Here is a 129,500-nt window from a genome sequence, read left to right as displayed (position 1 = left end):
GTCAATCCCATGGGAAAGCAATCAAACTCTGCACTTTTTATGGGAATGTTAAGTACTCCTTGAGGGTATCAAACAGGATATAAATATCCATCCTGCACATGTCCAGTTTATGATTAAGGTGAGCAACCACTGGAGCTCTGTCTAACCTTTCAGAGCCTACTCTTCCCATTTTGCCCTCGGACACTGTCTGACCCACACTCCACCTTCCATGGATCCCTTTACAGGACTTGTAAATATCACCCTCTCTACAATCCTAAGCCTCCACTACCCTATTTCTATATCTCCATTTTGGTTAGCTTTTTATGGTGCTTCAGATTGAATTGGTACTGTATATTTGGTTGAACTCTTGCATATTTCTAAATAAAACCTTTATTCCACAGTTAGTACTGGTATGCACATGTGAAATGATCCCTGAGGTTATCCATCCTCTTTCAGACTTCCTTTGAGCTAAGCAATTCCCTCAACATTTAAGGGGACAATAACACAGTTGGTGGGGAGCCAAATTTCCCCACCTTTTTAGGTAACCTGTTTAAGATTAACAAACCTTTGAAAAGGAAACTTGTGTTAATCTGTTTCAGAAAACAAAGATCAGTTGTTCTGTTCTGCCTTAAAGACTTAGAATCATCTACATCGAGGGTGGGAATCATGCAGTTCTCCAGTCATTGATGGATTGCAATTCTCATCAGCCCTAATCAGCATTGCCAATGGTGAGGGAAGTTTGTGGTTTCATGCAACAATTATTAGGCCACACATTTCCCACCTCTGCTCTATACATTTATTCAGAATTAAATTCCACTGAATCTTTAGGCAAGTGGGCTGCAATCATAAACATATCTACTAAAGACCTACTGAACATATAGGGACACATTTCTGACTGAAAAGAGAACCAGAGCTGACCCAAAAAAGTTGGTGGGTGAGTGAAGAACAAGATGGTGTCACTTCCTACTCCATCTCTATACATTGACAGGACTGACATATTTTTTTCTTCAACACCACTGATGAGATAGCATCCTCCATCCCACCTGTAGTCAGCAGGCTAATTTAGGGAGCATGGACTAGGTTTAAAGTAGGGAGCATGGACTAGGTTTATTATAAGGGCTGCTCCTTATTTGAGGGCCAGAAAGCTTGTTCCTTATGTAGACTGAATGGGGTGCAAAAAATCCCATATCTTGGGTCATAGGCCCTGTGCAGACCGGCCATTAAGGCCAGCCTGGGGCAGAGTTGGGGTGTTGTGTCCACAGGATGAAAGCCCCAACTCCACCCCCAGGGCGCCATGATGCTGCGTGCCTCTCCACACAGTGCATGGCATCCCAGCGCTCCTCTGGTGCTGCGTCCACACGATGCAGCGCCAAAAGAGCACGTTCAAGGGTCCCAAGGACTCCCCAAGGATAGCCACCATGGCTATTGCACCCTTTCCAGGGAGTAAAAAGGAGCCGATTGGGGTCACCGCATATGGTTGCCACAGCCCTGATCGGCACACCTGAAGGTGGTTCCAGAGCCCCATAGTTCCTTTAAGAAAATATAAGACTGAACTGCAAGAGAAAGCAAGTATGTCTAAAATCATCAGAGCTCCCATCCCTCTCTCCTCTGCTTGAAGGCTGCAATTGGTTAATGGCGACCACATGGGTTTTCTGATAATGCTGTTATTAGAACCTGATAGTGTTGTTCTGTAAATCTGCGGAATCCTAGAACTGTTGAATTGGAAGGAACCCAAGTGTCATCTAATCCAATAATCTGTCAGTGCAGAAATACAGTAATGATATGACTCATTTTGTCTTCCATTTTGTCACTGCCATTCAGACAAGGTATCATAGAGTGAGGATAGTTGCAGGAAAGGTAAAGAAAGAAGCCGCCTTGAGTCCCTATATTGGGGAAAAAGCAAGATATAAGAAAATAATAATAATAATTTAGACAATGTGTCCACTTGCAGAGAAATGCATAGTTAACTGAAATCATGATTTTATCTGGTATTTAGGCTGAGCTTAACCTTTTTGATAGTCATGTCCTGCTTTCCCACCCCATGTTTCGTGAATTTCAACTGTCCCTTGCTATTTTGAAACTTGGCAAACCTTAGCTAGGCTGCCTAGCCTACATCTCTCTTCCAAAACCTCACTGCCTCCTAGCATCCATTCCTTCAACCAGTTGCCTTCCTTTGGCTAACGCTATGACCAACCCAGTGCAGAAATATGCACCATAATACATTTATTATGATATCTCTTTTAACCCCTGGGCCATGGAAGTGCATTCTCTAATTAAATGTTTTATCCTGGGACTAAACATACTAGCTATTCTTTGTCTGGAAACTGATTGTGGATGCATCAGGAGGGGAATGTCAATCAGTATTTGCAGAAAGGAAGACCCAATTCAGATTTTCTTTAAAGATTTCTGCACAAGAGGGTCATAACTATTTATTTAAACACATCGCAAGGAAAATGAATGGAGCTTTTGCAATACTCTCTGCGAAAAAGCAAAGCTGAGCCTTCCCCCAAATCCCTTACTAGCTTTCTCTTGGCGATGGCGGAAACCCAGTTTGCAACTGTGCACACTTTCACATACCGCCTTATAGCTTGATCCACTCAGAAATCCCATTAAGTTAGATTTGATTTGTGCCTACTAGGAGTGTGAGCTTAAAGCTGGCTGGCTGCCGTCGCCTGCTCTGTCTTCCTAGCCTGATAGTAAAGCTGTAGTAAGGAGCAAGGTTTAAAAATAGAAAGGAGCCCTGTGGGAGGACATCCCACTCCAGCTCAGGCTGCCTGCAAACAGAACTCCTTTCCTCCTATTGTCAGGCAAGCAAAATGATTATTATTTCCCTCTAGCAACAGAAGCAGCAACTCCCTCCCTCTTTCCCAACCATCAGGGGAATGCCTCTGCTTGAGCCCCCTTTTCTCCAGCCTGCAGCCCCCTGGTTTCCTCCCCTTGGCTGACCTCTGCAACCAAGCTGTCAGATGCACACTCTCCTGGCTGCCTGCAAGGCACTCATTCAAGGGGAAAACCTGCTGCCCCACATCAAAGCACAGCCAGCCCATGACGTCACCCCAGGGCCCTAATTGCCATATATGGCTCTCGGGATGGGCGGGGTTTCCCCTCTCACGGCTGCTCCAGCGCTCGGCGGCTGCTGCTGCTGCTGGGGCGCATGCGCTTTGCAGCCTCTGCGGCGAGGAGTTCAGTCTCCTCTCAGCGAGGAGGAGGAACAGTGGCTGGTGGCCATTTTCTCGCTGAGGGAAAGGCTGCCTGTGTTTGGTGTCCTTTCCTTGGGGCTCTTTGAGGGCTTTGGTTTCCTCTCAAATGGCAGAACAAGAACTGGGAAGGAACTTTGCCCAAAGATTTTTAGCTTCCTTTAATAGTAGTTTTAATTATCTCTATTTAATAATAATAATAATAATAATAAATTTATAACAATGACAATAATTTATTATAATAATAATTTATAATAATTTATAATACGGATTGAGGTGGGTTACAGAAATACAATTAATACAATAAAATGCATAGTAAAAGCAAATCTACTACTACTACTAATAATTATTATTATTATCTCCCCATCCCTCCCACCAAAGGAAAAATAAATTTAAAATTATATTTTAATTTATAACTGTTTTAATTCCTTTAAATGGTTTAATTGTTTTTTTAAAATTTTATATTTATGCTTTATAATATTTTGTATTGGTTTTTTTAAAAATTGTATTGTTTTAGATTTGTTTGCCACCTTGAGTCCCTATTTATGAGGAGAAAGGTGGGATATAAAAAAATAAAATAGTAATATTTTTCCCCATCACAAGTGTGACTAGAAAAGCAAGCTTTGGCTGCATCCTCCTCGCTGGAGAAATAATCTGGTTTGGCACCACTTTAACTGCACAGTTCCATTCCCAGAATTCCACAGCATGGAGCTGTGGCAGTTAAAGCAGTGTCAAACAGGATTGTTTCTGCATTGAGGATGCAGCCTTAAAGTACAGCTCAGGTCTAAGGGCCTTATCACACTAGAGGAATCCCACTAAGAAACGGGATTTAAAGTAGCTTTAAAGTGGAAAAAACCCATGTAAATGCAGGAGGTTTTTACACAATGTTTCTGCAAACGTGAAATCATGCAAAAGTAAACAACACCTTTTTTTTTTTACTTTCGGGAAGTTCAGGTTTTTCGACTTTAAATCTACTTTAATTCCCGTTTCTGAGCTAGTGTGATAAGGTCCTAAGACGCATTGCTATTATTATTATTAAGCTTTAGTTATAAACTGCTGTAAATTTACACAGCGCTGTACATACAGCCAATTAAAATAGATAAAATAAACCTGCCTATGGTGTATATTCTATGAAAATAATTAAACATAATACATATTAATACATATTAACATTCAAACAGTAAACTATAGCAGACAACAAATTAAAATACCATTGGATAACACACTGCAGAAATAATTCACTTTGACACCGCTTTAGCTGCCCTGGGGAGTCGGGGGAATTGTAGTTTTATGGTGATGCCAGAGCTCTCTGACTGAGGATAAATTTCTCACAAAACTACAGTTCCCAGAATTCCCGAGTTCTTAGCCAAGGCAGTTAAAACAGTCTCAAACTGGATTATTTCTGCAGTGTGTTTTGGACCTCAGTGACACATTGGTTAAAATACGCATCGGTTTAAAAAGACAAACAAGATGTGCACATATTAAAACAATCCACCTTTAAAATTCATCATTTAAAATTTGCAATTTAAATACCGGCCTGCCGGAAGAGATTGGTATAATAATAATAATAATTGGAAGGAGCCTGTTTTCTATAGTGTGGAGTTGTAGCAGTTAGAGGGGTATCAAACCGGATTATTTCTGCAGTGAGGATGCAGCCTTAAAGTACAACTCGGTGGAAGTGAAAGGTCATCTTTTTCTAGAGAACAGATTTTGCCCAAATTCACCATATCCTTGGGGTGAAGATTCTTTCTTCCACAGCAGGGAAGCTGCCTTTCTTCCCTTTGAGTTCTTAAATTACTGAGAAAAAGAGGTTTCCATTTCTGCCCTGGCCTCCCGAAGCCAGATATCTATCTAAGCCACAAGCTGTTACTTCTGGCATCTGGACTAAGGACAGCTGCCAGTTCCAGATGTGCTGGGCTGATTGCAAGATAACATTTAAAGGGATGGAGGGAAATGAATGTATTTGATAATTGAAGAGCAATGTAGTGTCTGATACAAAATATTGACAAAGGAGTTGTTGTTGTTGTTGTTATTATTATTATTAAGCAATATTGTCTGTGCAGTTTGTCTTATGAATATTTGGTCCAGTTTTCTTCCAGGTAAGTAGGCAATCATGGTGTACCTGTTTGAGCATTGGGTTATGACTCTGAAGACCAAGGTTTGATTCCCTCCTCTACCATGGAAAGTGACCTTGGATGAGTTACACTCTCTCAGCCCCAGAAAACCCTGTGATAGGGTCACCGTAAGTCAGAAGCAAGTTGAAAGCATACAACAACAAGAAGTATGGAGAGGACTACAGCCTAACAGCCTGATCCTGTGCAGTTGGTGTTTGCTTATTATATATATATATCTTCAGTCTGACTGACTTATGGGCACCTTATCAGGCAGTGGTCCCCAAACCTTATCACACTGTCGCCCCCTTTCCTCCTCAGCAACAACCCTAGCACCCCTCCACATCTATTTCTTGATATTAAGTCTACTGTTCTAATTATTCAAAACAACTACTTTAGCACTATAAACAAGTGTATATATTTCATGGGAGTCAGCATGGTGTGGTTTGAGTGTTGGACTATGATTCTGGAGACCAGGGTTCGAATCTCTGCTCTGCCATGAAAAACTCACAGGGTGGCTTTAGGCAAATCACACTCTCTCAGCCTCAAGGGACAGCAATGGCAACCCCCCTCTGAAGAAACTTGCCAAGAAAACCCTGTGAGGGTCACTATAAGTCGGAACCGACTTAAAGGCAAATAGCACACATATTTCACAAGTAAAACAACTTTGTAAAACGTAATATTTTTATCAATTTGAAAAAGTATATTTGTGAAATATCCAGGTGTTCACATTAAGCAATGTTAGCCCTAGATGTCTGATATGCACCTAGAATCATAGAGCTGGAAGAGACCACAAGGGCCATCCAGTCCAATCCCCTGCCATGCAGGAATACACAATCAAAACACTCCCAATGAATCCAGCTTCTGTTTAAAAATCTCCAAACCACACTGAGGTAGCGTATTCCACTGTCAAACAGCTCTTACAGTCAGGACGTTCTTCCTATTGTTGAGGTGGAAATTTCTTTTCCTGTAGTTTGCATCCATTGCTCCATGACATAGTTTCTGGAGCAGCAGAAAACAAGCTTGCTCCATCCTCAATATGACATCCCTTCAAATATTTAAACTTGGCTATCATGTCATCTCTTAACCTTCTCTTCTTCAGGCTAAACACACAGCTCCCCAAGCCAAGCCACCCCTCATAGGCCATGGTTTTCATACCTTTAACCATTTTGATTGTCCTCCTCTGGACACATTCCAGCTTGTCAGTAGCCTTGAATTGTGGTGCCCAGAATCTTTTTCTTCCATTCAAAGAGACTTGGAAACTTGAACAATTCCAGTTCATTTCTGCAGCCTTTTCTGCAGGATTTAAAGATAACCCTTTGTGTACATATATGTATTTGCCTTCACGTTGCTTGCCAACTTATGGCAACCCCATGAATTTCATAGGATTTTCTTAGGCAAGGAATCTCAGACATGATTTTGACAATTCCCTCCTCAGAAATAAAGGCTACAGCACTTAGAATTAATTGGTAGTGTCCTATCTAAGTATAACCAGGGTCAACACTGCTTAGCTTCTAAGATAGACATGAGTGAGTATTTTTTATGGTATTACCTGATACAGTATTAGTGATACTGATACAGCAATGGTGGAGAAACAGAAAGCAAAAGATAGATTATTTTTAAAGCTCCATGGCCTTTTGAGCAAATGTGTTCTAGATCATACAAGGCTATGAATAATCACAAAGACTGAATTTCTAACCCTGACTAATGTCATTGAGATATTAAAGCAAAAAGTTTCTGCTCCTAACTTCTTCAAAAACAGTTGAAGTTAGAGGCTGAAACGGGTCCCTTGAAGACTTTATAACATTTCTGATATTAGTCACCCTGGCAAATAAGTACAGAGTACCATATATCTATCCCCCACCCCCCCAATCTATGAGGCTTAGCAGTAAGGTGAGCAACCACTATCAGCAACTACTCAAAGCAGCAGCAAAAGTATCAGTTCCTCATTTCCTGAGGGGCAGCCAACCCCACAGAAATTTCTGTAGAAGACTATGCTGCCACTTCCAGCAATGGTGGAAAGCCATCATAACAAGCAAGAGAAGTGCAGGTGCAGACAAGTTGTGGCCAAGCGCCATGGAGAGCTGCCCTCTCCCACCCCAATTTAGCCTCCCTTGCTTGCTCACTATTTCCTCCCTCCGTCAACCAGCATCCCCACTCCAGCCAAGTGTCTCCTGACACTGAGGGGAAACAGGAGGTGAGAGAATGGAGGAGACAGGGTGCCCACAGGTCATAACCATAAAGGAGGACAAGGCACTGTAAAATGTAGGCCATTCAAGAAACATTTAGGACATTACATATTTACCAATATCAAGATTTTATATATATTTTATATGCTTTTTTCGTGTGTGTGTGTGTGTATGTATAGAGAGGAGGGTGTTGTTTTTATGTTCCCTCAAGTAATCTGATGTACGGTGACATGTACGGTGACCCTAAAGCAACATATCATTGGTTTTCTTAGCAAGATTTCTCCAGAGGAGGTTTGCTATTGCTTAGAGCTTGATATTTCACTTATATCTTTATTAGTTCAATATATATCCCACCTTTCCTTCAGTGAGGTGAAAGCAGTCTATATGGCTTTCCTTTCCCCCACTTTAACACCCCTGTGAGGTAGGTCAGGTTGAGAGACCAGGATTGACCCAAGATGATTCACTGAATTTTCATCTCATCAGGACTTGAACTTGGGTCTCCCTAATCTGAGTCCAACACTTCAGCTGCTACATCATCATATTCCACATCATTTACTATCCCTATTGTGGCTAGGATGGATAGGGCTACTCTCTAAGGAGAGCAACATGTTCCCCACCCTTGGCTTTCTGATTCTGGAAGAGAATCAGGTTGCAATTCTATCCTCCTGTATACAGCAGTCCTATGCATTTTTACTGAGATGCATCATGACATTCAGTAGGTTTTCCTCCTAGATCACTGGGCAAACAGTTGCAACCTCAACCTATGAAACACACCCTTCCTCACAGCTTAAAATGTTATGGAAGGACTTGGTCAGTGAGCATCTGGTACCCTAATGCCAGGCATAGCTTGCCTCTCCCCTGCACAAAAATGCAATTCGTTTCATGATTTATGTATGTACAGTATCTGTAAGGTGCTACATACTTCATCTATCATATTGTTTCACAGACTGCTTTTGATTCCTGAGCTGCATGATGTCCACACATGACATAATGAAGCATGTCTAGAACTGCAGATGGAAACCTGTTTTTGCTCCCTCCTCAACTGGTGTTTATGTGTGAGCAAAACTAGAGATATATAGCCCGTGAATCTGAGAAGTTTCACACCCCTACCTCACATGTTCCCCCACCAGGTTGAGCAGAAGGTGGGGTCCAAGATCCAACCATCAGTTGCAAGAACACTCCTGTAATTGTAGGGCAATTTAAGTTTCCTACGACTTTAGCCTTTGTTAAGGAAACAAAAAATATTGAAATATCAAAAATGTCAAAACCAAGCCTGTTAGGGTCTAGTTTTAAATTAGCAGAGTAGCAGAAATGTGTCCTTGTCTAACTACCGGTATGCTTCCCTAAGAACTGAGACTGACCTAAAAACATCACAAGTAGCTTGCAGTTCAAAGAAAGTTTACTAATGGCTATAATCTATATATACATAGAAGCTATATATTAATCTAGCTAGTGAATAGTTCAGGCAAAGAAGAAATCTTTATCTCACCATCTTTCCAAAAAAAACTGAAGGAGAAGAAAGATGGAGGACACAATAGGGCAGGAGAAAATCTTTGAAAGCATGTCCCAAAATGGGGAGTTACCTAAGTCACATAGTTAATTTGAATGACAGGAAAGAGAGAGAGGGTATACATGCAGGACATCCCCATCTAAAGGAGGGGAAAAGAGAATGCAAAAAATCTGGCAATCCAATCCCCTTCTCATTCTCTTGGACCGATGGCAAGAATCTTCATCCCATCGCATAGTCTCTGGAAACGATCTCTTGGTAGAAGCTTGGTAAGTATATCTGCAATCATCACTTCAGTGTTGCAGTATTTTTAGTGCATTTTGACACATCTCCTGTACCTTGTGAAAGGCAATGTCAATATTCTTCTTGAGTGGCTTTTCATTTTCAGAAATCTTGATGCAGCTTTGATGATCTTGCATCAATATTGTTGGTTTGGGCTCTGTTATCCCAAAGTCCAGAAGTAAGTTGTGCAACCATTTGGTTTCATCACATGCTGCCTTTGCTGAAACACACTCAGCACCAGTGCAAGAATTTGCAATTGTGGATTGCTTTTTAATTGTCCAGTTTACAGCTCCCCCACCACAGAAGATCAGGTTTCTGCGGGTTGATGTTCTGTCTGCCAGGTCTGCAGCCTAGCCTGCATCCATGCAGACGATCAGTTGTGGTTGGTCACAGGCTGGCAGCATCAGTTTGTGATTTGCAGTTCCTTTTAGGTATCTGGCAACTTTTTTCACTGCAGTGAAATCTCAGTAGGTGAGTTAACCATTCTGCATAAGATTCCAACAATTGCAGTATCAGGTCTGGGGAAGTTTGCTACGTATAGGAATTTTCCAACTATGGTCCTATACTTGTCTCCATTTCTCAAAGGTTCAGATTCCTTAGTGTCCTTTAAGAATCCTGCTTCCATTGGAGTTGGCATAGCATTTGCATCTTTTAGGCCAAGACAGTCCAGAAAATCCAGATCTGGCAGACAGAAAAAAGATAGAGCACTCCATGCTCTGGCAGCCTGTTCCAAACCATAAATGCTCTTTTGCAGTTTGCATACAAGATGTTCTTTTCCAGGAACTCAGACAGATGTTCATAAAGAAAAGCTGTGTGGACATCCAGATGTTGAACATTCATTTTCTTGTAGTCTGCAACAGCTAGGAGAGTTCTGATGGTTGTGTGTGTGACTACTTCAGCCAAGGTCTCATTGTAGTCATCACCATATTGCTGATTGTATCCTTTAGCCACAAGTCTTGCTTTGTATCTCAGAATCTCCCCTTCTGCATCTTGTTTTGTGGTAAAAAACCATCTACAGCCAATTGCCCTTTTCCTTCTGGTAATTCTAACAAAGTCCATGTCTTTGCATCTCCTCACTAGCAGCTTGCACCCACTTCTCAGAATCTGTCTTTGGCAGTCCTTTGATCTTTTTCCAATCAGAAGGTTTTGGAATCCCTTTCCCTGTGGCTTGATAAGAGAAGCTGTCCAGTGGCATATCATTATTGGAGTGTTCTGATCTTCTCACCTGAACAGATACCTGGCTCCGCTTCTTGCATACCGTTTGGTTCCTCATCGTTTGGCTGGTCCAAGGGGTGTAGCCCCTTCTGGATGTAAGATCTCTGGAGGATGAAAGAACTCTGCTTGCTCTGGTTGCTGGTGGGAATTTTCTTTCACTGCAAATAAATTGGATAGACATCTTGGTTTGAATTAGATTTGGGCTGTGGTCTTTCATCGACATAAACAGCACTTGTTAATTTTATTGTATTTCCATCTGGATTTAGAATTCTGTAAGCATTTCTAGCATAACCAACAAAAATTCCCTCTTCTCTTCTGCAATCAAGTTTGTCTTTTTTCTATCAGGGAATGTAGGAAAATACTTTGCTTCCAAAAACCTTCTGACAGTTCAGTGTAGGCTTAATTCTATGTCATAATTAAAATGGGTTTACATCTTTGAATTTAGTTGATAGTTGGTTACACAGTGACTTCAGACCAGTAGTGTTTAGGCACAATAGCCTCCAAAAGCATGGTGAGTGCCATCTTCTTGAGAGTTCTTTTCATTCTCTCTGCTACACCATTCTGTTGTTGAGTATAAGGCTGTGTGGTCTAATCCTCGATGCCATGTTCTTTTTAAAATTCATCAAATTCAGCGTTGACAAATTTGTTGCCATTGTCAGTGCACAGGCTCTTGGGTTTATAGCGAAATTTATTAGAGACCTGATTAAAGTACACTTTGAATTTTTGAAAAGCTGGACTCTTCTCTCTGAGAAGGGAAGTGTAAGTATACTTGCTGACGTGATCATTCCTTTCTAAGTATTTACAGACTGCCTATTTAATGGTCTGCTATAGAATCTTTCATTTTTGAAGATGGGGACAACATTTGTCCTCCTACAGCCTACTAGGACCTCCTCTGTTCTCCAGGAATTCTCAAATGTTATTTCCAGTGGTTCTGAGATTAGTTCTGTCAGTTCTTTTAATACCCTTGGATGTAGTTCATCTGGCCCTGGAGACTTGAATTTGTTTAAATAGCCAAGAATTCTTACTACCTCTTTACCTACAGCATCATCTACTTCATTTCCCCCAAGATTAGCACTGTTCTCCTTTTCAAAGAAGACTGAGGCAAAGAAGGTGGTGAGGAGTAGTTTTGCTATTTCTTTGTCCCCTTTTAGCATTTCATCATCTTCTCCACACAGCGGCCCTACCATTTGCTTTTTCTTCCTTTTTTGAACATAACAAAAAAGTCCTTTTTATTATTTTTAACCTCTCTAGCAAGCCTCTGGAATTCTAGGCTGCATCAATAGGAGTCCCATGTCTAGATCGAAGTAATAGTACCACTCTGTTCTGATTTGGTCAGACCTCACTTGGAATATTGTGTCCAGTTCTGGGCATCACAGTTCAATAAGGCTGTTGACAAGCTGGAGTCTGGAAACCATGCCCTATGAGCAGCAGCTTAGAGAACGGTGTATATATATATTTGAAGGGGTATCATATTGAGGATGGAGCAAGCTTGATCTCTGATGCTTCAGAGACTAGGATACGGAACAATGGATTCAAGCTACAGGAAAAGAGATTCCACCTAAACTTTAGGAAGAACTACCTGACAGAGCTATTCGACAATGGAACACACTGAGGTGAAGCAGTTGGGGCAGAAGGAGTGGCCAGAGGCTGCTCCGGTGCTGATTGCTCTGGGACCACGGTGATCAGATGCCATGGTCTGTAAGCCAGCCACTGCTGCAGTCCCAAAAGGGCCACTGGCAAAGTGGCTTTTTGCCACTTCTTTTTGGCTGGCTTTAGGCCACCTTAGGCGGCCTTGGAGCAACTTCCAGGTGGTTTAAGGGTGTGCATCGTTTGAACACCACACCCCCAAAGTGCCTGGAAGGTGCTTTATTTGGCCCATCTACTTCGGGCCACTGCCTCAGAGTGGTGAACTCTCCTTCTCTGGAGGTTTTGAAACAGAGGCTAGGTGGCTATCTATTGGTAGTGCTTTGATTGTGTATTCCTGTATCACAGGATGTGGGACTGGGTGGCCCTTGTGGTCTCTTCCAGCTCTTTGATTCTAAGGTAGAAGGCATTAGGAAAAGAGGAAGACCACTTTTCAGATGGATAGATTCAATCAAGTAAGCTATGACCTTTTGTCTGGAAGACCTGAGCAGGGGTGCTGGTGATAGGGTGACTTGAAGGACTCATTCTGCCACAGAAAACATTTTTAACTGTTGGTAATGAAAAATTATGGCAGAAGGCATCTCAAAGAAGATGCCTTTTAAATTTACTAAAACACCAGCAACCCATTGTAAGAAATGGACATCTTCTGGTAGAAACTGTCATAACAAAAGGTGTGTACAGCTGTGCATAATTTCAGCTGTGAACCTGCTGTAAAAATGCACTCACCAGATTTGAGGCAATAATACAATCATCTCCATATCAGGCTTAGGGGAAACCTGTTCTTCCGGTTTTCAGATGAAAGGACTTTGAACAGCACTGATTGGCTGGCCTTTGTATCAATCATAAAGCCACACTGGTGCGCATATATGATGTTTCATGATGTGGTCAAACTACAACAGTCTTAGTTTCATCATCTTGGCTTCCAGGGACAGTTCAGACTTGATCTGTTCTAGGGAGTTTATCACACTGGGGCTGATTTTGGCATTAAAGAGAGATTAAAGCTCATTTAAATGGTGAGCAAGGCCCTGTGCAGTGCAGACCAGCCATTAAGGCTGGCCTGGGAGTGGAGTCGGGGTGTTGCGTCCAGATGACGCATGCCTGAACTCCGCCCCCAGGGTGCTATGATTCCATGTGCCACTCCACACTGTGGCACCGCAGCTATCAGGCCCTTTCCAGGACGCTAATATTGTCAAGCTGCTTTTTGCAGTTCCTTTTTGCATCCTGGAAAGGCCAGATCAGGGTCGCGGCGTGCGGTTGCCACAGCCCCGATCCAGTACACTTGAAGGTGGCTACAAGTCACCTGCGCAAATGATTATCATGTGCAGTTGTGCAGATAAAGCGAAATTGGAAATGCATCGTCGCTGAAATTCTGAAAGTAAAAAGATGCATGTCAATGCTTCTTTGTGACTGCTTTAATGGTGGATTTTGTGTGACGTGTGAAACTGCTACATGTATTTATACAATTTTTCCAGGACATTCATGAGATAAACCTTCAATCTCCTTCACAGACCCATTTTTGGTTTGTATCCTCAGCGCACTCTTCTCCAGCTTGGTAGGATAACCAAAATTTCAGCACAGGTTCATGCGTAATGAGTGAGTCAACATCTTCAGCCAGATTGTTTTGAAGGTTGGCTTTCGACTGCAAGGGTGAGGTGTTCGGCCACACCTTGGCATGTGTAAGCCTTCATTATGGAGGGCTGTGTGGGGTTGTTATTTCACATCCCCACATCCTCCTCCACATGCTGCTCTTTCAACCTGGTGCCAACTGTTCTGTGTGGTGCCAGAATGTGTGTGTGTATCTGTGATTTTGCTGGCACATGTAAGGGCAGCTGCATCCACACTGGAGAAATAACCCGGTTTGGCACCGCTTTAACTCTTTGTCTGGCCCTTTGCTATGGAATTCTGGGAGTTGGAGTTTGTTGTGGGGTCCAGAGCGGAGCTCCGCTCCGCTCTGGACCCACAACAAACTCCAACTCCCAGAATTCCATAGCCCTGAGTCAGAAGTTAAAGCGGTGCCAAACCGGGTTGTTTCTCCAGTGTGGATGCAGCTGGCGGCTGCCCTTGCTGTTGCTGTTGTGACACACACAGAACGAACTTCGTTTTATATCTGCCACAGTCAAGAAAAGAGGCTCAGCTCGCCTCCCCTCCCTGTCACCCGGAGGCTCTCATGGCTGCCAAGCTGCTGGCGTTTGTTGTGAGGGAAAAAAAACATGGCGGTTGCGAAGAAGAAGCGTGTGGGCGAAGAAGAGCGGGGTTTACGAGGGGAAAAAGAAGGCGCTTCTGCGTGTTGACAAACAGAGCAACCCGCTTCATTTTTCCACGCCTGAGGGGCATAAAGGGGAGGGCCGAGTTACAAGTATGTTGTGAGGGAGGATGTTACATTTCCCTCTCAGGCGAGAAAGAGGCGCCGTTCTCTTTTTAACTGTACGCGGGGGGGGGCTTTTCCCTCCTTCCCCCTCTTTCTTCTCTTCATGAGGGGAAAGGCAAAGAAAATGTCCGCCCGATATAGAACAGCGGAAGCTTCGAGGGTTGTCTGTGTGTGTGTTTTTGTGTGACGCTGCCAACAGGAAAGGAGGGAGGGAGGCAGGCGGATCATACTCTCTCGCCCAAAAGGGGCAGGGAGTTGGGGAACAGCCGCCATGAATCTGCGCGGTTATAAACGCCGCACGCACAAATTCATAGCACTCTCCTTATTCCCCTTAGCCTGACTTCACCCTTTTTATCGGCCTCCTCCAGACCGCTCCAACGGTCACTTCCTCGGCGCGCATGCGTACTCCCTCCCTCCCAGTCCCGCGCGCGCTCTCTCCTGTCACGTGACCCGAGAGAGGTTACGCGAGCCGAGGCAATTCTCCTGACAACGGAATTTCGAACGCCTACTTCCGCGTCTTGCGTCACTGCCCCGCGTGACCTAGATACCGGAAGTCGAGGCTGAGAGGAAGAGGCTGAAAATGGCGGCGCTCGTCAGGGATCCGTTGGACTCCGCGCTGCGACGGGTGACGTTGCCGACGGGAGAGCGGTCGGTCGGGGCTCTGCTCCGGGCTCGTTGTCAGGCGCAGGTAAAGGGGCTGGTGTACGAGAGAAGTAGAGAGTCTAGCAATGGTTCTCAACCTTTGGCCCTTTGTGAGACTTCAACTCCCAGAATTCCTGGACAGTGAGCATAGCTGACTGGGACTTCTGGGAATTGGAGTCCAAAACACCTGGAGTCCCAGAGGCTGAGAAGCACTGCTCTAGGGAATCGTTGAGGAATACTTGCCCATAGGGGTACTTCTATAAGCAGGTTGTGTAAAAGGCGTGGGCATGGCAAGGAGGCGGCAGGCTCAGCGTGACCCTTGGTCAATAGGGGCGAGGCAGGAGGAGAACACCAAGAAAAGCCCGCGATAGGGTCGCCTTAAGGTTGCCATAAATATAGGAAAAGGCATGAAGGCACACAGAAATGTCGCCTTTTAATTATTATTTTTTATATTTTTAATGTCTGGTTAATAATGATAATAATAAATTTTAACTTTCCCCGCCTCTCCCTTAAAATCGAGGTGGCTAACAACGTTAAAACATTAAAATACATTATCCCAGAAACCCACCCACCCCCCATAACCTATAAACCGTAATTATCAGCAATAACAATAAAACAGTACCGTTAAAATTGTATTCCCAGTTGCCATGTATGGATGTGAGAGCTGGGCAGTGAAGGAAGCAGACAGAAAGAAAACCAACTCATTTGGAATGTGGTGCTGGAGAAGAGTACTAAGGATACCATGGACAGCCAGGAAGACCAGCAAGTGGGTTCTTGAAGAGATCAGACCAGGGCTTTCCTTGGAAGCAAAGATGATCAAGTTTAGCCTATGGTACTCTGGCCGCATAATGAGAAGGCAGAATCCCAGACTAGTGGCCAACATGGCTGAGGCTTCTCGCAGCTGAAGTCCACAATGTCTTAAATGGCATAGTTTGGGGACCACTGTCTAGTCACTCTAGTGGAAAACATCACAGAACCAGAAAAAATTACTGTATTAAGAAAAAAGAAGAAAGTGCATTGGCACTGATCGACATAAAGAAAGCAAAAATAATTATCACAGGTGACCTATTTAAATCCAACCTAGAGAATGAGGAAATCGAAATCAGTTAAAGAGTGCCCATACCTTGTATCAAACATTGTTCAGAATGGAGAGAGCAGTCAGGAAATCGGACAAAGACTAGGAATTGGAAGGGCATCTATGAAGGAACTAGACAAGATTCTAAAGAGTAAAGACATAATGCTGTGCACTAAAGTGAGGATTGTCCAAGCCGGTGTATTCCCCATCACCATGTATGGATGTGAAAGCTGGACAGTAAAGAAAGCAGAGAAAAAGAAAATCAACTTATTTGAGACGTGGTGCAGGAGAAGAGTGCTGAGGATACTGTGGAGAGCCAAGAAGGCAAACAAATGAGTCTTTGAACGTATCAAACCAGAAATCCCCCTGAAACCCAAGGTGATGAAACTGAGGCTGTCATACCTTGGCCACACCATGAGAAGGCATGACTCACTAGAAAAAACAATAATGCTAGGAAAGGAAGTGGGTAGCAAAAAGAGAGGAAGACCCCACACCAGATGGATAGACGCAATCAGGAAAATTATGGGCCTGAATTTATAGGACCTAAGCAGATCAGTGGAGGACAGATGATCTTGGAGATACCTCATCCACAGGGTCACCAAGAGTCAGGGTTCACTCAAGGGTAAACAACAACAACAAGAATTGAGAAATGTTGTTTTCAGTCATTCGAGATTAGAAGACATTGAAGATCTATTGGATTATAGAATTTAATATAGAGTAACCAAATTCCCATTCTCTGAATAAGTCAACTCTAGTTGGAACAAACAATTGGATAAAGTAAAATCTCATACTAAAAGTCTTCAAAATGTTTGGTTTCATTTACCTTTCCAGAACTGCATGAATAATATCTGGTACAAAGGCTGCTGCCATGGACAATTATATAGTTAGTATTTGTTTTCTTAGACGTATTTCCATTCACCCCTCCCCCATTATCTGTATTCAGTTATACAAGAAAATCTTCTAATCCTAAACATTAAGGGTCACATCACAGAACTGTACAGAATTTCCTGTGCTCTGTGCTGCATCAATCTGCATACACTAGGAAATGTGCTGTGTCCTACAAGGGAGGAAAGACTCAGACACTTGACCCATGTTTCTTATATGATAAAGAGCTTCCTATATGTTGTTCTGAACAATTTATTTAATTGTTGTAGACTAAAATATCAAAGCACTTAAAGGTGTAGAAATTATGTCTGTGTTTAACTGTGTGTATTTCCCTGTTTCTAGGGTCTTCCGGAAGATCACTTCTATATAAAGTACAATGGTCGCCGTGTTAATTCAGAAGATGAATTACAAGATGGTGGTGTTTACAGCCTGGAACCAAGACTGTGTGGCGGAAAGGGAGGTGGGTATATTGCTGCTTCTTTGTCTTAAATGTCAACTTACAGTAAGATCTTTGCATGATGTAAAAGCTAGTAAAGCTTCAAAAGCATGCATGATGTATTTTGTGCTTTGGTGATGGCTCAATAAAAGTATGACTGCTTTGTAGATTTTGTATTTGTTTTATTTATTATACCATTTATTTAATTATACTATTTATTACACTGTTAGAAAACCATTCATCAGTCTGTGGAATATTGTCATTGTCTGAAGTGCCTCCATTCTTGTATTTCTGCCACTCACATGTTTTTATTTTTTCCTAGGATTTGGGTCTATGCTCCGTGCACTTGGTGCTCAAATTGAGAAAACGACAAACCGAGAAGCTTGCAGAGATCTTAGTGGGAGGAGACTTAGGGATGTAAACCATGAAAAAGCGTAAGACTTTTTATTATTATCTCAGAAATAAAGAAATGACCATATATTTGCAATTTCACTGTTAGGTTTTGAAGAGGATTGCAGATCTTGTGAATTGGAAGTCCCTATGTGACTGGTGAAGAATATTTGTCCAATGGATAACATTCAAGAAACACTAGAAATAGGTTTCAGTTTCAAAAGACTAGTTAAAATTATTCCATGATGACTGTAGTTCTTTGTAGTCCCCTGTGATCGATCATGAAGCTTTTGTTGGTACTGCCTTGTGTCCATTTATAGAATATTGTAGAAAAGTAGCTAAGTTTTGGGAAACTGGAACTCTTTGATAACCTGCTTAAAGCATTCAAGTAACTTGAAAAGCTGTTTTCAAAGAAGGATTAGAGTGAAACCATCAGGCCTCTTCTAGCTTTCTCTACAATAATCAAATGTTTATTATTTCCCTCCATAGTTCTCTCAATATTACCCCCTTGCCCATCAATTACAAGAAAAATGCCAAGTTTTCATGCATTGTGTAGGATATGCAGGTGAATGGCCCAAATGACTAGAAGGGTTTACACACTGAAATGCATCATTCCATTTCTTCTCCCTTACAGAATGGCTGAGTGGGTGAAGCAGCAAGCAGAACGTGAAGCAGACAAGGAACAAAGGCGTTTAGAAAGGCTGAAGCGCAAACTTACTGAGCCAAAGCACTTTTTCACTAATCCCGACTACCAGCAGCAATGTCATGAGATGGCAGAGAGGCTAGAGGACTCTGTCCTCAAAGGTAGAGTTGAAAATGTTGCTCATTTATATTTTGAGTATTTCTCATTTGTTGGGGCTCTTTTTCTGTTGTAGCTAAATAGTTTTTCAGTAAAGCAGTTTCAAATGATGGTGAGCTACTCATGTGTTGTTATGCTTTTTTGTTTGTTTGTTTGTTTGTTCTGTTCTCAGCCTTATCTCAGGCTTTTGTAGTCATATGGGATTTCTGAGAAATTCTGAATAGAAGACTTCCAGAAAATAGACTTAATTAGTGCAGGTTAATTTATATAAGGATTTTTTCAGTTTGCTTCGTGAAAATCCTGAAGTAAACGTTCTGAGGCAGTGATGTTCCAGTTTCATAGTTCTTGGGAGTCAGTGTGGTATAGTAGTTAAAAATGTGGGGCTGTGTGTTGGGAAATCTCGCTTCTAGTTCCCGCAGAACTGTGAAAAGTAACAAAACATTCCACCTTGCATCACTGGCTCTCTTGTTCTCTCTGCTTTACAACAATTAAATTTCTATGTCACAGGAGCTTTAACCATGTAAATAGTGTCCTGGGCCCTTATTCCCATCGACTTGGCTTCTTCAGTATCATGGAGATTTGCTAACATAATAGCTTGCAATAGAACCTGTTGAGTCTGAATTTTGAAGTACTTTAGGAGTTCAACATAAACTTTTTTTACCCTGAACCTTTTGTGATGCAATTCCTAAGCTTCATTTAAAATGCATAGAACGTAAAATATTAAGAATAGATAGCAAGAACTGATTTATTTCTTTATTTTAGGCATGCAAGCTTCGTCTAGCACAATGGTATCGCCAGAAAGCACTGAGAGTCGAAAACGGTCAAATGAGTCTGAAAAGGGAGTACCATCAGAAAAGAAAAGATGCTTTTGGTAAGATATGGGAAGACACAGTTGATAGTATTTTTCAAAAACCATTTGGAATTGCTTTCCTTATAAAAAAGAATTTCAGTACAGTGGTCGAGACCTTAAGAATTTCAAGTAGTATTGTGCTAATGGAATGGGGTTTTCTTGGCTCTTTTGTTCTTCCTTGGATCCAAGCCATTAACACATTGCCATTGACCCCTGATCTCCAGAGTCATAGTCCAACTCTCAAATCACTACACCATGTTGACTCTCACAGTAATGGCTACAACAGGATAACCCAAGTATTACTCTTGAAGGACACCCTTTGGGATGGTTAGGAATTGGATGGGAACAATGTCTTTGTAGTTTGTGCTTGGGTGTGCAAGTGATTTTCCTGTTGTGAGTACTTTGAGTGCTCCTCAATTACCTTAAAAGTTGCTATGTCGTGTATGAACCTTGTGAATGGAAAAGTATTGCTGACACTGATGTTCCACTGTTTTCATTGTGGACAAACTTGTGTTGCTTTTATAGTTGTGGAACAAATAAGTTCTTGGCTTTTGCATTTTGTGTGTCATTGAGATCATAAACAAATTTCTGTTGATTGCCACAGGTTGGGTGTGGAAGGACTGGAAGAGTCGGATGGTTCACAAAGCAGTGATGACAGCGAAGACGATCAGTCTCCTACCACATCAGGAAGTTGTACGGCATCAACTGGCAACCATCTCCAAACGAGTGATGGGACAGAACAATGTCCCAGCAGTTCAGAGGATTCTGTAAGCTGTAGTTCAGTTTCTGACACAGCTGAAAAACTGCAGGCACACATGGGAGATGCTAAAACAGATCTGGCAGAGGACCAACCTCCTAGTGAAAGTACAGTTGATGAAAACAATGAAGCAGCCAAGACCCTAAAGGAGGAAAAAGAAACAAATGTATCAAGTGTGAGCCAGTTACAGTGTACTGTAAGTATAAGAAATTACTTCTGATTCTGTAGATGAGCTCATTTTGTGTTTTGAACCATACTGCACAACTTTCACAATAACTTTTTGTACTGTTAGTTATCTATCCTTTTTATTTCCCATGATGCATTAGTAAACTGTAAAAAAGACTGAATAAAGTATTGAAAACAGTAGGACCTGGAATAAAATCTTACAGCACGGATTCCATCCATTTTATTCTTCCTTCGTGGGAGCTGTTTTCCTTCTTTTCCTCCTAAATAGTCCAGAAAATGTCCCATGGCCACTGAATACATTCAGTCTATACTGGGCTCTGGGGACTCATCCTCTGCATTTACTATTTCTTCTATATATATTTCATATTTTTGAAAACTTTCGGATTTATCCAGATCTGCTAATAACTACTTCTTGTGCATGAGTGATGACACTTTGGCTGTGATAGCAAGAGTGATAGCATTCTAAGGTCTTTTAATTTATACAAGTCTAACATTAGTGGTGGGTGGGATAGAAGAAAGTCATCTTTGTAGCCAGAGAAAGTTACCCTACTAATTTGACCTGCAATGGTGTTGTCTTGCAACCATCATGTCCTAATTGGTTCAAAACTAATGTGTTTTGCTTTTTTGAATAGGCAAGTGTGGTAGGAAAATGTAATTACTTTCTCTAGGGCCTTTGTAAATGTTTTACAATATTTGGAAAGGTCAAGGAAGTGAAGAAGAGAATGTCTTTTTAGATAAGTCACTTTTTAAACTAAGAATTTCTTGGCCAGTTAAAATGTCCAAGTGGAACTACAACTGGCAGCCAACCAGGTTGCCATTTTCTTCTACAATCTGTCATTTGGAATTATTCTGTTTCATGATACGTGTTCACAAATGCATTGTTTGAGGAAGACAGAGCAAATGTTTTCACAGAAATGCTGCCACCTCTGATGTTAAAAGTGATTTTACAACTAGAATGGATTTTTACCTGGACCCTGAAAGTTTCAGTAAAGAATGTGATTCTGCTTTCTGGGTCTGTGGGTGGGACTGCAGATGTTGGAGAGCGTTTTCTACCCATGGCTGGTTCTAATTAAAAAGACTTTGATAAAAAGCAAAACATTTTTTGACTCTTCTGAAGGATATTCACATCACTTAAACACAAACAGGCATTATAATGCATAAAATATCACTCAAGGTGTTCAGTTTCATTTTTGATGAAATGTTGTCATTTCTTATGTAACTGAGATACATATTTTACTCGTTTTTTCTGTGTTTTTTATTAGGAGACATCAATGATAGATCTACTGGCTTTCAATTCTGTTGCTGAACTGGAAACTCTGGGACTAGACAAGCTGAAGCTTGAACTGATGGCTTTGGGACTGAAATGTGGGGGCACTTTACAGGAAAGAGCAGCACGACTGTTCTCTGTGAGAGGTCTGTCTAGAGATCAGATTGATCCTGCTTTGTTTGCTAAGCCTTTGAAACAGAAGAAGAAGTAGAGGCTATTGCTGGAATTCCTTCTTACATCTAGAGTTTTCTTCAAGATTTTTTCACATTGAGCTATTTTGTGTAATGTGTAATGATATCTTTTTAAAAAAGTGAAGATGCATTCATGTGTTCTGTAAATACAATTCTTATAAGAATAACTTACAGTTGTATAGTGCATGTGTTTCAAGTGATGGTTAGGATTACCTGTCAGCAGACTTGCCCTGTCTTTTGATTTTTATTGATATTCCACTAGAAGAATGTAATGGGTTGCTACTGGTTTGCCTTTCGGTTCATTTTAGCCCACTTACTTAGAGAATAAGGGGCAAACTTTAAATCCTCTAACACAGTGGAATAATACGAGGGACTACTGTAGAGTTAAATACGTGCTATGTCCTAACTTACTAATTAATAAAACCCAAAGTCATGGGACCTCCTCAAACCCAATTTCAGATGTGGGATTGATATTTAACACAACCGTTCTTGGGAGGATCCAGACAGATAAGAAATGTTACTCATCAGCCTGGGGCAGCATGACCTTCAAGCAGGTTTTGTTGCACATTTTGTGAATAGACCTTATCTGGGTCTTTTCAGCAAACAACAATTGCAGCTTTAAACTGCTGATGAATTGCGTATGTACTAAAAACTACTGTTTCTAATTTTTGTATTGAAAACCTTGCTCATTGCATACCTAGAAAAAGACAAACAAACTGTACTGGTTGTCTATGTTTGAATGACCTGAATGTCCACAGTTCACAGTTGTATATATAAGTAGCAATCAAATGAGTAATTTCATTTCTCTCCCACATTTCTTTCTACCGGCATTTCTTTGGTAAACAGAAATCAGTGTTAAATCTATTCAATTACATTAAGTAGAATATAAGTGGGTACACATTATATTGTGCATTTAGATTCTGCTCATTCATTCTTTTCCTATCTCATCTGTCTTGAATGACATCCGGGATGGTTTACAATAAAATTAAATGAAACAAACGTAAAACGAATACAAGCATAAAAGGTTTAAAACTCACCCAGTTAAGATCACCTTCTGCAGCAAGTCAGTGCTGAAGAGCTGACTAAAATACCAAAGTCTTTGCCTGTCATATAAAAGACAACAGGGAGAGAGAAAGCTGATTCCCTTAGAATGACATTGCGGAGCCTGAAGGTGGCCCTTTGGCACATTCCCAACTGGCCTTCCATTCAGGCAGATACCAGTCTCCAGTCTGGTTTTTATTTTTCTCCTCTTATATGATGAACCCAGCAGCCCTCTCAATAAGTGGCTGTATTTGCTTAGTATTACCAGTGCTGAAGCCTTCAGTGCTTAGTATGCTAATATGGCACATTTGTAGATCATTCTGCAGTGATGTCCAGGTAAGGCCTCCACAAATATCCTGATCTAAACGATATCTCTGTAAAGGTTACTTGCTCAAATGTGCATTCACCTTCAGCTAACCACGACAAGTTCCAAATGCCTTGCTAAATGAATCACTTCTGCAAACAAATACTCAGGTGTGCTAACAAATACGTGTGCCATTTTAGGGCTAAAAAAACCATATCCCACACATGGCTCCACATATGCAAATTGACTATTTGGAGCAGGGGTAGGCAACCTTTTTGAGCCAGGGGCCGGGTTGCTGTCTCTCAGACAACTGGGGGGGCCGAAGCCAAAAAATAAATAATTAAATATTTTTTTTAAAAAAATTAAATATATAAATAAAAAAGGACAAATGTAGGACAAAATTTTCAAATGGAAGACACTTTTTTAAAAAAATGGAGGACATGCGAAAAAAATTGCTGATTTTTAAAAAAATGTTAATATAAATGCATGTTTCTGAGGCTTCTATAGACAATTGCCCCCCAAAGGCCCCGGCGGCAATTGGCGGCAGGACTGGGCTGGGGCCGGTCCCAAGGCCTCGCCGGGCTGCATCCGGTCCACGGGCTGCAGGTTGCCTACCCCTGATTTGGAGGAAGGGAATAAGTGCCGACTCATTCTTAGGTAGATGCTATTGGTATGTGACCAGAACAGAAGTGGTAATACTAATGGATGACACAGCTGTACAGGTGCAATCCATGTTTTCCTTTCTGAATGCAGCAGCTGAAGAGGGTGCTCGGTATCAATTTGCTCTCGGGACTCCTAACACTGAGTGCCTTCCTTCTTGTGGCTCCGGCTTTCTAGTAACAGATGGACTTAAGGGTCATGTTGCTTGCTTAGTATTTTCCTTTGTAGGCAGAGAATGGAAATGTTACTTTTGGACTACAACCTAGAATCTCCTAGTCAGCATGGCCAGTGGTTGTTGCAGTGACCATACTGGTTAGAAGATTCTAGGAATTGTAGCCCAAAAAGCAACATTTTAGAGTAAGGTTGGTCACCTATGAAGGGCAGGACTCAGATTTTGCTATTCTGTCTGTTCCCCAACAGGACATAACCATACTATTTGGGGGCACCAGAGGTGATGTCACATTTTCATGAATCATTTAGGGTTTTGTTTGTTTGTTTGTTTTTGAGGGGTGTGTGTTGGAGGCAATTCAAACCATTGCAGTTGTGGATGGTTTTAGGTCATTTTGAACAGTTAAGTGAGGGAAAAAGGCTTCAAGGGCCATCCAGTCTAACCCCCTGCTATGCAGGAGCACACAGTCAAAGCACCCTGACAGATGGTCATTCAGCCTCTGTTTAAAGACCTCCAAAGGAGACTCCACCACTCTATGAGGGAGTGTGTTCTACTGTCAAACAGCTCTTACTGTCAGGAAGTTCTTCCTAATCTTTAGGTGGACCTCTTTTCCTGTAGTTCGCATCCACTGTTCTGTGTCCTATTCTCTAACCACGCAGAGAACACAAGCTTGCTCCAGCCTCAGTATTTTCTTGGAAGTATCCATGAGCAGCAATTCACCTTCTAAATAGTTTACAAGCCTCTCATCCTATGTTTACTATCAAAGTACCTATTTTTGAAAACCACCAGCTGGTTCACAACCACTGTTGGGCATGCTGTTACTGTTCTGTAGCCTTTATGGCCCCAAGAGGACTCCAGGCACAGAAACTGGTCCACAGATCTGGTGCAGTTGCCTACCTAGAATAACACATTTATTTAAAATATTTCTACCCTACCCTATATCAAAAATCTCAGTGTCTTATAGGTTGAAACACTTTAAAATAGTAAGAATAATTTCAATAGACTAAAAATATGTTAATCAACAAGTTAAAACATTTAAAAGATTATCACTTTAAAACTTATGTACATTACTATTTGTGAGAAAGCAATGAGGTTCAAAGGCTTGGACGAAAGTCATGATTTAGTGGCATTGAAATGGAATCAGTATTGATGCCAATCAATCCTCCAAGGGGTGGACCCTCTGTAATGGTGTGCCACAGTTGAGAAGGTGGTCTCCCACCTTTCCTTACAGTGTATTGAAACAGCGGAGCCACTTTACCCAGCAGACCTCAGTCCTTAGTTAGGCACAGATAAGGAGAGGCACTCACTCATGTATTACAATTCAGTGTCCTGTAGATGTGTTTAAGTGGCATGGCACAGGTATTCCAGGAGCTGTAATACCAGGCTACACATTTGGAGGGCACCAGGCTGTGAGAGGTTATAATAATGTGGGCTATTTCACAATTGGTGCAATTTACAATTTGCCGAAAGAGTCACATATTGGTAGAGGTATTTTAAGTAGTGGAAGTTGGTTTCCATTTCAGTAATAGATTGGATAGATCTATTAAAATTCATAATAAAAGCTGGAGTGCATTCATGGACCCAAAGATGCAGGATCCACCACCTACCATGTTTGTAAGTCATCTAATTCACACACACACCCCTTTTAAAAGTCCTCCAAAGGAAACTATCCAACAGCAACAACACCAACATTGTCATCTTCCCCACCTCTCTTTGTGGACAACAAATAATGCAACACCTTGTATGAGCTAAAAAGCATATAAAACCAATACATATTAAAATCTATCAAATATTTTAAAATCCATAATTTAAAAATAATCTAGGTAGGCATGCTACTGGTCTGTACTGCTGATTTATATATACAGTCATCCCTCCATATTTGCGGCTTTGATATTTGTGGATTTGATTATTCGCGGATTTCATTAATATGTTCTCTCTAGGAATCTCTAGGTCCTCCAGTGCAACTTTGTGGTCAACTAACTAAAAGTTGCACTGAAAGACCATTTGTAGCTACTTCAGTGCCATTCTATGGTCAGTGTATGTTGGACATTGACCACAGAGTTGCACTGGAGGACCTAGAGATTCCTAGAGAGGTGTCCTCTCAAGTAAAAACAATGTTTTTGTTATTTGCGGTTTTTCCATATTCACAGGGGTCTTGTTCCCCTAACCCTAGCAAATATGGAGGGACAATGGTGTATGTGTGCATGTGTGTGTACACACACACACACACACACACACACACACACACGAAAAAATGTCCTCTGGGTAATTGTCAGTCTAATTTTGGCTAACTGAAGTAGACATCTCCCGTATGGCCTGACTGTACAGAGTGGATTATATGAGAAAAAGTGATTCTAGAGGTAACCTTACACAAACCATGTAGAGCTTCATAATAATAACTAGCATTTTGTACTTTGCAATGAAGCTAATTAGCAACCAATTGAGTGTTTTTGATATTGTAACATTGTCATTCCTGGATATAACCAGCCTGGCTGCCATGTTTTGAACTAATTGACATTTCCAAACATGGTACATAGGTAGCCCAATGTAAAGTGCGTTGCAGAAATTCAGCCTTGAGATTGCCGGCATGTGCACTACCATCTTTAGGCCTTCCAATTCTAGGAAGGGCCAAGCGGCCATAACACCCAAAGCTGGTAAGAAGCACTCTTGACAGTTGTATCTACCTGGGCTATCATTTGGAGTGATAGATCCAGGAGCAACTCAAAGCTGAGAACGCAGTCTTTGGGAGGTAATGTTACCCTACCCAGGATTGGTTGATATATCTCCAAACCTGGAAGGGTTTGATCTTATCTCAGCACTCCACTCACCAGCACCCCACTCACCAGCAGACCAGAACTCCATTGCTTTAGATGGCTGACTGGCTCTTAAAATGGACTTCAGGGGTTGGATGGGGAGTTAAAGAGTAGCTACAACATTGTGGCTGTTTATTTTAATATATTTTCTGTCTTTAACCTGCATGAGTTCTGTTCTTTTGTTAGGTGCCTTAAATCCAACTTCTGGGAGGAGAGGAAGGGGCTCAATCAATATAAATAAAATTACACTTCTGTCTGTTTGGTACTGCACAATGTGAAAATGGCTAGATAGATTTACACCAAACTGGAGTACAGTATATGTTTGGATTGACTTAAAATATGAGCTACATAGCAAACACAAAATTTGGGAAGGGGCACCCAAATATTTTTCAGGAGAGACTTGCCGTCTCAAATGCAATGGAGACTGATGCTCAACGTGAGGAGCATTTGCACACCCAAAATGTCTAAAGCAGTTGAAAGTATAAATGTTCTTTATAAAGATCTGATCAATTTCTGCTGTTTAGCAGCAAAATTAATTATTATCTAAAGTGGAGTGGTCAAATGCTCTGTTAATTTTACAGCAGAAGGACAAAGTATATGGCCCGTTGTGCTTATGGGAAAATGCACTTCATGTGAACATTCCTTAAGAAGAAAAGAGGGACAGAATGAACATTTTGAAACAAATTGGCATCACAGAAATAATAGAGCTGGAAGACCCTCAAGGGGCCATCCAGTCCAACCCCCATTCTTGCCATTCAGGAAGACACAATCAATGCAATCCCAACAGATGGCCATACAAGCCTCTGTTTAAAAACCTCCAAAGAAGGAGACTCTACCACATTGTGAGGGAGTGTGTTCCACTGTTGAACAGCTCTTACTGTCCACTTTGACATGTCTTGTGTTGATAGCAACACAAATGAATTCAGTATACCATCCTCTCATATAAATTTATAGAAAGATCTATAATTTATAAAAAAAATCTGCACTCACAATTAATCTTTATACAAAACTTTTAAATTGACCAATGGGAAGAACACTGAGCATCTGAGTAGCATGTGGAAAGATACGATGTGAGCTAGCTCAAGTTTTATACACACCAGCTTGTGTTTTAATATCTGGGGAGGAAGGCTTTCTCTCGGTCCCTCCACTTTTGCAAACACCTTTGGTGGGGATTCAGGAGACAGCCTTATCAGTAGGCTATGGTACTCCCCTCCGTGGGAAGTCTGGTTGGCTCCCTTCCTGATTTCTATCCACTTGTTATAGGTCAGGCATATTCATTTCTCAATTTATCAGTTCGTTAATATAACCTTAAAACACAGCATATAACTTGGTAGCACCTATAGACTGTAGCATATAGAGCATGAGATCTCTGAGTATTTGCCATCTTTCTGTATTATAAGCAGTACAAAGAAAAAAGCTTGTTTAGGTTTTGTTCTGGGAAGACTGCCCAATGCTCAGTTCAAAAATGTCAACAAAGAAATCAAGGCTGACCAGAAGTGACCCCATGAGTTGGTAATTTAGATGACACCCCATGTCAGGGAGCTGAGAGTTTTTTAAAAGCACAGTGATCACTCAATAAAGATCTCTAGTGTACCAGACATAAATGTAATGTCTATGGCTTTTGAATCGATAACCGATACACCAGGAGGGCATCAGGGGAGAGTAAAAGATTGAAGTCAGGGCTCATAAATCAGGATGCCTTTTGGCATGCCTTCACCATGGAAAGAGAATGCAATAATGTCTCCCAGATATGCCATTCCTAATATCTCTGACAAGTTGCCCTATGATATTAATTAATGTTAATATTGGCAAAATGGACATCTAGGCTATAGTAAAAGTGAATACGTGCTTGAGTAGTTACAACTTATGTAATTACATAAGACTAATACAGACTAATATAAGATGCCTTACATGCCGTATAATGGAAGAGAATGATGTCTTACATGTAATAATATGGAATATGTATCAAAGCTAAAGTGTCCAGGCATTGCTAGATCTGTGTTTCTCCCTGATGGGGATGTAAATGTCGTATTTATACATGTATTAATACCTGAAAAGAGTACCAAAAGAGCCTACTCATTCCTATGTAAATATCCTGGAATTCCAAGACTTGGAAATGTTTTAAGTGGTGTGTTGATGTTAACCTGGTTTGTCTGGTCTAACCACTATCATGAGTTGGGAACCAGACATTGATGGAGGTGGCCCCAGACAGAATCCAGAATTAGTTGACAAGTGCCAAGGAACCTTAATCCTTCCATCTAAGCTGGGGAACCATGCCTGTTTCATGCCAGCAGGTGGAAAGGTTTTTATTCAAGCAGATCTTTTAATTTTAATTATGAAGCAGTAGTATGTGTGTGAAGTGGTGCACTGTATTTTTAATCTTTTAAACCTTTTACTGGTAATAGTGTTTTAAAACGTTCTGAACTGTTTCAACCATTAAAAAAATATATTACTTAATTATTTTTTAAACTTTTGTAAACTAATGTTTTAGTCTTTTAAACCTTTTAAAAATCCTTTTAAGCCACCTTGAATCCCATCTCGGGAGAAAGGCGGGATATAAATTCAATACATATATAAATAGGAACAAACTCCCTCGGAGTGTGGTGGAGTCTCCTTCCTTGGAGGTCTTCAAACAGAGGCTGGATGCCTGGATAGCCATCTGTCGAGGATGCTTTGATTTAGATTTCCTGCATGGCAGAATGGGGTTGGACTGGATGGCCCTTGCGGTCTCTTCCAACTCTACGATTCTATGATTAAATAAATAAATATTCTTCCCTCCATCTCTTTCTGTATAGATTGGAATGGTCTTTTTAATGCTCATGATTTTTTTCTGTGTGTGTAATAAATTTAATTTAAAAACTGAATGATCATTAACAATGTTTAATGAGTCTCCTGTGTAGTGCTATGCATTATATATCTAGTCGGATAAAAAAAGTGAAATCAACCTGCTCCATGACTTAAACTCAACAAATCATGCCTTGTCTGTGTTGCAACAGAGAACATTCACCCTCTTCTAAATGGCAGGCCCTTCAGATATCTGAAGGGTGTTTGCTGGCATGATGTTCTTCTTCAACCTTGTCTTCTCCAAGGGAGAACATAAAAGTATACACTGGGAATGTCTGCAATGGAGGACATGCAGGAATAAAAACTGTTGTCAAATACCTGTTTGTTCATATGAACACAAAGCCTAAAGGCACCAGATCCCATCTGAATTTCAAAACTAAGCAGGGGTCAGCTCTGGTTAGTACTTGGATGGGAGACCGCCAACAAATACCAGGTGATGTAGGTTATATTTCTGAGGAAGGAACTAACAAAAGCACCTCTGAATATTCCTTGCCTAAGAAAACCTATGAATTAATAGGGTTATCATAGGTGACACAGAAAGAGAGAGAGAAAGAAAGGTTGATATTGGTGTTTATCACAGCCAATTCTTCACAGATTTTCCAGCTCTTTCAGGTGTGATGGTAACATTCTGCCACTAGGAGTCCCTATATACCAATTAAAGTGTTGAAAGGCTTTTGATTCTATATGTGTAAGAAGAGCTTTTACAATAGTCTGAATATATGATTGTTCTAAATAGATTGATTACTAGGAGAACATTCCCTTTTTATTTAAACTTTATATATATATATATATATATATATATATATAAAAACAATCAACGTATCTATCTAGCAGAGACCTTATTTCATCCATACGGATCTGACAATTGAGAAGTAAGAACTACTATTTGATAACACGTTGCTTTTTCTCAGCAGAGCTCAAAAAGGCAAACAACTCTAAAGTTAAAACAGTAATAAAACAGCAGACAAAAATGAAATGCATCTCTAACCATTGCCCAGCCAGACGTTGGCCAGCTGGACCTATTTTGTAAAATGTGCAGTAGACAATAAGATTATGTGCAATTGGCAATATGGGCTTTGATTAGGGACAAGGTTATTTATTAAAACATATGGATCAGGAATAGAGAAAGAATATTAAAATGACTACTATTACCTTTCAGTTTGTTTGACCTTATGTTAATAATATATTGTTGGGACCAGCTACCTCACTGCTCTTGTCTGTGACCAAAGAGGATCCACAAATGAAGATCAGTCTAGTTAATTTGGATCCAGCTGTGTTGCTTCAGACTTTGCAACTGCAGCCAATACTCCTTTTGTGCTATAGCTGCAGAGGTCACCGGCACCTTGGAAGTTCTGCTTATCAAACTTTGTAATGACTTAATCATTATCTAGATTTTCTTAGTTCTGGTTTTGTCCACAGTACGAGCACACCACAAGTATAGTACCAATAGTTGTCGTTGTTATTGTTGTGTGCCTTCAAGTCATTTATGACTTATGGCGACCCTAAAGCAAACCTATCATGGGGTTTTCTTGGCAGGTTTTTTCAGAGGGGATTTGCGATGCCATGCTCTGAGGCTGAGGGAATGACTTGCCAATATTTTGGTTAGAGTGTCTCTGTCACTTTCTACGATGCACCATAAGGTCATGCAAAACAATACATGATGTCAGGTGAATCAGGGATAGCTGTCTCCTTGGTACTGACACTTTGATTTCTTGTGCAGTGTGTATGTTTGTATGTTAGGTGAGGGGGAAACTTAGAACAAAGCCTGACCCAGGTTAACTGGGACTGATGGATGTTGAGAGTCCAAAAACATCTGGAATGCCACAGGTTTCCCACTTCTGGTTTATTTTGTGTTTGTGCACATGTTCCTTCACGTCACCTTCAAGATGACCCCATGACTTTCCTAGGCAAGAAATATTCAGAGGTTGTTTTTGCCAGTTTCTTCCTGTGAAATATAACCTACAGCACATGGAATTTGTTGGTGGTCTCCCATCCAAGTACTGATCAGGACTGACACTGCTTAGCTTTCATGATCAGATGTGATCTGGTACTTTTAGGGTATTTAGGCCATTTTCTTGTCAGATTCTGAATGTCTTCACATCTGCATATGTAAAAAGTGAATTCTCCCTGAAAAAATTACTGATTTCAAGGGAAGTGACTCTCAGTAACATCAAAGTCAACTTGACAGCAAATAAAGACAACAAAATCTCATGCTCACTGATCACACGCTCAAGGAATCTGTGAAAGTCAACTAGTGCTTACACTGTTTTATGTTTAAAAATGCTTTAAATTGCTTTTGGTTTGTTTGTTTATGCTGCCTGAGATCTGACGGTTTAAATAAATAAATAAATAAATAAATAAATAAATAAATAAATGTGACAAGTGATAATACAAAATGCTAAGAAGGCAAGCTTTCATCTGGGAAGTTCTACCTGTTTTTATAAACACCCTCCCCCTTACAGATGACATACCAGTTAAATAGGAAAGGGATATTAAAGCAGTTCTCACTACACCTGATTATCCTTTACTAAAAGCTTTGTTTGCTAATGGTGGCATTATGCACTTCTGGAACAATTAGTGTTTTCAGGTAAAGACTTGAATGTCCTGAAATTTAGAGATGATGATGATGATGATGATGATGATGATGGTTTGTCTTCTTTAAAAATGTTTTTACCTATGCATGTGACTTGGGGCCCTTCCACACTACACAATTATAGCCTTATGATTCTGCATTAATTATCAAGGCAATGTGGTACAGAATGCTGAGATGTGTAGTTTGGTGAGGCACTTGAGCTCTCTGGCTAAGAATTATAAATGTCCCTCTATAAACTGTCTAAACTTCCAAAATTGAAGGAATGCTATGCTACAAACCTATTTGTTTAAAGCTGGAGGGGGGATAGTTATAACTGTCCAGATGTTGTACTGCAATCCCTATTAGCGCAATTGATATTTGGGGATGATAGGAGCTGTGGAATTCTCTGCCCATTGTTTCAAACAGTGCTGTGTGTTAGAATCCATACCAAGGAATGATAGCAAGAAAAGAAAAAATGAGAAGAAAATTCAATTAGTTGGTGATGGTCAAAGAGTTTTTATTTTATTTTTTCATTTAAGAATGTTGGAAGGGATGGTCAGTTGGAAGCTACCTGTTATTAGGCTATAAGGAAGTGAATTTTCACAGGGGAAGAAAAGGCGACTTCTTTTGGAACTGTAGTATACAGTAACAAAGGCCTGTTACAGACTGCCAAAATAAAGCTGCTTCCGGTCTCTTTGGGGATATGCTATTTAAATGATGCATGGGTCCTAAGAGTCCGGAGGTCGCGCCAAAGCCACACTCCACTCCTAAGCACTGGAGTGCAGCTTTGGTGCAGCTTCCGGATTCTTAGGGTGCATGCATCATTTAAACAGCATACCTCCAAAGAGACCCGAAGCAGCTTTATTTTGGCAGTCTGTAACAGGCCAAAGTCATGCTCACATTTGATGACTGCACTATGCCTGGCAGCATGAGCATTCGTAGACTTAAGTCTACTTCATTAGATGTGTTTGGAGGTACTTCCTTAAATTATACTTCCTCCAAATGCATCTGAGGAAGTAGACTTAAGTCTACAAAAGCTCATGCTGCCAACTTCTTTCTTTCAGTTAGTTTCAAAGGTGCTACAAGATCTCTTTACATGCTGATTCTACAGACTAACATGACCATATCTTTGAACTCTGTAGTTGGGTGAGGAATGCTTATGTTTTGGGGCATCTTTAACTGATGATCAGCCACTCTTACATTTCAAATCCCCACTAGGCCATGAGGCTCCATGGATGAATAACTTGGGGCCCGTCCTAACGTATCACCTTACCTACCTACCGCTTAACCTACCATGTTGCATTGTTAGGATACACATGGGAAGGAGGACCATGCATCCTGCCTTGTGTTGCTCAAAGAAAATCAGGGGAAGAATAATGTTAACAAAGAAATAAAATGAACACACATTTCACAAAAGAACTCCCCTTTTAATTGGATGTTATTATCTTTCTGATGTTCCCCTGAATTTTTTGAAAAAACAATAAAGAAACATTAAACATGCATTTGATTTAATGCAATGGCATTAAGGTTCTCTTGAAAAAACAGTAATTTTATACCATTAGTATTGTTGTTGTTATGTGCTTAAGGTGAACCTATCATGGAGTTTTCTTGGCAAGTTTCTTCACAAGGGGTTTTCCACTGCCATACTTTGAGGCTGAGAGAACGTAACTTGCCCAAGGTCATCCAGTGGGTTGACATGGCTAAACTGGGATTGGAACCCTATCCAGGGTCATATTCCAGTTCTCAAACCACTATACCACACTGGACTTCCACCATTAATACCATTAGTATTATTGAAATATATTTTAGCATTTCAATATTTTGAAATATGTCAATACTATGATCCTCTGCAATTTGGGAGAACAATATAAAGTTAATTTTTTTAAAAGGCTCAATCTCATTCATTCCCTTTGCATGTTTCTGCTCCACTGTGGGCCCTGCAATCGTACATATGTATACACAGAGGCTTCTTTGTCCGCCTTTCTTTCCGTCCAGAGTTCCAGCTGGTTTGAACAGCAGCCCAATGGAGACACATTAATTTCCACCTTCTCTAGGATGTGGATTGGGCATTTGTCTTTTGTCTTAAGCTACCAATTAGCAGCAGCCCTAGAAAGCAGGTGCCAGACAGCACTTGGGGGGGCCTTGCCAAAAGCAGAGATGGAGGCAAGGAGTGAAGAGGGGTGGAGTGTCAAGGTCTGCTGGCAGGAAGGTTACAGCTTTGTCATGTGAATGATAAAATCCAGGAAGCAAAATAGCAAATGGAGTGCCAGGGCTTAGAAATATTTCTTTCTTTATTTTTTACTATAGCATCCCAAATCCTGATTCAGATTCTGGAAGGTGTGCTCCAAAAATTATAATAAAATAATATAAAATAAAGGGGAAAAAGAGTAACATTTCCAAATTTTAATCCAAAAATATGCCATATAGATTATTTTATTAAGGGCAACTGTAATTATTTAAAGGAAAACAGTACTTTTGGGGCTATAGCTCCCCTGCCAGAAGCATCCAGGGCGGTTCTGGGATTTGTAGTACAAGAAAAGTAACTTTCCAAGCTTTGACTAAAAAGGAAATATTGCAAAGGCTAAAACTAAGTAACTGCATCATGTTGTTATATTGTTTTAATGTATTTTAAAGCATTTTAATCTTTAATAGTCCCAAGTCAAGATGTGTCTAAAGACTATATTTTGCAACTGGTTGTTTGAATACGGGCCCTTAAAAACAGTTTTACCTTAAACCATCGCTGAGTCAAGTTTAATAATAATAATAATAATAATAATAATAATAATTTTTATTTATATACCGCTTTCCCAAAAAGATCAAGTTTAGATACGAAAGCATAGATAGAATCATAGGCGGGTTACAGACCGCCTGTTTGGGGCGGGCTGCACCTGCCCCTTTCCCCGGTGTATCGGGGCCTCAGCTGCCAGACCAGCAGCCTCCGAGGCCCCGATCCGCCGCTTTGCAGGCTGCGGGGAAGTGGCAAAAGGCCGCTTCCCCGCAGCCTGAAAAGGGGTGTCCTTGGGGCTTCAAGCCCCAAGGACATCCTGCAGCAGCGGGGAGGAGGACCCCTTTCTCCCTTGCTTCACTGGGTGCAGCCGTCTGAAGGCTGCACCCAGCGATGCAAAGTGGCGCCGCAAACCAGGAAGGAGCTCCTAAACGGAGCTCCTTCCTGGTCTGCGCAAAGGGCGCACTAAGCGCCCTGGCGCAGACCGATGACGTCACGTCCGCGCCGCCCCGTATAGAGGCGGCGCGGTTGTGACGTCGTCATGGCGGCCCCCATGTGGAAGGGGAGCCGCCATTTTGTACGGATTCCGTCCGTACTAGGGTTAGGGGGGTGCGGAAGCACCACACCTTCCTAACTCTAGTATGGACTGACTCCGTACTTTCATGGCAGTTTATAACCCGCCACAGAGTTGGAAGAGACCACATCCAATCAACCCCTGCCATGCAGGAACTCACAATCAAAGCACACTCACCCCACAGGTGGCCATCCAGCCTCTGTTTAAAACTTCCAAAGAAGGAGACTCCATATAAATGTTTGTCCAACTGGGACCAGGGTATGGATGGGAACTGAGGGGCTAATGCTCAGCTAATATGTGTATATGAGTGCATTTCTGAGTTATTCAAAACTTGTTATCAGGCCAAGTGAAAAATTACTGCATTTCAGTTATATTAAGAAAGTGAACCTAGCCACCAAGCATTTTTTTCTAGTATGCTTTTAAATTTTTGACAGTGAATAATGGCTATTTTAGAAATAATAGGAATAAATAGTTGCTTTCTATTGTACTATGGCTGCATTACTACTGGCACTGAGTAGCACACTTATTTAAGTGTGCTGATGTTTAAGTTCACAGTGTTTTGCATTCAAAGAGCATCTCAGCATGTGTCAATTTTCACATGATTTGTTCTCTTAAAGACTTGTGAAGTTAGCACCTCATACTGTTATCTGGCTCATTTTGGTGTTTACTAATGAATTTGTTTAGCACTAAAATAGAATTCCAGAAAAAATTGCTGCAAAGTCTTTAGCGTGAACCCTGATATAAGAAACTGTTCTGCTGCTCTTTTCATCCCCAGTATTGCTCTATAACCCTTTCTCCATTATCACTGTTATGACCTTTGTTAGGGTTTCTCTTACCCTGAAATCCTGTGCACATATATTCATTAGTGAATCCCGTTGAGTTCAATGGCATTTACTCCCAGGTAAGTGTAAGTAGAATTGTGCCATGCCAGCTTGACTGCATTCATAGAAACCTACTAATGAGCAGACATACCTAGTTAATCTTTGCTTGATTCTGTGTGCTCATACAGGCCATTCCCCTATTTCCTTATATACAAAAGCTCTTTGCAAAAAATAAAGTTTCAGACAGCATATGCTCACTAGCTTTGCAGTCTATTACAGAAAGTATTTGTTGACCTTTCTATTTAATTATTTATTTCTATTTAATTATTTATATATCTGTCAATCCTTTTTCTATCAAAAGTCTTCAAAGGAACCTGCTGTACCATCATCAAATCAAACTGCTTTAACAATGAGGACTGAAACAATAGTGCTTTGTGTATATCTCTAAAGAGTCAAGCAATAATCTTGCTATCTTACTTTATGTTTTATTGTTTTGCTAGGATGTTAAAATTATAGAAAATTTATCAATCACAATGTTATTATATTACAATTGGGAAAGAACCTGATCCTGGAAACATAAGCAAGCATGCTTTTCAAAGAAGTCTCTATGGCTACAGGATTTCTTAATCTCTCCTCAACATAAACACTTATATTTGCCTTCTGAGGGAGAATACATATCATAGAATTCTTTACAGATAAGTGCTAATGACAGTTCTTATAATTGTTATAGTATAATAACTTACTATTCAGAACAGAATCCTGTTAATGTACATAGACCTGTGAGAATGTTCATCTATCTGTTCAGCAAACATTTATTGGATATTTTATATCTCTCAGCTTCAGTTCTTTCTCTGTGTAGACGCTATGTGATCAAAACTACAGTAAGCAAGCTTGTTTTCTGCTGCTCCAGAGAACAGGACCCGGAACAATGGATGCAAGCTACAGGAAAAGAGATTCCACCTGAACATTAGGAGGAACTTCCTGACAGTAAGGGCTGTTCGACAGTGGAATGCACTCCCTCAGAGGGTGATAGAGTCTCCTTCCTTGGAGGTCTTTAAACAGAGGCTGGATGGCCATCTGTCAGGGATGCTTTGATTTGGATTTCCTGCATGGCACTGGGTTGGACTGGATGGCCCTAGTGGTCTCTTCCAACTCTAGGATTCTATGATTCTATGATTCTAAGTATTTTTAAGTCCCATACACACATTAAAATTCTTCTTCAAAATCAACAGTGCTCTTACTTTCCATGGGTGCAATCCAGCCAAGCCCACACACTTTTAAATCTCTTTGGTTTCAGTGGGAGAATTAAGTGCAGTCCTAAATTGTTAAACACTTCACACAAAAAACACAGAGAAATTATCCGTAACACTAATTCCTATTCAGTTGTAAACTACAGTTGTAGATGACTGGGTTATCTAGTTCAGTTTCCAGTATGTCAGTATGATATGAAATTAAATGGATAAAGCAGATAAAAATTTAAAATATAGTGTTCATGTGGCTTTAATAGAAATGTCAAACTAGTAGCAAGGACTATAGATTGTGCCAGGAACTGGATATTAGATAAAAAAGGTGTGTTTTCTCTTCAACCACTATCTTTTCTGGCATGCCTATAAGACATGGAGGAAAAGCATTTTCACAGCTCATTTTAGCGCAAGAGGATAGTAGGTAGTATTTATATGTGCCTTGTTCAGAGTGTGTGCAAGCACCTTATATAAACAAAGAATCAGACAATGAAGAAAAGACAGATGAAAGAAATAGTGAGATAGATTTATTGCTGCATGTATAGTTTATAATACTTTAAGGTTGTCATTGCCTCTTGTCTGTTTGTGCTATGATCATTCAAATTATTTTTATGCATTAATTTATCAAAGAATTTTAATAATCCTTTCAGAGCTTATTGCCCTTATAAAATAATGTACAAGAAAATTGTAAGAAAATATAATATTATATAAAAACAAAGATTAAAAGCATACTTCACCACTTTTATAAGAGTGCATTGGCTGTTAAAGAAATGGTCATAACAATTTTCTTGAAAATTAACAGCTATGGGCCATGCAGATATTTGAGGGAAAGGGAATACCACAAATGAAGGTTATAGGCCTGTTACAGACTGCCAAAATAAAGCTGCTTCAGGTCTCTTTGGAGGTATGCTATTTAAGGCGGGATACAAACTGCCAAATAGTACGTCATCAATACGTACTAGGGTTAGGAAGGGGCGGTGCTTCCGCGCCCCCCCAACCCTAATACGTATTGAATACGTACAAGATGGCGGCGCCCTGTTCATACGGGCGCAGCCATCTTGACGTATCAGACGCTGAGCGTCCGTACGCGTCGCGTCCTTTGTGACGTAGCGAGTGCGCCCCTGGCGCCTCGCTACGTCGCAAACGCGACTCCAAAAGAAGCTCCATTTTGGAGCTTCTTTTTTGCTCTGTGCGGGAGCCGTGCGGTTTGGCTGCTGCAGCTCCCGCACGGAGCAAACGGCGGCAGCGGGGAAGCGCCGCAAAGCGGCGGTTTGTATCCTGCCTAAATGATGCATGGGTCCTAAGAGTCCAGAGGTTGCACCAAAGCCACACTCCATTCCTAAGCACTGGAGTGCAGCTTTGGTGCAGCTTCCAGATTCTTAGGATGCATGCATCATTTAAATAGCATACCTCCAAAGGGACCTGAAGCAGCTTTATTTTGGCAGTCTGTAACAGGCCATAGTTTCTCACAAGGGCCAGTGCACATAGCTAATTCTTATGAATGAACTTTAGTATCTGTGGAACTATTGTTAACCCCTCATACTGCAGATGAAGAGTCAAATACAATGGTTTGCCAAAATCTACCTAGCAAGTTAATGAGACCGATGTGATATTTCAAGGAGGGAATTCCAAGTTTTCTTAATCATGATCTCTTAATAATAACAATAACAATAATAAAAATTATTTATATCCTGCCTATCTGTGCGCCAAGGGCTCCCCAGGCTGCCCAATATTTCTGGTAAATATCAGGGCTTTCTGTTTCAGGATCTCAAAGTTTCTAATAATAGTTTCTGCTCCAGCTCCAGTTGTGCCCTCAATATAACCAGGGTCTGGCCCTGGTTTGTTGCTGGTTTATAATAGTGGAGTTGAGTGCTACCTATCTGCATGTTTCTTTTCAACTGTTTCTTCTGCCACTTAAGGTGCAGTTAAACTGCAGGGTTGATGTGGTCTTCCTTCACCCTCCTACCATCCCCTCCAGGAACTCATCACTGACTACCTCATGCTCCTTTGCCAGTATGCACATTCCCTTTCTAATATATTTTGTTTTTTATTATAGTCATAGTGCTAAAATGCTATATCACTTTAGCACTTTTACGATTAAAAAGGAAAAAAAGAAACATGGAAATGTAACGAGGGAACCAAGGTCATGTTGCTCACAGGCTACATTTGAACCACCCTGATATAAGTCCTCCCACCCATGTTAATGAAATGCATTTTGTTGGTACAAACTTTTGTATTGCTAGATTTTGTTATTTTGGCCTCTTGTGGAAAAGTCCAAATGGGAGCAGCTTCAATTTGTGGCAGCATAATTGTATTCCTTTGATGAAAGAAGAAAACTATGCTATGGACAAAACCAGCAACCAAATTCAAAATGCCACAGGTGTTCTATGAGTAGCATTAGGAGCAGTCTGTTACAAGGCAGCATTTACAGCTGTGATTAAAGCAGGAATAGAGTGTTCCAGAGCTAGCCACCTCTTTCAGTTTGGCTAGAAATACCAGTACAAATGTGTCAGTGTGTACATAGCTAGACCACTGCTATATTGTCCATTATGCAGCCACATTTTTCTACAATCATGTTGGGGAATTCTGCCACCTCAATTTCTGTGTAGTTTCCCTTCTTGACAAGGTACATCATGGGAAGTGGGGAACTTTCCACCACAGCACAGGTTCGCTCTCCATAGCCAAAATGGCGCAGCAAGTTCTTGGGCTGCCGGCAGCCACCCACACAGTGGTAAGCCTGGTAGCCAGCTGGCTCAATAATCCAATACTGAGTCCAGGTCAGCTCACGGAAATTGATGTAATGTTCCTGACGGCAGCAGATGGTCTTCTCTGTCAAGGTTTCCTCTTTACAGTCTCCAGGTCCTCTGTTAAGAAGCAAAAAACAATAGCTTTATTATATGCAATTGAGACATCAGGACTATACACACTCAAGAGACGTGAGCTCCAGATAATCTGAAGCTTGCAGATATTTGAAATGGCACAGATTTATTTCTTCTAAATTGAGCACCAATATGGGTTTGTGTGTTTATTTTATTTTTAAGGATACATGGCTTCTTTCCACCTGCCCCAATTTATCCTCATAAAAAGGATGTGAGATACATTAAAGAGTTTTCAACTGATCCAGGACCACTAAGCGGGCTTTTTGTTGGGCAAAGGTCTCTTGGTTCATATAGCCATGGCATCACAGAGGCTCTTCAGTATGGTAAACATACAATATATCATATATAATATAATGTTGGCCTGAAATCCTGTAGGGTAGTCCCATCTAAAGAACACAGTTGATTCAGCTATACGAGTCAACATATAGGTAAATTCCATTGATTCAACGAGTCTACTCTAGTCAGGACTAACAAGAGTATTAGGCACTAAAGACGGATCTCTTCCGGTGGGCATACCCACCTGACCTTCTATAAAGAACTCACCTCCAGTCATAATAGCCCACTGCCCTGCAATTACTGTAATTGAATTTTTTATACTTTGTGCTGTTTTTATGATATGTATTTTACACATGATTGCCTGTATGGAGATTTTTGGTTGTAATCCCGCTTCGATCCATTGGGAGAAGTGGGAAAATACAAATAAACATTATTATTATTATTATTATTATTGCTATATATTTATTAATGATTCATCCAATTATATCCTGCCTTTATCCTTTAACTGGGACTCAGGCAGTTTAGAAAAATTAAAACAAATACTGTTAAAAGTACATACAAAACATAAGTAAAAGCATACATAAAGTTATTATTATAATGCAATTAATTATCCATAGAATTAAAAGTATTTAATACAAATCCATCAGAAAAGATAAATGCAGACAGTTCCTAAACGCTTGCTGGAATAGAAAAGTTTTAATTTGCCAATAGAAGGAGATTAAGGGGGAAGGCATTCTAGCCTCCCTAGGGAGCGGGTTCCAATGCCCAGGAGCAGCTACCAAGAAGGCCCTAATATAAAATAATATATTTCCCCTAAGAAAGCATTGGTGGTTCTTTTAACCAATGAAAGTAAAGGCTGGATTCAGCTTTTCTGTTCAGAGAAGCATTTCTGAAATGAGTTCCACTGGGAACGCACACTCTTATTGGTGGAAAATGTGGGGAAGGCAACTATATGGCCTACTGGCTTTGCCTGTACTTAATGGATTCCTGGGATTTTCTTCTATATGAAAGGACAGATGAAAAAAACATGTACATTCTGATACTTACCCATACTCTTCCAAATTAAGAGTATAAAGCACCAACTCAGGTTTGCCAAGTGCCTTATCTGAAGGGTCCTGAGAAGTAAAGCGCACCACTTTGGCCATTTCAGAGGCATAGCTGCCTAGTCTTTCTCCTTCAATCCAGATCTCCAGGAGCATTGGCCCAGTCTTCTTGGTTTTTAGCCAAAAATGTACAGCCTGTGTGACATCAAAGTTCCTCCATCCAGATTCCATGATTGGAACTAACCTAAATAGGAAAAGAATTCACAACGAAGATATAGCCTAAAACTTTAACGTGAGAAAGAAGGGAATCATATACCTATCCTCCACAGTGTCAAGCAAACATAAAATACTCATTTTCATTAAGAAAAAAATCCTGAGAAAATGAAATTAAGACAAGGAATTGCAACAGTCTAATCCTGTACATAGTCTTACATAAAAATCTTCCTGTTATTATAGTTTTTAGAATTTCACTTCCCCAATTTTTCCAGGAAAAACGCTTCAGAAAAAAATGTTACGAAACAACAACAACAATAATACTACTTATGATTTTTGCATTCAACAGTATTTAGTCCCAATTAAGTCAATATAGCTATAATTGCAAAAAATGTTGGTTTTTCTGATATTTCCTTCTGTGCAAATACAAATATTTAAGTACAATTTATTAACACATGGTATGAGTGGGAACTGCATGAATTGCCTGTCACATGTAAGTTGGCAACAGTGAGGTCAAATATAGAAGTGCCATTTAGGCAGAGCTGCAGTGGGAAACCTTGTCAACACACATGCCTACACCTCCAACTCATGTTCTTTGGATTTGTTGGTTTTTAATATGTAGTTTTTAATCGTATACTGTTTAATCTTGTTTTAAGGGGGGCATTATATATATATATATATATATATATATATATATATATGGATGTATTTTAACTTGTTGTACGCCGCTTTGATTACCTGGCAAAAAGCGGGATAGAAATAATTTTTTTATTTATTATTATTTTATTATGTTCTGACATCTCATGATCATTTCTAAGAAGAAACTGTATATCAGATAATTGTGAAGTATAACAAAAGAACAGCCACCAGGGCCGGTCTAGGACACTGTACTGCCTGATGCTCACTAGCATACTGTGTTCCTCTCCCACCCAGGTCAAGATATATAATATCTAAAACAAAAGTAGTGAAGGTGCAGCCAGGATGCAGATTAAAACTACAACAACAAGAAGGTAAGGCGGATACTATGTGTGGTTGGGGGGGGAGGGACTCGACACATATTTGCCCATCCCTAAACTAACAACAGCCATGTTATTTTGGCACATGAGACAGGAAATTCTACAAGCACCTCTTCTCCCTGGCAGTGAAAATACAATAACCAATTAAATAACCAAAAAATTGCTGCCATTTCATAGCACCCTGAATCTGCCTGCATCCACGTTTAACCAAAGGGCTAGCACTAATCACAACTCATAATCTTAATATTCACACTACTTCCCCTGCCCTACCCCAGTTTCCACCTGATATATCCGAATGAAGTTGCTTCTGTGTTCCTGGGATCTCTGCTCTCTTTCCCTGAAACTGCATCCCTCAACTGAGTTTCATGCAGGTTTACTGAACTAACTGACTGGGTACCTCATTCATACCTGGAATCAATCAAAGATGTTCGGTTGGTTCCATTGTCTTGAAGCTGTACCCAGTAAACGCTCACCCTGGCATTCATGACTGGCCTCTGAGACTGCCTGAGGGGCAGGCTTTTCATGTTCACAGGCTTTTTAAAAAGCTTCAGTTCAGCCATAGTAACTTCACTGTTTTCAGGTATCCTCCCCTCCATGTCAAAGATCAGATTCTGGCGGGTGGCATCTGAATAGAGGACATCTCCTGAAATATCTGCATTTGGGAAGAGCAGAAGTACTTCAGTTCATCATCATGTCTATCTCATATGCTCCATTTTTATCTTACATGCTCCATTTTTATGTTACAGCACAGCAGTCCTCTCCAACTGAGTACATTCCAGATGTGTGAGACTACTATACTATTCAATGGCTGCATGGACTGGGGTTGATGGAACTTGCAGTCCAACACATCTACAAGGCACTCCTGAAAATAGATCATCTCTTGTCACAGCAGTTGTTTAAAATGCATCATCAAATCCAACATATTTTTCTTCATATGCATCTCAGCAGATAAAAGAAAGGCATCTTAAGCTATAGAAAGGAAATCTTTTGGAGGAAGCAGTGGGGTTTGTTCATTTAGAGCAGTACTTCTCAAATAGTGGGGCGGGCCCCCCGGGGGGGGGGCGCAAGGCTCAGTAAAGGGGGGCGCGAGGCTCTGTTATGCAGAGGTGTACTTATAACAATTTTATAGACAAATGATACTATTTACAGTCGAGCGGGGGGCGCGAAATGTTTTCTTCTTCCTAGGGGGGCATGACAGAAAATAATTGAGAAGCACTGATTTAGAGGAAAGCAGTTCTGAATAGATGGCAGACTGGCATTAAGTACATCCCTATTATACCTCTGAAATTTTACCCCACATTGCTCTCTCTCTGTCCCAATAATGATGATGAAAATATGGCCCAATACAGACTGTGTCAACTGCATGGCAGGAATCATATTTTGGTTCAGTGAATTCCTGCATTAGCACCTTATATGGCAACCCAAAGCACAATTCATGCAAAAATTTCCTCTGGCTGAAGTATTTTAAAAATAATAATTTTAGACTAGATCAGGCATAGGCCACCTGGTGACTTTGGATTGTTTTCAATTTCACCACCCATGATCCTCCACCACTGATCATGTTATATGGGGCTAATAAGAACTATAGTGCCAAACATCTGGAAAGGCATCATTTTGGGGAAGGCTGCACCAAGTTATTTTTAATGGAAGACCATGAACTGAATAGTTAGCACTTAAAAACATTGCATGTGGCAGCTCTAGCAGAACAAACTGAAAATTTCCACACTTCTCACTCTTCCTTGGTTGTTGGGGAATCATATATTTCAGCTCACCATGTGGCTTGAGCCACAGAGACCTGGTTCACTGCAGAATTATCAGTTGAATGTGTGTATGTTCTTTTATAGCGGCAACTATGCAGCATCTTATAATTGTTTCTCCTCTTTTATTACACTTATTAAACTCATGGTTTAAATGCAGTTAGGAAGCTACAACACTATACCTACTGAACAAGGAGGAGGTCCTATTGAATTCAACAGAATTTGTCTCTGAGCAGACAGGCATAAGATTTACCATCTGGGTTGCAAACATTTGTATTTACCAGACAGTGGCTGGCATCTTTTTTGGTTAATCCCAACTATATTTAGACCCATTCAATTAATTGTTGAATGGTGAATCAACATGTAGTTAAATGTCATTGATTCAATGGGTCTACTCTATTCAGAAGTAATAACAGGATTTTGGTCAGTAAATTCCATTAAATTCTGAACAAGCGTGTAGGCTTCAGCTATCACTATTTGGGACTAAGTCCCCTAAATGCAGAATATCATGCTTTGAAGTAAGCACATTCAGGATTGCAAAAGGTGATGCCAATTAATGCTATGAATAACAAAGTGAATGTTTGATGAACTAATCATGTGAACAGTGCTTGGTTTAACATGGCAACATAACGTCAATAATAACTAGGCATAAGAAAGTAATTCAAGGAGGCAACTTTACTGGACTCAAGCTTGCCCTACTTTAGTTGTTGAGCAAAGCTATCTACTCCACCTTATTATCATTTTTAGGACAAGTATACTTAAACATCCTGAGATTCAGATTTAATCTTTGGATATATATTAAGGTAAAAATGGCTGCGATTTGAACTCAGTGCTTTTGCTTTTTGACAGTTTAACTCCATAAACATTTCAAAGCAGATTTAGGCCTGTTACAGACAGCCAAAATAAAGCTGCTTCGAGTCACTTTGGAGGTATGGTGTTTCAATGATGCATGCATCCTAAGAGTCCAGAAGCCACACCAAAGCCATGCTCCAGTCTGGAGCGTGGCTTTGGTGCGACTTCTGGACTCTTAGGATGCATGCATCATTGAAACACCATACCTCCACTGTGACTCGAAGCAGCTTTATTTTGGCTGTCTGTAACAGGCCTTTGATTGTGATTTGAGACTCAGATCTTGCTTTTTCAGAGAGTGTAAAAGTTATTATTATTATTATTATTATTATTATTATTATTATTAGGAATACACCTCCCAATAGCCATGCTTGTTGGCAGTTTCGTGGAGCTGATGTCAAAAAAAGTACACCCCAAGCTCTGCTTTTAGTTACACACAAGAATAACAGGGAAGCTTACCTGCATTGCCGGGAATTCCTCTGAGGATCCCAGCTAGACTTGGCAATGCTCTTCGTTTCACTCGGTGACGCTTCAGCAAGGTCATGTATCTATTTCTCATCTTCTCTGGAATGACCAGATTCTCTAGGTCTGTCTTCTGTAGGACAGGGACTTCAGGAAGCCCTAGTTTCTCCAGCAACATCTGCTTGAGTCCTTTTTCGCTAAATCCACTGGCAGGGCTAGCTATGAAGAGGGCACAGGTTACCACCCAGCTAAAGCTCACAGCCATCCTTTGCCTGGCAGTCAGCTGTGAAAAAGATCTCTTCAGTCCCTCTCCTCAGCACAAGCTGTTCTTGGCAGGGAAGAGATAGCTCTGTAAGGCTGGAAGCTGCCTGAATGGGAAGGACGGCTGATGTAAGGGCTTTATATGGCAAGTCCGATACCACTGGCATAACAAATTCCACAAGCAGAAGTGAAGCAGAAGACTTGGAAGTGTTACATCCCCTTTGTATGCAAAGCCACAGCAACACCTCACAGCATTCCTGTATTATATTTACAAGGTCATGTACTCCTCAAAAGAATCAGTGGACTCAGCTCAGACCCGTTTCATTCATGGTGTTTTCTTCTACATTGTTTCCACAAAGGAAAACATATGAACACAGTAACTTTTTACATGCGTTGCATGACAGGTTTTCCATCAATACACATTTATGGGGTTTTTGTCAGTGTGGGTGGGAAGATAATTCAGCAACCACTCAGTTTTGTTAACACACAATGAGTGTTTTCTAACACTATTGGATCTTGTTTCATAAACAACAAAGCCTCACACCAGATCTTGTTGATTCCAAAAGCCTGCTTCCAAAGCTGCTAAAATAAAAATCTATGATATACACCAGGATGAGCAAATTCTCCAGATGCCAGACTGCAACTTCCATCATCCTTCACCATCAACTATGTACCATTGCTAGGACTGATAGCCAACAAAATATGGAAGGCCTCAAGTTGTCCATCCCTAGTACACACATACATCAACTATGCATTCAACACTACATGGTTAACCAGGAAAAGTAAACTACTATTCTAGACATTTTATGATAAAGATTGACAAGGCTATCATTTCAGATAAAAATTCAGTGGCTTACCAATAAACATATTACATAATTTTCACCATAGGAATCTTCATAGTCCACATACTTTCTTTTACCAAGATTGTGAATTGTAACAAGTGCATTGTAAAAATCATAATTAATCACAACACTTTGATGGTTTCTGTCCCTGAACCAGCCAAGGCATTAAAAAAAAAGCAACTAAAAATATTTTTAGATGTCTTAGAATATAAGTTTGAGCATTTTTAAAGGTTATTTGCAAACTTTTCATAATGGTTTTTAAATATAGCATGTTAGGTTTATTTCAAGCTACAATATGTAGCTGGTTGCAGAAATGTGTTATTTTTTCAGGAACAGAGCCTTAAAATCCATCACTTCACCAATACCAAATAATAATAATAATAATAATAATAATAATAATAATAGAATCTATTTATATGCCGCCCAATCACTGGGAATACGGGCGGCTTACAACAGAAGGGATAACAGACGGTTCCCTGCCCTCAGGCTTACAATCTAAAAAGACACAACACAAAAGGATAAGGGAATGGGGAGGGGGGGATCAGGTCCAGCATTCTTCTCTCCCTCTGAGGCCTGGACCAATTATCATAGAATACAACAACAACAACAACAACAACAACAACATTTTTATTGATATCCCACCTCTTCTTACAGATCGAGTCAGGTTACAATAACACAAAAATACTTCAATAAAATACATAATACATACATAACGAAGATTATATAATCCCCAAACCTCCTATTTTAAACAAAATAACAATATAAAATACAGATTAAATTTTGTTAAAATAGGCAAATTGAAGAGAGACATCTTGGGGCAGACAGGAACTATCCATATCATTGTGATAGGAGGTCAGTCTGGAAAGGCCCACCGGAAGAGATCTGTCTTGACAGTCTTTTTAAAGGCGTCAAGAGGGGTGAGATGTAGGATTTCTTCCAGCACGTCATTCCATACTTTAGGAGCAGCAGATAAGGAGGCCCTCTGAGTTACCACAGCCAATCTGGTATCATTATTATTATTATTATTATTATTATTATTATACTTTATTTATATAGCGCTGTAGATTTACACAGCACTGTACATACAAACAATAAATTTGATAAAAATGAAACTTGCCAATGATGTACATTCTACAAAATACATATAAAACAAAATACATATAAAACCTGGTCTTCTTTGGCTGCAGTAGGTTTTTCCCAGAAGACCTGAGTGTGGGGGGTATGGAGGAAGGTGCTCCCTCAAGTAAGCTGGGCCCAAGCCATGCAGGACTTTAAGGTTATAACCAACATCTTGTACTGTGCCTGGAAATTAACTGGCAGCTAGTGGAGGGATTTTAAGATTAGTGTTATGTGGTCGCCTCTAGATTTACCGGCAACCAGTCTGGCTGTGATATTTTGAACCAATTAAAGTTTTCTAACTTGGCTCAAGGGTAGCCCCATGTAGAGTGGATTGTAGAAGTCGAGTCAAGAGGTTACCAGTGCATGTACCACCATTTCTAGATCCCCTGGCTCCAGAAAGGGTCGCAGCTGGTGTATCAGCCAAAGCAGATGGCAAGCACTCCTGGCCATTGCATCTATCTGAGCTGACAGTTGGAGTTACAAGTCCAGGAGCACTCCCAAGCTGAGAACACAGTCCTTTAGGGGAAGTGTGACCCCATCCAGGACCAGTTGACAAATCTCCATACCCGGATTAGGGGTCCCTATAGTGAGTACCTCCGTCTTGTCTAGATTCAGTTTAAGTCTGTTTCTCCTCATCCAGTCCATTACTGCTTTAAGACATTCATTCAGAGGAGAGATGACATCCTTAGTCACTGCAGGAGTCTGAGATATGGAGAAACATATCTGGGTGTCATCAACGTACTGATAACACCCAGCCCCATGTCTCGGATTATCTTGCCCAGCGGCTTCATGTAAATATTAAATAGCATTAAATGTTAATTGTGGAGGAACAAACCTTCAATGATTGGACTTCTTTCCCTTTGAACAATTGTTTTGGAAGGTCTGCCTTGGTTTCTCTCTGTAATATTTCCATTCATAAAGGTCTGATTATTTCTTTTTTTCTCCATATACAAGGTTACTGAATGATATTTTTAAATTCCCATCAGAAACCCAAAAACAGGACATGAATCTGCTATCACCCCAGGAACTGGTAGACGGAGATATATTGCCTCTGACTAGTGGTAACATGTAGTAGCTATTGCTAGCTTTATCCTCCATGTCTTTGTCTAATCCTCCTTTCACCTTATATAGAGTTGGTAAGTATCACCATTTGTTGTGGTTGTGAATTCTGTACTTTCTGTAATGAACCATCCATTATTTGGCTTCTTTGGATGATACAGCTTCTGACATTATGGTAGGGGGAGGAAGATGTCTATTTTCTTCATATTATGCATGATTCTGTAAACTTTTCTTATGTTCCTTCTTACTTGCTTTTTTCCGAAACTAAAAAAAGTCCATAAACTGTAGCCTTTTTCATAAACAAATTGTTCCAGTTCTCTGGTGATTTTCCATCTTTTGCAGTTCTACAATATTCTACAATATTCTTCTGAGATGTGCCTATCGGATCTATGTGATATTCCAAATGTAGTTCTGCCATACATTTGTGATATTGACAAGTTTTATTTCAGATCAGTCATAGCCTGCTCAGATTACCTCAGTGTATAAATGAAGTTAGACTGTTAGATACACTTCAATGTGTATCACTTCACGCATGATGTACTTTCAGATAGGACCTTCAAATATGGTACAATTGTGTGTGTGTGTGTGTTCTGTGCCTTCAAGTAGTTTCTGACTTACAGTTTTCCTAAGACAAACCTATCACGGGGGTTTCTTGGCAAGATTTGTTCAGAGGAGATTTGCCATTGCTTTCCTCTGAGGCTGAGAGAGTGTCGCCTGCCCAAGGTCACTCAGTGGGTTTCATGGGTGAGCTGAGAACTGAATCCTGGTCTCCAGAGTCGTAGTCCAACACTCAGACAACTACACTACACCACACTGGCTTTACCTGGTCTCAAATATGGGATGTTACAGAAGTGTTTACTTCCTGTTTTCCTGCCTTATCTTTTAACTCTTTTTCCTATCACTCTCCCCCCCCCCCCATAGTAAGAAAAAATCAAAATAGGTGCACTATGTTTTTGATTTGCAACACTAGAAGAAGCACTGCTCACTTAAACTGAATTACATTTGCCATTTTGTTGGCCATTCAGCCAGCATGAAGTTCTTTTGGACTTCAGTTTTGTTTTTGTCACCATGAATGGCATGACCACCTGCAAATCTGGCCTCTTGTTATGCATCCTTAATTTCAGAACATATATGAACAAGTTTAAAAGTACCAGGCTTAATACAGATGCTTGGAGAACACCTTGTCTTCCTTCCTCTCAATGAGAACTGACCTATACTCAACCTCCTGTTCCTTGCTCACTATGTAAGATTATCTTTCCTTCTATTCTATGACAGCTAAATTTGTGCAGAAGTGTTTGGTGAAGAATTTTGTAGAGAGAATGCCAGGTATACAATGTCTGATGAGTCCCTTATTTCTTCATGATTGTTGGCACTTAGGAAGTGATAAGCCTCATTTTCATGCATCAGAGAATCTCAGAAACCAATCCACTGAATTCTGGCTTACAGTGAACATGCTATATCAGGGGTGGACAACTGCGAGGCTAGCTCCTGTGAGATCCTGCTGCAAAAAAACCCCAAGTGTGCCTCTCAAATGCCCTTAGGAGAGTCATTTTTTCAAAAGAGGAGGTGACTGGAAGTCATTTCCAATTTACTCCTTGTTTTTTTAAAAGGACTTTTCAGGGCCTAAAATGGCTCCAGGGATTGTAAAATGTGGTGAAAAGGCCCCCACAGTCCATAGAAGGCACCTGAGAGTAAAAAGAAGATGGCTCCACACAAATACAATTGGCTGGTGCTTGAGATGGGACTATTAAATTGTATGTATAAGCCTGAAATTCAAATCCTTGACAGTGATTTATCCTGGTACAATTTCTCCTTTAAATCAAACGGGTTCAAGTTCTTGGCATCTAGAAACCAGGGATTTATTGATTTGCACTGCAAATGAAGGAATGAAACAAGGGCCAGGTGTATTTGCAAGACCTCATAAATAGAAAGAAGAGGGAAGGAAGGAAGGAAGGAAGGAAGGAAGGAAGGAATAAACAAACAATGATTTCTTTCATTAATTGTTCTAAGAAATATCTTCTTTCATTATAGCATTTAGAGACCCAGCATAATCTCAAACATTGAACTACAATTTGTGTGCCTTCAAGTTGTTTCCAATTTATGGTAACCCTAAAAGGAACCTATCACAGGGTTTTCTTGGCAAGTTTCTTCAGAGGGGTTTGCCATTGCCACCCTCTGAGGCTGAGAGAGCATGATTTGTCCAGGGTCACCCAATGGGTTTCATAGTTGACTGGGGATTTGAACTATGTTCTCCTGAGTCCTAGTCCAATGCTCAAACCACTATACCATGCTGGCTCTTGTATAGTAGTGCTGATCTATATTCATGTTAGTAATTTACTGAGTTGACTGTATCTTTATACACATCAGCATTGTGAAATTATAACAATGATAAGAATGGTGATCTTTAACCAATTCTTAATAGCCTATTGTCCTGGGAAAGATCTAAACACACTTTGGTGATTTCTGAAGGCATCACAAGCACAGCATTCATCACAAAGCTCACTTTTGATAAAATATAAATTATATTTGTTAGTAGGCTAGACTTGGGACTTCATTCTAAACAAGGAAAAATAGTCTCTGATTATTGTAAAAACCACACAGCAGAAGTACTCTCCTCGCAATTAAAAAGGAAGTTGGCATTTATCTGTTCATTCTTTTTCTTGTTGACAGTGATCTGACTTAAGATCTGCTTGTGATTTTGCAGTGAAAGTCTCTGTATTATAAAATGCTTTCTGTAATATCTGGTGTCCACTGTAATAGATTGAAAAGTCTTTAATGCCAAATGTGTATTAGAAACAGATTTATGAGCTCCAAAGGTAATGTAATATTGTTAAGCAAACAGATAGCTGAAGCTCAGTTCAGAAGGGTGGAAATGTGGATTCAAGTCTTCTTCACACAATGGTGATTATCTGCTCCAGTTGTAGGATTTACTATTCCCTTTTTGTCATGCAAACAAGAAAAGGCAAGCATTTTATAGGAGCTTTTTCTGGATGATGTGTATTGGAATCTACATGGTGGATTTAAAATGTCAGACAAGGGATTTAAGGCTTCTGCAAAGAATGGCATACGAAAATTCCTACACTACAGTCCAACAGCACATGTAAAGTTTATGAGGGCTGGGTCAGTAAATGTAAAACTAGTTTATAATCCTGCAAAAGGGGATTACCTGTTTTGTTGAGGTAGTTTATTTGCATAATAATAGAATGTTTTTTAATCAGTCAATCATATGTGTTAATAGGGAAGTGTGATCAATTCAAACCTAATTGTAAAGATTTGGAGAGATAAGCATGGGCATTTCAAACACATTAGTGATAGCAATTAGGACAGAATATCTGCTGGGGGAAGATGGTACCTCTGTTTAAGATTATGTTTTTCTTAGTTGATGATATGCTATCAGATTGTTACTATTATTTGTTCTGAAGCAAAGCAGAGAACTCACTTACAGAAACATGTTCTACTGCTGAACTAACCTGCCTAAAGCCAAAGCTCCTTTATTAGGCCAAGTCAAAATTCACCAGAAATATGCAGGTTTTTGAAATTGTGAGCTCTCTCTGTGAGGCAAGACATTACACTGTGGTAGTGGAGGAGTAGAAAGGGGGAAAACTAAACCAACTGGATGGTCACAATTTCAGCATTACAAAACAAGACTGATTCTACATAGTGCAAGAAACACCATCAACCAGGAGGTTGCACACAACAAAGTTATGATAAAACATGTACTAAATGTGGGTCTTTTACAACTGTACATGACCACAGTTGCATAACAGTATTAAATAACTGAAAATACATAATTTTATAACATTTACAACAATATACAACAGATTTCCAGTAAAGTTCTATTTTAATTATGGGTATGTATAAGAAGAGGCATACAGTATTTAATACATATTTCCATTATAATTTTGTCTATGAAGTCACAATTTCACCCATTTTCACTCCCCCTCCCAACTTTTTGCAATATTTTTCTTTGCAAAGAGATCTAGATATCTTGAAAGCTTCCACATTTTTTATCTTTGAATTGACCTCATAAAGATTTTGAGAATCCCTTTTACAACCAACATCTTACTTTTTATGGTGAAGCTGATGCAGCAAACAGCTTGTCATTCTATGTATTTTTTGGAGGCAGGGTGGTGCTGATGAGAAGACAAATGGAATAAAGAAACAGCATGCAAGCTTTCTTACCTGTGTTACTAAAGTATGTTATCTAGAACTGATGAGCTGCAGAGGCTCTTTCGTAGTAAGCTTTTAGCATGTTATTTTCATCACCATCATGTACAGAGGCATCTCCAAATAGTAAAGTAAGAGAACATCAGTCTTTATGGTTTATCTAATTCAATTTTCTGTGAAAATGAACAAGGCACACAATTTAGATAGTAACACTGATCACATGTTTTCCTGGATGCTAGATTATTTCAGTAAAATGATTGACTAATTCTCCATGGGTCAAATACAGTGGTGAATGTATGACTGTGTTTAAATAAGTGCTTGTTCTCATCTAAAGCTGAAATCTAATGTGTCCATGCAAGTCTCAGGACTTGTCAAAGGCCCTGTCCAGACTGGCCTGAAAGACCGGCCTGGGGACAGAGTTGGGATGTAGCGTCCTGATGATGCACACCTGACTCCACCCTCCCAAGGCACCCTGATGCTGGGTGCCACTCCAGATGTTGTGCGGCATCATGGCGCACCTCTGGCACTGCATGCAGATAACGTCTTCAGTCTAGTTCTCTGTAACTGCAGTAGTTTCTTCCCAGAGGACCTGAGAGTGTGGGAAGGATTGTATGGGAGAAGGTGTTCCCTCAGGTAAGCTGGGCCCAAGCCATGCAGGGCTTTATAGGTAATAACCAACACCTTATACTGTGCCCGGAAGCTAATGGGCAGCCAGTGTAGGGATTTTAAGATAGGTGTAATAGAATCAAATTTGGAACTCGCTGTGACCAACCTGGTTGCCATATTTTGGACCAATTGCAGCTTCCGAACATGGCATGGCATTGCAGCTTCCGAACATTGCCCCATGTAGAGCGCATTGCAGAAATTGAGACAAGAGGTTACCATTGAATATACAACCTTTTCTAGGTTTTCCCGTTCCAGGAAGGGTTGTAGCTGGTGAATCAGCTGAAGCTGATAATGGGCGCTCCTGGCTGTCGCATCCACCTGGGATGACAGCTGGAGTGACGAGTCCAAGAGCACCCCCAAGCTACGGACACAGTCCTTTAGGGGAAGTGTGACCCCATCCAGAACTGGAGAGCTTATCACCATACCTGGATTGGGATTGCCTATAGGGAGTACTTCCATTTTATTTGGATTCAGTTTAAGTCTATTTTCCCTCATCCAATCCATTACTGACTTCAGGCAGTCATTCAGAGGGGAGATGCCTTCCTTGGTCACTGAAGCAGTCTGAGAAACGGAGAAACAAATTTGGGTGTCATCAGCGTACTGATAACACCCCGCCCCATGTCTCCGGATGATTTCACCCAGTGGCTTCATGTAAATGTTGACTAGTATTGGCAACAGTATTGTGCCTTCTGGGATGCCCGATTTGAGTTCCCTCTTAGCCGAACAACTGTCACCAAGCAACACCATCTGGAATCTGCCTGAGAGAGAGAACCGGAACCACTGCAGAGCAGTGCCTCCGATTCCCAATTCCCTCAGGCACTCCAGATGGATACTGTGGTCTATGGTATCAAAGGCAGCTGAGAGGTCCAAGAGCACCAACAAAGCCACACTTCCCCTGTGGATGCCCAGACGGAGATCATCGACCAAGGCGACCATGGCAGTCTCCACTCCCTATCCTGACCTGAATTATTGCTCAACTATATTCATTTTATTGAAATGTATTTATTTTACTATTTATTGTGTTTATTTATTCATTACATTTATATTCTACTTTTCCTTCCAGGATGTAAGATGTACTAAATTTCATTTTCAAGGACAATCTATTCCATATATATGTCTCAGCTTTTAGTACAGAAAATGATAGATCCCATATAATCTAGACAGATACACAGTGAGAAAGTGATATACCAGGGTGTGTGCAGTCCTGTCTCATTAAAATCAATAAAGTTTGCTATAGATTCCAATGCATGGGGGATTGTGCCTGTCATCTTCAGTGGAACACAGGGAGGTTATCTGAATGGTGCTAATTTGACAAAGAAATTCTTGGTTTCCTCTTATATCATGTGGCTTCAATTTGCACAGGTTAATTATGCATTGTGCAAAAACAGTTCTTTTTATAATTAGAATTCTGTTGACTGTTAATTTCTCTCAGCACCTCTTTGTCCAACAGGGGTGAAAGTAAGGTTTGCTGTATTCAGTGCTGCCTCTCCTGTACTTTAAAGACCCTTTTGCAAACACCAGCAGCTTCTACTAGGTGTTGTTTGGATGCATTAATGAAGGCCTTCAAAGGCAATGTTGCCACAAATCACATGCTAATACAAACAAATGATTTCAATTGCAAAATTTCCTAGGTGTCTTCTCAAACACCTGATCCAAAACACACATTAAAAGAAGAATAAAATTGCACAGAAAGTCTCCTGCTAAAGATCTGTCAGGTCAGTGAGCTAGTGCAAATTTCTTGAAAAGAGTGTGAATTTAGAAAAAAAAGATGATGCTTGCAGTGATTATTTGGTAAATCTGGGTCAAACACCACAGCAGAAGTGGCAATTACATTTGCAACAGTGATATAGTAGCATTAGTACATAAATTACCCTCTGTATAGCCATAATAATTTCTCAGATTTTGAAATGTCTGAGGCAATCACTTAATCTTGCTGTTCATAATATGTAAATTTAATCTCTGTCATGTCATGTCTAGTTTGACACTGAATGTCCTGGAGAGGGAGAAAACAGATCTTTCTATTCCCCACCCACCCATTCACCCAAATCTCACAATGTAGTGAGTTTGTCTTCTTTAGTAAAATGAATTAATCTCTACATACTAAAAATAACATACCAAGTCCATTTTATGAGCACTGGCAAAGGTAAGCCGACCTGGTCACAACCAACATATACTTGCATTTAAGTCTTTTTAGTGACTCTAAAAATTTAAAACGTTTCACCTGCATTATGTCATACAGAGATGCTTACACTATTGTAGGATCCATTCCAAAAGCTTGAAGGAATATAGGCAATGAGTCAGTTGGCCTAATGTCCAGTTCTGTATAAGACTGCAACCTATATAAGCCACCCATATGTCTAATTTTAGAGAAGAGCCGAAAATCCTCTCTTTGAATGGCTGTCCATGGACAATTCTGTGTTTCCTCTGTTTGAGGGTTCTACTGTCCAAATCTAGTTTAAAGATTAAAAAACATCAATGGGGCCTTATAATTGCCCATCACCAATTAGCACTTGGATAGCAGGTACATAGTGTCCTGTTTACAGTCTTCCCTAGAATCATAGAATCGTAGGTGTTTATCACACTATACTCTTATAGTGCTACTATTCCACTTTGACTGCTCTAGCTGCCTCCTGTTGCATTCTGGGATTTGCAGTTTTAAGGAGGGGTATTTAGAATTCTCAGGCAGAGAACTCTGCCTGAGAATTCTAAATACCCCTCCTTAAAACTGCCAATACCAGAATGCAACAGGAGGCAGCTAGAGCAGTTAAAGTGGAATAGTAGCACTATAAGATTATAGTGTGATAAACATTGTAGAGTTGGAAGAGACCACAAGGGCCATCCAGTCCGACCTCCTGCCATGCAGGAAATCTCAAACAAAGCATACCCGACAGATGGCCATCCAGCTCCTGCTTAAAGACCTCCGATGAAGGAGATTCCACTACACTTCGAGGGACTGTGCTCCACTGTCGAACAGCCCTTACTGTCAGGAAGTTCCTCCTAATGTTGAAGTGAAATCTCTTTTCCTGGAGCTTGCATCCATTGTTCCAGGTCCTGTTCTCTGGAGCAGCAGAAAACAAGCTTCCTCCCTCCTCAATATGACATCCCTTCAAATATTTAAACAGGGCTATCATATCACCTCTTAACCTTCTCTTCTTCAGGCTAAACATCCCCAGCTCCCTGAGTCATTCCTCACAGGACATAGTTTCCAGATCTTTCACCATTTAGTCGCCCTCCTTTGGACACGCTCCAGTTTCTCAATGTCCTTTTTGAATTGTGGTGCCTAGAACTGGACACAATATTCCAGGTGGAGCCTGACCAAAGCAGAATAGAGTGGCACTATTACTTCTCTTGATATAGACACTATACTTTTATTGATGCAGCCTAAAATTGCATTGGCCTTTTTAGCTGCCGCTTCACACTGTTGACTCATATTCAACTTGTGGTCTACTTGGACTCCCAGATCCCTTTCACATGTAGTTTCATTCAGCCAGGTGTCTCCCATCCTATATCTGTGCATTTTATTTTTCCGACCTAAGTGCAGTACCTTACATTTCTCCGTGTTGAATTTAATTTTGTTAGCTTTAGCCCAGCTTTCAAGTCTATTCAGGTCATTTTGAATTTTGATCCTGTCCTCTGGAATATTAGCTGTTCCTCCTAGTTTGGTATCATCTGCAAATTTGATAAGTATGCCCCCAATTCTGTCATCCAAGTCATTGATGAAGATGTTGAATAACACTGGGCCCAGGACAGAGCCCTGTGGGACCACACTGGTCACTTCTCTCCAGGATGAAAAAGAGCCATTGTTGAGCACCCTTTGGGTTCGGCCGGTCAACAAGTTACAAATCCATGTAACAATTACTTTGTCTAGTTCACATTTTACAAGCTTGTTTTCAAGAATGTCATGGGGAACCCTGTCAAACACCTTACTGAAATCAAGATATACTATATCCACAGCATTCCCTTCATCTACCAAGCTGGTAATTTTATCAGAAAAAGAGAACAGGTTTGTCTGGCATGACTTGTTTCTCTGAAACCCGTGTTGACTTTTTGTGATTATGGAGTTGCTTTCTAGATGTTCACAGACATTCTGTTTAATGATCTGCTCTAGAATCTTTCCTGGTATTGATGTCAGACTAACTGGACGATGATTGTTGGGATCCTCTTTTTTCCCTTTTTTGAAGATTGAGACAACGTTTGCCCTCCTCCAGTCTGCTGGGACTTCTCCTGTTCTCCAGGAGTTCTCAAAGATTATTGCCAATGGCTCTGATATTACATTTGCCAGTTCTTTTAGTACCCTTGGATGTAGTTCATCTGGTCCTGGAGACTTAAATTCATTTAGATTAACAAGGTATTCCTGTACTATCTCTTTACTTATTCAGTGCTGAAATTCCCCTATTCTGTCCTCTTCTCCATTTTCCTCAGGTTGAGCATCCTTTTCTGAGAACATTGAGGCAAAAAAGGTGTTGAGTAATTCTGCCTTTTCTCTGTCCCTTGTTAGCATTTTGCCAAGTTCTCCACGCAGTGACCCTACCGTTTCCTTCTTCTTCCTTTTGCTGCAGACATATCCAAAAAAGCCCTTTTTATTGTTCTTAACCTCTCTAGCAAGCCTCAGTTAATTCTGCGCTTTAGCTTTTCTGACTTTACCCCTACACATGCCTGCTATTTCTTTGAATTTCTTTTTTGTGATTTCCCCCTTTTTCCATTTCTTATACATGTTCCATTTAAAACTTGGCTCAGTTGAAAGTTCCTTAGTCATCCATCCTGGTTTCTTGAGACACCTCCCGTTTTTCTTTCTCAATGGAACTGTTTCAAACTGTGCCTTCAGTATCTCCCTTTTGAGAAACTCCCATCCATCCTGAACTCCCTTCTCTTTTAGTATTTCTGAAAACAGGATCACCCTCAATACTTCTCTAAGTTTACTGAAATCCGCTCTCCTAAAGTCTAGAATGTGTGTCTGACTATGCCTGGCTTCTCCTTTTCACTGTATAACAAACTCCAGGAGAACATGGTCACTTCCACCTAAGGATCCCACCACTTGCACCCCATTAACCAAGTCATCCTTGTTGGTTAGGATCAGATCCAAAATAGCTGACCCCCTTGTTGCCTCTTCCACCTTTTGGACAATGAAACTGTCTCCAAGGCAAGTGAGGAATTTCCTAGACCTCGAGGATTTGGCTGTTTGAATTCCAGTAAATATCAGGATAGTTGAAGTCACCCATCACTACTACAGCTCTCCTTTCTGAGTGTGAGGTCATCTGTTCTAGAAAGGCATCATCCAATTCCTCCATCTGACTGAGGGGTCTGTAGTAGACTCCTACCATAACATCCTTGTTGTTTCCCTCCCCTTTAATTTTTATCCAGATGCTCTCCACCTGGCTTCCTGTTGGGAAATGTAGTTCTTTCTTGAGGTTCGTTAGAAACTCAGGAAAGTAAGCAAGATTGTTTAATCTTACTAGCAGAGTAACAGAGCGGAACATAAGGTGAGCAGGAACAAGCTAACTAGCTCCACTTACCCACGTGTCACCAATAAAAACACAGTCACTTGGTTAAAAGTGAAAAAGAAACAAGTTTACTTACAAAATCATGTGTATGAAGAGATACACAGGTCTAGCTTCATGTTGCAAGAAATATCAGGTAAAAAAGGTAGTCTACGTGCATCTTAGGAAAGGATGTTGCCTCAGCATCCTTCATCACCTCCGGACACAGCCAAGGAGATTAGTTAGGTAAGTAGTAGTAATGGCGACTCATCCTTGCTTCTACTCCTCAGGGAACAAAAGGTTAGGTGTCCTCATGGGTAAACAGGAAATAAGGAAGGGCAATGAGGAGGGGTTGTTAGTAAGCAATAAAATACCATAGACATGCATTACTAGAAGGTCTCAGCATGCGAAGTTGCTATATCCCAACACTTCCATGACTGATGTCCTGGATCTCTTCACTGGTGTAACTGTCCTTGACATATAGTGCTATTCCTCCTCCTTTCTTGTTTGGCCTGTTTCTCTTAAAAAAGTTATATCCCTCTATTTCTACATTCCAATCATGAGACTCATCCCACCAGGTTTCAGTGATGCCTATTATGTCATATTTGCTTTTTTGTACTAGGAGTTTGAGTTCATCTTGCTTATTTCCCATGCTCTGTGCATTAGTGTAGAGACATCGCAGACCATGGGTCCCTTTTACTTGTTTACCTGTTGAGGACTGTATTTCTGTAGCACTTACATAGATTTAAATAATTTTTAAATAAACAAATTCAATTGTTTTCCCCTCTAAGAAAGGGGGAAGATCATACTATGGGCAGATTGGAAGGCTACATTTTGCTTATTCCTGCTTCAAATAATAAAGGAAAGTTAAGATTTTGTTTTCACTGACCGTCTATTTACAGTGTGTCAGAGGCTATTACACCTTCTGAAAGCTATACTAACACTGTATTATGTTTATATTTGCAAACACATTTTCCATATTCTCACTTATTATGTGCACCAGTTTAATGTATTTATTTATTACACTTTTACACTGCCTTGTGTTCTCACAACAGCTTTACATTTTAAAAGTATAGCGTGTGAAAAGAGGAAAAAAGAACAAAAAGCAAAGAAGAGCTGTTAAAAATCTGAATTAGATCTATTAATTAAAGTTTCAAAAAGGAAGCAGTTAGCAGCTAATCTAGGCTCTGTTTTACTTTCACCACTCAGGAAAATGTCTGTAGTAGAAATGCTGCAACAAGAGGGGTTATGTAAGAGGTAACACCTCACACCTCCTGCTGCCCCAAATTCTAAGGATATGTATGGTCCTTAGGGAAGCGGAAAATCCTGCTGATAAGGATGAATTAAAAAATGAGGTTTATCTGGAATTAGATCCAGTAATCTAAACTATAGATGAAGGGAGTCACACATGCAGATGCAGTCACTTGAACACTTCGTTTACTTGGACGTTAGAGAGCAATCTGTACATGTTTCCCTGGTTTGGGAATATCAGAATTTAAAACTTCACATATACAGAAGTTGAAAAAGAGCTTGACTCAAAAATCTTTTGATATCAACAAAAATGTCTGAGAACCAACACATTTCAGTATGTTTTCTACCATTCAATGAGTGCGTGTGCAAACTACAAACCAACTTTTTATTTTAGCAATTTCTGCTAGAAAATACAGATAGAAGGCAGTTCAGTATGCAGATGCTCTTTGTTGTTTATTTTGTTGTTTACCTCCAGGCCAAAATCTTCCTTGCTAGAGTTGATAAAATTATTTAATAGCTCTGGGGGCCTTTCTAGCTATTCTGTTAACTGGTTTAGTCTGAAGTTATGCCTGTTCAGGGTAATACTATTCTGGTTTGTTCACCAATTGGCAGCTTCACTGATGCCTAGAAGGAAAAAGGTATTTGGGGATATTGATTCCTTAGAATATTACCCAAAACATTAAATTTGTCTACATTGCTTGCCCCTAACACCAGTAAATGTGAAGGGCCCACTGTATATGGTTTATACAGTGGACCCTTGTTATACGCTGGGGTTTGGTTCCAAGATCCCCCGTGTATAACAAAATCCGTGTATGCTTAAGTCCCATTAAATATAATGACATAGCAAAATGGTGTCCCTTATAAAAAATGGAACATCAAGGTAAATTTATACTTTTTTGGAACATTTTCAAACCGTGTATGCTTGAATCCGTGTATAAAAAATCCGTGTATAAGAAGGGCCGACTGTACTGCACTTTAGAATACACTATATGGGATAACCTTAATTTGAAGATTTTGAGACAACCCTCTTTATGCAAGAAATAGATTGGCTGTAGGATTTATACTTTGAATTAACTGACTGCTCCAGAATTTTTACCCTTTTTCAATATTAAAGTCTACTTAGACAGCATCCGCACTGTAGAAATAATCCAGTTTGACACCACTTTAACTGCCATGACTTAATGCTAAGGAATTCTGGGATTTGTGGTTTTGTGAGACATTTAGCCTTCTCTGCCAGAAAGCTTTGCCACCACAACAAACTACAGTCCCCAGAATTACATAACACTGAGCCATGGTAGTTAAAGTGATGTCAAACTGAATTATTTCTGCAGTGTGGATATAGCCTTAATCAGCTACCTGCAGGAGCACTATGGCTATATTAACAAATACAACACTTTTGGGTCTCCATATATGGACCATCAGCTCTGAATGCTCTGTTAATCATATCTCCAGAGAAACCAACAAGTATAGCTTATAAATATTTGCTGTGAAGCATTAAATTTGATGTTAATGAAGTTAGAATTGAGTGGAACAAAGAGTTACATTGTCCTGTGCAACTTAACCAATGCAAAAATGATCTAGCTTCAATATTTAAAATCTCTTTAGAACTAAATGTACATTTGATCCAGCAAAAATTGATGTTTCAGGATACTGTTATGCCATTTCAAAAAGAATATATCTGCTTCAACTAAATGTTGGAGATGTAATGCAAATAATGCTTCCTTTTCACATATGATGTGGCCGTGTTCAGTAGTTACTCTTTTTGGGGTGGATAAATTACAATGTATTAATTTTCATAGACATGCTGTGTTAGTCTGTATCGGCATATAAAGATATAAATGAATCCTGGAGTATCGTTGAGACTGAGAGAAATACATTTCTAGCATGAGCTTTTGTAGACTCTAGTCCAGTTAATCGGATGGACTTAGCTAACGACTCAGCCTGGCATCTTTCCGTAGGTTGCTAAAATGAGTACCCAGACTGTTGGGGGCAAATTAGCTTACTTGCTAATTAGCTTACTTGCTGTTCACTGCTATGATCTTTGGAATAGCGGTATATATATATATATATATATATATAAAAATTAGCTGACACATTGTAAACAGCTTGCAGTGGTCTCCAAACTGTCCTCTTCAAGGGATTTTGGACTTCAGTTCCCAGAATCCCAGACCCTTGGCCAAGGTGGCTGAGGCTTCTGGGAGAAGAAGTCCAACCCCCCCCCCCCAGAGGACTAGAGTTTAGGAATCACTAAAGATGTTTTGGACATCGCCTCCCAGAATCCCTGATTGTTGGCCAAGCTGCCTGGGGCTTCTGGGAACTGAAGTCCAAAACCCCCCTGGAGGCCCAGAGTTGGGAACAATCACTGCTTTAGTGTTTCCCAACCTTTGTTCCTTCAAGATTTTTGGACTCCATCTCCCAGAATCCTTGATCATTGGCCAAGATGGCTGAGGCTTCTGGGAGATGAAGTCCAAAACCCCCAAACCCTGGAGGCCCAGAGTCTGGGAATAACCAGTGCTCTGGAAAACTTTCAGGCCAAGGCCTGACCAGGCAGGCGCAGTCAGAAGCCAGGTGTGGTGGTTGTGTTTATTCACTTTATATAGTGAGGAAGAGGCCTAGCCCAGTCAGGGCTGGAGTGGAAGAGCCGGCCCTCCTTCCTCCGCCAGTCACTCCCTTCCCCTGAGCGGGCCACAGGGAAGAAGGGAAGCCGCCTTGCCCCCCTCAGGGCTGGGAAAGAGCCAGCGGGGCGGCTCCAGCTCAGCCAGCCCTTCGCTGTTGCCTGCTCTTTATTCAATTAGAGCAAAGAGGAAGGAGAAGCAGGGCCTCCCCTCTGTGCAGCCCTCCTTCCTCTCTGCGGCCTCCATTTTCCCTCTGAGGAGAGGAGATGCCTCTCCTTTCCTCGCCAGGAGAAGGAGGACCCTGCAAGGTGAACGGTGCCCCCTTCAGAGGACTTCTGCTTGGCTTGGGTTTGGGTCGCCAGCCTTTCTTTTAACAAGGCTTATTATGGTGGTGGTTCTTGTTACTGGCTGCATCCACACTCTAGAAATAACCCGGTTTGGCACCGCTTTAACTCTCTTTCTGGCTCAAGGCTACGGGATTCTGGGAGTTGGAGTTTGTGGTGGGGGCGCCAGGGCTCGAGGATGTGGCATTCTGGGAACTGTAGTGTGTGGTGGCACCAGAGCGCTCTTGAGAGGAGGAAGTGGAACTGCTCACAGAACTACAAGTCCCAGGAAGGGTCTGGTGCCACAACTAACTACACTTCCCAGGGTGCCATAGTCTTTTGAACCAGGGCAGTTGTTATTAATATTAGTACAGTACTAGTATTGTGCTCTGGTGCCACAATAAACTACAGTTCCCAGGATGCCATAGCCTTGAGCCCTGGCAGCTGTTATTATTATTAGGGTTAGTCTTATGCTCTGGTGCCGCAACAAACCACAATTCCCTAGATGCCATAGCCTTATTAATGCACCCGTCCCCCCACATTTGCGGCTTTGGATATGTTCTCTCTAGGAATATGTAGGTCCTCCAGTGCAACTCTATGGTCAACTTTAACCAAAAGTCGCACTGGAGGACCTAGAGATCCCTAGAGAGAATGCTCCACTAGGCATTTGCAGCTCCTCCAGCACAATTCTATGGTCAATGTCTGGCAGATGTTCACCACAGAGTTGCAATGGAGGACCTAGAGATTCCTAGAGAGGTGTTCTCTCGGGTAAAAACATAGTGTTTTTGTTATGTGTGGTTTTCCCACAGACACAGGGGTCCTGTGCCCCTAACCCCAGCGAATGTGGAGGGACAAGTGTATTAGCATTATGCTCTGGTGCTGCAAGAAACTACAATTCCCAGGATGCCATAACCTTGAGGCATGGCAGTCATTATTAGTGGAATTAGTATTAATAGTATGCTCTGGTGTCTCAACAAACTACAATTCCCATAGCCTTGAGCCATGGCAGTTAGCTGTGGTGCCACAACAAACTATAATTCTCAGAATGCCATAACCTTGAGTGATGGCGGTTAAAGCAGTATCAAACTGGATTATTTCTGCAGTACAGACACAGCCATTTTTGACTTATGGTGATGAACCTATCATGGGGTCAGGGATGTAGCCAGGATTTTAGGAAGGGGAGGGGTCCAGACTAAGTGCCACCATTATAATGGGGCTTGGGTGCGGCAGCGCAGCAGCACACACCATTCATTTTTCTAATGGAAGGGGGGGTTCCGGACCCCAAGAACCCCCCCCCCTTGGCTATGTCTCTGATGGGGTTTTCTTGGCAGCTTTTTTCAACAGGGCCTTGCCAGTGCCCTCCTCTGAGGCTGAGAGAGTGTGACTCAGCCAAGGTCACTCAGTGGGCTTTTATGCTCGAACCCTGATCTCTAGAGCCATAGAGTTATTTAAACCCACTTTGTATTTGGCAGCTTCCCTTTTTAAGGCCTATTCCCAACTCTTCCCCAGTCCTGACAGAGGGCTCTGTGACAGCTGTACAAAGTGGCAGAAACCCCACAGCTTTCCTGCCACTGTCTGTTTAATTTTTCCATGCTGTGTTGCTCTTTCAAGCACAGAGTGTCTGTTAAGGAAATGACAACTGCAACATTTTTCTCCAAGGAGGCCCATAATCTCCGCTGTAACATATGTTGGCATAGACCCCACACCTGCTCTTCTGTTTAAAGCTTTGCTCTGTCGGTTTTCTGTGCTTCCTCTCAAGGCAAGTACTTTCGTTAGTTGTGTGTGCCTTCAAGTCATTTCTGACTTACGATGACCCTGAGGCAAATCTATCAAGGGTTTTCTTGGCAAGAAAGGGCAAACAAAATGGCGAAGGGTTTGGAAACCATGCCCTATGAGGAACAACTTAGGGAGCTGGGTATGTTTAGCCTGGAGAAGAGAAGATTAGGAGGTGATAGAGTAGTCCTGTTTAAATATTTGAAGGGGGAGCTAGCTTGCTTTCTGCTGCTCTGGAGACTAGGACACAGAACAGTGGATATGAACTATAGGAAAAGAGATTCCACCTCAACATTAGGAGGAACTTCCTGACAGTAAGGGCTGTTCAACAGTGGAACACACTCTCTTGGAGGTTTTTAAACAGAGGCTGGATGGCCATCTGCTGTGGGGTGCTTTGTGTATTCCTGCATGGCACAAGGTTGGACTGGATGGCCCTTGGGTCTCTTCCAACTCTGTGATTCTAACATTTGTTCAGAGGAAGTTTGCCATTGCCTTCCCCTGAGGCTGAGAGCATGTGACTCGTCCGTGGTCACACCCATAAGGAAAATTTTGGGTTGTGAGCTGTCATTTGTAAGCACATCAAGTTTCTTATTCTGCCTTTCTTTGAAAACAGGTTGAGTAAGACAGGTAATTACACATCACTTTTTTATAACAGTCAGCAACTGGCGATGCATCTGGCTGTCTTCTGCCCTCTGCTGGGCTTAGAAGTTCCAGAAATAGCCTTTGAAGGCAAATAGAATTTCAGAATTTGAAGACTATTATTTATGCTTTATGTAGAGAGATCTTGTAGCACCTTTGAGACTAACTGAAATAAAGAAGTTGGCAACATGAGCTTTCCTAGACTTCACTCTGCTTCCTCAGATGCACTGAGTAGTGAGAAAATAGACTGAAGTCTAGGAATGCTCATGCTGCCAACTTTTTTATTTCAGTCTCAAAGGTGCTACAAGATCCCTCTACATACTAATTCTACAGACTAACACGACTACATCTTTATTTTTTTCTGTGTTTTTTTATTTTGTGGAACTGTAATGCGATGGTTAGATTAAGTTTGAAATGTACCTTTCTAGTTCACTCCTTATTTTAAGTATATATTACATGATGAAAACAAATTCTGCTGTTTGAAGAGTGGTTATAGTGTCACATTTTGTGTCTAGCATGAATCCACAGTGTGGGAAATGTCATCTTCTAAACCAGTGGTTCCCAAATTTAGTGCTCAGATGTTGTTGAGCTTCAACTTCTGGAAGCCCTGGCCAGCAGAACTAGTGGTTAGGAATTATGGGAATTGCACTTGACAATATTTGGAAATCACTGTTCTAAATAGAGGACCCATCAAGTTGTTTGGTTTTACCATTGGAACTTTACCTCTGTCTGAGAATCCAGCCAGTAGGATAGGATTTGATAGGAGCGTGCACCACTGCGTGGTTGCCATTGTAATGATGTGCTTTATTGTATACACTGAGTTTGGAATCATCAGTATAGGAAGAGTCACACCAGAGGTTGAGGTATCATAAATATATCAACAATCATAAATGTAACAGTTTACTCGAGTGACAATAACTTCATATTTTTCTTAAGTATTTGTAATGTTCAGACTTTTCTGTCTGACTAAATAAACGATACATTTTCATCATTCGTTTTTATCTCTATAAAGCCTTGTTTGCTCTGAAAGCTAGTGTAATGATTTTTGTGCCTTCTGGCTAACCTAATAAAGATGTCACCACAATATATACAATGGATTTTAGAACATTTGGATTTTAAAGCCAGCGTGGTGTAGTGGTTTGACACTGTGATTGGAGACCAGGTGACCTTTGGAAAGTCACATGTTCTTAGCCTCAGGGTAAGGCAGTGGCAAACCTCTGAACAAGCCTGGCCAAGAAAACTCCATAATAGGTTTGCCTTAGGGTCACTATAAGTTGAAAATTACTTGAAGGCACAGAACACACACACACACACCAGAGATGCCTAACATTTAGGAACAGAGAAAAATTACCCATGAACTCTTTGTTTTTCACTCTTTTAACCTGACAGGCAGGTCAGGAAATAACAGTGTTTGATAATAATAATAATAATAATAATAATAATAATAATAATAAAATTTATTTATGTTTCCCTGCCTCTCCCAGTGGATCGAAGCAGGGTTACATAATGTTTAAAACAGTTAAGCCTAACCTCTCCTCCATAACACTACTCCGAAACACTATTAATTTGTAAGACCTCTTAGGGGCTCTGCCATAGAAGTTGATTCTTAAAAGGGCTCCTTGAGTCAAAAAGGTTGGGCCCCTGCTCTAAACTATGTGGCCGCATACTAGCACAGATTTCAGAATTTGATAATATGTGTAAGGCTGGGGCCCCGGCTGTGGTATTGACTCTGGTCTATTTTCCTACTGATCTAAGTGCTGATCTCTGCTTCTTAGTTCAATAAACTAGAAGCAAGAACATCTCTGCCTTCCAATAACCAAACTGGGGCTAGAAGATACTGTACTATAATGGCATATTTGCCAAAAGAAAAAAAAGAAAGTAGTACAATCAACCATCCACATTTGCAGCTTTAACTCTGGCAGGATTTATGGATTTATTTATGGATTTGATTAATATGCTCTCTCTGAGAATCTATAGGTCATCCAGTATAACTCTATGGTCAACTTTTGCCGGAACTTGCACTGGAGAAACTAGAGATTCCTAGAGATAACACTTCTGTAGGTATTTATAGGTCCTCGAGTGCAGTTCTGTCATCACCTTCACTGGAGGACATAGAGACTTCTAGGAGGTATTCTCTGAAGTTATTTTTTAAAAATTATTTGTGGTTATTTATTTATTTATTTATATGGTTTATTTATGTGGGTTTATGTGGGTTATATGGTTTATTTATGTGGGCACAGCGTCCCAAGACGTCAAAATGGTGGCGCCCATGTGGATGGGTGCCGCTATAAAGTCCGCGCTCCACACGTACTGGGAGGAAGGGCTGTCAGGAAGGTAAGAACCTTCCTAACCCTAATACGGCCCTTCCTAATCCTAGTACGCGCGGAGCGCGTACTTTATGGCGGTTTATAACCCGCCCCAGTTCTTAAGTAAGGGCTGATCTTAAAAAATGTTGCTTTTGCTTGAGATATTTTTTTCTGATTCTCTGTGTATACTTTAGCTGAATGAATGAAACATTTTCCTTCTCAGTGTAACTGATCTATCATATTTCCTTTTCTAAGTGAAACAACATGATTCATCCACTTTTGTCTCTGGATGTTGGACATTCGCGTCTGGTTTACTTCTTGAATAGAACTAGAGGACGGAGCTCTTCAAATAGTACCTACTGCTACCACACTGCAGATGGAAGTACTGTGCTTCAAGGTGTAACTTTTGGGGGAGTCCCTACTGTTCTGCTGCTTGATGTAACTTGCTTTTTGGTATGTTCTTTTTTTAAAAAAAAAACCACACTGTGATTGTTTGGCAATTTTTATCCTTTCCAGAATTCCCTAGTTCCCAGATGGAGATCTGAATGAGTATAAATTAAAACACAAGGCACATTTCTATGCTAAGGTAGAGCTTTTGTGGGGAAGAGATCAAACACTATTCCCTTCAGACAAACCAAACTGAAGAGGCTAGAATGTTGTGACTAAAGAATGATAGATAAGATGCTATAAATCAGGGGTAGGCAACCCTTTTAAGCCGGGGGCCGGGTTGCTGTCCCTCAGACAACTGGGGGGCCGAAGCCAAAAAATAAATAATTAAATAATAATAAAAAAAATTAAATAAATAAATAAACTGGGACAAATGTAGGACAAAATTTTCAAATGGAGGACACACAAAAAATTTGCTGATTTTTTAAAAAAGGTTAAGATAAATGCATGTTTCTGAGGCTTCTATAGACAATTGCCCCACCATGCCCCTTGCGCAAGACGCCAAAGGCCCCAGCGGCAATCGGCGGCAGGACCGGGCTGGGGCCGGTCCCAAGGCCTCGCCGGGCCGCAGGTTGCCTACCCCTGCTATAAATAATTCTGTAGCCTTTGGATAACAGGATGTGAAGCACTGAAACAAAACAGTCCCTTTTAATTTTCTTGAAGCTGTGAACATCATAATGTAATGTCTGCCAAATTTTAGAGCAGTATGAAAGGATGAACATCTATTTGAAAGTTTTTGTTTTTTTTGGAAAACATAATGCTAATATCACCTACATTTTTTCTCTCTCCTGTTGTAGCACATGTTTTAGCTTTTTAGTAAAGAAAGGCCAATGCCAGTATCAGTGGTCTAGACTGCTTTCTGATGATAGGTCACAGAAATCCAAAAGCTTATGCCAAGCATAAATTTGCACCTGGATCTCTTATTTGATACTGGCTGGTCTGAAAACAGCTTAACCTAAAATAATAATTTTAAAAATCTCATGATGTCTCATGTTGCTCTTTTTGTTTTTTCCCCTAGATGTTAATGTTGCTGTTTTCCTTTATAAGAAAAAGATTCTGGGATTATGGTCGCATTGCACTAGTATCAGAATCTGACAGGTAAAGATATATTAAATTTGAATATCAAACATTGTAACCCAGCATTATAGCAGACTCTGCAGGATATATGGCCATACAACTGGCAGTATCATGCTGGTTGGCGGATCATTATTTTGATATGATCAGTACATGATACTCAGAAAACTAGTGAATCTGTATACCAAATAAGGAAGTTACTGCGGGCCATAAAAGACATCAGTTCTCTTAAAGAATCTAGTTGGTATTTTCTGCTCTTGTTTTTTAAATTAAAGTGGTTTCATGCTACATTTGGTAGGGCTGGCAGCAGCAGAGAAAAATGTCCTCCCCATATGCTGGTCCATATAAAAATCCATATATGTTACTATTTTTTTAAAAAACAACAACACTGATTCCCAATTATGCATTTAGCACCATGTATTTAATTACTCTGAGAGAAGTCAATAGATAGGAAATGCCTCAGGCAAAATAACCACAATAACGCTCCTTGATAGTTACCCATGTATTTTATGGGGGTATTTTCAATAACTTAACAAATGAGCTATTGAAAATCAGTGTAGTGTAGTCGTTTGAGCACTGAGTGCTGAGTGCTCAAACGTTTGAGCACTCTGGGAGACCAGAATTCATACATCATGACATACATCAAATCTTCAAATAACTAGAGTTTACTGAGTAATAAACAGACATTTATGTATATTAGACTTGTTTTATAAACTTTATTTTGCTGATCTGGGGACTAGGGGATAAGAAGGATTCTTCTAAATATATTTGGACTGTTTTTTTGGACAGCAAAAGTATCTTAAGTTATTATGGCAATGTAAGTATTCTCCTTCTAAATATTTAATGGTAACTGATGTGCCTATAATATAGTTTATTGTCAGTTCTTATTCGGGCTAAAGGGCCATCATATCTCAGGATTAATATCAACCTACCAGTACCTACCTAGTTTGGGATAACTGTGGAATTTCTTTGAGAGAATTTGCTATCAAGTTGTAAAACGTGATCCAATGTACCATCCAATTCTGTTAAGGGGAAAAATACTAATGTACTCATTCTCACCATGACACTATTTTTCTGTAGTGGTGGGATTGTGTGCACCTGTGAGGCAAGAGGCTCTACTGCTACTACTGCTAGGGTCTCCCAGGCCAGACAGGCTTTTGCTGACGAGCCAGACAAAATGGGCCAAAGAGCTGCTGGGAAGCAGCAATAGTTGTGTGTGTGTGTGAGAAAGAGAGAGAGAATGACAACAGTGGCAGCATAGCTAACATTTGTTAGAACATGAAAAAAAAAATACAACAAACACCTTTTGAATGTCTTGTACCATGAGACAATCCAAAATAGAACCAGAGATAGGGCCAGAAGTTGAGACTCAATGAGCTAGTGGGGTACAGTCGAGGAAAGATATAAATAGCACTGTGGCTAATGATACAACTGGAGTCAGGCTGAAAAGATGTTCAGTTTTTGACATATTTAGAGGTGAAAGAAAAGTCGGAATCTGCACAAGACATATTACAGCGCGCCCGCGCCATACGCGGGCGCACCATACTCGGCCTTGAGCATACGCGCTCAAGCCGCGGGGCGCGCACAGGGCGGAAGGGGCGGTGCTTCCCATTCAATTGAATGGGCGCGTGCGCCAGTTGTGCCCTGCATGCGCCTGCGCCGCCACGCCACCGCGCACGAGCCCCATTGTTTCCAATGGGGCTCGAGCATAGGCGGAATTTGCCTTACGCGGAGGGATCCGGAACGGATCCCCCGCATAAGGCGAGGACGGACTGTACAGGAATGTGAAATGTAAGAAGCATGAATCAGGAAGCTAGATAGTAAAACAAGAAATGGAACATATAAAAATTGCAGTACTTGGGATGAGTGAGCTAAAGTGGACGGTAAGGGGACATTTAGAGTTAGATAATTATAAAGAGTTTTAGCCAGAAAATAAAAATCTAAGAAGAAATCAAATCGCATTAATAGTGAGGAGAGATTTGGCAAAAGCAGTCAAAGGATATAATGCAAAGTGTGACTGAATCATATCAATAAGATACCAGGGAAAACCTATCACTATAGCCATAATCCAAGTTTTATGCTCCAGATCCAGGGTGCCTTAAATTGAAAGATTCTATGGAGTCCAGGAAGAAGTTCACCACACACCAAAACAAGAATTGTTAATCATTGATGATTGAAATGCAAAAGTATGAAACAGAGCAGCATCAAAGATTTGTAGGAAAATTTGGCCTAGGACCAGGAAATGAAGAAAGAGAGCAGCTGATTGAATTTTGCAAGGCTAAATGTTTTAAATTGCAAACATGTTCTTCAAGTGACCAAAGAGGTGACTGTAGACATGGACATCATCTAGTGGCCAATACAGAAATTAGATAAACTAAATACAGTATTTGGAAGCATAAGATGGAGGAGGGCCATTCATTCTGCAAAAACAGGATCAGAAGCAGATTGTGGCACAGACCAGGAACTGCTAATATAAAAAATTAGAATAAAGCTAAAGAAAAACCCTAAAGTAACTGTTGTGCCAAAGTAAAACCTGAAGAGCAGTCCCATAGAATTTAAAGATAATGTAAAAATAGATTTTGTATTATTAAATCTAATTGACTGGCAGAAGAAATCTGGACTGAAGCCAGGGACATTGTTGGGGAGGAATGCAAAAAGATACTATCTGCAACCAAAAAAGAAAGAGAAGTCTCATTGGATGACAGATGAAAAAGGACAGACAAGAAGCAAAAGGAGAAGGTGAACAGAAATAGAATTAGAACCCTGAATGCAAGTGTTTAGTAATTTGTGTTCAGGGAGAAAAGAAAAACTACTATAATCAGAGAAATAGAAGACTACAACCGAAAAGGAAGAACAAAAGACCACATGGTTTGAGAAATGAAACTAAAAATGGGGATGCTATACAGGCAGCAGTGGAACATATTACATGACCAAGTACAAATAAGTCAATGGAAACAATACACTGAGGGCTTGTGATATAATATATGTATAATAATAATAATAATAATAATAATAATAATAATAATAATTTAAAAAACATTTCCCACCTTTCCCTGTGGATCGAGGCAGGATTACATCAATAAAATAGTACAATACAGTATAAAAATATAAAAATATAGTTAATAAAATACTAACATTAGTGCAATAAAATAGCTAAACCATCGTCCAATCATCCAAAATCATACAGTCATAGTCCAAAGTGGAACATTTCATTTTAATGATCTCATATATAAGGTCGGGTGGGTAAGCCCGCCGGAAGAGATCCGTCTTAAGTGCCTTCTTAAAGGCATCTAAGGTGGTAATAAGATGGATCTCCTCCAGCAGGGTATTCCACAGTTTAGGGGCCATAGCAGTGAACGCTCTGTGGGAAGTTGTTATTAACCTGGTCTTATGGTATTCTAGTAAATACTTCCCAGATGTCCTGAGAGTGCAGGGCAGATTGTGTAGGGAAGTAACTTGGGCCCAAGCCATGTAGGGCTTTAAAGGTAATAACCAACACCTTGTACTGCGCCCAGAAGCTGATCGGCAGCCAGTGAAGAGATTTTAGCCCAGGCATTATATGCTCAGACCAGTCTGGCTGCCGTATTTTGAACCAATTGAAGCTTCCGAACTTGGTACAAGGGTAGCCCCATGTAGAGCACATATAAAAGAGATAAGATGGTGGATTCATTCAAGGGAGAATCATTTGAAGAATCATTATATAGAGCAAGAAATGCCAGGCGTTCAACCTGGTTTCAGGAAGGGGAGAGGCACTTGAGATCATATTGCAAACATATGTTGGGTAATGGTTTTAATTGCACAAAAGAATTTCAGAAGAAAAGTCAGCTGTGCTTTATAGATTACAGCAAAGCCTTTGATTGTGTAAATTATGAAAAATGTTGAACATATATGTAAAGCAAGATTCGACTTGGAGGAAGGAGGCATGAAAATTGGAGGAAAGAACACCAGCAATTTAAGATATGAAGATGACATACTAATAGCAAAAAATAGCAAAGACTTGGAACATTTACTGAAGAAGGTCAGGGAAGAAAGTGCAAAGGTAAGTTTACAGTTGAACATTAAGAAAAATAATGACCACAGATGATTTACATAACTTGAAAGCAGGTGATGAAGGTATTGAAATAGTTCAAGATTTTCCATTCTTTGGCTCAGGCTTTAATTAGAATGAAGATTGTAGTCATGAAATCAGAAGAAGAATAGGAGGACTTGGACAGGCAGCTACAAAGAAACTAAACAAGATCCTAAAGAGTAAAGATATATCAGTGAAGAAAGCTGATAGAAAGAAAAAATAATTCATTTGAAATGTGGTGTTGGAGAAAAGTTTTATGGATATCATAGATTTCTAAAAAAGACAAATAAATGGGTCCTGGAGCAAATTAAGCCTGAACTTTTCCTAGAAACCAAGATGGCTAAATTGAGACTATTGTACTTTGGACATATCATGAGAAGACACAACTCACTAGAAAAGACAACAGTTCTTGGTAAGGTAGAAGGCAGTAGGAAAAGGAAGCCACAGCTCTGAGTTTGCAAGACCTGAGCAGGGTGACTCATTCATAAAGTTGCCATAAATTGAAATCAACTTGACAACAATTAACAACAACAACAACAACAGCATTTACTCATAACTCTTTGAAGATTATCGCACTGGGTTCTGAGAACGTTCCTATCATCACGTGATGAGAACGTTCCTGGAACAGATATTACTGCATTAGTAAACTAGAACGTGATCAGAACGTGATCAGAACTGCATTTTACCGCACAGCGATTCCTTTTTCTTGAAACCGTTCTCAGAACGGTTTGCTGTATTACGTTTTGTGGGCTGTGTTCTGATGACGTCGCCACTCAGAGGTTGGACGGCTCGGGAGAGGCGCTGCTCCCAGGAAAGAGGAAAAAGGGAGGCTTGGCTTACTGAAATCCCTCACCTCCCTTCCCCATAGGAATCAATCCAAAAACGGAGGTTAAAAAAGAGCAGAGAGCCCTTATGGGTCTTCATCTGAGGAGGCAGAGGTTGCTTGGCTATGGGGATGTCCTGCCATCTCTCCCTCTCCCCTCTTTCCCCATAGAAATCAATCCAAAAACGGAGGTTAAAAAAGAGCAGAGAGCCCTTATGGGTCTTCATCTGAGGAGGCAGAGGTTGCTTGGCTATGGGGATGTCCTGCCATCTCTCCCTCTCCCCTCTTTCCCCATAGAAATCAATCCAAAAACGGAGCTTAAAGAGCAGAGAGCCCTATGGGTCTTCATCTGAGGAGGCAGAGCTTGCTTGGCTATGGGGATGTCCTGCCATCTCTCCCTCTCCCCTCTTTCCCCATAGAAATCAATCCAAAAACGGAGTTTAAAATCTCTCCCAGATGGAGACCCAAAGGGCTCGCCTCTGCTCCTTTTAAACTCAGTTTTTGGATTGATTTCTATGGGGAAGGGAGGTGGGGGATTTCAGTAAGCCTAGGGACTCTGGCCGGGAGAGTGCTTCTCAGCCTCACTGAGAAGTCTTCCCTCCGAAGATTCCCTTGGGAGGGAAGGAAGGCAAGCCCCCCTCCCCAGCTTGTCTTCCCTCCGAAGGGAGTCCGAGGATTCTCTTGGCAGGGAAGGAAGGCAAGCCCCTATAAAACGCTGGGGCTTCATATGCTGGCATATGTTTGAAGAAAATAGGATAAAACTTATGTAACTTGATGGGCCAAGGGCAGAGTCCCCTCCTTGGCAGCCTGGGCTTTAAGGGAGCTCCACGGAGGTCCCTTCAAGCGGAGGGAAAGGGAGGGGACTGGACCAAGGGGAGAGCCCCTGCAGCCATTGCAGCTCTTTAAACCGGTTAGAAAAGAAGAGTCCTCTGCTGTCATCCCATTTCCTCCTGTGTGTGTGCATGTAATGTGTGCCTTCAGGTTGTGAGCTTCCCTCCCCGCTTTAATTCTTGTCTGGCTCTTTGCTATGGAATTCTGGGAGTTGTTTGCTTGCTTTTGTGTGTTGCTCCAAACAGAGGAGCTTTTGTGGGTTCCTTCCTGGAGGGAAGGAGGAGAAGGTCCTGGGCATCCCTGCCATCCTTGCCTCCTGCAGGCTGCCAGCACAGGAGCCCCGCTGGACATGACACTAGAGGCCCCCGCAGAAGCAGCCAGACCCTCTCCCTCTTGCTCTCTGCTCTGGCCCCCCTGTTTCCCTCTCTCTTTCTCTCTCTTTCCCTTCTTTCCTCTTCTCTCACTTGTCCCAACTTTCCTCCCTTCCCTCCCTCCTTCTTTCCCCCCTCACACACACACACCTTCCCTCACTGCAGTCGCTCGCCTGCCTGCCTCCCTCCCTGCCTGTCATTCTTTCAGCCAATCAGGAGACGGAGGAATGAGAGAACGGATTTGAGAACAGATAAGAATATCGCACACACCTCTGTTGGAACGTTCTCATCACGTTTCAGCTCTCTGGGAACACATTCATATCTGTACCCTCCTGGAACACATTTGGAACACATTTAAGCGTTTTGAGAACCCGATTGGAACACATACGTGCGGTATACTCAAATGCGTTCCGTTCTCATCACGTGATGAGAACGTTCTCAGAACCCAGTGCGATAATCTCCTTTGTCTCCTTGTAACTTCATCAGCATTTCTTTTCTCAGTTACAGCAGCTATGGAGTAAGTCAGTTCTCTAGTGTCTCATGCTATTCCTAGTATTTTTTGGGCTTTGTTGCCCTTTGTATTAGTGTTTTCCATTTATTGAAGAGAACTAATCCTTGAAAACTCAATACAGTCGCCCTCCTAACTTGTGGATCTGAGATCTGCAGCCTTGAATATGCTTGGAGGGGCAACCTCCGCTATTTACAATGGCGCATGCTCCTGGGCTGTGCACACAGGGGCATGCCCCATTCAAGCCTATGGGGCTTGAATAAACATGAGCCTCTGTTTTTGTGTGGGGGGGGGTGGTTCCGGAACGGATCCCCCGTGAAAACGGAGGGCCAACTGTATATGCTTCAGTGAAGGCTTGTTAGTAGCCAGGGTTTCACAGAACCTCAGCCAGACCCAGCAGACTGCAGGGCTTTAAACTAGATAGGACTAGAGGCACAAGGCTTCATTCTTATTAGCAATGACTATGCAGTTGATGAGCGTTTTTGTATCCTAGTATATACCATAACCCTTAAACATGATGTTGAATGTATTTTACATGAACAGCAACACTTTTGTTATGGGGAGTACATTCAATGCAACAATAAGAATTTGGATATGGGGTTCAGCCCCTTGGTTATGCTTTTGGCAGGGAGGAGGTATCACACTATATGGAAATAGTTTTAGCTGCAGATTATTTGTTTAAAGGGAAATAATTTGTTTAAAGGGAAATATCCACTTTGTTCCTTATTTATTTCAAGGCACTTTGGGTTTTTTTCTTGCTGTCTGTTTTGTCAATTTCCAACCTCCACCTTCTTCTTTCCTCCTTAATTATTTTTCTTTCCTGTTTTTTCTGTGTTTCTTATTTTTCTTGCCCTTGTTCCTATTCTCTTGTAGTTCAGGGTGGGCAGTGTGCTCATTTCTTGTGGAGCAAGAAAAGAAAACTTAGGATACATCCTGGTTCGTAGTCTTTAGACAGAAAGACTTGGATCCTTATAATCATAAGATGGAATCTAGAAAAGACACTGCTTTGGACTCTTAAAAGCAGTGTAAGTGGATCTTGTGCATAAGTATGAGAATGAACAATTTACTCAAAATGAATCCATCAGAATGTTACTCCTATCTTATGTAGCATTTTATTTATGCTTTGCTTCTAATATATTTTATATGCTTCCTACTTTGTGCCTTCCTTCCTTTCCCACCTTAGTCTTAAGATAGCTTTTTATTAGCCCCATTAGTTGTATCTACTTCATATGGCAGCATTTTTCTCCCCATCTCCTTACTCCCCCCCTTACTTTTTTATTTTAAAAATGCTTTTACAATTTAAATAAGTTTAGCCACTGCTCTTAGTATAGAATTCTAATCATGGTTTTATTTTCATTTCTGTCCTGTAGTGAATTCAAATTTCATGGATCATCAGAATCCTCCTCCATGCCTGATGAACTGGACCCTGATGAGGTCAGTACCATTTTTGAACAAAACCTGTTACATATAAGTTCACATATGTAAGACAATGCTAGCATTTGATGCACTAATATTCTCTGGAGTGTGCTCATTATAGGATACTTTTGCATTTATGGTATGTTTTCCAGTCCTCTGTAGACAGACTGCTTATGACTCAGTGTTTTTCTCTGAACCTTAACATTAAGCAAAAAAGAGAAAATATTTTGAAGAACCACTTTTGGGAAAGTACATTATGAATATATATTTTGACTTATTATATTGTTCTGTTCCTTAAAAGGAGAGTGGCAGAGTCCTTTTCAGAAAAATATATTTCTGCTTCTGTATAGGGTGCCATCTGACATCTTGTCAGTTCAGCCTCCAGCTTTTTAAGTAGGCTATTGTGCTCTCCCTGCCACCCGAGGCAGTCTTCCAACATTAGGAGCAGATTTTTAGGGACTGTATGTAGCTGTAACAGGAACAAGGAGTTGGGATTGTCTCATTTTGCAAGTAGAACTCTGCTAATTATTTCCCTGATACAATTCTGTGACTACAAAATACTAATTTTTATTTTTAGGGCTTTTGTTCTTGGATGGTGTCTGCTTTTCGAATGCAGTGAGTATGCAGAGCAGCTGTGATATGAGTACTATTATCCACACTTCACTTTTGTTAATACTATTTTATGGCTTAAGAATTATAAAAATTAAAAACTTTATTATTACTCCATGTTACTTTAATTACCTTCTAGTAAGCTATTTTGAAGACTATAATTAAAAGTGAGATATAAATCTTATAAATTAAATAAAATTAGGATTAGAACATTATTTTTACTTCACAGAGAAATAGTTGACTGCCGTGGCGGTACAGTGGTTAAATGCCCATACTGCAGCCACAAGGTTCTGAGTTGAATCACAGGGCTGTAAGGTTGAGGGCTGGTTCTCACTGGCGTTTACACCAGGTTACCAATCGAATCCAAGGAATAGCGTTCCTATTGGAAACCGAATTAACTCTAGAACAGTTCTAGAGTAACCCGCAATTGTTCCCACTTAAAATCGAATCGTAAACCGGGTTTTTATTTGATCCGTGTTATTGTCATTTAACGCGGGTTAAAAAAATAGAAGGGTCGAACCTACAATTTTCCCTTGATTCGGGACAGGAATCGGAGTATTTAAATAGGAATGATCAGCCTCTGAAATCGGGTAAACTGGATGGGAGGAGTGGAACGCGATGGGCTGGCCTGGGGGTGTCACCCTCTTTGGTCTCTTTCTGCATCGCCAGCACCATTTTCTTCCATTCACATAGACCCCCCCCCATGGATTGCAACCTCCCCTCTGTTTGAGGAGAACCACTGAACACCATTTGTAACGGAGAAAGGCTGGATGCACAGCGATCTGGGGGGAAATAGAGCCTTTCCTTCTCTCTTTCCCAAACGGAATCTGGGGAGACATAGGAAACCCTGTGTGTGTGTGTGTGTGTGTGTGTGTGTGTGTATTCCACTTTATCTCTATCCCTGGAGACTTCTGCCCTCTCCTCTTTTGTATTGTGTCCTCCTTTCTATCCTGGACGTCTCTTGCTCTTGCTTTATTCGGCTTTCACCCTCTCCTCTCTCTTAGGTCTGCAGCCTCTTGCCTCTGGGATCATTCTCTTTTCCCCTTTTCTGTCTTGTATCTCTATCCCACTTAAACCCACTGCCTTCTCCTCCTTGATCCAATTTTCCAACCCTGGGCTTTGGATGCAGAAGAGTCTCTACCCACTTAAACCCACTGCCTTCTCCTCCTTGATCCCATTTTCCAACCCTGGGCTTTGGATGCAGAAGAGTCTCTACCCACTTAAACCCACTGCCTTCTCCTCCTTGATCTGATTTTCCAACCCTGGGCTTTGGATGCAGAAGAGTCTCTACCCACTTAAACTCACTGCCTTCTCCTCCTTGATCCAATTTTCCAACCCTGAGCTTTGGATGCAGAAGAGTCTCAACCCACTTAAACCCACTGCCTTCTCCTCCTTGATCCCATTTTCCAACCCTGGGCTTTGGATGCAGAAGAGTCTCTACCCACTTAAACCCACTGCCTTCTCCTCCTTGATCCCATTTTCCAACCCTGGACTTTGGATGCAGAAGAGTCTCTAACCACTTAAACCCACTGCCTTCTCCTCCTTGATCCGATTTGGCAAACACACATACACATACACACACACACTATAGACAGACAGACAGACAGACATGATTATATATGAATACTCACACACATACATGCATATATATATAAATGCATACACACACAAACATATAGGTATATATACACATACATATTTGTGTGTGTGTGTTTGCACACATGTATATATATGCATATGAATGTATATTTGTGTGTGTGTGTGTATATATATATATATATATATGGTAATTATAAAGTAACAACTTTTTTAATTTATGAAAAAACCTCATCTGTAGTTCAAAACCCACTGTAGAAATAATACTGCTTGAGACCCCTTAACCTTCCCTGGCTCAGTACTAAGGAATTATGGGAACTGTTGTGTTTGTGAGACATTTATCCTCCTCTGCCAGAGAGTGCTGGTGCCATAATAAACTACCATTCCCAGGATTCCCTAGCACGGAGTTATGGCAGTTAATATGGGGAGACGCAGAAGAGGACGAATAAGGCTCCTTCTTGTCTGGGGAGACGCAACAGAAGAGCCTCGGATGCAGACGTTTTTCATTGGCTGCCGCCCCTCCAAAAAAATCACTCCCCAAATCTCCAAACCAGAAGGATGACTGCTTGCTGGAGGAACTTCCCCCAGCCTCTCTGGGGTCTTTCTTCCAAGGCAGCCAAGCAGAAGTGCTTTGGGGAGGCAGTTTTCTCTCTCCCTCAACCATCCTTCCCCACGAATAACAAAAGTAAGACCTAAGAGAGAGGAGAGAGTGAAAGCCGAATAAAGCAAGAGCGAGACATCCAGCATAGAAAGGAGGACACAATACAGAAGAGGAGAGGGCAGAAGTCTCCAGGGATAGAGATAAAGTGGAATACACACACACAAACAAAGCAAAGCAGTCATCCTTATATATATCAGCAAAGCAGTCATCCTTCTGGCTTGGAGATTTGGGGAGTGATTTTTTTGGAGGGGCGGCAGCCAAGAGACAGGAAATTACAGGACTCAGAGCTTAGGCTCATAGGCTCATAGGCACTTTAAGCGCCTCCTCATTGGCTCTTTTAAAAAAAACCGTGAAATTTAAAACAAATTAAAAACAGTCAGGTAGTGGGAACGCAGGTACAGGATACATCGGTGCATGTTACTGCGAATTATTGTGAAGTCATGATGACGTCACTTTGATTGACAGCTGAAACAAGGGAATGTGAATGAAAAAGTAACAGAACCGGTTTAAATATACACCGATTCATTCATGAATAGGAACGAAAGCAGATCATTTACAGCGAATCAATTGGTAAATGAGAACGAAAAAAAAGCAATTTGGAACGCGGGATAACACCCGTTGTATTTTGAATCGGTTTAACCAATACCGGTGTATTTTAAACCGTTGTAAATCGCAAGTGAGAACAACCCCTGAGTCAGCCTTTCATCCTTTCATAGGTCAGTAAAACGAGTACCCAGCTTGTTGGGGACAGTTGGCTTGCAGATTGTAAATGGCTCAGAGAGTGCTGAGTTCACTGATAAGCAGAATAGAAATGTAAATGTTATTGCTATTGCTATTATTTGGCCCAAGCTCAGATTTTTTGAATGAGTGATTAGATTCTTACTCATTACTTGTGTTTTAAAATTTTAATACTCTTAAACAGTCTAGCCAGTCTATGGGCATTTTTTTTACTAACAAAAATGATCTATTCGATTAGATATTAGCATTGGCTCATTATATAAAATTGCCTGTAAAGTCTTTGTTTTAAATAGGAACTGAAAGGTATTTTCAAAAATGCATAGTAGGGATTTGCTAAGTGATTCTGCTTTTCCTGCATTAAAGCCAAAGCTGTGCTTCTACATCTTTCTTTTCTTGCCAAGATTGCTGCCACCAAAAAGCAGCTATTTTACAAGATGTGACAAAGGGAGAGGTACCCACCCTAACTCATTCTATGATCTAATTCACTAAAATATATTTTAGTTTCAGAATTAATTGAAGAATCTAGGAAGTTAGGTGAAACCACTAGAAAAATGTAATATATCAATATCTTAATGAGTTAATCAACAAATTTATTCCAAGCTTTATGCAAAAGCATCATCATGATATACCACATGTAAAAAAAGTCAGAAAAAATATCTTTAGTGACTGTGAAAAACAGATGACATTTAGGAACTGCATTTCACACTGCAAACCATTTTTAGTCTGGGTACACCTATTAAGAAGACCTTCTCTATTGTCCTGTTCCCACATGGGATATGACACAGAGAGGCCTCTCCTTAGAGCAAGGGTTAGGAATCATGTGGCATTCCAGTTGTTGGGCTGCAACTCCCAGCATTCTTCAACACTGGCTATGCTAGCCAGGTGTGCTAGGACATGCAGTCCCAGAACAATTGGAGGGCTATATGATTCTGACCCCTACCTTAGGAAAAAGACAAAGTGAAATGCAAGATGATGATATCTAAATGGTATCTCAGGATGACTCCTGAGACATTTAGAGCTTTAATAGGAACCTACAACCCTTTGAAACAAATTGGTAACCAGTGCATTTGTTGCAGGATTGATCATTATGCTATGACCGTGAAAACTTTTATGATGCCACCATACCGAAAAAAGTAGTAATCTCAATCTGCCAATATATAACAAATTCTTTAGAATTTGCAACTCTTAAATGCTGTTTGGTGGGTCTTTGGTGACTGATCTGTTTGTTTATTTGTGATGCAGTGAAGAAGAAATTCAACAAAAATGTGGGAATGATGCCATTACCTATCTCGCCTTTCAGCGCCATCTCATCTGCCTGTTGATTGTTGTCAGCATGTTATCTTTGTGCGTCATACTGCCTGTAAATTTATCAGGCAATTTACTTGGTAAGAAACCTTTGTGGGAGAGGATGTTCTGTGTTGTCCTCAAGTAAAATCAAGGCTTTCTGCCTCATTTAGTACATAGAAGAGATTATCTAACGATAACTACAATTGTAGCTCAACTGTGATCAAATTGAAAAAGGTTGTTTTAATACTTTTAAATTTTAATACTTCCGTATTGGAATGGCATTTTTAAAAAATATATTTTTATTGATTAAAAAACCACATACAAATCATCTACAATGTACAAACACTTGTGGTAGGTCTAGGGTTTGATTTTTTAACTCTATTGTAATTTGTTGTATTTTATTGTTGTAATCCGCCCGGATTCATCATGATTGGGCGGGCTAGAAATAAATCTATTATTATTATTATTATTATTATTCATTCATATACAGTGCTACCTCGGGTTACGAAATTAATTCGTTCCGCGGCGCCGTTCGTAACCCGATACATTTCGCAACCCGAAAAGGCTTTCCGTTAGCGCTGGAAAGCCGCTAGCCGCACTTCGCATTTGAATTTCGCGCCGAAATGAATTTCGTAACCCGAAAAATCTTTCGTTACCCAGAACAGTTTTTTCAAATCTAACTTTTTCGTACCCCGGAAATTTCGTAACGCGATCAATTCGTATCCCGGGGTACCACTGTATACAAAAAAACAAAACAAATAACATTTTTGGCTTATTCCACTTTGCATGGGGAACGGCAGCACACATGCATGTGAACTGGTATTCAGTCAGTAATTCTTTATGTACAATGTTACAATACATCTTAATTAGCATGCTCTGAAGTATTTAATTTATGGTAACTATTCTTGGTTAAGAGATTCCTTGATTTTAAATTCAGTTGTCTGTATGTATGCAAGATAATGATTGTGAACTAAGGCCTCTGTTTAAAGACTCTAAGGAGAGAGACTCCACTAGACGCCGAGGGAGTTTATTCCACTGTCGAACAGCCTTTACTGTCAGGAAGTTCCTCCTAATGTTGAGGTGGAATCTCTTTTCTTGTAGCTTGCATCCATTGCTCCAGGTCCTAGTCTCTGGAGCAGCAGAAAACAAGCTTGCTCCTTTCTCAGTATGACATCCCTTCAAATCTTTAAACAGGGCTATCATGTCACCTCTTAATCTTCTCTTCTCCAGGCTAAACATCCCCAGCTCCCTAAGTCGTTCCTCATAGGACATAGTTTCCAGATCTTTCACCATTTTAGTCGCCTTCCTTTGGACACGCTCCAGTTTCTCAACGTCCTTTTTGAATTGTGGTGCCCAGAACTGGACACAATATTCTAGGTGGGGCCTGACCAGAGCAGAATAGAGTGGCACTATTACTTCCCTTGACCTAGACACTATACTTCTATTGATGTAGCCTAAAATCGCATTGGCCATGTTAGCTCCCGCATCACACTGTTGACTCATGTTCAACTTGTAGTCTACTTGGACTCCCAGAACCCTTTCACACATAGTCTCGTTCAGCCAGGTGTCCCCTGTCCTATATCTGTGCATTTCATTTTTCCACCCCAAGTGCAGTACCTTACATGTCTTCGTGTTGAAATTCATTTTGTTAGCTTTGGCCCAGCTTTCTAATCTATTAAGGTCCTTTTGATCCTGTCCTCTGGGTTATTAGCTACTCCTCCTAGTTTGGTGTCATCTGCATATTTGATAAGTATGCCCACAATTCTGTCATCCAAGTCATTGATAAAGATGTTGAATAGCACTGGGCCCAGGACAGAGGCCTGTGGGACTCCACTGGTCACTTCTCTCCAGGATGAAAAAGAACCATTGTTGAGCACCCTTTGGGTTCTGCCAGTCAACCAATTACAAATCCATGTAACAGTTTAGCCCACTTTTCACTAGCTTGTTTGCAAGAATGTCATGGGGAACCCTGTCAAAGGCTTTACTGAAATCAAGATATACTATATCCACAGCATTCCCTTCATCTACCAAGCTGGTAATTTTATAAAAGAAAAAGATCAGATACGTCTGGCATGATTTGTTTCTCTGAAACCCATGTTGACTTTTTGTGATTATGGAATTGCTTTCTAGATGTTCACAGACTCTCTGTTTAATGATCTGATCTGGAATCTTTCCTGGTATAGATGTCAGACTAACTGGATGATAATTGTTGGGATCCTATTTTTTCCCCTTTTGGAAGATGGGGACAACATTTGCCCTCCTCCACTCTGCTGGGACTTCTCCTGTTCTCCAGGAGTTCTCAAATATTATTTCCAATGGCTTCGATGTTACATTTGCCAGTTCTTTTAATACCCTTAGATGTAGTCCTGGAGACTTATATTCGTTTAGATTAACCAGGTGTTCCTGTACAATCTCTTTACTTATTCTGTGCTGAAATTCCCCTATTATGTCCTCTGCTCCATTATCTGCCCTACTATTTCCTTCATCTTCCTTTTGTTGCGGACCTACCCAAAAAAGCCCTTTTTGTTGTTCTTAACCTCTCTAGCAGCCTGAGTTCAATCTGTGCTTTAGCTTTTCTGACTTTACCCCTACACATGCTAGCTATTTGTTTGAATTCCTCTTTGGTGATTTCCCCATTTTTCCATTTCTTATACATGCTCCATTTAAAACTTAGCTCAGTTGAAAGTTCCTTAGTCATCCATCCTGGTTTCTTGAGACATCTCCCATTTTTCTTCCTCATTGGAACTGTTTGAAATTGTGCCTTCAGTATTTCCCTTTTGAGAAGCTCCCATCTGTCTTGAACTCCCTTCTCTTTTAATAATAATAATAATAATAAATGTTATTTGTATACCGTTTTTCCCTAGATCAAAACGGTTTACAGACTATAAAACTATTACAAACATCTGATAAAAATAGATAAAAACAAGTAATACAATTATAAAAACACAACCATTCATAGGGTAAGGCAGAGAATCGATGGCATCAAGAGGGCTCAACTTCATTCCTTGCAGGGGAAGGCTTGGCAAAAAATAAAGGTTTTAAGCCTCTTTTTAAATGTTTCTAGGGGGGTAATGAGACGGAGCTCCTCAGGGAGACTGTTCCAAATCCGCGGGGCCGCCACTGAAAAGGCCGTCTGGGATGTGGAGACATATTTGGAAGATGGAATCTCCAACAGATTCTTCCCGGTTGTTCTGAGTGTGCGGGGCGGATTGTATGGGGAGATGCGGTCCCTCAAGTAACTCGGGCCCAAGCCATGTAGGGCTTTATCGGTAATAACCAACTCCTTGTATTGCGCTTGGAAGCGAATGGGCAGCCAGTGAAGTTTTTTCAGAATAGGTGTTATGTGGTCAACCCTGGATGAGCCGGTGACCAGTCTGGCTGCCATGTTTTGTACTAACTGAAGCTTCCGGGCTTGGTACAAGGGTAGTCCCATGTAGAGCGCATTACAGAAATCTAAGCGAGAGGTTACCAGAGCATGTACCACAGTTCCAAGGTCCCTTTGGCCCAGGTATTCATTCATGACCATGGGATCACTTCCAGTATTTCTCTAAGTTTACTAAAATCAGCTTTCCTAAAGTCTAGAATGCGTGTCTAATTCTTTGAACAGATTAGCAGATCTGAAATTAAAGTGTTTAATTGGCAATGTGATCATGCATATTATCTGTACTTTAATATACAGTACCATTTTCAGTTCCAGTGAATATATTCTCAAAACATATGTCTCTCTTTTCATGCATTGCTTGAGCTGATGGAGGTTATAGGTAAGACAGTAAAATTAAAAGGCAGTTTTGTTGTCAGTTGTTTTCTAAAGGAATCTCAAAGCTTTCTCTTTAGATTTTTGCTTTCAGTCACTGAGATGACAATGTTGTAAAAGTTGTGAAGTTTGTAGGTTATTATTGTAAATGTAATACTCATACCAGCCAGTGTGGTATAGTGATTTGAACACTAGTCTAAGATTCTGGGAGACCAGGGTTTGAATCAGCCATGAAAACCCACTGGTGACATTGAGGCTCCTTTGAATAACTCTTACAAAGAAAACTCTAGGATGGAGTAGCTATAAATCAGAGTCAACTTGAAAAGGGAGGGGGTATGGGAGGAATGTAGCAGCATCTTTAAAACTGTTTTTTTTTTATTGTTGCATGGGATGTAATAGGATCCAGAAGAATGCAAATCATGACCCTTGTCCATATCACCTGTGAAAGATGATATGGATCTTTCAGATCTTTACTTTGTTACCAAAAGTCAGTTTTGCTGGTTTCAAAATCTTCTCTGAGAAGATTCCTTTTGTTATAGTAGACAGGATGCTTGTGTTAATTTATGTAGTGCATCATAAAGCAATTCCATCCCACTCCCACAACTGTATAAATATAATTTATACCTAATATTTATTATCACTCTGTACACACTGCATTTGTACTGAAAGAACTGGACAAGATGATAAAGTGTCAAGACATAACTCCAAACACTAAAGAGAGGATAGTCCAAACCATTGTATTCCCCATCATCATGTATGAAGTTGAGAGCTGAACAGTAATAAAAAGAAAATATATTCATTTTGGATGTAGTGCTGGAGAAAAGTACTGGGAATACCATAGATGACCAAAAAGAAAAAGAAATGGGTTCTAAAATGGGTTAAACCTGAACACTCTGTGGAAGCCAAGATGACTAAATTGAGGCTGTCATACTTTGACTGTATCATGAGGAAAAACAAATAATTAGAAAAGACAATGCTGCTAGGAAAGATGGAAGGCAGTAGAAAGAGAGGAAGATCACATGCTAGATGTTTAGACTTGATCCAGGAGTACACGGGTCTGGGCCTGTAGGACCTGAGCAGAGAGGTTGAGACCAGGGGGTTTGGAGATGTCTCATCCATAGGGTCGCCATAGTTGAAGTTGACTTGAGGGCAGTTAACGACAAACTGCATCCAAATAAGTGAGTTTATTTCCACAAAAGCTCATGCAAAATAACATACATGAATATTAATTATTTATTTTTGTGGAAGTATTTTGTTATTTGCAAATGAATGAATTAATAGTGCATGCACATAATATGTGTTTCATCTTCTCAGATAAAGACCCTTACAGTTTTGGAAGAACTACTATAGCAAACCTGGAAACTGGGTAAGTAATCATCAGGGTATTACACTATGTTATTGGGTACATAGAATTTCTCATATGAGTTTTCCTTAAATTTACCATTTGAAGATATCTTTCATTGTTATAGGTTAGAATACAGTATGATGGTTAGGCATGCAGAAACAAGTTGTGGTAGCAGTACAGCATTTTTATACACGTAGACATACTCATTGATTTGGAATAGATTCAAGTTAAATTATTTGTTCTTTTTTGTGGTCTCTGTGAATCACACAAATAGGTCTTCCTGTGCTTGCGCAGAAATATTTGGAACCTTCTGGAATCGCTAGGCAGATTTTTGGCGGTAACTCTGACCACCTCTTATCAAACCCCTAGCATTCCCGCTCATTTACCTCAGTTCCTTTTCATCCGCCACACTAGCAGCACCAAAGGAACTTTGTTCTCAGAATTGCTTTCAGTTTCCCTCCAGAACCTAGCGGATTTTTGACTTTGGACTGTTTTGATCATTCTCTTGCATAATACTATTAGATTTGGTGAAGATTTTATGGTTTTGACTCGGAACTATTTGACGACAATATTGTGGTGTTGACTTCAAGAGGTGCAGTGAGTGTGGGACTAAATTCCCAGACTGGGATGGTCTTTCCTGATGGCTTCGTTGGCTGGGCAGAGAGCACAATGTCCACTGCAAAGCCTTTATTCTTCAGGCAATGAAAAATTGGGAGCCTGGGTTGAGGGTGTTCCTGTACAAACGTGCCCTGAAACCCTCTGTGCCCCCATCTGCCACGGTGTTAGCTCCTCTGAGTTCTACCTCTGTGGGTAAATCTTCTCGTTTGACCAAGGAATAACATCGTGAGGCCACCAGATGGACCAAGTCCAAGGAATCTTCTTGGCATTGTGTCAATACCGATTCGACTTCAAAGCACCATGTCAAACCCGACAAGGAGCACTCATAATCGAAAAAGAAGAAACGCTCAGTACTGAGTCTAGATGTCAAGGTTCTACTGGATAAGGGTGCTGCAGCTCCCTCTGGAGCTGGGGTGACATCTTGTTGACTCCAGGACAATCCTTCCTGACTTAGATTGTTTCGACCCACTGTGCTGGGGTGTCAAAAAAGAGGAAAAAGAAGCAATCCAAACATTCTTCTGAGGAAGGCCCTCAGTCTGAGTCTAGTAAGGCCTTTGCATCTGCTGCTCCACATGAGCCCAAACACCATGAACCTGCCTCAGTTTCGAAGCTGTTTTCTCTTGAGACCTCTCTCCAAGTGGTGGAAGTGCTTCCAAATTTCTGCTTCCAAAGATGAGAATGTGGAATCTCCAATTCGTGTGGCCTCTCATCTTCAGGCCTCTCTGCTTCCTTGAGAGGTGATCTCTCAGGTTGTGTCTTCACTCCCCACGCCTGAGAGAATTCCATCTCCACCTCGCAGGGTGTTGGATTGATTATCTCATTCAACGTCTTCTCAATCTCTTTCACCTCAATATCATGAAAGGTCTCCTTGGCGTTCTGAACCCGATGTACACTCTCGATACTGAGCAGTTTCTAGTTGCTTATAAAATAGAGCCTCATTCTTGTTATGCCCCAGGATACATCCCAGTTCGGGTTTGTGAGCTCATAGAGTTCATATTACATTGAGTGATGGCTGCTATTTGCTTCCTGCCACAGATGGCTTTGAGGTGCCTTATCACCATTACATCTGTGACCTTCCTTGTGGGTTATATGGTCAGATCAGTTGCCCTACAATCGGTACTGACTGCATGAACTGAATGGTCTCATTCACCTATGAGGTGGTTCACCGTGAGACTGTGTCATGGTCAGCCAGGCTGAGGACTCGGAGGATGAGTTAGTTCCCCAGGTGCAAGTCAAACCTGAGTCTGAGCCAGGCCCCAGCTCTGCCCTGCCAGCTTCAACAGAGTCGGCTGAGTCAGGCCCTAGCTTGGATTTGCCATCTCCAGCAGAGTGTGTGCCTCAGCAGTCCAGCCTCCCCCCAGCAGAGATTCCAGGCCTGGGAGACATAGAGGAGCAGGATGAGCAGGTACCTACCTTCAGCCAAAGAAGGACAGAAAGGGTGTGCCTCAGGCGATCCCGGAGGTTAAATCAGAAATGCTCAGTAATCACTAAGCAGGTTTGATTAAGTACTGGGCTACTATAAACAGCTATGAGACATCAAGTTTCTCTGTCAGAGCCTATCTGCATTCCCTGGCAAAAGCTTCTCTCTCTGACTCCCTCGGACTTTGTTGCCGGACCGTACTTTCTAGACCTTGGATTGACCTAGAACTCTTGACCTTGGACTGGACTCGCTGACCTGCTCTCTGGAACTCTTGACCCTGGACTGGCTTTGCTGATCTGCTCTCTGGAACCCTGGACTCTGGACTGGCTTCTGGTTTTGCTCTATTGGACATTGGACTGGTACTGTGCTCTTAGAATTGCTTCCTTGCTGATGCTAAGCTTTGCACTTGTTTGCATTTGCCTGTCTGAGTCTTATCAGTTTCCCCATTGGCAGCTTTCCTGGACAGACTGATCCCTTGGATCCAATCTATGAGCGGATTCAGTCTAAAGTACTGACACCAGCATCAATCCCGCTCCTGCCTTCATTGTCAAGGATTGTCAAATGCTCCTGGACGACACCGTCCATTATGCCTCCGATCTCTCATAAGATCAAGAACCTTTACCAGCTCATACCTTTGGATTTGCTTTTTGAACACACTAATCACAACCCTGTGATTGTGGAGGCTCACAATTCCTCCAGCCCAACTGACAAAAGAAGGTCAAAAATCGGACAGCATAACCAAGAAATTTTATTCTGCTGCTACCTTGAGCCTGCATGTGGCCAACTATTCTTCATGTTTGGGAGCATACCAGTAGAATCTTTGGGAGAGAGTGTTTACCCCTTTTTTGACAAATTTCCTGGTGAGGAGAAAAGGTTAGCCCATGCTTTACAATCGGAGGATCACTCTCTGGGAGCACAGCAGATCAGTTTGACGGATCATGCAGCTGATTATGCTTTGAAAGTGTTGGCAGGTTTGGTGGCTCTGAGGTGTCATGCCTGGTTGCATGCTTATGAGCTCTGCACGCAGGCCCGAGCTTTAATTGAAGACATGACATTCAGTCATTTTGGCTTCTTTAATAAAGGGAAGGATGAGAAACTGGACTTTTAAATACAAAATGAAGACGACAGCTAAGTAACATGGCATGTCATTGTCTTCCTGTTTCACCCCAAGATGTTGGTATGAGTGGCAATGTTCCTCTTACAGCCTGGGTTGATCTTTTAATTCCCCCCCCCCCCCCCCCACCTTGCATCAAGAAGCAAAGATACGAGTCACAGTCATATTCCTCTTCGGTAAAGCATCAGTTGGGACAGGCTTGATTTCAGCAGTCTTTCAAGAGAAAGGATGCTGACCTGGTCAAGGAACACCTTTGACTAATCTACCCCATGCACTAGCAATCCTGTATTGCTCTTTGGAGACAGACTATCCCATTATGCCAACTCATGGGCCTTAAGAACTACCAATTCATGGGTGTTCAACATCATCTTCTGAGGCTATGCCCTTGAATTAGAAGATGTTTCCCTGACTGGAACTTTGCGTCTTACAGACACCTTTAGACACCTTATTTGACGAAGTGCACACACTTTTGATGAAGGGCGCTATTGATCCCATTCTAGTCTCTCAGGGCTGACATTGCTTTTTCTCCCAATAGTTCATCATATCGAAAAGGGATGGAGGCTTCCGACCCATTTGGGACTTGCATCACCTGAATTCCTACATCTCGTACAGGCAATCTTGTATGGTGACTCTCATGTTGATCCTCCCACTTTTACAAAAGGGGGACTGGTTTGCCACCCTAGACCTCAAGGACACCTATTTCCACATAGGAACCTGGGATTACCACAAGCAGTTCTTGCCCTTTGCTGTGGGCTGGCCACTCTTGCAATTTCGAGTTCTGCTATGGCTCCCAGAGTCTTCACAAAGTGCATGGCTGTGGTGGCTGCCTTTCTTCATCAAAAGAGTATCACTCTCCTCCCCTATTTGGATGATTGGCTGTTCATGTCTCCTTCTAGGGAAGCTCTGGTTTGAGATATTGATGACACCCTGTCTCTCCTGGACCCTCTCAGGCTGATTGTCAACACAGCCAAATCCAACCTGTCTCCATCCCAAGAAGTCAGGTTCATTGGAGCCATGCTGGATTGGCAACAGGGGAGCTTGTTCTGAGGGACTCACTGTACAAGGAAAGTGGTCCACTCTGGAGTCGACTCTTCAAAGCAATGCTCTTGAGTTTCTGGCTGTGGAAAAGGAACTGGGAGTCTTCAAAACCCTCCTTCGAAATGGAAAGGTTCCACTGCTTGCGGACAACAGGAACATCATGTACAAGGAGGGACAAGGTCTCAGACATTGCTTGAACTGACTATTCAAATCTGAGATTGGTGCATCACCTGAATTCCTCCATTGTGTACAGGCGGTCTTGTATTATTACTCTTATATTACTCTCCCACCTTTACGAAAGGGGGACTGGTTTGCCACCCTGGCGAAGAGAATGACCTTGTAGATAAGCTCAGTTGGTTATTGGATTCATCCCACGAATGGATGCTCTATTCTGATGTGGTTCGGATGTTGTTTTGTTGGCGTGGTTCTCCACAGATCGACCTCTTCATGAGCCACCTCAACTTGTCCATGATTATGTTCCAGGAGCTGGATTTGGGGCTCTTGAGGCTGTGCCTTCCGAGTGGACGGGAAAGCTTGTGTACGCTTCTCCACCATCCTTCCTCATCACCAAGGTTACAACAAAGATGAGGCTTGATTGGACAGATGCCATCCTCATTGTTCCATGATGGCCAAGGCAGCTGTGGTTTGCTCCTCTCCTCTACCTAGCACGCAAGGAGTATCATCAGTTGCTGCTCTGACCAGATCTCCTCACTCTGCACATGAGTCAGGTTCAACATCCAGACCTCGAAACTTTGCATCTGGTTGCATGGAGAATTTGACCTTGAATTCATTGCCTGAATCTGTACATGATGTCATGCAGGCTGCACAGGAGCCCTCGATTCAGAAATCTTACCATCTGAAATGGACTAAGTTTTGGGCATTCTTGGGTAACAAGTACTGTATGTATTTCCCTGTAGGGTTGAAGTACCACATGTTCTGGCTCTTCCCATGTCATTGGCGGATGGAGTTCTCTTCCCTTCTTCTTTGAAGTGCTATCTTGCTTGTTCTCGATACCAGTTTGAGAATCATACATTGTTCTTCAGACACCCGTTGGTTAAGAAGTTCCCCAAAGGGTTCAGCAATTTCCATCCCACCACTTTGGTACTGATGCTGGCATGGAGTCTCAAATTGGTTCTCTCCTACCTGTCCAAGAAACTATTCGAACATTTGGCTACAACTGATCTCTGGTTACTTACCTGGAAGACAGCTTTCCTTGTTGCCATCATCTCTGCCAGATGAGCTGGAGAACTTTGTGCTCTTCATGTGCACCAGCCCTACCTTCAGTTCCACAGGGACAAAGTTGTTCTTCGACTCAATATCACCTTTGGTGTCGGCTTTCCACATCAGTCAGGACATTGTACTGCCTACGTTTGTGCTGAACCTGACCTCCCATACCAAGCATGTTCTGCACTCTCTCGATGTCAGGAGGCCACTGGCTCTCTATGTGGACAAAACCTCAAATTCACATTGAAATGAGAAACTGTTAGTGTGTTACTTGGATTCGAGGTTGGGACTACCTGTCACTGTTCAGCAGTTGTTTCAGCAATACATCTTGCTTACAAACTCTCAGGGAAGACTCTCTCGATGTCAGGAGGCCACTGGCTCTCTATGTGGACAAAACCTCAAATTCACATTGAAATGAGAAACTGTTAGTGTGTTACTTGGATTCGAGGTTGGGACTACCTGTCACTGTTCAGCAGTTGTTTCAGCAATACATCTTGCTTACAAACTCTCAGGGAAGACTCCCCCGCTTGAATTGGAGTGCATTCCACCAGGGCGGTAACAGCCTCCACTGCATTTCTGACAGGAGTGCCTTTGGAGGATATTTGCAAACTGTCTGGTCCCAGCCTTTGACTTTCATTTGTCATTATAAGCTGGAGTCCAGGTCATGCAATGATGCAGGTTTTGGGAGGGCAGTGCTGAGACCTGGTTTTCAGTGAGTGTCTTTGCCTTTCAAGTTCAGGTCCTTCTCCTGTTTAATAAAGCATGTTATTTGGTTTACTGACATGTTGTGTGGTGTCATGACACTCCCTCCTCCTGTGACTACTGCTTGCTAGTCTTACCCATTTGTGTGATTCACAGAGACCATGAAGAAGAAGGTTTCCACCTAGTTGTTGATGTTACCAGCAGATAATTTTTGTGGAAAGAAAATAGCTGAATTGACTGGCAGCTAGATATTCTTGTTCAGGGACCTCTGAATGAATTTTAGTTTTAACTAGATGCATAAGCATTTATTTTACTAGGTATCAATGGATCTAAAAGGCACAATATCTAATTCTGTTGTAATATGAAAAGGAATATTGTTTTACAAAGAAGTCTAAGCTTAGGTAAACCAGGAAACATAACCTGGCATTCTTGAAAGCATTGTTCAAAATGAATATTATTGGGAGTCTGTGGTTTAAGAAAAAGCAAATTCCATGTGCCCAGAATTGTGACCATGTTAATTATGGCATAGTTTCTTGATTCTGCCTCTCTCAGTATCTACAGATACTGATCAGTAATTTTGCTAAAAATACAGACATTGAGTTAGCTCCATTTTAGTATATATGCAACGAGGCATAGCAAAGAGGCATAGCAGATCCTGACTTTTCTCCTCCATTTAGCTCTCATATATTTCCTTCAAAACTTGGGGGCACTGCTGAATGGCATGAGTTGAGTAACTGAGGGGTAAAATGTCAATTTCCAAATCCTAGACAGAGGCACAAGCTGAGACACAAACAATATGTGAGACTTGCTGAGTTTGCTTTATAATTCTGTTTAAGGTTGGCAAATAATAATAATAATGATAATAATAATAATTTGTTTTATTTATATACCGCTATTCCAAAGATCATAGCGGTGAACAGCTACCTTTAGATTCTTAAAATATGTTTAATATAGTTACACAAAAAGTTGTAAAAAAAGGTAAAACAGCCAGCATTATGCATATTTTCCTGTCTTGTTGTCTATTTAACAATCATATATTGAATAGTAATGTTGGTAAATGTTATGGGCTAGTCATGTCACTTCTAGAATTCTGAATCTTCTGACTTTTAATGTCCCATAGTAACAATCTTCTCTGGCTGCACACAATTTTTGCTGTTATTTACCTGATCTTGACAGTTGTCTTTATGAGACATCATGCTAGATCCATCAAGTACAAAGAAGAAAGTATTGTAAGTGTCTATATATTTTTTTTAATGTTTATTATATGAAATTGTGCCAAAACCAGAATAGGAGAGAATATTTGTGAAAAGCCAACCTCTTTGCAAACAGTGCATCTACACCTGTGTTTTGTTGATCTGGGAGTTGAAAAGCAAAGTAGTATGAAAAATAGGATACCATTAGTAGTCTGTTAGTAGTCTGTTTAGAGTGAGGGAAGGAAATATTGCCTTTATGAATATTTAGTGCTGTGGTGTCCATCTCTGTGGTGTCTGGAAGCAAATTAAAATTGAGGGCAATATTTCCAGACCCAATTGTGGTTTGTTAGGTCATGGGATGTCATCCAGTTACTTGTGCGATAACTGAATGGCTGTGATCCATTTGCCCACAGAAAAAAGCCATCTTTTAAAAAGCAAAGGCTGTTGAATTGGTAGATAACCTCCTTTGTTTTGAATTAGTATTACAGTGGCCAGCTAAGGAAACACATTATCTAATCAAGGCTGAATTTGACCATCACAACAATAGCTTGGGTTTTGTCTGCTGCTATCTTATTTTTTAAAAAATATGATCATATATATGTTAAATGTTCCATTTTTAACCTTTTAGTCATTTCATATACTTAGAGACATGAAATGTTTATGTAATCTTTAGACTGTCTGCCTGACCGAAGACCTAAATAGAAACATACACATGCGCATGCACACACATATATAATTCTGTCTGGCTTCTATGGTTCAATATTTCTGAGAATCTTTTGTTGTTGTTGTTGTTGTGTAGGTGAAACGCACATTGTTCATAACTGGCCTTCCCAAAAATGCCCAGATATCATGTATTGAAGACCACTTTCTGTAAGTTTTTAAAAAATGACTAAACTTCTTTCCTAATGAAAAAGTTTTGCAATTTACATTCCTTTAAATATATATGTAACTCTTTAAGGGCATTCAAAAAGATATATTGTAATTATACTTGCAGAAAATTTTTTCTTTAAAAATGTTTTCCAAATTTGTGCATCTGTTTCATCCTGTTTTACTCTCAAAGTAGAAGCTGAATTGGGTGTTTGTCCCACCTGTTATGTTTAAGATCGCAGTGAAGGGATAAGCCGTTAGGTTCCTCTTTTCAGAACAGATCTAGTCCTGGTGACCCATGGACTTAAGAAGAACTGTAATAACGACTGGATTTTGGGGGCCAAGCAGGGGGAGCTTTGCAGAAATTGATTGAAAACTTGGCGTAGAATATCTATGTAGTCTGTTGTACAAGTAGAGACAGATTTGTGTTACCTGTAGTGCTGTGACTTGTGCTGTAGTGATTTGTCTAATAGTCTTGTACTCAAGCAGCAATATTGCTTAGGCAATTTTAAACATGTTTTGTTTTTTTCAGATTTAGTTTTTTATATTATTTTTGATATTAGTGATGGAGTGAATCCTCTCAGTTCAGTGTTGGAGTGGGCTCTGATAAATAATTTGAAGAAACTCCAAGGATCTTTGTCTTCTTGTAGTCTGTAATCTGCCTACTTTGCTCTTTCGCAGTGCAGCATATCCAACCTGCCATGTCCAAGATGTTCAATTCTGTTACGATGTATCCCTCCTCACCTATCTGTACAGAGAGAGGTATTTGTATGAATAATATCTTGATGAAGTCACACTAACTTAGTTGAGAAATATGTTGGCTATGAAAAGATCCCTGTGTTGGACATGATTATAAATAATATGTTGATTTTGCCATCTTTGTCAACACTAACATGATTTCTGACCTATAGAGTCACACATGACATGCTAGTATGTTTTATGTTCAGCAAAGTAATTTTAATCAACCACAATGAACATATTTTGTGGGAGGAGATCATGTCCACAGCTGGCAGAATAGAGTTCCATGTAATTTTTGGGTGTTAAGTGGAAATTGTGTTACCTTAGTTCCTGTGGTGCTATGATTTTCATAGTAGACTGAATACATTAGATGCATTTTTTGTAGTAGAATTACCTTAGTCATTGAATAGCTGTATACCATATAACTTTCAGTGGACAAGAACCATCAATTTGGTTCTTGGATCCTGATTGCTAGTTAATCTGTTTGTGATAAAATCTACACTGGGTTTTGTAAGACACTAGTTCAAACCTCTTGTCAGTTAAGAAGCTCACTGATTTACCTCGGCCTAGTTATTTCACCCTAACCCTTTGTTTGTTTTTGTTTGGAATATTTATGCCTTATTTGGAAGCTAAGCAGGGTCAGCCCTAGTTAGTATGTGGATGGGAAACTGCCAAGAAATATCAGGTGCTGTAGGCTATGTTTCAGAGGAAGAAACCGGCAAAACCACCTCTGAGTATTCTTTGCCAAAAAAAATTGTATGAAATTCATGGGGTCACCAGAGGTTGACAGGCAACTAGAAGGCACCTACACACACACACTCTACTATCATGAAGCAACTTACAATGCATTTTAAAATGGAACAAAACAGATGTGTTACTTGGGGAGATAAACATTTATATAGATTTCCCTCCCCGATCTTAGATGTTCTCCCCGTCCTTGGAGATTCTGGTTCTGAATCTTTGGACCATGACAAGAATGAAATGACTGCAGTAGCATCCAAATGTTTATCTCTTGTAGAGGGAGGCTTCTTCACCTGGGTAACTACTGCCTCTTTTAGTTTTATCTGCTGCTGGTAGACATACTACTCCTTGGATACTTCAAATGTTGCTATTGCCACTTTTAGTGGAATGTAATGAGGGTGCAATGAGATGATCCTACACATGTAAACAATAAATAATAAATAAATAAACCTTATTCTTATACCCCACCTTTCTGCTGCAGCAATCAAGACAGCTTACATGACTAGAATATGTTGGAATAACACATACTTTCAATAAATAAATTTACCTCCCCCGGCTTTGAAACAGGATTAAATACAATACAATTTTAAAATTAAACCTGTTCAGATGACAGCAATTTTCTAGAAGAGGCAGTGGTTACATAAAGTAGGGAGAGTAGAGAAATTAGATTGAACTATTCTGGGAAGGTCTGCCAGAAGAGATCTGTCTTGACAGCTTTTTTGAAGCTGTCTAGGCTGGTCATTTGACGGATCTCCTCCGGCAAGGCATTCCATAGTCTGGGAGCGGCAGCAGAGAACATCCTCTGGGAGGTTGCCGTTAGTACCTCCTTAAGCTCCTTGGGTAGGGGTGGGGCAGAATAAAGTGAACCTATCATATAATTTTAATACAATAAAATAAAAACACTTATTTGTCCAACGCATTGAAAGTATGCTTCTATAAGATTTCTTTTCTAATTAGTTTTGACTGTGGTTTGCTGATCTGCAAAGCTTAAAAATGACACTTCTGTAGATTTATTAGATAATTCAACCTGTAATATTTGGCTTGAAAACATTACATATTACACCTCTATTTTGGCTAATCTGTTACTCGTGCTTGGAAAAAATAGCTAAGGATAATGATTGTGATGCTGTTTCATAAAAATCTCTCTTGGTACCCAGAAAAAAGGCAGAGAAAAGTGTGGATTATTATACAGAAATGTTTGAGAAGTTTGGTCAACGAATTTCCATAAACACAAGACTATGTGGCCAATTCTGCTGTTGCGACCTCAGAGGTTGTGAAAAGGTAAGAGGCTGTTGAATTGCTTGGCTAAAACTTTAGAACATTGCAGCTATACATCAGTTAACATAGTAGAAGTATTCCTGGGTATTACTATGTCAGAGAAAATTTGCAACCAGTGGCAGAAATACAGTCCATCCTTGCCTTACGCGGGGGATCCGTTCCGGATCCCGCCGCGTAAGGCGAATTCCGCCTGTGCTCGAGCCCCATTGGAAACAATGGGGCTCGTGCGCGGTGGCACAGTGGCGCGGGAGTGCGTGGGGTGCAACAGGCGCGCGCGCCCATTCAATTGCATAGGACGCACCGCCACTTCCGCCCCGCGTGCGCCCCGCAGCTTGAGCGCATATGCTCAAGGCCGCGTATGGCGCGCCCGCATATGGCGCAGGCGCGCTGTAACATGAAACTAATAGAGATATATTCCTACATCACAGAAGAGCAGTTCAATGTGTTTCAACAAGCTTTTTATCCGAAACTAATAATATGCACATGTGAAATGAACCATGAAATGAACCAACCAGATCATAAGTAAACAAATTTGTTTTTGAAGCTTCTCGCGAACATGATGGTTTCTTCCAAAATTCACTTTTTCTCTTTCACCAGAATCCACTTTTCTTAGGATTTCCATTTTGGTTTGGAAAGCATACAGAACTATGGTTTATTTTTTCTCCCTTTTTTTAAAAAAAATGCTAGAAGCAGCTATTGAAGCAGGATGTTTTATTTCCCACTTTTTTCTCTGTTTTGCTGTTTGTGCATGGTCAGTAAGGGATTCTGGAGGCTGCTTCTGTTTACCTTGCCTGTTGTAGGTAGGCACATAGCTAGAGTAGGATCAGCTAAAGCAGATCCCTTTCTTTCCCAGCTTAAACTTTATATTTTAGCAGTTGTTTAAAATACTTATAGAATAGAAATTTTGCAAAGAAGAACAAGACTGCTTTCTTTGGGCCTCCTCTCAAAATTGAGGATTTAATGAACATAGAAGAGATTATCTAACGATAACTACAATTGTAGCTCAACTGTGATCAAATTGAAAAAGGTTGTTTAAACAAAATTTTAATACTTCCGTATTGGAATGGCATTTTTAAAAATATATATTTTTATTGATTAAAAAACCACATACAAATCATCTACAATGTACAAACACTTGTGGTAGGTCTAGGGTTTGATTTTTTAACTGTATTGTTAAACCGGATTCTTCGTGATTGGGTGGGCTAGAAATAAATCTATTATTATTATTATTATTATTATTATTATTATTATTATTATACATTCATATATACAAGAAAAACAAAACAAATAACATTTTTGGCTTATTCCACTTTGCATGGGGCACGGCAGCACACATGCATGTGAACTGGTATTCAGTCAGTAATTCTTTATGTACAATGTTACAATACATCTTAATTAGCATGCTCTGAAGTATTTAATTTATGGTAACTATTCTTGGTTAAGAGATTCCTTGATTTTAAATTCAGTTGTCTGTATGTATGCAAGATAATGATTGTGAACTAAGGCCTCTGTTTAAAGACTCTAAGGAGAGAGACTCCACTAGACGCCGAGGGAGTTTATTCCACTGTCGAACAGCCTTTACTGTCAGGAAGTTCCTCCTAATGTTGAGGTGGAATCTCTTTTGCTGTAGCTTGCATCCATTGTTCCAGGTCCTAGTCTCTGGCGCTTGCTCCCTCCTCAATATGACATCCCTTCAAATATTTAAACAGTGCTATCATATCACCTAATGTTGAGGTGGAATCTCTTCTCCTGTAGTTTGAATTGTGGTGCCCAGAACTGGACACAATATTCCCGGTGGGGCCTGATGAGAGCAGAATAGAGTGGCAGTATTACTTCCCTTGATCTAGACACTATACTTTTATTGATGCAGCCTAAAATTGCATTGGCCTTTTTAGCTGCCACATCACACTGTTGACTCATGTTCAATTTGTGGTCTACTTGGACTCCCAGACCCCTTTCACATGTAGTTTCATTAAGCCAGGTGTCTCCCATCCTATATCTGTGCATTTCAGGTGGTGCAGCCATGTGGCCACTTGGGACAATGGGACTTAAGTATCTGCGGATTTTGTATCTGCGGAGGAGGGTCCAGAACGGATCCCTCATGGATAGCAAGGTCTCATTCTACAGGAAAAAGGAGGGTAAAAAAAGAAAAATATCTATTCTAAGTAAGCCTCTAATCCCTTTAAAACTAAATTTATGACACCATACCATAATTTATGGTACCATTCCAGGCATTTGGTAATTTAATGTTATTGTTAATATCAATTAGGGTGAATTGGGTCCCTCATAAGTTAGTAGTTAAATGTAATTTTTTAAGGTGCAAAGGAAATAAGGCACTGAACCTCAGGGCAATTGATAGCTGAGGAAGAAATGAAATATGTAAATGAAAAAAACTTTTTAAAACTACCCATATAGAAAGTATCCTCAGAAATCAGGAGGGCAGATATGACAGGAAAGTACAAAAAGATTCAGAAAATCTAATTTTATTAGCTGATTAGGCTTATCACTGCTTTGTATAAAGTACAGTTGGCTCCCCATATTCACTGTTTTTCCTTTCATGGATCTGATGATCCACAGATTTAATTAATATGGTCTTTTTACAAATCTCTAGGAGCTCTAGTGCAATTCTGTGGTCAACTTCTTCCAGACATCACACTGGAGTACATAAAAAGTTTTCTCTCAGGTTTTTTTTAATTACATTCTTGATTTTTATTTATATTTATTCATAGTCATGTTTTTTTTTCCCAATTTCACAGTGCAGGGCTGTGCCCCTAACCCCTGCAAATGTGAGAGGATAATTATGTAAAGTATAGTGGTCTGGTCATTCTGGTGCACGAGCAATAAAGTATATACAAAAGTTTACCAGTGGTTATATTCAGATAGCCTGAGATTAGCCATTCTGTTCAATTATGCTTTCATAAACATATACCAAAAACTGTATACTTCCTTCATATTTTATCATAACAGTATTTTTCTACAAGGAAGGAAGAAATACAACTTTAACATTTAAACTTATAAACTTTGGGCTGCTGCTGTGGGAGGAGCTAGAAGCCTAATTCTACAGAAGGCTGGAAGAGGAATTCTAGTTCATTTCTCCAAGGAGGAAAGGCTGGTCTTCTTTGTCCTTGTGCTTGGTGAGATCTAAACTTTGGGCTGCTGCTGTTGGAGGAGCTAGAGGCCTAATTCTACGGAAGGTTGGGAGAGGCATGCGCCTAATGGTGTGCAAATTTTTAATTTTTCTTATATAGTCAAGGGTCCAAGGGTATTAAAAGAATTGGCAAATGTAATATCGAAGCCATTGGCAATAATCTTTGAGAACTCCTGGAGAACAGGAGAAGTGCCAGCAGACTGGAGGAGGGCAAACGTTGTCCCCATCTTCAAAAAGGGGAAGAAAGAGGATCCCAACAATTATCGTCCATTTAGTCTGACATCAATACCAGGAAAGATTCTAGAGCAGATCATTAAATGGAGAGTCTGTGAACATTTAGAAGGCAACTCCATAATCACAAAAAGTCAACACGGGTTTCGGAGAAACAAGTCATGCCAGACAAATCTAATCTCTTTCTTTGATAAAATTACCAGCTTGTTAGATGAAGGGAATGCTGTGGATATAGTATATCTTGATTTTAGTAAGGTCTTTGACAAAGTTCCCCATGACATTCTTGAAAACAAGCTTGTAAAATGTGGGCTAGACAAGCAACATGGAATTTTAATTGGTTGACTGGCCGAACCCAAAGGGTGCTCAACAATGGCTCTTTTTCATCCTAGAGAGAAGTGACCAGTGGGGTCCCACAGGGCTCTGTCCTGGGCCCAGTGCTATTCAACATCTTTATCAATGACTTGGAGGACAAAATTGGGGGCATACTTATCAAATTTGCAGATGACACCAAATTAGGGGGAATCGCTAATACTCCAGAGGACAGGACCAAAATTCAAAATGACCTGAATAGACTAGAAAGCTGGGCCAAAACTAACAAAATGAAATTTAACACTGAGAAATGTAAGATACTGCACTTAGGGCGGAAAAATGAAATGCACAGATATAGGATGGGTGACACCTGGCTGAATGAAACTACGTGTGAAAGGGATCTGGCAGTCCAAGTAGACCACAAGTTGAACATGAGTCAACAGTGTGACGTGGCAGCTAACAAGGCCAATGCGATTTTAGGCTGCATCAATAGAAGTATAGTGTCTACATCAAGGGAAGTAATAGTGCCACTCTATTCTGCTCTGGTCAGGCCCCACCTAGAATATTGTGTCCAGTTCTGGGCACCATAATTCAAAAAGGATGTGGAGAAACTGGAGCATGTCCAAAGGAGAGCGACTAAAATGGTGAAGGGTCTAGAAGCCATGACTTATGAGGAACGACTAAGGGAGCTGGGGATGTTCCGCCTGGAGAAGAGAAGGTTAAGAGGTGATATGATAGTCTTATTTAAATATTTGAAGGGATGTCATATTCAGGAGGGAGCAAGCTTGTTTTCTGCTGCTCCAGAGAACAGGACCCGGAACAATGGATGCAAACTACAGGAGAAGAGATTCCACCTCAACATTAGGAACTTCCTGACAGTAAAGGCTGTTCGACAGTGAAACACACTCCCTCGGAGAGTAGTGGAGTCTCCTTCCTTAGAGGTCTTTAAACAGAGGCTGGATGGCCATCTGTCGGGGATGCTTTGATTGAGATTTTCTGCATGGCAGGGGGTTGGACTGGATGGCCCTTGCAGTCTCTTCCAACTCTATGATTCTACCATTAGGGACAGCCCCTGTTGTTCCCAGTGGTGGCATATGCACGCAGCTGCCCTGCCATTAGGGACAACAGGACTTCAGGTAAACACCCATTGTCCCCAAACAATTGGGGATTAACTGAAGTCCCCCACCTCCTGGGCATCTTCTGTGTAGGCAGGGGCACGGAGACAACCCCTCTCATCCTCCTCTCCACTGAGGATCCTGCTGGTCTGGCCTCATACCTTCCCTCTGTCCTTTGGTGTTTGCAACCCATGAGGAGCCCCCAACCTGCCTCCCGGGGTGCTAGCAGGTGGAGGGCAGGTGGAGGGTACCACAGGAATGGGGCACCTACTGCCAGCCTCCATGGCCCCCATGGTCAGCGGGACTGCCAAAGCTGTTCCTAATGACAGCATGTACACGCAGTTGTGCTGCCATTTGGAACAACTGGGCTATCCCCAATAGTGACGCAGCCATGTGTACATACCGCCATTGGGGACAACCAGGGGCTTGTTATCAGTGGATGGCAAGTCTGAAGATAAGGAGGGCCCACTGTATATTCTTGTATGTACAAAAGCAAAACTATTGCAGTGGAGTGCAAGCATCTGTTGTACTTCTTTCCCTGGAAATAGAGAAGATTAGCACTTTACCAACTTGGTTTAATCTTGATTATAGAAATTAATGCTATCATAACTTGCAACATTGATTGTCTTCTTTGAACTGTTGTTTTTTTAAAAGCTATATTAGGTTATACTCTCTCTCTCTCTCTTTCTCTGTGTTTCTATTTTGTTGTCTGCTAATATTATGAGAGTCAATGTACTCCCAATAGTTTTTCTGCTTAAGCTACATTGTTGGCATTTTGATACCAGTAAAATCTATTTTTCTTATTAAACTAGAGTCATTTCAAATTGATCATATTTCCAGATAAGATCTGGAATAGTTCTGTCAAGTTCTAATAACAGATTGTTTGATACTGTCAAAAAAGAATGGTGGGGAATGTTTAAACGACTACAGTATATACACAGCTCAACACTGATTTGTAATAGCAGTCTGATGTCCAACAGGAAGATGCTATAGACTACTACAAAAGTGTTAGCGATAAATATTTGGAAGAATATTTGAAAGAGAAGGAGAACATCTATAATAAGCCATTGGGGGTGGCTTTTATAACATTCCTGGAGAAATCCATGGCAACACAGTAAGTGCTTGTTCTTTAATTCAATATCACAGCCAACACTGAATGATTTTACATAGAACACAAATCCATCATTATTTACATGCTGGAGCAATTCATGATTTCCTCTTGTATGGGCAGCATAATGTAACTTGTAATTCAAATATAACTTGTTCTTTGTTTACACAATTTTACTCTAAAAAGCAAATTTGACTGCTAAATCATATTGAAGGATATATAGATTGCTTTGATCAGATCTGACTACTCTTCCTTATAATTCCTATAACATCCAAACAATGATACCTTTATGGGGAAAACCAAAATGCACAATTTACATGTTGCAAGCTTTTGAAGTCACACTGGCTTCTTCATCAGGCAAACAGGAGGAAAAAAATGAAGACGTTAGTCATAGGCCTGCATTTTCTGTTTCTAGTCTTAGTTCAGATGGTAGGAAAGGCTATTTACAGGCTGGAATCTTCCCCTTTTGGCATGTGGTCACAGGTAGATTTTCAAAGTCAAGAAAATGTAGTGTCCATTTGTAATTCAAGGAAGATGTTTCCTTGGAATCCAGCATGTGTCCTTCCTTTGTGAAGACACAGGCTCCTATGTAGGTAGAGAATAATGAATTAGGTATGTTTGTAGGTAGAGAACACTGAAGACCTCTTGAGAAATTCAGTGTTCTCTACCTACATAGGAGCTTGTGGTTTCACAAAGGAAGAAGACATAGAATCATAGAAACATGCTGGATTCCAACATCTTCCTTGAATTGCAAATGGATACTAAATTTCCTTGACTTTGAAAATCTGCCTGTGACTGCATGTCCAAAGGGGGAGGTGCCAGCCTGCAGATAGTCCTCCCTACCATCTGAACTAAGACTAGAAAAGGAAAATGCAGGCCTGTGACTAACATCTTCATTTTTTTCTCCTGTTGTCTGATGAAGAAGCCAGTATGACTTTGAAAGCTTATAACATGTAATTGTGCATTTTGGATGGCCAATAAAGACATTGTTGTTTGGCTGTTATAGGATTTGCTATATGGCCAACACGACTACCCCTAGATCTTCGTGATAATTGTGATAACTGAGTACTTCCAAACATTAAGAGTTAAATTTATTTTATTTTGCTGCAGCGTTATTAAAGATTTCAATGCCTGTAAATGTCAAGGCTATAAGTGTAAAGGAGAGCCTCAGCCATCAGCCCATAGCAAAGAACTCTGCATCTCAAGATGGAATGTTTCATATGCTACCAATCCAGAGGATATTTGTTGGTAATTTTTTCTGATGTTTTTCCTTATATCATGCCTGAAAGGAATTAAAGTATGAAGTTGCATTTGTTGTGCTTCCAGAACATAATTTTCTATTGACTGTTGTATACACAGTTGTGTGTATGTATGTGTGTGCTTTTATACAGGAGCCAGTAGAAAGTGATGAGTATGTGTGTTTGGGACTAAAAAGTATGTCATAGGCTGGTGGAGAGAGATTTCATTTAATTCCATAACTTGAAATCTGTGGGCAGTTCTGTTAATGAAGTCTTAAACCACTCCCATCAGTGTCTCCACTGAAAATATAAATTACTTTGAAGCAATTTATAAAGTACTGTGACATTTTTTAAGGGAACCTGTGGCCCTGATTCACACAATGCTTGTGTCTTGCATCCAAAGCAGAGGCTTGTTTAAAGAGCAACAGTTGAACTGATGGATATTTTACCCATAAGCACATGAGATTTAATTCAGCTCAGCCAAATAGGAGGGAAGCAGGATAGTACAAATCTGTTTTTATTAGAGAATTGTGATTTTCCTCTTCTTTTAAGGGAGTTACCTAGATGCTTGTAAATTTGCACTTGTAAATTCCTTTTTCTCTCCCTTGGTAAATTGTTCCTCCCCTGAAGAGTCTAATGCCCCAAGCAGGATTCTTCAATAAATGTTAGCTTGCTGACTTTTCTCAGTCAAGGTTCTGTGTTTCCTAGGTTGCTGATGGGAGGGGAGAGAAGAGTGATAGACCTGTTAAAGAAAACATATCATCTAGTAATATCAATATTGTCATATATAAATATTTATAGAGCAATGTCTATTCTTGGCTGGCAGGAATAATCTCTCAGTTCAAGGCATAAAGTGGTGGTTTTGGTGGTTCTGCATCAATTTGCTCCTTTTTGTTGCGCTCTTTTTCCTGACAACGCCTTCCATCATTATCACAACAATGGACAAGTTCAATGTAACCAAGCCTATTCATTATCTTAATGTGAGTAGTCCATTGTATCTCAGTTACATAATCTGTTCTCTATTCCTCAATGAGAAATTATTACCATATAAACTAAAACTGGATAACAACTATAGTCTTGTTCTTGCCTTTAATTTTTGTTGTAGTTGTGTACAAAGCTAGAAAGTTATAAATGGGTTGAAAATTGTGTAGGTTTAATAAATATACCCATTAGGCCAGGTTTAGGCAACTTGACATTGTCAAAGTACATTCAGCCCTTCTTATACATGGATTTTTTATACATGGATTCAAGCATCCACGGTTTTAAAATGTTAAAAAAAGTATAAATTTCAAATATCAAACCTTGATTTTCCATTTTTTATAAGGGACACCATTTTGCTATGTCATTATATTTAATGGGACTTGAGCATACATGGATTTTGTTATATGCAGGGGATCTTGGAACCAAACCCTAGCATATAACAAGGGTCCACTGTATTTTTTTATGGCCAGTTATCAGCAGCTTTACCCAGTACAGCTGGATGAAAATTATTGGTACTGTAGGTCCATATGTCTTGAGGGCACCTAGTTGTAAGTTGTCTACCCTTGCTTTAGAGGATCTTTCCCAATAATTGTAGTTATTATTCAGAAATCCTTGCTTTATCCTAATCTGTGGCCTTGTAAATGAAAGCTTGGGTGTCTTGGCAAATTCTGGACAATATTTCAGCATTCTTTCCACAACTCAGACTATAATTCTTGAGCTATTTAAAAACAACAACAAATATAACAGAAATACTTTCAGCTTTGTTACATTCAACTTAGCTACACAAAACTAGACTACATTTCTCTCTTTTCCCCCCTCTTTCCCCAGAACCCTGTTATTAGCCAGTTCTTCCCAACAGTCCTTCTGTGGTCCTTTTCAGCTTTACTACCAAATATCGTGTATTACTCAACACTATTTGAATCACATTGGAAAAAGTAAGGTTTTTGTTGTTGTTCATTTTTTACTGCTTAAAATTTTCAAAATTCTTTTGAAGGAAGAGAGAATACCAAGAGAAATTTGATAGAAGGTAGAAGTGGAGGGGACAAATTCTTTCGAGACATTACCTTGTAAATGAACAAAATTTTCTTTTAAATTGTAAGGTTGTGGCTTCTTCCTAGGCAGTCCAGTTAATAAAGTGTAATATGTGATATTGTTTTGTTTGATATACTGTATATACTCATGTATAAGTCTAAAAATTTTAGTCAAAAAATTGACCCAAAAAAAACCTAGGCTGACTTATCCATGGGGCAATGTAAGTACTGTATTTTAACTCCTCTATATATATTAAAAAACACATTCCCTGGTGAAAGGTGGGAGTACAATCTGTCCTGGAAGCACTGACCACCCTCTACTCTCTCATCCATCCAGCCTTTAGGGTACACACAAACAGTTATGATCTATGCTGGAATTTTGTAAGTTGTTCGCCATTGTGATCCTTTGCACCATCCTTTTGATCCTTTAATAATAATAATAATAATAAATTTTATTTTTACCCCGCCTTTCCATAGTTATGATCAAGGCGGCTTACAAAATTTAAAACATTACAATACAAGATAAAAATTCAATATAAAAGTTAAAAGCATTACTACAAGGAACAGGAACAGGAAATCAATAAAATACTCATGTGAAGGGCAAAGGGAAAGAGAGATTAATTTACAATGGTCTGGGGTTGAAAGGGAAAAAAATAAGGGGCAGGAAAATAAACAATTTAACTAAGGTGGGAAGGCCAACCGAAATAGATACGTTTTCAGATTTTTCTTGAAAATATCTAGTGAGGCGGCGGAGCGAAGCTCTACAGGGAGCTTGTTCCAAAGTGAAGGGGCAGCGATGGCAAAAGCCCTCTGTGAGGTCCGTGCAAAGTTTGACCTAGGGACCTCCAACAAATTTGTCCCGGATGTTCTGAGTGTGTGGGGCAGATTATATGGGGAGAGACAGTCCTCCAAGTACCCTGGGCCCAAGCCATTTTACTTTGTTACTTGCCCCTAAGTTTTATCTTCGACTTATCCACGAGTCATATCAAAATCCACAATTTTGGCCCTAAAACCTGCCCTTGACTTATACATTAGGTCGACTTATAGTCAAGTATATATGGTAGATTCCAGTTCGATTTTGTGTTTGTCTTATGGAAGCATGTAGAGAAGTGCTGTATGTTTTCAGGTGGACTTGCTGTAACTATTCTCTCGAATGGTATTATCCGTGTTGGTAGCTTGGTGGAATTTTTAATGTTGACTAGGTAATTGACATGAAGTCACTTCCTTGTTTTTAGCGTTTTGAATGTAGTTTTTCCCAAAATGTTAGGTGGAAAGATAGAAGACTAAAAACCATGTTTTGACAATAATAACCTTCCTTTTTTTTAAAAAATAGATCTAGTGAAAATAGAATAATGATGCATAAAGTGTTCACGTTTTTGATCTTCATGGTGTTAATTCTGCCTTCACTTGGTTTGACAAGGTAAAGAGTACTTAGAACCCTACTGTTCTAGCTATGATCAAATAGAGATTTTAATACACAAAGTGCTTTGTAGAAATATTCAGCCCTTCTGACTTTTCAACATTTTGTTTTCTTACAACCTGAAACTGAAATGGATTTAATTGGCATTGTTTCCACTTGATGTACACAAGGTACTCAGCACTGTGAAGGTTCAATATGTTTTCATTGTGGCACAAAACTTAAGCTTACAAAAACTAACTGGTACTTGGTGTTGACATCCTTGGTGTTTCTATCAGGTGTTGACTTAGAGTGAATACGTACACAACTAAGAAGTGCTATCTTTTTATTCACTTATGGAAAAATCAAAGGAGGATGAACACTTCTGCAAGGCACTATATGGCTGTATCTATATATACAGATATGCTGCCATGAGTCAAGGTTGACTCGAGGGCAGTTCACAATAGAAGTGTTAAAAACTCTGATATACTGTAATACTTGTTGTGCCAAACAGATTGCTTGCTTTTATCCTTTCTGTAATGAGAAGATTTTTTTTTAAATTACTTGTGTTCAGTGAAACTTAAAGCCAAGCCAGACATGACACAACAGGTCTGATCATAATTTAGTTTTTCTTTATAACTTTTAAGGCAATAAGAGTGAGGATTTTAATCCAAACATCCTTTCTCCCATCACGTTTTCCAAGTCCAAATACTCCCCCCCCCCGTCACTGCTACTGCTAATATCAGTTGGAGAAAGGAACATAGGCCAGTGAGGCAACTTCAAAGAATGACTGAGGAAATCTTACCAATGGTTGAAAGAGGTAAACCTTGTTTATCCAAGCATCACTATTCCAGTAAACACTGAGCCATCCATAGCTGCTTTTGAATTAGGTTATGTTTTCTTTTTAACAACAGGTTTGGGGCTTGAAACCTGTTGTTAGTCTGACTAAAATAAATCCATTCAATTAATTGTTGAATGGTGAGTCAGTTCCTGGACAGATCCCATTGATCTGAGTCAGTCTGCTCTAGTTGGAACTAACAATAGTTAATTCCTCTCTCAGATCTTCTGTGAAATGTCCATTTTGATTATGAAACAAACAAAATTCTCTCTGTCTTGAAGATTTAATATTGAAAACTGAAAATCAGATTATTAAATTATTTTGGATATGTTTATGGTTGTTTTGTTCTCTTGCTTTATGTTGTTGAGTATTGGGAAGACTAATAAATAATATTTCTTCTAGTCTGGATTTCTTCTTTCGTTGGGTGTTTGACAAAGCAACTGAATCTAGAATTAGATTAGAGTAAGTATCTTAAAGTCACCTTTTAACCTTTTGTTCTCTGACCCAGGATATGTAAGTTTGTTGTATGCGATCTTACAAATAAATAATTTGCTTACCCTTGGCAAGTATAGTTTTAAACTCTAAAAACTTGAGAAATATGATTACATTGTGTTGTAATTTAAGTTTAGCTGTATGTTGAAGTGGATGTCTATAGTTATAGATGAAATTAGAGGGACAGTCTGAAAATGGATCTTGTAGGACATGTACTTAGTGCAGCATCTACAGCATCCTCAACAGATGCCTATCCAAACTCTGCTTAAATACCTCCACTAAAGGAAAGTCTATTATCTTCCAAGTCAGTTTGTTCTGCTGCTGAACAGTTCATGCTGTTGGGAAGTTTCATCTATGTTTTCTTTTTAATATATCATAATGAAAATTCTTGGATTCTAGTTCTGCCTTTTAAAGCAAGATAAAACAGGTCATGTTCATTTTATTCATGACAGCAATTGAGATATTTGAAAACTGCTATTTTATTTCTCCTTAATTTTTTCATCTAAAGGCTAAACAGACCTAGTTCTCCATCATCTTATTGTCTCATTCATGTTTATACACATTATTAACAGAGATATCATAAGAGCTCCTTACTAAAACATGTATTTCAAAAGATTTGTGCAATGTGTAGGACAGAGGAAGCGTGCACTTAAGAAGCAGAGAAGAATGTTCACCATTTGGGAAGAATTGAGCAGAAGGTCTGGAGTTTGTTGCCTACCTTCTTCTTTACTCTTTTTAAACTTACTGCAGGTGTGTCTTTCTCCCTGACCAAGGAGCTTTTTTTGTGAACTATGTGATTGCATCATCTTTTATTGGCAATGGGATGGAACTAGTACGTTTGCCAGGCCTCATGTTATATACCATTCGTATGTTTCTGGCCAAATCTGCTGCAGAGAGAAAAAATGTCAAACAGGTATAACAGCTTTCTATCACATAAGGACATTTTATGTTATGTTATCCTTACACCTCAGTATTTTAAATCCCCTTTCATTTTTGGCTGGTGGCCTTCGAATGTAGCACTGTTAGCCTGTTTTAGCTGAAACAATTTTCAGTAGGCATCACATCAAAGACTGCAACTTCACTTGTATATGAGGAAGCATACTGAATCTTCTCACCCAATCACTTCAAAATTTGAGACTGCTAAATTACATATTTACTCTTTTCATTTAATTCCATAGCATGATTCTGTGCTGTCAGTTAAACAAATCAAGAAATTGGCCTTCCTTTATTTTAATTTCTGGGTCTGTGCAAATATGTATGTTACACAGCTTGAATGTGACCTGTGCTGGTAAATGTCTCCAAAGCCCAGTGTTTTGAATGGGCCAGGGATCATTTTAAAAACAACAGGAGATATCATTGTATTAGAGAGAATAAATGACACAGTTTAGTCCTTGGCAGTGCTTAATATGAATATTTTATTTCCTTGTAGCAACAAGCATTTCAATTTGAGTTTGGAGTAATGTACGCTTGGACATTGTGTGTTTTTACAGTCATCATGGCTTACAGCATCACTTGCCCCATTATTGTCCCATTTGGTAAGTTGGTCAGTGAGCTGGGATTGCAGTGAGACAAGCAGAGGCTACTGGTGGAAAAGCTTAAGAATAGTATTGATATCTTTATGCATTCTTTCATTCATTCATTAAATTCATATCTTGCCTTTCTTCTTCGTGGTCTCTACGAATCATACAAATGGGTTTTACTGCGCCTGCGCAGTGCTATTACCTGTAACAGTATTTCTTCGAGTGGTCATCTGCAAATACATACAAATGGGTTTTACTGCGCCTGCGCAGTGCTATTCGGAAACTTCTAGAATCACTGGGCAAAGTACAACTTTGCAACATATAGAAACTTTTTGGCGGTAACTCCGCCCACCCGTTATAAGGCCCGTGCCTTCCCGCTCTTTCCCCAGTTCCTTTTTTCCCGCCGCGTTAGCTGCTTCAGGGAACTTCGCTTGTATTGCTCAGCTTGAATCACTGGTAATTTTGACTCGGACCGTTTTGACTTCGTTTTTTCTGGACCCCCCCGTAAGACTGTGACCTCGGTTTCCTCGACTTCGTCTCTGCTTAACGTTTTTGGCTTCGGCTTTGCTTCGTTGGACGCTTGGTTCCACGATGCCGGCTCCGTTTAAGAAGTGCAACGTCTGTGGCGGCAAGCTACCTATCCAGGACCCGCACTCTTCTTGCCTCCTGTGTTTGGGAAAGGACCATGATGTAAAGTCCTGCCCCCTTTGTAAATCCATGACGTTGCAGGCTCGTAAGAACCGTGAGTCCCGCTTAACGTCAGCTCTGCTCCAGGGGGTCGTGAAGTCCCGGGATGACTCTTCCCGCCCGTCTTCTGCCCCGGGGACCTCAGGTTTGCCTTCATCGGCTCGCGGCAGCCCATCCAGCGTTGCTTCAGCTCCTGTGGTTGCGCCAGCCCGTGGTTCCTCGGAGCCCAGTGCTGCCTCTGATGTGGCCCGTGATCCACCAAGATCCAGTGCCACCACCGACAATGCCTCAAAGCACCCCCACAAACAGAGCGGGTCTGAGGGCCTTCCGGCCAGGTCCGTTTCTCTGCCACCTCCGACCCGGACCGACAAGAGCCGGACCGACAAGAGCCTGCTGGCTGCGTCCGAGGAGCTCCCGAGACCTCGGACCAACAAGAGTCTGCCAACTGGGCCCGAAGAGCCGACCCCGAAGTCGAACTCGAAGAAGGACAAATCCAGGCCGTCTGACCCAGGCTTGAAGTCGGCTTCAGTTACCAAGGCTTCTAAGGAGAGGTGTGACAAGAAAGATGATGTTGAGGATGCTCCCCCTTCAAAGAAGCCGAGGTCCTCATCGGATAAGTCCAAACATGCAGGAGACTCCACAGTTGCCAAACATAAGAAGCCAGACCAGGCGTCATCTTCCTCCCAGACCGGGCCGAAGCCGTCGCCGACCAAGAAGGACAAATCTTCGAGCCACAAGAGGTCCAAAGACCACCAAGGACCGGAGAAAAGAGTGCGCTCCGCCTCTCCGCAGCTGTTTGATGTGGACGTCCCATCTACATCGGTCCTCTCCACCATTCCGCTGTTCCATCCCGACGACGAGGGCTCTAGGTCCTCAGGACGATGATCCTCTACGCCTGTTCCTCTCTCTACACAGGCAAGGGATCCATGCCCAGACGTCTTCTACGACTCTGATGCCGACAAGTATTATATGTCGGTATCGAGAGAAGATGCCCTCAGGTGCGTTTCATCTAAGCACAAACGCCCTGTTCCGTCCGCTACAGTCTCCAAGCCGCCGTCTTCACCCGTCAAATCGGCATCGAAGAGGGGGCTTCTGGCCGAACTGGGACCGTCCCCGGTACGTCAGCCTCACCCTGTAGTCACCCTGGATTCAGCTTCGGACCACGAAGGCTATTCGTCGGAGCAGTCTGACCTGGACATGTCTCCCCCTCCTTCTCCACAGCAGATGCATCATCCAGAACCAGCTTCTCCCACTGATGACACCCGTTCTTTCAACGAACATGTCATCAAGATCGCCAATGCCCTTGGTATCGAGATGGAATATCCAGAGGACTCAGCTAAAGACCCGGTAGACAGAAGAGTTCGTGGGAAGGTACCAACTCCACCTTCCATTCCTCTCTTACCATCGCTGGAGTCCATTGTCAAGCGTTCATGGGACTCTCCTGCCTCGCTAGTCGGGTCGTCCAGAAAGATAGAGTCCTTATATAGGATCTCTCCGGCTCATGCTCCGTGGTTAACCAATCACCCGACTCAAAACTCGGCGATAGTGGAAGGTTCTCAAGTAGCATCTACCAGCAAGTTGGCCACCTCCCCTGGCGACTGGGAAGGCAAGAAAATTGATGGGCTGGCAAAAAAATCATATTCAGCATCGGCCTTGGCAGTGAAAGCCTCAAATTACTTGGCTTGCATGGGGGCTTATGTTCAAACCCTCATGGAGGGGATTTCCCCTTTGGTCCCAGATGTTCCGGACGACGTTCAGAGGAGGCTTGTGGAGATCCGTGATGAAGCACACTCTGTTGGCAGCTGGATCATCACGGCGTCGAGGAATGTTGCGGACTGTTCTGGCAGGTCGATGGCAGCCTCGATTGCACTTCGCCGTCATGCCTGGCTCCGAGGCTCAGACCTAAATCCCAACGTTAGGTCCACAATCGAAGACATGCCTGTGGATGACTCCGGCCTCTTCCACTCCAAGACGGACGAGAGACTAAATCGGAAATACAGAATGAAGGCTGCAGCCAAGAAGCACGGCATGTCCTCGTCCACGTCCATACCTTCCTTCCATCGGAAGCAACGCCCGTGGCAGTCGCAGAACCAAGGCAGTAGGCCATACTTCCAAGATCGTCCCTACCAACAACAGGGTCAGCAGAGGCAGCGCTACCCCTCACAATCCTCCTCTTCCTCCGGCCGTCGGAACATCCCGTTCAAGTACCGGAAAGGCCGCCGGCAGGAACCTGACCAGGGCAAGAAAAGGACCTGAAGGGTCCCAGCGCACTTCGTCCAGTCAGCCCCCTTCTACCTAGATAGGTTACAGCCCTATTATGACATCTGGGCTTTGATTACTACTGACTCGTGGGTTCTAGACATTGTCCGTAGGGGCTATGCCCTCGAGTTCACGGAGCTCCCACCATCTGGAGCCTTTTATTCCACCATCCCCTTGGACACCCTTCTCGACGAAGTGCGCTCCTTGCTTGGAAAGGGGGCAATTTCACGGGTTGATCCCAAATTTCAGCCCTCATGTTTTTTCTCCAGGTACTTCACGGTACCAAAGCCGGATGGAGGCATTAGGCCAATCCTGGACTTGAGACGCCTAAACTATTACCTTGCTCGTAGACGCTTCCGCATGGTAACTCTTCCTTCCATTCTCCCCTTGCTTCACCAGGATCTCTGGTTTGCAACCATCGACCTGAAGGATGCCTACTTTCACGTGGGGATTCGGGAATCCCACAGAAGATTCCTTGCCTTCGCCGTCGGCTCCGACGTCTATCAATACAACGCCCTTCCCTTCGGCCTTGCAACAGCTCCGAGGGTCTTCACAAAGTGCATGGCACCGGTGATCGCCTTTCTCCATCAGAGAGGCTTCAGAGTGTTCCCATACCTCGACGACTGGCTGCTGGCGGCACCGTCCCGGGGAGAGCTACAGGACGCAGTCCGGTTCACGCTCGACCTTCTGGCATCCCTCGGCCTGGTGGTCAACTTAGACAAGTCTCATCTCTATCCATCAAAGAGTCAAATTCATCGGCGCCATCCTTGACTCTGAAAGCTGCACCGCATATCTTCCTCCAGACCGTTTCCGGACGTTGCAGCTAGCGATCGCAGCGTGCATCGGTCGCAGGAGGTTGAGAGCCAGGGAGGTACAAGTTGCGCTCGGTTATATGGCGTCGACAACGTTTGTCACTCCGTGGGCAAGGCTACAATCGAGACCTCTTCAGGCCTGGTTCCTATCGGTCTTCGACCCCATCAGAGACCAGCTGTCCAAGCTCTTGACCATTCCGAGACCGGTGGCACGTTCCCTCCGTTGATGGCTCGACTCCCAGAACGTTTGCGTCGGCATGCCCTTCTCACAACCTCAGCCAAACATCACTCTGACCACGGACGCATCCCTAGACGGTTGGGGCGCACACCTGCTCAATCTTTCCATAAGGGACAGATGGTCCTTGGAAGAACACTCCATGCACATCAATGCACTCGAGATGATTGCCGTGGAAAAGGCACTAAGGGCATTCGAGTCCGTGATAACTGGCAAGGTGATCCTGCTCCAAACAGACAACACCACCGTGATGTACTACTTGAACAAACAAGGTGGTACAAGGTCCAAGACACTGTTAGACATCTCCGTTCGGATTTGGTCCTGGTGTATCCCGAGGGGGATCCTCCTCCAGGCAATCCATCTGCCAGGGCTCGACAATGTCCTAGCAGATCATCTCAGCAGAACTCCATCGTCTTGCCACGAATGGAGGCTCCATCCCGACACAGTCAGGGACCTTTTCTGTCACTGGGGAACCCCGTGTATAGACTTCTTTGCGATGGAACACAACAGCCATTGTCCCCAGTTCTGCTCTCAGACGGCCTCCGACAGATCCCTCGGAGACGCGTTCGTTTTCTCATGGACAGGTGTGTTGCTGTACGCCTTCCCTCCCTTCCCGCTGATTACCAGAGTGGTATCCAAAATGATGGCGGAGAGATCGGACGCCATCCTCATCACGCCGTGGTGGCCGAGACAGCCGTGGTTCGCGACACTCATTCACCTCTCCAGGAAAACCTTTCTCCGCCTCGAGTTTCGCCCCGACCTACTCATGATCCGGAACAGCCGAGTTCGTCACCCGGACATCGAGAGTTTGCCACTGGTGGCCTGGAGGCTCCGTCCCTAACGGAGCTGTCGGAGTCGGTGCAAAGGGTCATTCGAGCTGCTCGAAGGCCCTCGACACAGAAATCCTATGCCTTCAAATGGAAAAGGTTTCTCCAGTTCCTGTCGGACAGAGACCTCTCTCCGTTCCAAGTGTCGGCTCCAGTGGTCCTGGAATTTCTGTTAATGTTACTGGAGGGTGGGCTATGCCTGACCTCCATTAAATGCTACCTGTCAGCAATTTCTGCTCATTTGCAATTTAAGGGCAGGCCTTCCTTGTTTAGGGACCCTTTGGTGAAAGGGTTCTTAAAGGGGTCCGCTAATCTTTACCCCCCAGTCCCGATACCGACCCCGGCTTGGAGCCTAGATGTGGTTTTGTCTGCCTTGCAGTCAAGACCCTTTGAACCAATGGCCACCACAGACTTGAGACTATTGACTTGGAAAACTGCTTTTCTGGTGGCCATTACCTCCGCCCGCCGGGCTGGCGAGCTCTGTGCACTCCGTAGAGACCAACCATTCTTTATCTTCCATAAGAACAAGGTCGTCCTCCGTACGGACATTACCTTCCTTCCGAAGGTGGTTTCAGCCTTCCATTTATGCCAGGACATTGTTTTGCCTACACTGGCCTCGAACCCGACAATGGAGTTCAAACAGACCTTGCACAACTTGGACGTTAGGAGAGCTTTGTCTTTCTACTTAGATAGAACTTCGGACTCGAGCCGGGTTATGAGTTATTAACATTAAGTTGTGTTATACGTGTTGTAAACACAAAATTGCTCAAGTACCTTTTACAGCTTCAACATGCTGATATCGGTTATCTATGTGTTTTGTTGCCTATTGATGCTCCGTACGGAGATTGCTTATGTGTGCCCTGACAAAATAACTTCAATGCTTATTTTGACTGACTACTGATTGTGTTACTGGCCCAAGGCCATTGTACCTTTGTTTATATATACAGGTGTGTCATAGCAACACAGTAATGGACTGACAAGGTTGAGTTCAAATCTTTATTATTAATAAATAAGGTTTTGGTTAACAATCACTTGGTGTCAGGACACTCCCTCTGCCGTCGTCCTAAGCTTGCCAGTCTAAACCCATTTGTATGATTCTCAGAGACCACGAAGAAGAAGGACAGGTTGCTTACCTGTAACAGTATTTCTTCGAGTGGTCATCTGCGAATACATACAAATCCCACCCGTCCATCCTCTCAGTGTCCTGCTCTTATTGGCTCTTTCCATCGCCTGCTTGGCGGAAAAATTGCGGAACTGGGGAAAGAGCGGGAAGGCAGGGGCCTTATAACGGGTGGGAGGAGTTACCGCCAAAAAGTTTCTATATGTTGCAAAGTTGTACTTTGCCCAGTGATTCTAGAAGTTTCCGAATAGCACTGCGCAGGCGCAGTAAAACCCATTTGTATGTATTTGCAGATGACCACTCGAAGAAATACTGTTACAGGTAAGCAACCTGTCCTTCTCACGCCATTGAAATCTCAAAATTATCCAGTTAGCTCAGTTTTGTTGCTGGATTGTATTAATTAATGACAAGAGGGTAATAACTTGTATTATTTTGTTGTGAACTTCTGTTTGTATGTTTTGTGGATAATAAAGGAAGTTATTCAGCCTAAGTATAGCAGAAGTTTTATAGATGACCAAAATCCTATTGTTAGTCCCAACTACAGCAGATCCATTGAATCAATTAAATGTACCAAGTTCCCATTGATTCAGTGGGTTTATCCTAGTTGCGTCTAACCATTGGATTTAGGCCCATGCTTTTTAAGAACGTGAGATTTAATCTCCTTAAGTCTGTTTCCATATTGTCATAGTTCACATTTGTAGTTTGTATTATTTGTGTTTCAAGTGTTCTAACTGAAACTTTGTTGTAGGAAGTCAACACTGCCAGCCATGCATTTAGAGGAACATTAACAGTCGATATCTACTGAGGAGCAAAGAGACTTGTCTGTATTTTTTACAGTCTTGAGGAAAGTCTAACGAAAGAGTGTTGTGGGCTATTGCTGGCTTAAGAAAGAAGGAACTAGTGTCGTTCAGAACATCCTGGTGGAGAGTGCAACTTAGTTTGGAAGATTATAAATAGCTGACACTACATATAGTGTCATTTTCCTGGATGGCAGTGATAATCAGTTTTCATGGCTAGTGTGTCATAGGTCAAATGCAAAGTATGAGTTGCACACTATTGCTCATGGTAGTGCCTGCATAGCAACATGCACACACACATATATGTTAGGAAATGCTTGGCTTTTCTCTGAAACTCTGAAGAAAACAGAACCACCTGTTCTCCTGCATTTGCCTGGAAACTTCAGAGCAACGTCACAGAAATGGCCATGTGACTGGAAATACTCCACACTATAGGTCATATGACTGTCACGTGTTCGTCAACATCTACCAGGTTACTTACGTTCTCACCATGGTGAGAGTGGCACTATCAGAGCTGCAGTGTACCTGGACACTGCACTGTGGCTGCAGGATGGGTGTTGCTGCTAGCGTGGACAGGACCTAAACTAGTATACCAAGTCTGTGTCTGTTGGAAAAACCTTTGGAAATGGCAATTGTTATAAATGCAACATAAAAATCCTATTACATTTGTCCTGCAATAGCTGCACTGTTCCTGGGTAAAATGTTAGTAACAAGAAAAGGGAACCATGAATGCAACTGTTCAGTGACTAGTGTGCAAATATAAAGAGAACTCCTGCAACGATCAATGTGGAGAAATTGACGACGACAAAAAAGGAAGAATGAAAGACCTATTCCATAACATCCAGAAACTCAAAGGGAAGGTCAAACTAAGGATTGAGATGCTCTCTAATAAGAAAAAGAACACACCACAAGATCAAGAAGAAATAAAAAGACACTGGATGCAATATACAGAAGAGTTATATAAAAGAGATGAAAAAATCAATGACACATGGAATGAGAAACCATACAAAGATGAACTCTAAATTCTAAAAAGCAATGTAGAAGCTGCATTAAGAGAAATTGGGAAAAATAAATGATCAGGAACAGATGATATTCCAATAGAACTGTTACAATCCACACAGAATTAATTCTAGTGCTAACCAATATATGCCAACAAATATGGGAAACAAGATGGCAACCAACAGAATGGAAACAATAAAGTGTGCCCGCGCCATACGCGGGTGCGCTATACATGGCATTAACCTTACGTGGAAGGTTAAGCCACTGTAAAATGAATGGTGTGCGCCCCTGTGGCATGCACGCCACACCAAACACGAAAATGCTCCCCCATTGAAACTAATGAGGTTTGAGTTTACATGTCTTTCCCCATATGCCAGGGGTCTAGAATGGATCCCCGTGTATGGGGAGGGCCCACTGTATACATTCCCACCTACTGAAAAGGATACACAAAAGACTACAGCAGCTATAGGACCATAGCAATTAATTTCCCATACAAGCAAAATTTTGTTCAAAATTCTGCAACATAGACTCCAATCATACATGGAAAGAGAAATCCCAGAGGTGCAAGTGGGGCTCAGGAAAGGAAGAGCCACTAGGGGACCATATTGCAAACATGAGCTAACTAATGGAATGCCATAAAAAAAGCATAGGCTATATTTTATAGAGTATAGCAAAGTATTTGACTGCATAGATCACAAAAAGCTATGGATTGCTCTCAAAGACATAGAAGTGCCACCACATCTGATAGCCCTGATGAGAAATCTGTACTTAGGACAACAGGCAACTGTTAGAACAGAATATGGAGAAACAGAATGGTTCCCAATTAGCAAAGGGATCAGGCAAGGCTGCATCCTATCACCCTACCTATTCAACTTGTATGCAGAAAATATCATAAGAGCAGGTTTAGACTCAGGAGAAGGAAGAATGAAGATAGGATGAAGGCATATCAACAACCAAAGATATGCAGATGATATCATACTACTAGTGGAAAACATCACAGACCTACAACTACTAAGGAATATCAAGGAAGAACGTGCAAAGGCTGGCTTACTGCTGAACGTAAAGAAAACAAAAATAATTACCATGGAGGAACAACATAAATTCAACATAGACAATGAGGAAATCTAAATAGTTAGAGTTCCATGAGCAAACATTGATTAGAACGAGGACTGCAGTCAGGAAATCAGAAGAAGATTAGAAATTGGAAGGGCAGCTATAAAAGAGCTAGGCACAGTATTAAAGAGAAATTACATACAACTGAACACAAATGTTAGAATTGTCCAATTCATTGTATTCCCCATCACTATGTACAGATGCAAGAGCTGGACAGTGAAGAAAGCAGATAAGAAAAAACCCCAATCAATTTGAGATGTGGTCCTGGAGAAGAATGCTAAGAATACAGTGGACAGCCAAAATAGACAAACAAATGGATCCTTGAACAGATCAAGCCTAGCTCTCCCTGGAAGCCAAAATGATCAAATTCAGGCTGTTATACTTTGGCCACATCATGAGAAGGCACATTTACTACAAAAGACAATAATGCTAAGAAATAGAGAGAGTAGTAGAAAGAGAAGAAGGCTGCCTGCTAGATGGTTAAACTCAATCAGGTTGTTCACGGGCCTAAATCTACAGGATGTAAACATAGCAGTGTAGGACAGGGGGTCTTGGAGATGTCTCATCCACAGGATCGCAATGAGTCAGGGCGGGGCTGACTCGAGGGCAGTTAACAACAATAAAATGTTGTAGTTATCTTTAAAGCCCTAATTGGCTTAGGTCTCACAATTGCCTAGGACTGTCTCCTCCCACACTAAATAGCTCCTGTTCTAAGATCTGATGAGGAGGCCCTTCTTGTGCTGTAGCTGTGGTAGAAGTTATGGTAACAAGAGAAAGAGGCTTCTTTGTGGTTATATTTATGTTGTGTAATTATCTGTGTGGGAGTCTAAGTTGGCAGTATTTTGTAGACACCTTGTTTAGGTAGGCATCTTTTTAATATATTTTACTTGTTGTTTTCATCTCACCATATATCTTTTGTTGTATTGGTTGCCATGGTTGTTTGGGAATTTTGTTGTATTTTATTACTGATTTCAGTTATTAGGTGGCATAAGTGGTATGTAAGTATAAGAAAGGTAGGGTATACAGTCAATCCTCCTTATCCATGGATTCAACCATCGCCAGCTTGAAAATATTTTTTAAATATAAATTCCAAAAAGCAAACCTTGATTTTCCCATTTTACATAAGAGACACTATTTTTCTTATGCCACTGTATATAATGGGACTTGAGCATCCACTGATTTTGGTATCCACAGGGAGTCCTGGAACCAAACAAACCCCAGCGAATACCAAGGGCCAAGTGTACTTTTTAAATATATACACAGTTTCAGTTTGTTGCACAACCACTATAGAGAATTATAAAGTTCATATTTATAGAAGTAATGTTTAGTCTGTATTATGGTCCTGTGTTCCAGAATATATACTTTAAAAAAAAACTGCAAAAAACTTTCTGGATAATGTAAAATAAATTGATTGATTGATTGATTGATTGATTGATTGATGGTATTTATATCCTGCCCTTCATCCCTAAAGGCTATCAGAGTGGCTTACAATTATTATTTTTAATAAGATGGTTCCCTGCCCTCAGGCTTACAATCTAAAAGACACGACACGAAAGGAGAAGGGAATGGTGGTGGGAAAGGGGATGAGGTCTGGTTGTTCTTCTCTCTCTCTGAGGCCTGGACCAAGGCAGATGGACTGGAGGGAGGGCTCTTCTTCAGGCTAGCCCTGATGGAGCTGGGCCTGCCTGGTCACTCCCTCGCAGGCCGGAGGATGACAGTTATGGAGGGAGGAGCCTCTTTCTTCAGTTAGTTCTTTCTTCTTTAATTCCTACTCAACAAATGGAAATGGGAAATCACCCAGCATCAGGGGCTTTCCCAGCAGATAATGATCACCAATTAACAGACACTAATCCTCCTTTGCATATCCTCCCAGCCTGAGGCCCTGCCATCAACAACAGAACAATACACAGATTAACATGGAAATCATTCCTGCCTACCTAGGGCCACACAGTATGTATATATATATACCCAGCTCTCTTCTATGCCAACATTCTCTGAAGATGCCACCCACAGATGCTGGCGAAACATCAAGAATAAACTCTTCTAGAACATGGCCACATAGCCCGAAAAACCCACAAACAACTATGGATGCCGGCTATGAAAGCCTTCGACTTCATAAATACATCATTATTGCACAACACAAATTAAACTTGAAAAAGAAAACTGACCACTTTACCATATATCAATTAAACTGTGGGTGGGGGAATTGTGTGCCCTCCAGATTTTGGACTGCAAATCCCAGCATTTCTCACCATTGGCTGTGCTGGTCTAACAGTGTTTGGAGAGAGACATAATTTTCACCCCAGCGAAACCTCAATGGAAAAAGTATGTGCCCGAACCTTGCTTATACCACAGTATTACATCCATTTTTAAGAAAGGAGGCATCTGATCTAACCTTCTAAAACCCTTATCACAATTCAGTAGTAAATGGCTTATGTAGGATAATTTTATATGCTATTTGTCATAGTTCTTGACTAACATGGAGTCTGAATTCTGGATACCTGGTTTGTGTAAGACAAAGGAGATCTTGAAAATCTTGCTGGTTCTATTTTTATGGTGGAAAATGGGGCAGAAATGTATTTGAGTGTTATATGTAGTAATAATGCCAGCATTTTTTTCTGTTTTCAGGGTTAATTTATATGCTTATGAAGCATACCGTTGACCGACACAATATATACTATGCATTCCTTCCTTCAAAGCTAGAGAAAGAGCTCCATGTTGCTGCTGTGAATCAGGCCCTGGCTGCTCCAATTCTCTGCCTGTTTTGGCTATATTTTTTCTCATTTTTGAGACTAGGTAAATATGTATGGCTTTACAAGTCAATACACTAAAAGGGTGAAGCACATTAAAGTGACCTATGTTATTTAGCATGTATTTCCAAATTATGCTTGGTGTGGATGGGAGCACAAGATAAAGATATAATGTATTATTTCTGATTCTAATACAGTAAACAAGACTATCCAGATGTTGAAACCAAAGATGTACAAGGATTTTTTTTCACGTAAATGGCAGAAGTATTCTTCCACATTACACATAATAGACTGATACATATATTCAAGATGTGTATTGGCAGCTACATTTTTTCCATATGTATAATTTATGTTCCCTTCCCACCACTCCATCTCATCCCATAGCTGACATTTATGTTAATGTGTTTGTATTTTTTTTTTAAATTTTCTTTTAGGTTTTAAAGCACCTACAACTTTATTTACACTCCTGGTTTTAGGTATAGCTATTGCTGTTTGCTTAGGCTATACCTGCTTTGCCTGCTTGAAATATCTGAGCCCTATGAATTACAAGGTAAATCACAGTTGATGTATCTAAATGTTGCTAAAGAATTGTATCCCTTTGGAAGTGGAACTGGCATTTGATATGCCTGTCAAAACCAACCAATCTACATTTGACTTGTACAAGACCAAGTTTTGGCTATTTATGTTGATGAATACAAAAATGTTGCATTAAAGATGTAGGGAGCTCTAGTATTGATGGTATAGTGCAAATTTCGGTGTATTGGTAAATAGTAGGTGTATACTCTTAAATTTGGTATTTTAGATTTTTGTTGTTGTTGTTGATTTGACTGTCCTCCCTTGATATTTGCAGGTAGAAGAATATTCAGCTGATGAAAGAGAAGATGAGCCACGTTCAATATCAACTCCAAAATCTTCTGTAAGCATTTTTCAAAAAACTAATGATTTGCTCTTCATGTAAGTGCAATTTTCTTTCCTGAAAGCAAGTTCTGCAGTCACAAAATACTTGGCATTAGATTACTTCAGGCTAGCTGATCTAAAATTCTTCTCTGTTGGGAAAATATCTTAAACCCAACTGTGAGACCTATTTAGAATATATGTTTTTATATAGAAACAGTTCCTAATGTGTTAAGATTTAGCAGTGTTTCACTTAGCTTGCTTCCAATCATTGTTCTTGAGATATGAATGAACATGAATTACTATTTTACCCAATAGCAGTCAATATTTACTCCTGTTTTTAAGTTCCAAAACACACTGCAGAAATAATTCAGTTTGAGACCACTTTAACTGCCCTGGCTCAATACTAGGGAATTCTGGGAACTAGTTTTATGACACATTTAGCTTTCTCTGTCAAAGATCTCTGGTGCCACAGTAAACTGCAATTCCCAGGATTCCCTAGCACTGAGCCAGGGCAGTTAAAGCCATCTCATACTGGATTATTTTTGTAGTGTGTTTTTGACTTAAGACACATTTGGGGAACCAAACATAATTTGACTCTTAAGTGACAAATCTGGTAATGAGAAGGGGATCTTGTCCATGCAGAAAGTAGGGGATATGATAAAAAATTTCATATTGTGGCAAAAAAAAAAAATATGCAAAAGTAGCTGCATTGACCAGAAAAGGAAATCTAAAGCACATACTGTGAATACAAATATAGCTTTATTTGGTCACTCAGAAGGTGAAAAATTCATCACACTAATCTTTGAAGTCCATTGGCTACTTCATCAGGCAAGTATAGTTAAAAAGCTTCCAGGGGAAGGAAATATCTTGCTTTGAGGTGGTGTAGAGGAAGGGTCTGTACATATGAAAAGGTTAGGCCACATTCCTGATGGCTAGCAGGTCAGTATAATTTTCTTCTTTGAAGTTACAAAGAAGCCCTAGGCGGCCCTTTTATAAGAAGGGAAATCTCTATACCTGGCCTGGAAATAACTTTAGATATCAGAATAAGTAAAGCATGTTAATAGGAGTTGTTGGATTGCTTTACCTTGTGCTGGATGGAATCTACCCTAATAAAATCAAGTCTCAGTGTAAGATGACACAACTTCCACTTCATACAGTTCAGCATTTTCTTGTTCAGCAAACAAAAGAAAAACAACCCCTCCTTTAGAAGCAGCCATGCATATTCTAGTGATACCTTTATTAGCGCCACTGGCTTCCTCATCAGACAGAGATAGTGTAATTTGAAAGAATCAAACATTGTCAGAATATTTTTAATGATTCAGGAGTGTATTTTATGTCATTTCAGATATATGTCCCTTACGTTCTGCAAAGTAGTCCTACTGAAAGAACACTTCTGTCTCATATGGACCAGCAGTGGTATGGCACCATGTCAGAAACCTGTCCAGTAAGGGAAAATGTCCTCCATGTGACTTATGCCAACGAACCTGAATTTATCGGAGAGACATAAAAGTATGGGCCAGGATGTCATGGACTATCACGAGGTGGCGCCATTGGCCCTATTTTGGAACAGTAGATTTCACTAAAATGTTCCTATATTGCACAGCTTGGCCATTCAGCAAAATTTCAGTTGTGCTATTTTACAAAGTTGCCACCTTGGGATTGGTTGCTTTTATGTGCCATTACACAAATTGTGACATAAGCAAACTGAATAGCAATGCTCACAGAAACCACTTTGGTTTACTTCTTTTTATGGCAAAATTATACTGTGCTAGATCACTGGTATTTGTTAAACACCTGGGTGGGGGGGGGGGGGGGAGAGGAGATTTGTCTAAAGGCACTACTTGTTTCAATAATAAACAGAACATAGGAAAAGCCAAGCAAATGAATTCTGGGGAGTGTTCTGATTCTCTGCCCATGCCTTCCAGAGATGGCAAGAGTATTCTTCTTCTGAGAAGAGGATTTTCCTGCAAATATAGAAGGGATGATGAACTAGAATAAAAGGACTTGGGGTGAGAAGCATTGCTTATCGAGAATTTTTATAAATGTGGAGTGAGTTAATTTTCTGGTCACTGTTTTAAAACCCTCACACAAGGGAAACTTAATTTGCCAAGCAATAAAGGATATGAACATTTTATCATTTTTAATCTGTCTGGCTTATTAAAAAAGTCAACTTTAAATGCCAAGAATATCATAAATGTAATGTTAACTAGTTTTTAAATTATGATGCAGGTGTACATTTCTGCAAGACGCTATGTTGGATCTAACTGTAATTAAGCAATCACATGGAATAAAACACTGAATTGAGATACATTTGTAGTAGTGTATATAGATTTTTTTTGCAAAACTCTGTACTTTCTGTTCCCTGAGAAAATACCATACCAATATCTGAATGTAGAGCATCCCAGTCCTTCCCAATAAATTTTTGCTACATGCATGAGTCATATTCTAATTGTTTTATATAATATATTCTACTGTGAAGTCGAGGGTTTTCTTAGCCAGCATCCATAGTTTTTTGGGGTTTTTTTCGGGCTATGTGGCCATGTTCTAGAAGAGTTTATTCCTGACGTTTCACCAGCATCTGTGGCTGGCCTTTTCAGAGAATGCTGGCATTGAAGAGAGTAGTGTGTGTGTGTGTGTGTGTGTGTGTGTGTGTGTGTGTGTGTATGCCCGTGTTATACGCTGCTTTGAGCTTACGCGCTCAAGCCGCAGGGAGCGCACAGGGCGCAAGGGGCGGCGCATCCTATTCAGATTAATGGGGCGCATGCCGCTGTACCACCATTCAAATGAATGGGGCTCAAGCATAGGCAGAATTCACTTTACGCAAGGGGGGGCAGAACAGATCCCCGTGTAAGGCAGTGGTCCACTGTGTGTATATATATGTGTGTGTGTGTGTGTGTGTGTGTGTACTGTTCTGTTCTGTTCTGTTGTTGAATGGCAAGGCCTCAGGGTGGAGAGTATATGCAAAGAGGATTAGTGTCTGTTGAATTAGTGATCATTGTCTGCTGGGAAAACCCATGATCCTGGGTGATTTTTCATTTGAATTTGTTGAGTCTTGATTTTGCTGTTTTTCAGGACTGGTTGCCAAACTTTGTTCACTTTCAGGGTTTCTTCTTTCCTGTTGAAGTTGTCCAGGTGTTTGTGGATTTCAGTGGCTTTCCTGTGCATTCTGACCTGATAGTTGTTCGTATGGTTCAGAATTTCAGTGTTTTCAAATAGCATTTTATGCCCAGGATGGTTTATAAAGTGTTCTGCTCCTGCTGATTTTTCTGGCTCACCCAGTCTGCAGTGTCTCATATGTTCCTTGATTCGTGTTTGAACACTGTGTTTGGTGGTACCAATGTAGACTTGTCCACATCTACATGGTACTGTATGCGGAAAACACCTGCAGCTGTGAGAGGCTCTCTCCTGTCCTTCGCTGAGCGGAGCAGTTGCTGGATATTCTTGGTCGGTTTTGTATACCATTTCAAGGTTATATTTCCTCACCAGTTTCCTTTTTTTGTCTGTGATTCCTTTGATGTATGGTAAAAATACCTTACCTTTGGTTGGTTGGTTGTCTTCCCTCCTCTGGGTTTTTCTGGGTCTGGCAGCCCTTCTGATGTCTGAGCGGGAATAACCATTAGCCTGTAGAGCCCAGTCTAAGTGCTTCCAGGAATTGGGGTTCACAGATCTGTTTTGCCTGGTCTACCAGTGTTTTTATTTTGCTTTTTTTTTTTTTTTTTGTCCTGGGTGATGGTTGGAGCTCTTGTGCAGGTATCTGTCCACATGCATAGGTTTTCTGTATACTGTGTGGCCCAAACATTGGTTTGGTTTGTGAATGACCAGGACGGCACAGCAGAATGTTCCTTATGTATGGATGTTCTTTATTTGAATGGGAATCTTAATTTAGTTTTTTGAAGAGGATGACTGCATAAAAAAATTCTGCATGTGAGGAATATTCTCCTGTGCAGATTTGTTGCACTCTTATGTAAGGAGAGTAACAGAAATGTAGACAGAAGGGAGCAGAACTAGTATGTTCCCCTTTGCACATTGAGTACTTCCAGAACAAATTAACACATGTTCATAGATAATGTGACCTCTATCTTGTCTGGCTAGCATTCCTGGCTATCTCCTCCTCATTCCATGAGTATATCTGAACTATACAGTTATGTCAGCTTGATAGCACTTACAACTTTTATGGCTCCATCCTATGCAATTTTGGAATCTTCCTTCACTTTCTTAAATCTTGTCTATTGCCTTTGTCAATAATTTTCTGGCATATATGTTGACTTGTTTTAAGAAAAAAGTTTCTCGAGATGTTAATAACTTCTTGATCCATTTATTTTCTAATTGTTGAGAGCATATTTGGATAAGTCTTTCTACTTTACTACCTTTTCACTTTTATCATAATGATGAATGGTTTAACATTCAA

The 129,500-nt window shown here is 40.9% G+C and overlaps 3 protein-coding genes across 5 annotated transcripts; 2 read left to right on the top strand and 1 right to left on the bottom strand.

Annotated features, from left to right (window-relative positions):
• The first annotated feature begins 14,959 nt into the window (after positions 1-14,959).
• Positions 14,960-22,137, top strand: SDE2 (spliceosome associated SDE2). Its single transcript, XM_089529428.1, has 7 exons — positions 14,960-15,180; positions 17,437-17,554; positions 17,853-17,964; positions 18,555-18,724; positions 19,482-19,590; positions 20,174-20,522; positions 21,775-22,137. Exons 1-7 carry the CDS (start codon positions 15,073-15,075, stop codon positions 21,988-21,990), a joined length of 1,182 nt encoding a protein of 393 aa, XP_089385554.1. The 5' UTR covers positions 14,960-15,072; the 3' UTR covers positions 21,991-22,137.
• A 16,261-nt stretch (positions 22,138-38,398) lies between these two features.
• LOC149310669 (left-right determination factor 2-like) lies at positions 38,399-46,562 on the bottom strand. The gene is made up of 4 exons (XM_089528340.1): positions 46,227-46,562; positions 43,570-43,813; positions 41,937-42,176; positions 38,399-40,598 (listed from the first exon to the last, which is right to left on the bottom strand). Exons 1-4 carry the CDS (start codon positions 46,492-46,494, stop codon positions 40,259-40,261), a joined length of 1,092 nt encoding a protein of 363 aa, XP_089384466.1. The 5' UTR covers positions 46,495-46,562; the 3' UTR covers positions 38,399-40,258.
• Positions 46,563-63,720: 17,158 nt separating this feature from the next.
• Positions 63,721-127,400, top strand: LOC149310668 (mechanosensitive cation channel TMEM63A-like). 3 transcript variants are annotated; one of them, XM_089529425.1, is made up of 23 exons: positions 63,721-63,994; positions 68,983-69,180; positions 70,193-70,272; positions 78,221-78,284; positions 78,844-78,881; positions 83,113-83,255; positions 88,226-88,277; positions 95,493-95,601; positions 96,365-96,435; positions 97,114-97,194; positions 99,069-99,192; positions 104,973-105,106; positions 106,211-106,348; positions 107,165-107,318; positions 108,148-108,254; positions 109,684-109,770; positions 110,987-111,046; positions 111,827-111,989; positions 112,506-112,611; positions 124,074-124,241; positions 124,630-124,745; positions 125,046-125,111; positions 126,438-127,400. In XM_089529425.1, the coding sequence occupies exons 2-23, from the start codon at positions 68,992-68,994 to the stop codon at positions 126,597-126,599; spliced, it is 2,412 nt and encodes an 803-aa protein (XP_089385551.1). In that variant the 5' UTR covers positions 63,721-63,994; positions 68,983-68,991; the 3' UTR covers positions 126,600-127,400. The 3 variants fall into 3 exon arrangements, with proteins under 3 accessions (XP_089385551.1, XP_089385552.1, XP_089385553.1); XM_089529426.1 differs by lacking the exon at positions 124,074-124,241; XM_089529427.1 differs by lacking the exons at positions 63,721-63,994; positions 68,983-69,180; positions 70,193-70,272 and adding an exon at positions 77,790-77,875.
• Positions 127,401-129,500: the final 2,100 nt, after the last annotated feature.

Source organism: Sceloporus occidentalis, unplaced genomic scaffold (genome assembly GCF_023333645.1).
Source record: "Sceloporus occidentalis isolate IW3139 unplaced genomic scaffold, rSceOcc1.0.p SCAF_6, whole genome shotgun sequence".
Taxonomy (NCBI): domain Eukaryota; kingdom Metazoa; phylum Chordata; class Lepidosauria; order Squamata; family Phrynosomatidae; genus Sceloporus; species Sceloporus occidentalis.
This window is presented reverse-complemented; position numbering and strand designations above follow the sequence as displayed.

Bases quoted from the DNA above. Each gene is read 5' to 3' on its own strand.
- SDE2 (XM_089529428.1), top strand. From the start codon at position 15,073: ATGGCGGCGCTCGTCAGGGATCCGTTGGACTCCGCGCTGCGACGGGTG. The intron at 18,725-19,481 runs GTAGAGTTGAAA...TCTTTATTTTAG, and splicing joins AGAGGACTCTGTCCTCAAAG to GCATGCAAGCTTCGTCTAGC. The intron at 19,591-20,173 runs GTAAGATATGGG...TGATTGCCACAG, and splicing joins GAAAAGAAAAGATGCTTTTG to GTTGGGTGTGGAAGGACTGG.
- LOC149310669 (XM_089528340.1), bottom strand. From the start codon at position 46,494: ATGGCTGTGAGCTTTAGCTGGGTGGTAACCTGTGCCCTCTTCATAGCT. The intron at 43,814-46,226 runs GTAAGCTTCCCT...TCCCAAATGCAG, and splicing joins AGGAATTCCCGGCAATGCAG to ATATTTCAGGAGATGTCCTC. The intron at 42,177-43,569 runs GTATGAATGAGG...TTTCCTATTTAG, and splicing joins ACATCTTTGATTGATTCCAG to GTTAGTTCCAATCATGGAAT.
- LOC149310668 (XM_089529425.1), top strand. From the start codon at position 68,992: ATGATTCATCCACTTTTGTCTCTGGATGTTGGACATTCGCGTCTGGTT. The intron at 95,602-96,364 runs GTAAGTGTCTAT...GTTGTTGTGTAG, and splicing joins AGTACAAAGAAGAAAGTATT to GTGAAACGCACATTGTTCAT. The intron at 111,990-112,505 runs GTATAACAGCTT...ATTTCCTTGTAG, and splicing joins AGAGAAAAAATGTCAAACAG to CAACAAGCATTTCAATTTGA.